The sequence below is a fragment of the Pristiophorus japonicus genome, chromosome 3, assembly GCF_044704955.1.
Source record: "Pristiophorus japonicus isolate sPriJap1 chromosome 3, sPriJap1.hap1, whole genome shotgun sequence".
In the NCBI taxonomy this organism is placed as follows: Eukaryota; Metazoa; Chordata; class Chondrichthyes; family Pristiophoridae; genus Pristiophorus; species Pristiophorus japonicus.
In genome coordinates, this window is record NC_091979.1 from 271,280,713 (window position 1) to 271,424,891 (window position 144,179).

Consider the following 144,179-nt stretch of genomic DNA (forward strand, 5'->3'; position numbering starts at 1 on the left):
TGCGGCATTTTACAATCTTTCTCCATTTAAATAATAACTTGCTCTTTGATTTTTTTCTGCCAAAGTGCATGACCTCACACTTTCCAACATTATACTGCATCTGCCAAATTTTTGCCCACTCACTTAGCATGTCTATGTTCTATTGCAGATTGTTTGTGTCCTCCTCACACATTGCTTTTCCTCCCATCTTTGTATCATCAGTAAACTTGGCTACGTTACACTCAATCCCTTCTTCCAAGTCGTTTATATAGATTGTAAATAGTTGGGGTCCCAGCACTGATCCCTGCGGCACTCCACTAGTTACTGATTGCCAACCAGAGAATGAACCATTTATCCCAACTCTCTGTTTTCTGTTAGTTAGCCAATTCTCTATCCATGCTAATATATTACCCCAAACCCCATGAACTTTTATCTTGTGCAGTAACCTTTTATGTGGCACCTTGCCAAATGCCTTCTGGAAGTCCAAATACAACACATCCACTGGTTCCCCTTTATCCACCCTATTCGTTACACTTCAAAGAACCACAGCAAATTTGTCAAACATGACTTCCCCTTCATAAATCCATACTGACTCTGCCTGTCCGAATTTTGCTTTTCCAAATGTCCTGTTACTGCTTCTTTAATAATGGACTCCAACATTTTCTCAACCACAGATGTTAGGCTAACTGGTCTACAGTTTCCTGCTTTTTGTCTGCCTCCTTTTTTAAATGGGGGCGTTACATTTGCAGTTTTCCAATCTGCTGGGACCTCCCCAGAATCCAGGGAATTTTGGTAAATTACAACCAATGTATCCACAATCCCTGCCGCTACTTCTCTTAAGACCCTAGGACGCAAGCCATCAGGTCCAGGGGATTTATCTGCCTTTAGTCCCATTATTTTACTGAGTACCACCTCCTTAGTGATTGTGATTGTGTTAAGTTCCTCCCCCCCATAGCCCCTAGACTATCCACTGTCAGAATATTGTTAGTGTCTTCTACTGTAAAGAGTGATACAAAATATTTGTTCAGAGTTTCTGCCATCTCCATGTTCCCCATTACTAATTCCCCAGTCTTGTCCTCTAAGGGACCAACATTTACTTTAGCCACCCTTTTCCTTTTTATATATCTATAGAAACTCTTGCTATCTGTTTTTATATTTTGTGCTGGTTTACTTTCATAGTCTATCTTCCCTTTTTAATCATTTCTTTAGTCATTCTTTGCTGGCTTTTAAAAGCTTCCCAGTCTTCTGTCCTCCCACTAGTTTTGGCCACTTTGTATGCCCTTGTTTTTAATTGGATACCGTATGGGATAACATTGTGTAACATTGTTTTTATTGCCACAGAATCAAGATGTTTGTGTTGCTGAATTAGAAAACTCACCTGCAGAATTCTGCCTCTCTTTGCTAAGAAGTTCATTTCTTTAATATATTCTGAGATGATCTTAAACACCCATGGATCCATAAAGAAACAAACCATCTGTAACTTTCTAGCTTTAGCTATGCAGAGAGTCCAAGGTCATCAGTTTCTTCCCACCATTCCAAATGTAATGAGTTTCCAATCTGCAGCAAGTTATTGGAAGAAGGAACCCAATAAAGGTGGCTTCACAACACTACCTAAGGTACTTAATGTTGATACAACTTTTTCTATATATTATGCATTATATTATATATAGGAAACTTAAAGACATACATCTATCAGGATTTTTCAGCATGCTTGTGCTTACTTTGGTTTCAACTTGTAATCTGTTTGTAAAGACCAGTGGGCGGTCGAGGGGGTCGTTCAGCCCGACTGCCTGCCTCTCTTCCGTGGTTACATCCGAGCCAGGGTGTCCCTAGAGAGGGATCACACGGTGTCCATAGGTACGCTTGTGGCCTGCCACGAGAGGTGGGCGCCGGAGGGACTGGAGTGCATCATCACCCCAGGCAACCAAATTTTAATTTGATCCATCAATGTCTAAAGTTTAATTTGTTTACGTTTGTCTGTTTTAGTGCCCCTTTTTAATCAGGGGGCACTTGATTTACAGGAGCAACTTAAAATAGTTGTATTGACCAGTTTCTTGAAGTAAAAAATCAAATGGATTCACAAAATTTAGATTCATCCAATGTTTTTAATATAATAAGCAGATAATCTTACAACAACTTGCATTTATATAGCACCCTTAATATAGTAATACATCCCCAGTGCAATACAGCTTTAAATGCCATTTGAATCTGCAGCAATCATTAGTTACACCAGTACAATTAAACATTCTATGGTAATCTCAGTCAGTAAGAGGTGGTAGGAATGTTCAAAATGCTGTATTATCTAATTATGTTGTTGATATTAATCTCTAATATCAGATCCAATGTGGTACTTACTGACATTATCAGTTACAAAAATAGAAAATATTCTCGTAATTATTACAATCAGGCAGAAACCCAGAGAGGAAGGGTATTCCTGGCAGTATCTGATTAGCTCGTCATAACTGAAACTCAGTCATCTTATTGTGTAGTACAAACTTTACCTTATGCATCTGGAATACCACTCCTACATCTGGAATAGGGCTTCTTCCTCATTGGGTCATCCTGGATGCTGTTCAACAGAGGCACCAAGCTCTTTTCAAAAGCTCAAAAGATGAACACCAAATAATATATCACTTTCTGCATCTCAAGGCATTGCCCAACTTATATAATACTTTCTCGATTTTAAAGTTACATTTTCCACAGAACTTTCCAAAGTAATCCCTTCCTTGTCTGCTTTCCTGGAATCAGTTCTGAGGCTATATCTGAATGCACTGCTGCGCTGCCTCTCAGTGTTAAGAATTAACGCTTTCCCAGTCATTTCTCCCACTGACATTATTGTCAAATTCTGTTTCCTCATTCATTCTCAATATATTCTAATTGTCAGTATTTTAAAGGAAATAATTTTACATTTCTTTAAATTGGTCCACAGAAGCACTCTACTCTAGCACATATAATTCGGAATATGTTTCAATAGGCCTTAGGCAATTGTTATAATGAAAGTTTGGTTTTAAAAAATACATTTAATTAGAAGAATATGCTACTATCCTTACCCAATTACAATAATGTATATTTTAAAACACAACAATGAATTTCATTTCAAAATTAAATACTAATTCAAACTAATACATCTGCAGAGTATATCTTTGTATATATTTTTAAATGGCATTGATTTCTACGTTCAAAAATTAAAAGTTACAGTAAGCTTGTACTAACAATGAAAGAAACCGAAAGATAACACATGGTGATTTTATTTACAAATGTTTTACACATTTTGCACTATTAATAGGAATATAACACGCCCTTTTTCCTCCAATGTTTTGGATGGTCGAAACATACTGCAGAGCATCACCGAGAGAATTGTTGACTTTGCTCCGTGTTTACACTGGTCAAAAGCAGGCTCTGGCTCCAATAGGATGCCTTCGTGGTAAAATAGCCCAGAATGGCCACTGGCAATTTGGGTGAGGAGCTGAAAGGCCAGCGCCGCTCATAGATGCATAACACATGGGTCGCTGCCTTTGAGAAGAGAAGTAGGGACAGAAAACCAAATTAAAAAAAATAAAGGTTATCAAGAATCTACACCAGCATCCTTTTTCTGTTTGTTTCATTTTTGGTTAAACAATGATCGCTGATGACATTATTTGGGAAACCTCTGGAAGGAGTTACGGAGTGGACAGCGTGAACGAATTGATTTAATGTCAGTGGATAATCATCAACCGAGCAGGGCCTCAGCTTACACTATTCGTATTCACAAACTTATGGCTCAGAACCATCGCCCAGCCAGCTCCCCGTCATCAACATTCACCAAAACAAAAGCAGCAACAAAGACAGTAATAAGCTAACAGATAATGACAGTTTTCAGTGACAGTTTGATGTTTACAAGGAGTTAATAACGGTGACACTATAAGACATATTTTTTAAGTTCCAGGTTAAATAGGAATCAGTATGTGCGGTCAAGAGGAATGCGATATATTAGACTTGACACCAAACAACCAATGACAGTCCTATGAATGAAGTTTTCCAAATCAATTTGTGTTCTTTTTAATTTTTCGTGCGGAAGATAAAATCATGCAAATAAGGTTCCGCCTGGTGCGGAGAATTGTAGCGCCATCAGCTGGTGCTCGTGCGCAATTTATATATTTAACAACCGTTTTGATTTTCCAAAGTACTGAGGGACACACTGCAATGTTTATAGTTTCACAATGAATTGTAAAAACAGCTCTCACTTTCCTTGTTTGTAAGTCAGTTTGGCGATTTGTGAAATTCCTGTTTACAGAAATTGGCAAAATGTAGAGTTGATGGCGGGCATTTGTTGCTGTGAGAAGCACTGATTTAAAAGGAAGGCCAGTTAAATTGTAGAAAACCTTTTGATCTATTATTGTAGTGATGTACCCTTTTCTTTTCTCGACCCCTTGTAATTTTCATGGCAGAATATATTGCAAGTATATCCAGGCTGTAAGAATTGTTGCTGATCATTCTGATAACTGTGGATAATTGCTCAGTTTGGGATGAGGATTTATGAGAAGGCCGCAAGATCAGATCATAGACTACATGTGAAATGTTTGATAGGATCGTCGTATTGCTTTATAAAGTGGTGCAGTGTTAAAAAGCAAAGATATCAGGAATGCATACTCTACGAAACCCGTTACAAGCAATCTTTTCCTTAACATTTAATATGGTAGAATGTCAAATAACAAATATTTACTATTGCTTTTCTGCAGAAATCAATACTAAGCAGCTAGGTTTCCAAAATGAATAACCCCCTGCCTGTGCTCAGCATTCAGATGTGAATAGCGGAAGAGAGGCCGCGGTTCTATAATTAAACTGAGTAAATGTTCCATTTAACTTTAGTTAAATATTTCATACTTTTTTAAAATGACGTGCTTTATGCAATAAATCATATGCAATTGAGTTGTATTAATTTACCTACCTAACCTAATAGAAAATGATACAAATCTGGACTAAAACATCGTTTAGGGTGTGTTACCTCGTGTTGGTTTTAACTAACGTCTCCCTTTGTGATATTGAGTGGAAATCAGCATTTAATAGTGATTGGTGAAATTCTATTAATGTCCTGCGTAAGAGCTGACGGTTTTTCATTGCACCCCTGTCACAATAATGATTTCAGCCCCTAACACTCACTCAGCCAGCTTTAAACTGCACCTTTTTGGACAGCTGGGTTTACGCTATAATGTCAGGATAATGACCCGGTTTGTACACCTCCGGGTTTTTTTTTAAATCTGAAATTCACTGCTTTCCAAATGGCATTTTTTCAAAATCCTTTTAAAGATTCATCAATAAGTGTCCCTATATCAGGTCATTGGGTACGGGACTAACCTTTCGATTTACAGAATTGAGGCCAGAGCAGGATCTGGTTTGATTTCTCATTAAGAGAAAGCTCGCGAGTAAGATATTAATGACATGTATTAAGTGTTTGGCAAATGTCTGGGTATCTGTTTCCTTTACTTCTGATCAATAGACTGGACAGAGCGAGAGATAGATTCATGTATCGAGGCAGAGCAGAGAAGCAGTGTACTCTAATATGTGATTGAACCTATGGCTGAAAACAAGCCTCTTTCTTACTTGTACTGTTTTAACCGTCCTTTCCTCTTCCTTCCAAACCTGAATAAAACTTTAAACATATATATCGTGTGGCAACTGTCAAACGAGCTAAGCTGACGTGTACACGTGCAACCAAAGAGAGACAAAAAAGCAAACATCTCCTCCCCAAACAAAAAACAATATTGGTACCATGTTGTGGGAGCTTCCACTGCAGATTGAACCAGGAATTAAACGCAACACATGTGTTGCCGCAAAAACGTTGTCACAAGCTGTGTCTCCATTCACTGTAGCGGTTTTAGAGAGCGGTCTCTTGTGCTTCCAACATTAATTGAACACATCTCATCAATCACATTTCAGAGAGTGAACGTTTTACTATCACTGTGACAAAGTCAGTATTGTTTACTTTGCGGTGCAAACCACCCGGTGACAATGAACAAAGAGCCCATCGACCGTCAAATATTAGACGCCAGTGTGCTCCCCAACGTTTGGACTGGGACACATTATCAAGAAAGATATCCAGGTTACCATTTCATCCATTTCTTTTCAAGATGGCGGATGGGATAGCAGCTCTCAAGGGAGCTCTCCCTGAACAAACCTTCCTCAGGCCATCTGCTGCCATCCTTCATCTCTCTCTCCTTCAATCTCCGCCCCTCCCCCACCCCCGCCGCACTGTTTAAGCCCCCTTCTCCCCCCCCCCCCCGCCCCAACAGTGGCTACACTTCGACCCCCAAAATATTTTCCTACCCCTAAACCCATGTTGCAAGGGCCCACTACCCATCTCCCATCCCCCAATCAAGACTTACCTTCCATTACACATTCGCCCACTATATAATGATTCAAAGCTTTCATTTTGGACATTCATCATGAGCGAGCATGATAGTGCAATAATATTTAATAATTCACAGTCTGAAAAGTGTTTTGATCGGATATTGCCTGTTTTGCGGATAAACGCATTGTGACATGTTATCGACAGCATTCCTGGACCCCTCGTAATTATGATGATGAATATTATAGCTTGGAATCATTCATATTTAACTGTGCAAATGCTGACTCGTTATTATTGACAAAATATGTCATACCAATTCTGCCTTATCTTCCAAGGCTCGTATCTACCGTAACAGCCACGCAGCGGTATTTTTTCCGTGAATATTTAAAACAAGCAGAGAATCCAGGAGGCAGAAAGGTGTGTAGTGTTGCTGTTGTTTTAACCGAATGCACACGCCTGCACGAACGATTTAACATTAACAGAAGAAAATCACAGCCCAGTTCAAAGTGTTAAACAGATGATCTCAAATCCATTTGGCAAAGTACTAAAAAGTCACTCTTACATTCATCGAGAAATGAGGGCTGGCTTGGAAATACATCATTGAGTTACTGGTACCTGGCCGGTCTGGAAAAAGTAAATACCATCTGACAACGTTTACCGCTGTAACTTAAATCATAATAACTACTGTATTTAAAATAAACCCTATAGCCAATAAACTCACATGTGAGTGTAATGTAAACACCAGTGCTGAATTGTCCAGTGGTTAAGATGGGTACAGCATGACATCTACTGTAATACAATCAGAAAATGCTCTAAATGTTGTCTGCGTCCCAGACAGGCTTGCTGTATATTTCCAGCATTTCTTGTTTTTATTTCAAATCTTGAAGTTGTTTTCTTTCCATCTCTAACACCAATTGTAGTTTGATTTCCAACAACTTCATCAAACAGTCAAAAAGGGCACAAGTCAGCAAACGTCCTTTTTTTCCTGTAGCGGGTTCTTAATGGTAGACTTTTGTAAACAAACATTTCTGTGTCATTTACCAGGTTTGTAGCTATTTTTGCTTAGAAAAATAGAACCGCGACTTTCCAAAACCCGTCAGAACAGACTGGCCTTTGAATTACCCCTTTGTTTTCACTCCACCCAAACCAGATTACGTTTAACGTACCTGAAATGAAATACGTCTAACGCAAGTTGTAATTAATTTATCCACTCACTATTTAAAGTTTGTTTCTGCTTTTTATGTATATCTCATCAAGCTTTCATTCCTAAAATGCTGGTGTTGAGAGATAACGAACTGTACAGGGTAAGCTGGCGTTCAATCTGCTGTACTGTTTTTTTTCTAAATAATTTCCTGATACCTGCTGAAGAACCGCTAGAAGTAGATAACAGCTCATTTGAAGAATTATTTTGAAAGGGTTATAGTTCCCCCCCCCCTCTTTTTAATGCTGCGTGTTGTAATAATTCACAAGTTAATAATACTGGCCTCATTTTCGTTGATATTTAATATTGAGTTGGAAAGCAGGATTCCAATTTCTGTCGTGATCTTCTCCAAGCACTTTTAATTGTCATCGCCCATTCGCATATAATACGTGAATAATCTATTAGAATGATGTCCTTTAAATTAGTCCTGAACACAGAGTGATTACTGGCTCGTTTTGGAATTAGTCTGAAAGTAACATAAAGAACTAGGCTTATAAAAATAATAAATCCTAAACAGGCAGAGACCCCGTAGAAACTGACAAATCCAATAGCTCCCAGTCTTATAAAAACAACCACTGCAGAAATACACAAACTTTTTTTTGGGCGGGGGCTCCGTTACGATTAGTTGTACAGGCCTGAAGGTTTTCTTTCAGTTAATACTGCACATATCTTTCTGCTATGTTGTTCGCAACAACAAAAATGATTTTACGTCAGGTTTTGCTGTTGCAATGGCAATACGGAAATGCGTGTGGTTGACCTGTATATTGCTTGAAGAAATAGTGATAAAGAACATATATATCGACAGGGGGTGCTGTGCAGAAAGCGTTCGGCACACAGCCCTGAGTTAATTATGAATCATTCAATCCACTCCCATCTGTAGTATTCCTTCGGTCAGAAGTGATCGAACAGCTTGTTCTTGAACACAAACCTTATGAATGGCTTCCTCGAGCAGATGAGAAAAGCTAAGGGTTTACATCATTCATAATATTACTTTAACTCTGAGAACTAATGACGTGCTTTCCCCCAAATTCTGCCAACCAAACAAAGTAAGTTATCCCGAATCATGACAGAACGAATATGCCAAACGGACAGAGCTTTCCTGAGACAACTCTCTGCTCACAGAACACCAAAGAATTTCCAGGTGTGGTTTCCAACTCTCACTGCAGCAGGCAAAAGGTTAATTGCCCTTGGCTTGCTTCTGTTTTGTCTAGTGACGTGATTATCATCTCTTTAAAAAGAAACTGAAAAAAAAACCAGCGGGGGAATAAAAAGAATCATTCCTTAAAACGGTATAAGTCTTCAACATTGAGGGACAACACCTAAAGTATCAAGCAGCTCGTTTATCTCTTGTTTCAAGACTTCATATTACAAAGGAGCTCCCTGATGATAAGTATCTGCTGTCAGAGAGATTGACTGTCCTGATGGACATGTTGGCGGTTTCTGATGTCTTCTCCTCAGGGGTTGTTTTAAGACCTCGAAAGGTGTACCTCTCTGATCTGTCTTCCCATACCCCGAAGGGAAATAATTAGCAAAAAAAATCAGTTTGTAACACAGTAGAGGGACGAACGTGATCTCCAAGCATCATCACAGAGAACAATGCATTCCTTTAGTGAAAGTCATGTAATTAATAAGAAGGTGGCTGCTTAAAAAAAACATTGTCCAATTTGGATGTGTAACAGTTTGTCTTTAACCGCTAATTGCCGCATTCAAAGAAGGAGCAGAATTTAAGCATAGCTGTTGAGTTTATTGTGAGTGCTGCTTGCTGTAGGATTTGTGTAGCATTTAATAATAAACATCCAGTTCATTCAGTTTGGTTTGGTACAAAATTTTAAATCCGAGCACTAGATTGATGCTTTGCCAACTTCTCGGAAGATTCACAGTAAATGATGATAAACTGTTTTACTGGCGATTGCATTATTCTGATACACACTTTAATCTATCGCGGTTTTATCCCCAGGATGTATGGACCCCTGTTTTCAAAGATATGACTCTGGAGTGATTTGGAACTTGCCATTTTTTAAGTGTAAATACTGCGTTACTAAACCAAACAGGGGACAAATTCCTCAAAACAGCATGTAAGGGATGAATAGCTCAGTGACTACATTAAGATGGGTCATGAAAATACATCCAGGAGTCGCAGTGATTCAAATCAGAAGCAATAAGAAAACATTTACCTGTCCTTTGATAGCTGCCTTTCAACACAATCATCGATCTAGAATAACGCATTAATTTATTTTCAACAGTATGTAAAGTCTCTATATTATTTGCACCTGTGTTGCTTCTGTTATACCTACACCACACTGATAAAGAGATGCGCTCTGTTGTAATTATTGTCCTTTGTAAGTACAAACCGACAACTATAAACTGTCCTGATGCTATCTGATAATGGTCACGCTGTGAATGTTTCAAAACTAACTAGTGAGATAGTATTAAAGAAAGTTTGAACAATGGGCACGCGTAATCTCAAAGAGTGAAGCCTAAGTATATGAATACGATAAGGATTTTAAAATAATCGTTGGCATCTCGAGTCAATCAAGTTTTTAGACCTATTTGGATCAAAACTCCAGAGTAGACTTGTCTGCTGGTCCGCAAAAGAAAGGTATTTCTTAAAGAAAAGAATCTTACATTTGAAATTTGGCTACATATAAGAACACTCATTTTCTTCTCATTATTGTTGGGTATTTCACATAATTGAAATAATTGTTCATTTCAATCCTAACCAGCGCGCATATATTAATGTTAATATAACTGATATTTTTGCATCCTATCATAATGATAAACTAACTCAGCCGTAACATAAATAGACTATGGAAAAGTTCCCAAAGGATAATAAAGGCTAACTCAGTTAAGTCATCCCCAAGCCATGCCCATGTGCCTACATAAACTGAGATTCTGATGTCAAACGTGTTCGGTAATTGTATCACCAACCGGGGTTTGAATGACGAACTCGTAGCGTTCAATAGTCCTAAACAACTCGCAACTCTGGAAAGGTTTCAGTCAGAAGAAACCCAAACTCTTTACATAGCTGCACTTCATTTTTTAAGTACATTTTCCTCAGATCTAAAACTATTGGATCATTTTTCTATCGCTTTGGACAGTGCATTTTCCTTTAACAGGCGCACAATTTAGATGTGTTTGAATGTTTAAAAGAACTGTAGCTCTCTTTTCCATCTGACCATCTATACATATTACACACATTTATCCATTCACTCAGCAGGTGTATTTAAATAACTAACTGAAGCCTGATGTTGTTTCCCCCTGTATATAATCTCGCAAACAATCGCACTCAGTCTCTTCGACTGTAGTTCAGTTCGGCAGGCAAATACGTGCAACTGTAGAACAAAAGAGCTTTATAGCGTTGGAGTAATGGGGATCGAACTTTAGAAGCTAGTCCTGTCCCTTTTATAATGATTATAAACATGACATAGTCCTTCTGTGCGTGCAGGTGATTCTCTTTTTGAAAGACAAAATAATTACAGATGCAAATCATGAATTAATCTGCAGTCTGTAGGGAAGTGCATTGTAGTTCTAATTATCATTGCTGTAGCTATATTTTACTGCCCTGTGTAATCGTTAACATGTATTTTTATATATGAAGTTATGCACCCATGACTCATTTTTCCCCATAGATTTGAATGTTTTTTCTAGATGTCACGGCGCGTAGTATTGCTTAATTTGCGTCCATTAGAATTGACAATAATATCATTGTAATATGTGCTGAAAGCCTGTTATCGAAATGTGGACACCAGTAATGATTTTGTTAAAGAGTCAACGGCAGATCCCTGGTCTATTAGCCTGGTCGTTTATATTAAAATAGAGCCTAGTATCCCGCTGGAATGTCACTAAGGTGTGGATGTTGTCATTCAACTGAATGAAACGAAAGGTAGCATTGGGTAAACAGCAAAGGTCATAGGTAACAAATAACGTACAGGAAATAAAGATGGGTGTTTCAATTTCCATGCACACTCATCCAAATGTTTCTTAGTGGCATAAATTATCTGAATTATAGATAAGAGCTGGACTGTTGCAATCATTGCCTATTATGTGCTGCCAAACAGCAAATTGACAACTTCTATCTGATTACAGTTCTGGAACATATGTAAATATAGAAACAATGCATACAATGGGCTGTGTTCAGCTGCAGAGTATAGGTAACACGTAAGTAATACGAAAATAAAGATAAACTAAATGGAAGCCTTAATTAAGCCTTCCAAAAACAAATTGGATCAAATTCCGGTGCATCACTCCGGTAAGACTCTTGTTAAACTGAGCTGGCGAGGTGCGTAGAATAAAGGTCTGTCCTAAGATTGCTCCAGTATAAATTGGAATAATAATGTTAATCAAAAAAACAAACAGCCCTCAGTTGACGTTTACCAAAACTATGTGAATATATCCAAGTGGTAGCTGAACACAAAATCGTTCTGGTCCACAGACAAATTATCTCCTCTTCCTTAATTCTCGTTCTTCTAAATGAGTGCTGTAACATTTTGTAAGTGCTTAAATCAGATTATTTGTATTATAATAGGCAGTACATCAAAGAATATTTGATGACATTAGATACGTTTATGTTTTTCTTTCATAAAGCATAAGTGCTCAAGCGGTTCACGACTTTTTTTTTGGGGGGGAGGTTAAATCCGTCAGGCAAACAGTGAAAATGGTCCGTCTCTATTAAATGAACTCATGAGAAATACAGTACAACATTAAAATGACATATGCGAAATCCTGCTTGAATCTGAGGTCACAGCATATCCGTTCTACTTATAAATCTTCATATACAAATTGGGCTTGCTTCCATAATAAAATTATTGCTATTTCTTGCAGTGCTACACTTCATAAAATCGCGTTTTAATGTGCAATATATCCCTGGCATATAATACTTTATCATGAAAACCTCACAAATTGAACGTCTCTGTTTAAAACCGCATGGAACATTGCAGACATTTCTTTCTGAATCTGGCTGCTTGAGGCGCGGAGAAGCTTTATTTTCTGAATTGCACCATCCGGCCCAAGATAGAAACTGGACTTTAAAAAGGACACAGTCTGGAAAATAACCAATTTATTGAAACAAGGTTGTTTTGTTTTCTCATTGTAAAATGTGGTGCCTCAATGGGCAACCAGAGTGTTGAGGCGCTCAAAATGACAGAGGAGCAAAAGCCTGGGCGCTTTAAACAAATTTCCCCTACAGATGGAAATGAAGCAGCGCTTTGTGCCAATGGACAGGAGTAAGTCATTTGCCTACTGCTCGTCTAGTGGTGGTTTACAGGACGAGTTTCTTTTGTGGTATTAGTCTCGTCCTCATTTGCTGCCTAATTGGACTATATAAAGCCAATAACAGGCGAGCTCTTATAGCCTTAAGCGAAGCGCAAAGTATAGGGAGGTGGACTCATTACATGCCATTCTTTTTTTCCTTCGGTAATCCCATTTGCCATTGTGCGTGCCCAATCGCCGTATACTTTCTACATTTAACTTGTATGACATTTTTATTTCATCATTATCATCTGGCGCCAGATTGACGCTGAATGTCTCCTCCTCTGTTCCAAATTGCTGTGGATTCCCACTGTACCCACATGCAAAAGTTTGGTGCGTTTTTCTGAACTCCCGGGATTCTGATCCACGCTGTCTGTTTGCCTCTGTCGGCCTCTGCACTGGTTCCTTCTGTTTATGAGCGGAGTCAGGCCACCATGCCCGAGACAGCAGCACAGGAGAGTCCCATTCCGCCCAAAGAGTCCTCCTTCTCCATCAAGAATCTGCTGAACTGTGATCGAAAGCCTTCGAAGCCTAAGACTTTGCTGTCGGCGGTGAAAGGGATGGTAGAAGGTGCTGCTTTTTCCTTGCCTCACTGCAGGGAGCCCGGCTTCCCAAGGTTTGAAATCCCGGCGCAGAGGTTTGCGCTCCCGGCGCATTATCTGGAGAGGTCCCCCGCATGGTGGTATCCCTGCACACTGGCATCAGGAGTCCATCTTCCAAGGACAGAAGGTAAGGCATCTTTAAGCACAATTGTCCTTTCGAATGCACTGTCGCCTAGTCCTTATGACCCGTAGCGTATCTAACGGCAATTCTGTTTTCTCATCCCAACTCTAGAGAAGAGCAGCGGGTGCGCCAGAGACTCGTCTCCAGACAGAGACTCTCCCGAGCCGGCGCTCAAAATCCAACCCGATCGCAAAGGAAAGGAAGACTCCAAAAGTCTGGAAGAGATCGTGCTGGAGGAATCTAGCGACGCAGAGGAACAAAAGAAGGAAGACAACACTAGCGAGGACTGGAAGAAGAGGGCGGAAAGTCCGGAAAGAAAGCCGTGTCGGAAGAAGAAGACTCGCACGGTGTTCTCGAGGAGTCAGGTTTTCCAGCTGGAGTCGACCTTCGACATGAAGCGTTACCTGAGCAGCTCGGAGAGAGCAGGGCTCGCCGCCTCTCTGCACCTGACTGAGACCCAGGTGAAGATCTGGTTCCAGAACCGCCGGAATAAGTGGAAACGGCAGCTGGCTGCCGAGCTTGAAGCGGCCAACATGAGCCACGCGGCTCAAAGGATAGTGCGGGTGCCTATCTTATACCACGAGAACTCGGCCTCGGAGTCTGGGAGCCCGGGTAACGCGCCAGTCTCTCAACCTTTACTAACATTCCCACATCCAGCGTATTACTCACATCCTGTAGTCACATCCGTACCCCTCCTGCGGCCAGTCTGATTTCATTTTAATATTTAACTTGCATTACTTTTTTTGTAAGATTAGACCTTGTAGTTTTGAAGCAACAAGCCACAAGAAGACCAGCTGTAAATCTCTACATTGCCCACATCCTCTAGCCTCATCTGTACCCCTTAAAGGCCAGTCTGGGTTTATCATTCTATTCTCATTTTATTTGACCATTTTTGTTCTGTAACACCAAGCCATGTAGTTTTGAGGAATAATACCTACAAGAGGATCCCGCTGTAAATGTCTTTTAGTTTTTTTGTAAGTACTTAAAGAAGTGGTGAAAATGTTGTTCTTTATTATGGTTTCACGTATCTGTGCAATATTGTACTAAAGAAGTTAAAGCACTGGTGTGGAGTAAAGAGGAAAAGCATTGTAAGTTGAAATCTAACTTAAATCGGTCTAACTGGAATAACGTGTGCCGAGTAGCACTGGCGATTATGAACGTTGTCAAGGTTCTAATGTCAAGGCGCTTTAACTGAAGGACAATCAGAAAAATATTTAAGGTTTTGTTTATTTATTTAATAAATGTCCTGTTTACGTGGTGACGACGTATTTTAATTTACCTGGATTGTAAATTTATTGACAGAGGTCGTAAGATAAAGATTCTAATTTTTTCAGACAATACTTTGTGTTCATTATTTCTGTTTTCCCCAGATGCAACATAGTTATTTACTGCGAAAATAATGGGTGTTCTGTATGTTTTAGCAAAAAAAATGAAATAAAATATTGGCGTTTTTGATATTGTAATGCCGAATTTTGTTGAACAGACTTGTTGTGAACTAAAATAAAATGTAAGCATTCCTTGTTACTCAAATGTGTAGTTTCATAAAAACACTAGCCTCAAGAATCAGTGAACCTGCTTGCAAATAAAGCACACATACACCATTTGTGGCCAGAAACGACACGATATTTGCAGATACCGAATCAAGATCAGTTGATAGGCCTAAAATTTCATGGCGCCCACGCTTAAGGACATAATCACTTAAAGGGAAACCGGTTTGGTATTTTAGACAATGCAATAGTGTATCTAATCTGGAGGAATACCTTATTCTATCTAGCCAAGGAAACGCCACCTCAGCTTTTATATCATCATTCTGAAGCATTCTTGTCAACTGTTAATTGATACGTGGTGTACTATATTTCATATTCAGTGTAGTGAGGTTCGTGTCTATGTTGTGAGTCACATTTTACAATTCAATCACATCTGACTTTTCCCTTCACAGTGTTAGTATTGAAACCTCAGACAGTGGTTAATTAAACTAACTGTAATACAAGTTAGGAAACTACAATGAAACCGATGGTCGATCTGCATGACGTTTTTTTCATACAAAACTTTTTGTTCTCAAAAGTTCTTTCAATTTGTAATGAAGAATATTGGGGGACTGATTGATTCGCCAAGGGTTTGCGGAACTGAAACTATCTGCAGTTATTACAAGTATAACCTGTAGATGTATTTTGCAATAGCTGGAGGGGTCAGTAACAGTGCACTTCACCTGCCAAGTGTCTGTACACACACAGGAAAAGAATATACTCCATTATGGATTAAACTATTATCTTTATGTTAAGTGGCAGACACTTTTATTTGAAAATGGAGCTCTTACAAGTAAGATGGCAGTTTCCATTCTGAGATTGGCGTGATATTTAAATAGTAGGCCACAAACAAGGTGAAACAAACCAGTCAGATGGCGTTGCTAGATCAAGTACAGACCAACCGAGTTTAGTAATCCCTTGAATGCACAGATATGTGCCGGTGCTTGTATACTGCAAATATATTTTAACCATTACTATTTTTGCAGAAGGTCACGGTTGATGTTCTTTACAGACGCACAACTCTAGTTTATTCCATTTGTATTTTTATGGTTGACATCCAAGAAACCAGCAGCGCCGTGTTCTGATTTTTAGATAGCATTGCTGTTAGTTCATCGCGTGAAACCTGTCAACAGTTCTGTCAGATGATTCACAAGTGACAAGGCGCTAAATAGGTGTCTCTGTGCCTTTCATTCTGTTTTAATTTGTAATGCGTGGTGGCTGAAAATAAACACAACACAGAAGCCAAAATATGTTGCCCCTTGTGTAAAGAAACAACAGAATCGTGCCTTGTATTGTTGGCGGTAATAACTTTCTGACAACAGTGTCAATATGAACTTTCAAGACGTTTATATAGCAAACACTCAGCAGTTTAATCAACAGAAAACAGCGACTACAAATATGCAAAAGTACTTTTATGTTGTATTGAGTGTCCTAAAAGTACCTTGTCTCTCCTAATCTATGCTCTATCTAGAACTGACCGGTCCAATAAAAACAAGATTATACTGAATATTTTGCACCTTGAGTAGCATTTTAAAATTTATCAAGTTGCAAAACGTTTGCTAGCTAAAAGACATTCTTGGACAAAAAGGCGTGGTAGCCTGTTACTGACACAGCTTTACTGATATAGCAATTATGCTGTCTCTGACTCATTGCCAAATCATGGATATCTATCTCACCTCAAAAATCAATTTAACTTTATATAAAATAAAATAGTTAGTGGTTAGTGCCAATTTGGGGATCTTTTGGCGTTGTGAGAACCCCCCCCCCCCCACACACACACACACATACACACACACTCCCTCCTTACAATGTTGTGCTCTATATTTGTAAATCAAATGTGTAGCCATTACAATAATAAGAATTAAATCTACCATTAGTTTGTTAATTCAGATCATATGGTGATATAATAACGCTTTTGAACATGGGAGCCATTTCAAGTGTGTTTAAAACATGTAAATATAATTCAATTTTGAAGACATACAATTGTAGTAATCTCTCTTCAAACATATTTATGTTTTTAGTAATTTTGCGTATTTCACTGTTAGTTTTCTCCACATGAGTACATTTCAGTCTTGCAGGATTTATTCGCAACAGCAGACTGGCGTTTCTTCAAATGTTCTACATAATTTAAGTAAAAACAGCTTGTTTACTCCTGTGTTTTATGCTAATAGTAATTTAATGGTTACGGACACAATTAAAATTTTTGAGGAAAAATGTAGACTGATTTCTTCTTCTCGATTTTCTATCATTCATCCTTTGGCATTATGTTATTATTTCTCCTCAGCATAGCTGACTCAGCCACCAATTTTACTTGTCACCCATTCCCCACATAAATAATTTTCTCGCTCTCTAGCTGAATTAATGGTCAGACAGAACTGTTGACGGGAAATTGCATTGTAATATAATTTCTAAAAGTCACTTGCACAGTCCTGCACAAATGAAATGATTCCTACTCAGAACATTTAGCTTAGGAACCTTTAGATCTTTATCAAATCATTCACCTAAGAAGCAGTCCTTTTACATGTGCAGTTTATCCTTTACGTGGTTCTGCAAAACTTTTTTTGAAAACAAAATAGTAAATGAAAATAAGTATGCCTGTTGGCTTGTTTCAGTGTTTTTCCATTAAACATGTGAATTATTGCTGTGTCTATATTTACACAATCATTATACTGGAAAAGTATACAAAAATTAGATTTATTTTAAAGACAAACAACCTTTTTTGGTTTAAAAGCCGTACTTGGTTTGCGTATAAGGAAAGGATTGTTTTTGTTACACAGAGTGGCATGTCAGAAATGAGAGGCGCTATGAGCCCAAAGACTAATCATAAACTTAGCACTTAAACGCTGCGATTTCCAAATCTCTGCTTTTGTTTGATGCACTGTGAGCCCTGCTCATTTCTGCAAATATGGCTGCGTATATCCCGCTGTCATGTTTGTACCTTACACACACATGTATTTCTTTTATTTGGTGCAAAACACGGGAAGCTTTTGTATAGCAAACAGTACAATCATGCCAAACAGATATAACCTTTCCATCACTGCCGAGAGCCGTCTTCAGAACCACCATGCAGATCGTTTGTGGGTGAGTTCAGTTCAGCTTCAGCGGCCTGCGGGTATTTTACAGTTTAACTGCACTAATTTGCGTTGAACTCTCCAAAATCTCTTGTTTAACTGTGGCACTAATCTGTGCCTGTCTCGCAGATATACTTAGCGACTTTCCGCAGGGAAACGGTGCCATTTAATAGGTCAGTATGTTAACTTTATTTTTGCTTACAACGTGTTTATCTTATTAAAAAGGGGCGAGGGACAAAATATATTCGAGATAATCACGTTTCTGTATCGACTTGTGCGATGCAAACTCAACGAGGGGCCATTAAAGAGCATTAATAGATTGGCATAGCATTATGCTTTAGCTCGTATTGATCGCAACATGTCTGCAAAATATTGTTTCAATGAGCTGCATTGTTCATCGTGCGCTCCTGGAATGTTGTGACCTTGATTTGTTAGCATAAAGGGGAACATGGGAGGCAGAATTAGTACGCGAAATCCAGGATGTATTCAAACTTCATCCCCAAACTCTATATATATTGTGTTCTTCATATTATGTGGAAAAAGGAAAGTCCGGATGCAGTTTAGCTAAATATCTTCATTGGCTATGTGCATTTCGAACCTCTGCCTCTTGTGAAGGTATCTCTCAAATAGGTTTACTCAGTAATTAACCGCGATTCGTGCTTCGTAACGGTGCCCGAATTTGTTTTATTCAGCAGAATAACTTCATCAGATATACACAAATAAATACCATGTTTGAAGCACACGCTGCTCAGTTGGGGACCAGTACCTTGCTCTACCTGGCCCAAGTGTAAGCCCTGCCGTACATCACCCGGGTCTATTATTTTTTTTTAGAAACGCAGTTTAAAGAATCCTTTGCACCTCTGAGTCCCATTCGCCTCAATGATGGAGTGTAACCATCAGATTTTCATCAAAGTTCTATTAAGTGAAACATAGGTTGCAGGGCACCTCTGATTGAAACAGTTTAAATTTTAATTGTGTTTTTAATTTGACATATAGTTGCAGAAAAGAATGACACTACACGCTACGGGGCGGTCGATTTTCTTAATTCATCCCCGAGGAATTGATGAGTCTATCAGTCCAGTAGATTGGAAACCCATTAACGCTCTATGGTTTACGCGTCTTAGGTTGTTAATTGGAACTTGATGGATTGTGGCCCTTTGATAGGCTATGCTGATCTAATCTCGATGACTTCTGTTTTCCAATAAATTACACAATTCATTTTCCAGCCCCGATTACATAAATTGTACACCTCCAGGCTCCCGTGGAATAGGGAGACTTTTTTTGCAGCCCGTTGTGAGATGTCATTTGTGCCAGGAACAGCAAGCTTTTGAATGAAAATCGAAACATAATCAACGTTTATACTTAGAAAATTTATTGATATCATTTTCTTCGGTAATTTCCTTATTTTAAAGTTCGACGCGCCATACATCATAATACACACGTGTAAAGGACTGTGTTTAATATTTATCGAAGCTTGATTCGCAGATCAAACTTGTTTATGACTTCATCTGTCACTGCAGGTGGAACCTTTGCAATATTCTAGGCGGTCAGGAGGCTATTTTCTAGCAGCATAAACCTACTAAAGATCAATTTTCATTAGGGACAATGCGCGCCTGACATCCTCGGTACTTTTTGGGGGGATTGGGGGAGGGAGGATTCCATTTGCTACGCTCCTGCAATCTGTGCTTGCAGCATTAACAGGCGTGATACAGTAGCAGTGATTACAGATCAGATTTATTTTAGGTACGTTTCCTCTGGCCAGATTACAAAAGAAAATACCGGAGAGGAGGGAAAAAACAACCTCAAAAAGCTCCAGACGCAAGCTACGTGACCGAGAATAGCAGAGGTGTCTTAGGATGATTCCGTTTTATAATAATGTGATTTTAAGCGCTCTCTTCAAGCAGATGCGCGCATTTAACAGGCTTTTAAATAGTTAAGGTTCACAAAATGTGCCTATTTAATATGTCAATGTAGATTTCACGCCTTATCTTTATTAGCTCCAAACTCCATTCAAACACAATGCCTTGCTTGGCTGTCGGCAATATATCACATAGTAAAATGTTTGCTCCTGTGCACATATGCCTCACGAATCTACATTTTAGTTGAGTAACGTAAAGAGAAACTTAATTATCAGTAACCATACACCGTGTAAGTACACCTTTAATATAATTTAAGTACAATGCTAATCCAACTCAAGTATGAGAAATGAGAAATTCACTTATTTTATAATATTTGCAGCAAATGAATGCTTGTTATGATCGCGGAAAGATGGCAATGTGTTTTTGTGGCGAAATATACATACAAACCACACTATTCGAAAATTTCAAATGGATTACATTCAATTGCAGTAGCGTGTGTGATCTCCCAACGAGTCGTATCACATCTTTGTTCAGTGTCTTCATTAGGGACACAGTGGATAATTGCGCCCGGTTTGTAACTTTCTGAAGCTGCTAGTTTCTATTTGTAGTTTAAATAGTGGCTGCAGCCCCAGAGCCTGACTGAGAGCGGAATGAAGAGTGATCATCCAGCGCAGTTTGCAGGGGCGCGCCACGTTAACGAGCTGACACTATGATTAAAGCTGACCATTTGTAATGTGTCGCGACCTCGTGAAAGCATGAAAAGGTTAATGTGGTAGAACGGAGCAGGACTCTCACACCTGCCTCCCAGAGCAGGACAAGAGCGCAGCCCCTGTCAATCAATCAATTAACCAGGCCCTTTCCACAGTCAGCTCTCAGCAGCCGGCACAATAAGCAAGTAAACAAAGTCGAACTCCAATAAGATCGATTCAGGTATGCTACAGAAAGCTTAAATTTTAGAAGCAAAGTATTAGCAGGGGCGACGTTTAATTGGATAACACTTGATATATGAAGAAGCGATCTTATTAGAGATGGCCTAGAAGAATGCGACTGTATTTGAATTAATGTAAAAAACACAACACATGCGTTTGGATCAAGACCCTATATATGTCAATCGATCTGTATTTGTGAATCGAGATGCTTTTTTTTGTAACTGTTAAGATACAGGATAATCAATTAAAGTACAGTCGCCGAAGTTTGTAATTTATCAGTGAAGTGAATGCAGATGGGATGAAAAGGCAAATTCCTGGCTATCCTAAAATTAGTGAAATGTTAAGTTTTTAATCATTGCGACACTTTCAAAAGTTGGCCTCAAGTAATCTTATGCTTACAAGGCTCCACTGTGTAATCAGGTAATCAATAGAAGGAATACTGCTAATCTTTCGCCAACCTACCAACTTTCTGGGGAGCCTGGAACTCTCAGTCAAATCAGTAAGGCAATATTTGGGGGCGGGGGTGGTTAGTGTATCTGGAAAGCGATTTAAAAACGAATCAGCAAATTTCTAGCTTTGCGTTTATTAACCAGCTATTACTATCATTTATCAAAATCATATCGTCCTACAAACTCTGACTGGTCAGCACGGTTAATGTGTTATTCCAATGGTTCACCTATCTGTACATGATGAAATACTCAGACTACGGAATAGATGCATCTTACTTCGATCAACCGCTAACCAGCTAGTTCCTTAATTAAACCTAGGATTCAATTAGACAGTCATAAATTAATCCATTTCTTAATGGTACATCTACCTCAACTAATGTAGCAGCGGCGTTGGAGATTTTGTCATCGATCAAGGAACTGGTTAATTTATTCACTTATCAACTGACGGTCCAATGAGCACTAAATGCATTGTGTGTTACTCACGTCTGTATATATGTTGATAGTAGTTAGTAAACAAATTGTAGACGTGGTCAATGTCTTGGACAACCACTGCACATATTGCGCGATTTCGCTGTTTATCAGATCCTTTGCAAAATGTCAGAAACATTTACAATGCAGCGAGAATAAACACAAGAACTGTTCTTATATGTGGAAAATTAACACAACTGTATTTGCTGTGCTTGAATTTGTCTTGTATATTTAGTTCTACACTGCATTCCTTGATAAATTGCTAATTACAATATGAACATATTGGATGCAACTCTAGAAATATCCAACCGCGCCTCTCCATTATCTGGAATGTTATTTCTACAACCAACATATCTTCAAAATGCTTTTATGGAACTCAACTTACGGAAACTTAATTCCAATCAGTTTGTCTCTATCCCTGATCTCAAGAATATAAAAATGAAGTGGCTAAAACATTATAACCTCTGTGGCGAATTAACGATCGATCCAAGCTTAAAAGAGGGTTCATTTAACATAAAATATTCAATTTCGCCCATTCCAATAGGAAAGTCAAGTAACTGTATCCAGGAGCTGGTAATCACAGTCCGATTGAATCCTAATGACGAGTTTTAAAATACTGACATCAATTGGCTTTACTAAGTTGTTTATCTTATTTCCTCTCCTGTCATATCAATAATTTGTTGAATGTCTGCTGAGATCTCGTATTGCGTATTTCCCGGCGTCGCCACGATGCCTGACGCCAATGTAATTGCTGTACCTGGTACATGACCCATCTAACTGCACTTAACCTTCGTTTTTTATAGCGAGTTTAAAACCTCAAAATCAACTGTTAATATTTTCAGTTATATGCTAACACAACTCTAGTGCCAAACCCAGCACCAAAGAAAGAGTAGCAATCTTCAATTGCTTAAATCTCAGTCACCAGCATCAGGTGCGTCTTGTACCAGCCACATTCAGAGCACAGATTGGTAACCAAGTTTACCATCACTCTCTAGCCAACATTCAGGTTTTGGTAAAGTTTAGATAACCCTACCGCAACCAAACTCACCCACCATGACCGGTTTCCAACCAATAGTTACCACAATCTGTTACCAGCTTCCACTACAGTCTTACAAGGCTCCAGGTGAGATCATGGTAACCTCCTCTACACTAAACATAACATAAAACTCGACTGCAGTCGAACTTGCATTTTGCAGAAATGAACGTTCCATGAATTAGTTCCACTATTGAAACATAAGCCAACATTTCGCTGATATGACAGTATCGCCAGGCTGCTCCAGTCACAGCCTAGTATTGCTCACGCCAGCAATCTTCATAACTATATTGTCCAAAATAGAAGGCCTACATCAAACCGGGTCAGATCTGTCACAATGGAATGAGGAATTAGTCACAATTTTCAGATTTTCTAGATCTCTCAACAAAACAAATAAAAGAAATTCTGCAATTTAGTTTCCCATTTGAATAGCGTTCTTTACTCTGAAATTCTCTCATAACATTTTATAATTGTGAAAATTCTGATTTATGGCGAACCCACCCATACCCTGCCCGAGAACAGCAACATCACCGCAGAAGGACTCAGGGACAGTTACCAAATGAATCTAAGTCCTTTTAGAAGTCTGTAATTATGAGCGGCCCCACTCCTGATTCCAGTAAGCAATAACCAGCCTCCATTGAGCCTAGTATCTAGACAGACGGTAGCACTCTCAAATGACCTGTACCGCAGCCTAACGTTCATTAAAACTTAAAACAAGTCAGTGTCACCACATGCGCGTATTGGGGCCGCATCTATTGTCACACTGCATTGCATCATCCTCTTCCAAAGCAAGAATATGTTTTAACATCGCAAACATCCACAATCAATCAAATCCTTGGGTTAACCTAACCATCCCTCCGCTTGTGGAAAGTTCAAAATTTCCGGGACTGACTGCTGTTTTTGATTGGCTGCAGCGACTCAAACCTACATGCAAATCAGCCAACGCCACTGACTAGGCAGCAGATCAATACAGGTTTACGGGACGCAGAGAATGCATTCAGCCCGTGCATGCTCAGGGAAAGCGACTGCAGAACAAAGCCACAACAATATACGCCGTCTAACACTTCTGCAAGCGATTGTAAGTAAGTTTATTTCCTTTTTTTTATGAACGCAGAATGAGCAACAAAGACGACATCACAAAGTGTTCTCCAGCCCCGATCTCCAGCTTTACGATACAGTCCATACTTGGGACCACGTCGGAGGAAGAACGCACAGGTTGCAAAGACAATGCAAAAGTAAATGCCAGGAAGCGCTGTTTATCCGACTCCTCGGACGAAGAGTTAACCAAGGAAGCATACAAAGACCTCGCCTGCTTCTGTTCTGACTCTGGTCCCACAGAGCCCTGTCGTAGACATCAGACTATCAGCTACACTTGTGTGAGTAAGTAAAGCAAAATCCTTTATATTTATCGTGTACCATTCTCCCCAACTCCTTTTCGTGTATAGTTTGAAACAAATCATTTTATTTGAGAAACACCCTTAATATCATGCTTAAATTTAAACACGATTTATACATGTTTTTTATTTATAGTTTTATATATATTTAAGTTATGCCGTAATACAATATATAAATGTCTCCGACGATTGAAGCTAACGCCCAAGCATGTACCAATATTGTCGACCCATTACAAATCAACCATGATTCTTTCATAAAAACCGAAAACGCTAGAAACACTTGACAGATCAGACAGCGTCTGTGGACTCGAATACTTTGGACGGATTTACTCGGTGAAGATGCATTGTAGAAACAGAAAGGACTTTCCGTATGTTACTGCGGACAGAAAACACTCGCACGGTTGGCTTTTGAAAGCAGCAATTTAGCGTTTCATAAAATAACGCGACCATTTGGTAAATAGAATTCAAGGATTGAAGTTTAACAGTCACGTTGTGACTGGAAGCCCAGGTACGAGACGACCACAGCAGTCCTGTTCCTGCTATCTTTCACACCACATTGGTTCTGGGCTATAATGTACTTATATGACTATTTATTTTAATCAAATTTAATATCGCAAATTACAATACAAATTAGGGAATGCCCTTCCATTTCGTCCTTCACTGAAAGTTTACACAGCCCAAACAACGGAGTCAAGCAACGGCATGTAGCAAAATTATGACAGTAAACGTAAAAATTACAGGTGAGGCATATTAGGGGCTGTATGTTAATTCAGGACATTTTACAATATGTTAGTGTATAGAGTTGGAAAAATAGGTTTCCTTGCCACCCAATATTATACACTTCATTGTTCTGGCTCTCCATTGACACCTTAGAATATAGTTCTAATTATATTTAAAGGCAGTTTCTTATAATAAGTTTTAAAACAGTGGTGCATGTCATGCGTCCCGGCACTCCAGAGCAGAAAACAACATGATCAAAATGAATGTAAATTGTATGTGTCGTTCCGTTATTCTTGGCGTATAGACAACTCAAGTCAGTTTTCTATTAATATATATCAAGGGAGAGGTGTAGTGGAAAGTTGAGGACTACAAAGATCAGTAAGAATATATCTGAGATATGCCTTATTTTTCTGCTTTTTAGGTAATTCTAAAGGAGTTGGCACCGCTGGGCAGGAAGGCACGGAGAGAAGGCAGCAGTACCTGTCGCAAGATGGTCAGGTTTACAAGGAAGAAAAAGAGAAAAATTGCACGCAGACATCAACAGACAGACAGAGGGAGACAGACAGACAAGGAAATCCAGCCAAGAAGAAGACTCGCACGGTTTTCTCTCGGAGCCAAGTCTACCAACTCGAATCCACCTTCGACATGAAACGTTACCTGAGCAGCTCGGAGAGGGCTTGCCTCGCCACCAGCCTCCAGCTCACAGAGACCCAGGTCAAAACCTGGTTCCAGAACCGCAGGAACAAGTGGAAGCGGCAGCTCTCAGCAGAACTCGAGGCGGCCAACATGGCCCACGCATCAGCGCAGACTCTAGTAGGAATGCCTCTAGTTTTCAGAGACAATTCCCTTTTGAGGGTTCCAGTCCCCAGATCAATTGCGTTCCCAGCTCCTTTGTACTACCCAGGCAGCAACCTGACAGCTCTTCCCTTCTACAATCTCTACAACAAAGTCGAATACTGACATTTTCTGCTCCACGTCTCTTTATAATTGTTTAACAATTAAATTGTATATTTATATAATATCCGTATCTGTTTAAAATATATCTTTCTTATATGCAACCACTTGCATAATTATAAAGACAATGTGCTTCTCTATAAATTGTATTAAATATACAGTGTATATATGGATTATTTTGCAGTTTCTTATTTGATAATAAGTTATTTATTTCCTACAATTGCAGATGGGTGCGTTATGCTAAAAAATGTTCACATCAAAATAGATATTTCAGGATATAAAAACACACATGAAGAAAATGTACTGATTATAAGAATATTTATTAATGGATAACAGGAAACCACAAAGCACACACCTGATCTGGGCACATTGCTCGACTCTGGCAAGAGGAAATCATTTTTGACATAATAGCAAGTCATTTTTTGACAAGGAAATTTAATAGACAACAATGATACAGAAGGAACAATAGGCATGCTTACTGTGCACATTGTTTGCTTTTTTTGCTTATTTCACTCACGGCACCCAAAGCAACACTGACATAATGGCGCTTGTTATAGTTTTTGCAACAGGAAATGCAGACAGGTGTGTACGACATGTCTAACCTTATTTAAGGATATTTTGTTCATAGGGTAAATTAATAAATTGAAAACCTAAAACAGAAAAAAATATAAGTAGAGCGTTGTGTGTAATGTTGCGGAAACGTCATCATACTTCCAAAGCAATCTGAATGTGTTGCTATCACACAAACGTAAACTTTCTGTGTAAAAGATTATAGTTAGAAATTCTCATAAATATTACTTCCAAATCTCACGACTTGTTATTTAAGATCCCCAAATAATGAACAGACAAACCTTACAGTAAAGGTGATAAATAGTGCAATTAAAGCGTGCAATAATGGACGTCTTAAATATTTTGCTTATTCTTAAATTTAGCGCCTTTGATATGAGGAATAAATTTAGGTTGGCATTTCAGAGTAATGCATTGGGCAACGGTAAGATTAATTCATAGTATTTAATTAAAATCTTGGAAAGCAGTATTTTTTAATTTAAATAATCTATAAAGGCACCTTTTTGCGCTATTCAACTCAGTTGCAAAAATGTTAAAACGTATTGCATTATTCACCCAACAGAATGGCAATCTTAAATAATAGAAAAGGGCAAAGTCTGCATTTTTGAACTAACTGTGTAGACTGAGGCCAGTGGTCAAAAATTACATGAATCAGAGGCAACATAACGTAGCACACCTCTTAGAATTTAACTCCAGGGGTATATTTTGTAACAGTTCACAAAAGACGCATTTATATATTTTTGATGCAGCAAATAATCAAGAATACGAAAAGCTGGAAGAGTAACATAAAGAATTTTCGTGTATTATTATTACGGTCATGTGCCATTTTACAATGCGTACATTGACATTTCTACTTAGTTAACACAGATATTTTATTTAATTTAAATGTTTCTAAATGAACGACCAATACTTTCAACTATCGTTTAATAATGTCCCCAGTTTGAAATTCCACATTTTCTGCACACCCTTCAGTTCAACATAGAGATATACAGAAGCCAATCTGCGAAATATTTTTTGTCCAAATTAAATGTAACATCGTTTAATCAACATCTCAGAAGCATGAAATGCAACGCAGGAGCTTGTTCTGATATGAGCATTTGCCTTCTATCAAAACTTGGGCGGAGTAACCTATTTCTTCTACTAAATATTTACCTTTATTGTGAAATACCGTATCTACGTTTTATTTCTACGACATTGAACATTAACTGATATAAAAACAGAAAAATGTTCTTGTATTTGAAGGGAGCATCGTGATTTTTTAAATGTTAGTGCTATAAATATGTAGTGTGAACTTTCACCACATGTTGCTTAACGGTGCAGTTCAAGGCACCAAGAGCTAATTTGCTTAGATTTGCATTTGAACTTCTTAGTAGAATATTAGACCGTATTTGCAAACTTTACTTAGGATCTCCGAAAACATTGGGTAATAAGACATGTATCAGATTTTCAGAGACAAATTAAAAGCAGCAATACGTGAAAACTATTATTTTTTTATTAAATAAATAACGTTTAAAGATAGTAACATCTACGCAATATACGTGACAGAGGGAAGTATATTATATTTTCCTGTTCCGTTATAAAATATTACTCAAATATAACGTACTTTGTACCTGCATATTTGTGGATTACTCAGAACTGAAAATGGGCTCCGCAGAGTGAATCTCTAATTAAACGCAATATATTAATATTTATAGAACATTTTTGGCATTTAAATAAAAATGTTCAATCAGCACTGGTATTATTGTGGAACATGATATTTGTAATGCTTTGCAAATATGGTACGGGTGTGTTGGGACAAAAAATTATTAGAATGAACTAAGAACAATTTGAAAATGTTCATTATCAATAATTCGTTGGATCATTTTAGAGAAAAGCGCATTTTTTTACAGGAGTAACAGAAGACCCTACGAGTACATTTATTGTTTTAATATAACGTAAACATCACAAATTGAATTATTGAACAAATGATGTCGATTAAATCAAAGTATAGCTATTAAATGTTAACAATAGTAATGCAAAGATATATGTCTATTTCTGAACAACGTCAATAGTATTAATAGTAACAGTTTGAATAACATGCATGGATAATAAATGCACATTAACTCGTGGTATTGAATGTCCGGAAAACACTAGATAACAACCCAACATTCATCTATTATGTATGCATGTTATATTTTAATTACTTTAATACTGCTGATACCCTCAATATATTCTCTATGCATACACGTTACTATATTGCATTGCCATTAAATCTGTAAGAGTTACTTCCTCCCTAGTTGAAAATCTAAACCATAGTGATTCAATTTAATGTAGTGGTTTACAATATTTCAACATTTGCGTTAATATTATATGTTTATAAATGCTACGCTTTAAAAGTAGTTGAACTGTTGGAGTTCTCTAAAGTTACAAAACATTACAAAGTTGCATTCTTGCCCTATGCGAAAACCTGTAACATATTTGTTAATGGCTCTGCCCTTTACAGGACTTTTCTTTTAAAAAAAATAAACTTGTGTTTCAATGTAACCCATTCTCCTTATTTGCAATTTCCCTCTGAAATCGAGCCACCACACTCGTTCAAGTTGAAGTTGGAATCTTGCAGCTTGAAGGGGTAAGCCTGTACAAACGGGCGCGTCACGTGACCGACGCTGGGCGGCTGGGAGCAGCCGCGACGTCACATCCTCCACCCAAGCAGACGGGAGGCGCGCCAAAGCGGGCCTGTTTTAAACCGACCAATCAGAAGGAAGGATAGTTACCGGCGGCGGCGCGCTGTGGAACATTCGGAGTGGAATCGTGTTGGTTTTGATTCGGTTATTATTTGAAAAGAGAGATAAAAGAGAAGGGGAGGAGAAAGGTAGGTAATGGGTGCGGAGAGGAGAGGGCCAGCTTCGTTCGGTGAGGCGGCGTCCGCAAGGGCTGCCGGCCGAGGGGGTAGCGGGAGGTTTTCTTGCTGGTTCGCAGCGGCATGATGATCTCCTCCAGCTCCTCCTGTCCATGATGCGAGCCGTTCATGCGGCTTCTGCCGGCGATTCGCCGCCGCTGGGGTAGGTGTAGGCCGCAGGCCTGAGGCTGTGCGGTTCAGACCAGTGGCAGTCCGCCCGGGTGTTCGGACTTACGGGGAGAGAGTGCGGAGTTTCATTGAAGCTTAAATACAGCCGGGGACATACGACCCCCGGTTACATGCTCTCCTCTACCCGCCCTCCGTCAAATAAATGTCTTTAATTGCCAACAAAGTGAACGGAGTTTGCTTTGGATTTGGGATTTGACCCGGAATTGAGCGCCAGCATGCACATCAGTTTGGTATGGCGGCCATTTTATTTGTCAGCAACACTTTGAATGCAGTTTCCAATTATTGATTCTTTTTTCCAAGCAATAATCCCTTCAGTGGTTTTATACCGTAATGCTTAAAGTTGTTATATAAATCGCGTTGCTTTTGCTGATGATCATATGGCTGATTCTGCCACCAATGACTTGCCTACATTTTTTTTATATATCTAAAAAGGGAAGCATAGAACTTAGTGCATTAATAATTCTCTCTTTTTATTCTGCGACTGACACCATTTTGTTTATGGACAGATAGCATTCCTGCTTTTTTTTTCCCCAGTCAGTCTGGGACTCTGTCATTAAACCTGCTGACATGTTGGGTTTGGAGTCTGGAACGCCAATGCATTAACCTAACTAATAATGGCCACTGTACGCTTTGACCTGAAGAGAAGTGGGCCCAGGTAACTTAGGGAATGGATTTGACAACTCTCATTCATATAATGTAGAACAATTTCCCAAGCTGCTTCAGAGTTGCAAGGCTAAAAATGGACACTGAGCTAAAAAGTAAAGATGATATTAGAAGTGGTAAAAGGTGGGACATAAAGCATGAGAGGGAGGTGAAGAGGTGGAACTTGGGTAGTAGGCGATGTGGTGGGAGGATGAAATGCACAAGTTGCAGTGGGAGAAATTGAGACTTTTTGGAGGAGGTGTAGGTTTGGAGATAAGTTCAAGGGTTAAGTTATGAGGAGAGATTACCCACATTTATATTGCCTAGAATTTAGAAGGTTATGGGATGATTTGATTGAAGTTTTCAGGGGAACAGATATGGTTGCTTTCTATCTACCCTTTCTGCTGTTTGGGGATTCAAGGACTAGGAGGCATAGTCTAAAAAAATTAGAGCCAGACCTTTCAGGAGTGAAATTAGGAAACACTTCTACACAGGCTGGCAGAAGTTTAGAATTCTCTTCTGCAAATGGCAATTGATAGATCAATTATTAATTTTAAATTGGAGCATAATAGCTTTTGGTTAAACAAAGGTATTGCGGGATATGGGCCAAAGGTGGGTATATGGAGTTGGATTACAGATCAGCCATGATTTCATTGAATGACAGAACAGGCTCAAGGGGCTGAATGGCCTACTCCTGTTTCTATGTTCCTGAGGTGTGGTGAGGCCATGGAGGAACCTAGATAGGGGTGAGGATTTAAATTTTGAGGTGTTGGAGACATTGGAAGATAATGTAGGTCAGTGAGGATGGGGATGATGAGCAAGTGGAACTTGGTGTGGGATATGAAATGGACATTGAAGTTTTGGATGAGCTGAAGTTTATGGAAGGGGAAGCAGGCCAGATGTACATTGGAGCAGGTGATAAAGTATGAATGACGGTTTCAACAGCAGATTGTCCGATGTAGGGATGGAAGCGGGTGATAGTGAGGTGATGTGGAAGTAGGTGGTCTTTATGATCGAGAGAATGTGGGTCTGGGTATCAATAGGATATCAAGGCTATTACATATGCCAGAAATTGGTCCAGCTCTTGCTTGAAGGAATATTGTAATGAAGAGGCCATGGGAAATGGTGAGGTCTATGATGTAGCCATGATTATGGATAGGGGAGGCTATGAAAACTTCTCATTAACACCCCAAACACTGGAAGTGACTGCATCTTTCCAGTGAAACTCTTTTAGAGTCTACCTGTAAAACATAAAACATTAAACCGTGCCACCCGCCCTGGATGACACAGCAGACATTTACAAGGCCTTTTTTTTTTCTTGTTTTTTTTTTGTGTTTTTCTTTTTTTTTTGGGCGCTAAAATCAAATTTTTTTCCAGTGCCCTCTATAAAAGGGGAGGGGGACACTAAAAGCACCGGCAATTAAAACAAATTAAACTTTAAAATGTAAAATCAAATTAAAATTTGGTTGCCGCGCGTGATGATGCACTCCAGTCCCTCCGGTGCCCACCTCTCGCGGAAGGCCACGAGCGTACCGGTGGACACCGTGTGCTCCATCTCCAAGGACACCCTGGACCGGATGTAAGAGCGGAAGAGAGGCAGGCAGTCAGGTTGAACGACCGCCCGCTGCCTGGACCGGCTGATGGCACCCTTGGCCGTGCCCAGGAGCAGTCCTACGAGGAGGCCTTCGGACCTACCCGCTCTCCTCCGCACAGGGTGCCCAAAGATCAGGAGAGTGGGACTGAAGTGCAGCCAGAATTTCAGGAGCAGCCCCTTCAAATAATGGAACAGGGGCTGCAACCTCATGCACTCAATAAAAATGTGGAACACGGACTCCTCCAGACCGCAGAAATTGCAGGCGGCCTGGGAGTCCGTGAACGGCTTAAAAATTTGTTGCACGGCACTGCTCCATGCACCACCCTCCAGGCCAAGCCCCCGATGAATAGTGGGAGGACCCCTGCGTAGAGTGCCCTCCATCGGGGACCCCTGCCTCCTCCGGACGGCAAGATGGTACGCCATGGCGTGTCCGGACGGCCGGCGAGGATGGCAAAGTTGAGAGTGTACAGGAGCAGCCCGTACAGGAAACCCCTCCGCGCGGAACTGAAAGGCACGGAGGGGATTTCCCCGAGGCGGCTCAAGTTGTGAGGCGCCGGCCCCCGAGGGAGATTCCAGGGTTTGGCGCCGATGAGGAATTCCGTCCGGACGGGGGTCAGTTCGGACGGGATCTCCCCACGTGCTTGAGCCTCCTCGATGCACCTAACGGAGTCGGGGCCCAGAGCTCTTTTTAGTGACTCGATGTGAATAGCTTTAAAAGAAATTTGTCTGAAACCAGTTATTTTACTAATTAGTATTATTTCAAGGAAAGATCTGTGATAGGGTGGAGGGCAGGAGTGATTAAAGGACAAAAGATGGTGCAAGGCAAAAGGGGGATGATAATGGGGCAAGTATGGAAACAAAAGATGGGCCCAGAGCAGGTACAAATGATAACAGCAGAGGAGTAGAGAAACATGGGAAATCTGGTAATGTTGAGCGGCTTGGCATGGCCTGGGAATTTGGCATAGGAAAGGCAGGTGCAGATCATCCTGCTGGCCATGTACCAAAAGGAGATCCCCACCCCAAGCACTAACCCATACCCCTCCACTCCCAGAGCTCTGGTGCAGTCATCTTCCATTACCAGCACCTACTGTCCGAGAGAAAATGGGAGCAGTGGTTAAGATCTAAAGTTAAGGCCGGAATGCTGTAAAGTGCATAATCAAAAGATGAGGTGCTGTTTCTCAAGTTTGCATTGAACTTCATTGGAACAGCATAGGAGGCAAAGGACAGAGAGATCAGAATGAGATGGGGAATTACAGTAACAAGCAACTGGAAGCTAGGGGTCATGCTTGCTGAAGTAACCAAGAACCAAACACTTTTTAAAAAAAAAAGTCTAATTTTTAAAAACAAATTTATACATTTGTTCGGGAAAATGTTTCGAGGTCTGTGTACAGTTACTATTTGATTATTGGGCCAGTACCTACATGCTCGATTACGAACCATTGCTTCTAATATCTGTGATGTTACCAGTTTTACATTTTGTGGATGTGTCAAAGCATAGACTGTTTTTAAAATCACGTAGTTTAAAGAACAAATAAGTTGCATTTTGTTCACTTCTGAATGATTGATTTGAAGGAATTGACGAAAACAATTGCTTCAGTTTGCCTGAATAACGTGGCTCCCATTTGCTACATACAGGGTTGATTACAAAGTATTTACAGTTTAGAAACTGGCCATTCAGCCCAACAGGTCCATGCCACTATTTATGCTCCACAGGGATATTGCAGTGCCCTTCAGGACTCTGAGGCCTAAAGCTATAGATAGTTGACCATAAGACGATGCTACTAATGTAATATTCTGAACACTTTAGTGAACAGAAATGCACTGGTTTTGCATTTTCACAACATTGATTCATATTGATAATTTCATCTTCCACTGGAATTGGCAATTATTATGTATTGGGTATGATTCAACTCTTATTTTTCCTTATGCTCTGGCAGTTGTCTGGGTGTATGTGAGGGAGTTATTTTCAGTAAGTTATTACTGGGCTTCATTATCTTTTGGAAGCAGTAGACTCTCTAGTTACACTTCACATTTAAGGGAAAGGTATGGTAATCATTGCAGTTGATACTGTAATCAGAGAACAAAAAACTCTTCTGTACTTGGTTGAATTAATTGCACACCTTGCCCTTGCTTTCCCGCAAAATACTGAGTGATGTTTACATTGGGCCGGAAGTAATCTTTTTTGGTGGTTGCAACAAATCAATCCTCTCTACTAGGTCTATGATCTCTGTTTTAAGTTTGTCAATGATTAGTGCAAATCTTACTGAAATATTTTGTTTTATTTTCAGATGACTGGCTCAAATGAATTCAAACTAAACCAGTGTCCTGAAGATGGCATCTCTGCCATTAAGTTCAGTCCAAACACCTCTCAGTTCCTGTTGGTGTCATCTTGGGACTGCACTGTCCGTTTGTATGATATCACATCAAATAACATGCGCCTCAAGTACCAGCATTCAGCAGCTGTTCTGGACTGTGCTTTTCATGTAAGAAACTATTTATTTTATCACTGAATTCTGATTACCAGAGTTGGAAAACGTTTTACAAAGTAGCTCCATAGATATCGTTTTGAGTAGGTGAAAAATGCTTCCTGTTAGACTCGACATTCATTGGCGATTATTTAACATCTGAAATATCACCCGAACCTGTTCTTGCCTAAGCCACATTGGTTAATGTTATTATATCATACCGCACATAGAAATTTATGCCAATAGCCCCCCAAATTGATTCGCAATACTTTGTGTATTTACATACATAGGATATACAACACAGAGGCCAATTGGCCTAACCAGTCCATGCCAGTGTTTATGCTCCACGCGAACCTCCTCCTGTCTTCACTTATCTAACTCTTATCTACATAACCCTCTATTCCTTTCTTCCTCATAGGCTTATCTAACCTCCTTAAATGCATTTATACTATTTGCTGGTAACGAGTTCCATATTCTCTGGGTAAAGAGGTTTCCTTTGAATTCCCTATTTGATTTATATTAAACTCAAATTTGCTCGCTCTGCTTAGTAATACTGCAATCCTTCTCTTTCTGATTTATTCTTGAAACTTTCTTGTTTTTGTCATCCCATTTGCTTGCTTTTCTGTTTCCTTGTGTTTTTTCACTTCTCTTGCTACATTAGTTTAATCTCTCCCCAGAACATTGGTTACTAGTGAAAAATGACACCTCCAACAATGCAACATTCCCTCAGTGGTGCACTGGCGTGTTAGCCTCTTTTTTTTGTGCTCAAGTCTTTGACAAGATAGATTAAAGAGCAAAGACATTTGTCCCAGCTTTGTTCAGTTGTAGGCCTGTCACTCCAGTTCAGGCCACTGACAATGCCCCAGGAATTTGAATCCCTCTGAATCCTTTTTCTCTAGCCAAATGTTTAACTCCTTTATCGTATTCCTATATAAGTTATCATGCGTATCAGGAGTAACCTTGAGATTTATTACCCTCGAGATTTTACTCTTTAATCTATCTTGTCAGAGACTTGAGCACAAAAAATCTATTCTTATATTCCAGTGCAATGTTGGAGGTGACATCTTTCGGATGAGACGTTAAATCGAGGCCCCGTTTGCTCTCGGGATGGGCGTAAAAGATCCCATGGCACTATTTCGAAGAAGAGCAGGGGCCCCACTAGGTATTAAATTCATCCCAGGGCTGCTCTTTTGCGTCTCCTAACATCTGACTTCAGTGTGACACTGAAATGGGCCTTGTAGCAGGTCATACAGCTTTTGGTAATATGTGGAGTAAACAGTGAAACACCAATGTACTTCAAATATGCTTTCAAGAAGTTATGGAGCCCTTTGCATTTTTTGGATTCTTAAATTCATGAGTTAGGAATGAACTACAGAAAATATTACTTTTGAACGATTAAGTGCAGATTTTCATTGAACCCTTTACAGAATGACATAACTTGCAGCTAATCCATAGTATTGTATTGTTTTAGTAGAGTTTCTTGAGGCATATTTTTAAAAGTACAGGAGAACTTTCTAAAGGGAAATGAAGCACATATGTTGCTACTTCATTGTAAACATTGAATCAATATTTGTTTTATCAAAGTATGTTATGTACTAAGTGTTTAATACCCATCTGTCCCTGTAAATAGGATCCAACTCATTCATGGAGTGGCGGATTGGACCTTTCACTGAAAATGCGTGATTTAAACACAGATCAAGGTGAAAGATGCTTGTATTAAACATGCTGCGTAAGAAGTTTCATGGTGTTCTTGAACATTTTTTTTAGATAAACTAAATTACGTTTGTAAGTCTCTGAAAACATCTTTAGTTCAAAGGAATTATTTAATTGGATCTGTTGTCTGAGCAGGCATCTTCTGATTGTTCCACTTGTCTACCAAGCTTGACAGCAGATTATATTAAACTAGAAGTCAAAAGCCCATCTCTTGTTTTTTTTAACGTAGAAATTATAACATATCAGGCTATTTGTCATAAACCGTCCGTGTTGGTGTTTATCCTCCATGTGAGCAGTAGTCCTAATCTTATACCCATTCTGTTCCAGTATCCCTTTACTTCCCTTTCCTTCAAGCACCTATCTAACCTATTCTTAAATGTTGTCATTGTTTTTGCTTCAGTCGCTAACTAACTATGGAAATAGTGCATTTCGCAGCCTCACAAGTCTCTGTTTAAAACCATTTCTCGTTCTGTGTCCTTAATCGCTTACAGTTAATCTTGTATCTATGTCCCATTGTTCTAGTCCTCTCAACTGCTGTAAAAAAAACCTGTTTCTAGCTACTTTATCCAATTCCTTCCTAATTTTAAACACATCTGACATTCCCTCTTGTCTTTGATTTAGAATTTGATTGAGAGCCTCTGTTTCCACTGTAGTTTAGAAGGGCACTTCTGTTGTCTGGGAATCCTTGGTGACCTCATAATGGGAATTTTTTGCATTGAAGGATCGAGGGAAATGATAGTGGTACACAAATGTACTTAATTTCACTCTTTTTAAAAATTTCACTTGTTAAAAATTATCCTGCGTATTCATAAAAGTTAGGATTAACGGCCCCTAGGTTTTTTTTTACCCTAATGGGGAAGTTTCCCAAGTGTCTCTTATGTATACTGAAAAACTACTGAGTGATAAACTGGGGTCATATTCACCTTGTGCTGAAGGGGAAGTAAAGTTGAGGGGTAAGCCACCTTTACATTGCAAACATTCAGGGGTCGTGTCTTTGTACTAGTCTGAGGGCTGTGCTTTGGAGGAGGGTGATCCCAGAATGGCCCTTGGATTGGTTTGATTCTCTTTCTAATCCCTGCCCCTGGTTTACAGTGTAGACGTTCCCTGTTATTCAATAATTACATTTCAGAGGAAATCTTCTAGAATTTTTTGAGGATGTAACTAGTAGAGTGGACAAGGGAGAACCAGTGGATGTGGTGTATTTGGACTTTCAAAAGGCTTTTGACAAGGTCCCACACAAGAGATTGGTGTGCAAAATTAAGGCACATGGTATTGGGGGTAATGTATTGATGTGGATAGAGAACTGGTTGGCAGACAGGAAGCAGAGAGTCGGGATAAACGGGTCCTTTTCAGAATGGCAGGCAGTGACTCGTGGGGTGCCGCAGGGCTCAGTGCTGGGACCCCAGCTATTTACAATATACATCAATGATTTTAGATGAAATTGAGTGTAATATCTCCAAGTTTGCAGATGACACTAAGCTGGGTGGTGGTATGAGCTGCGAAGAAGGATGCTAAGAGGCTGCAGGGTGACTTGGACAGGTTAAGTGAGTGGGAAAATGCATGGCAGATGCAGTATAATGTGGATAAATGTGAGGTTATCCACTTTGGTGGCAAAAACACGAAGGCAGAATAGTATCTGAATGGCGGCAGATTGGGAAAAGGGGAGATGCAACGAGACCTGGGTGTCATGGTACATCAGTCATTGAAAGTTGGCATGCAGGTACAGTAGGCGGTGAAGAAGGCAAATGGCCTGTTGGCCTTCATAGCTAAGGGATTTGAGTATAGGAGCAGGGAGGTCTTGCTGCAGCCGTACAGGGCCTTGGTGTGGCCTCACCTGGAATATTGTATTCAGTTTTGGTCTTCTAATCTGAGGAAGGACGTTCTTGCTATTGAGGGAGTGCAATGAAGGTTCATCAGACTGATTCCTGGGATGGCAGGACTGACATATGAGGAGAGACTGGATCGACTGTGCCTGTATTCACTGGAGTTTAGAAGGATGAAAGGGGATCTCATAGAAACATACAAAATTCTGACAGACTGGACAGGTTAGATGCAGGAAGAATGCTCCCGATGTTGGGGAAGTCCAGAACAAAGGGTCATAGTCTAAGGATAAGGGGTAAGCCATTTGGGACTGAGATGAGGAGAAACTTCTTCACACAGTTGTTAACCTGTGGAATTCTTTACCGCAGAGAGTTGTTGATGCCAGTTCGTTGAATATATTCACGAGGGAGTTAGATATGGCTCTTATGGCTAAAGGGATCAAGGGGTATGGAGAGAAATCAGGAACGGGGTACTGAGGTAAATGATCAGCCGTGATCTTATTGAATGGTGGTGCAGGCTCGAAGGGCCAAATGGCTTACTCCTGCAACTATTTTCTATTTTTTAAATATTATTCCTTAAATAAAAAGGGGAGCAATACTTTGAACAAAAAGTATTTAGACTGCGGGGTCCAAATTTCAGCTCATGGGACAGACACATGGCAATCTTGAAGGCTAAGCAATTTCATTATATTAACGCTTGTAATTCTTATTCGCTGCTTTGTCCTGTTTAAGTCTTAGGAAGGCCAGTTGAGTGGCTAGATAAATCATAAATGAGAATATGAGAGATGAACATGAATGAAACCATGGGTTTAAACTTTTTCTGGCCTTTCAGAATCCATGGCCTATTCAGATGGAAAGCCTGGACACCCTACCCTAGAATTGCCTTTTATTTGAAAGGCGTATCCCAAGAACTTTCCCATTGGGCTTTACACTACAAATGCGCTTTTAAAGCTTGCATTTCTTACAATAAAGAAGCCACACTTTATTTTTATGGGACAGACAGCCAGTTTTTCCTTGATGTAAAGCATAATTCAGTTAATTTAATCTTGTTTTATAGAATCTATTGTGGGTTCCCACGATGCTTCAATTCGTTGTGTTGAATACTGTCCAGAAGTGAATGTCATGGTCACAGGAAGTTGGGATCAAACAGTCAAACTATGGGATCCTAGAACGCCTTGCAATGCTGGAACATTCGCGCAACCAGAAAGGGTATGTAGTTATATTGTTTATAAACTAATGCTCAAAAACTGATTGTTCAACACATTAATGTGCATAGTTTAAGCAAATGTACGGTTATGGTATATTTCTGTAAAAGCTGTTTGCATTATTTACAATGTTGCCTGTTATTTAACAAGACCTGCCTTTAGAAGTGTAAGAATATATTGGGTAATAATCATTATAATTCACTATGCTGTGATCATCAGGCTTGCATTCCCTTGAATATGGAAGATTAAGGGGTGGTAGAATTGGGGTGCTAAAGATGATCAAATGAATCGATAGTGTAGATGTCCTCTGGTGGGGAGTCCCGAACAAGGAAGCATGACCTTAAAATTAGAGCTAGGCTGTTCAGGGATGATGCCAGAAAGCACTTCTTCACACAAAGGATAGTGGAAATGTGAAACTCTTCCCTCAAAATGCTTTTGAGACTACATTTGTTGAAAATTTCAAAACTGAAATTGATGGATTTTTATTAAACAAGGGTATTAATGGTTAAGAAGCAAGGCGGGTAGATGGAGTTAAGAAAAAGATCGGCCATGATCTAATTGAATGACTAAACAGGCTTGAGGGGCTGAATGGCCTACTCCTGTTGTTATGTAAAGTGTTGACGAGTGAAATCATATACATTTTGTTTTGGTATATTGGGAAGTATCCATGTCTTTATATCAAATAAAGAACACCTGGAGTATAATTGAATTGCAAGTCTCTGTAAAGACCAACTTTTTCCAGAGTTGTTATTTCAGAATAGGATAAAGTTCTGTCTCGTTGGGCTGAATAATCTTGTAAATGAGGCAAAAATGCTAAGAATTTGAAATACAAATGGAAAATACTGGACATACATAGCAAGTCATTTAGCATCTGTAGAGAAAAGATGTTAACATTTTTGGTGCAAAGCACTGAGGAAGGGTGTTGTACCTAAAACTATTGTGTTCCTAACACAGATGAGGCTGCACACAGGGAGGTTAAAGTAACAGTCACCTCAGTCTTTAATAAGACACTCCACAGTGAGGAACAGGCCTTTGGGGCTGGCTTATATACAGTGCTCCCAAGGGTAGCTGGGATCCCTTGGGACTTCAGGCAATGAGCTCCCTGGTGGCGGAACATGGGAGTGCATGCTTTACAGATACACAACATCACTCTTTTCCTCCCCCCTCCCAAAGTCAAAGTGAAAACTATTTACAAGATGAGGCGGTCAGGAGCCTTTCTTTCCCTGGTGTACCGCCTTGGTACAAATGTCTGTTCTGGCGTGTTGGCTGTGCTCTCGCTGGGCTGGCGTATTGTTGGCCCTGCAGGGCTGCGAGGTGAGCCTGGCCTTGCTGTACTGTTGGGTGTGATGGGTTCAATTTCCTGGTCCGGCGTGGTGTCGTTGATCCTTTGGGTGTGTGTTGTGGGCTCGAAAAAGGTTGTTCAGGGCAGTCTGTGAATCGCAGCCTCGTTTGGTCCAGGTGCTTTCTGCAAATTTGTCCATTGTCTAGTTTGACTACAAACACCCTATCCCCTTCTTTAGCTATCACCGTGCCCGCGATCCACTTGGGACCATGTCCATAGTTTGACCCTGTGTATGTGCTATTCGGATCAATTTCCCGTGACAGAGGCGTGACCATCGTTTGCATTTTGTTGCTGCTGCCTGCTCTCCTCCTGATCATGCAGGTTGGGGTGAACCCAGTGAGAGTCTGGTTTTAAGTGTCCTTTTCATGAGTAGCTCAGCTGGGGGCACTCCTGTGAGCGAGCGGTGTCTCGTGCGGTAGCTGAGCAGTACCCAGGACAGGCAGGTTTGGAGTGAGCCTTCTGTGACGTGTTTAAGGCTTTGTTTGATGGTTGGTACTGCCTGTTCTGCCTGCTCATTGGAGGCTGGTTTAAATGGGGCCGAGGTGATCTGTTTGATCCCATTGCGGGTCATGAATTCTTTAAATTCAGCACTGGTGAAACATGGCCTGTTGTCACTGACCAGTATGTCAGGCAGGCCGTAGGTGGCAAACATGGCCCTCAGGCTTTCAATGGTGATGGTGCTTCCTGACATTATTTCACATTCAATCCATTTTGAAAAAGCATCCACCAGCACCAGGAACATTTTACCGAGAAACGGGCCCGCATAGTTGACATGGATCCTTGACCATGGTCTGGAGGGCCAGGACCACAAACTTAGTGGTGCCTCTCTGGCGCGTTGCTCAACTGAGCACATACGCTGCATTGCCGTACACAGGACTCTTAGGTCAGAGTTGATACTGGGTCACCACACGTGGGATCCGGCTATGGCTTTCATCATTACGATACCCAGGTGTGTGCTGTGGAGATCCGAGATGAACGTCTCCCTTTTTTGGTAGCACTACGCAGTTACCCCACAACAGGCAGTCTGCCTGAATGGACAGCTCATCCTTTTGCCGCTGGAACGGCTTGATTGGCTCTTGCATTTCAACGGGGATGCTGGCCCAGCTCCCATGCAGTACACAGTTTTTTACTAGGGACAGCAGAGGATCTTAGCTGGTCCAAGTCCTAATCTGGCGGGCCGTGACAGATGATTTTATCATTTTCAAATGCTTCCATAATCATCAACAAGTCTGCGGGCTGCGCCACCGTCAACAAGTTTGCAGGCTGAGTCATTTCCACCCCCGTGGTGGGCAGAGCATCTGCACAGTTCTCGGCGCCTGGCCTGTGGCGGATGGTATTGTTATACGCTGATAGTGTGAGTGCCCACCTTTGTATACAGGCTGAGGCATTAGTATTTATCCCCTTGTTTTCAGTGAACAGTGATGTGAGGGGCTTGTGATCGGTTTCCAGCTCAAATTTGAGGCCAAACCGGTGTACTGATGCATTTTCTTTATCCCGAACACACACGCTAATGCCTCTTTCTCAATCATGCTGCAGGCCCTCTCGGCCTTAGACAAGCTCCTGGAAGCATAGGCGACAGGTTGCAACTTCCCCGCAGCGATAGCTTGTTGTAATACACACCCGACTCCGTGCGACGACGCGTCACATGATAGCACAAGTCTTTTACATGGGTTATACAATACAAACAGCTTATTGGAGCATAAAATGTTTCTGGCTTTCTCAAAAGCAATTACTTGTTTTTTTCCCCCCTTACCCAGTTCTCACCTTTGCGCAGTAACACATGTAGGGGCTCTAAACTTAACCCCGGTAGGAAGTTACCAAAATAATTGAGTCCCAGGAACGACCGCAGTTCCGTGACGTTCTGTGGCCTGTGCGCATTCCTGATAGCCTCTGTCTTGGCGTCTGTGGGCTGAATGCCGTCCGCCGCGATCTTTCTTCCCAAAAACGGCACTTCTATTGCCATGAAGACGCATTTCGACCTCTTCAGCCGCAGCCCTACGCGATCCAGTCGCTGGAGGATCTCCTCCAGGTTTTGTAGGTGCTCGGCGGTGTCCCGACCTGTGACCAATATGTCGTCCTGAAAGATCACTGTGTGTGGTACCGACTTGAGTAGGCTCTCCATGTTTCTCTTGAAGATCGCTGCAGCTGACTGAATTCCAAACGGGCTTCTGTTGTCGATGAACAGTCCCTTGTGCACGTTGATGCAGTTGAGGCCCTTCAAAGACTCCGGCCTACATGACGCAGGAGCTGGAGAAGTCCGGTCGAGCTTGGTCGAGCTCCTGCCAGCGTCGCAAATAGGTCGTCTGCCTTAGGTATTGGTCCTGTAGCGAGAAACGATTAATACTTACTTTATAATCGCCGCAAATCCTGACTGTGCCATCACTTTTGAGTACTGGAACAATCGGGCTGGCCCACTCGCTGAATTCCACTGGGGAGATGATGCCCTCGCGTTGCAGCCTGTCCAGCTCGATTTCCACTCTCCCTCATCATGAGGTACCGCTCGCGCCTTGTGGTGAATGGGTCGTGCCTCTGGGACCAAATGGATCCGCATCTTCGCCCCGGAAAAGTTTCCAATGCCTGGCTCAAAAAGGGAAGGAAATTTGTTAAGAACCTGGGTACATGAGGCCTCATCGACATGTGATAGCGCTCGGATGTCATCCCAGTTCCAGCGGATTTTGCCCAGCCAGCTCCTTCCAAGCAGTGTGGGCTATCGCCCGGGACATTCCAGAGTGGCAGTTCGTGCACCGTGCCCTCGTAGTTGACCTTGACAATGGTGCTGCCCAGGACAGTGATGAGCTCTTTGGTGTACATTCTCAGTTTCGTGTGATGGGGCTCAGGGCTGGTCTGAATGCCTTGTTGCACCACAGTTTCTCAAACATCTTTTTACTCATAATGGATTGGCGAGTGCCAGTGTCCAGTTCCATGGCTGTGGGTAAGCCATTCAATTTTACGTTTAGCATTATAGGTGGACATTTCGTCGAAAATGTGTGCACCCCGTGTATTTCAGCACCTGCCTCCTCTCTCTGAGGCTCGAAGTTGCTTTGACTCACCATGGACCGATCTTCCTTTGCCACGTGGTGGTTAGCAGGTTTTGCAGAGCTTGCAGCTCGTGTGCAAGCTCGTTGGAGGTGCCCCATTGTTCCACGGCTCTTGCAAGCATACCCTTTGAAGTGGCATGAATAGGCTGAATGGAAGCCTCCACAACGCCAACAAGTTGTGAATTGCGTTGCATTCATCCTTTGTTGGGGACTCTAAGTCATCTGGGTCACTTGAGGCCTGCTGGCAGTTGCAGACTCGTGGGTTCTGCCCTGTACATTTCTGCTCGCAAACACAGTTCTATTTAATTTGTGAACATTGCTAGCACTTGTGTGCTGAGAGATTTGTTTGATGTTATCACTTGTGGACATAAACGCCTCTGCTATCGCAATGGCCTTACTGAGAGTCGGTGTCTCTACAGTCAAAAGTTTTCGTAGGATGGTCCCGTGGCCAATGCCCAGTACAAAAAAGTCTGAGCATTTGCTCCAGGTAGCCATCAAATTCACATTGTCCTGCAAGTCGCCTTAGCTCGGCGACGTAGCTCACCACTTCCTGACCTTCAGATCGCTGGCACATGTAGAACCGATACCTCGCCATCAGCACGTTCTCCCTCGGGTTAAGATGCTCCCGAACCAGTGTACACAGCTCCTCATACGACTTATCTGTGGGTTTCACCGGGGCCAGAAGATTCTTCATGAAGCTGTAGGTCGGTGCTCCGCAGACTGTGAGGAGAACCGCGCTCCTTTTTGCAGCGCTTCCTTCTCCGTCCAGCTCGTTGGCTATAAAGTACTGGTCTAGCCATTCGACAAAGGCTTCCCAGTCCTTGCCCTCCGAGAACTTCTCCAGGATGCCCACAGTTTGCTGCATCTTTGTGTTGGATTCGTATTCCCGTCGCCAGTTATTGTGTTCCTAATACAGATGAGGCTGCACACAGGGAGGTTAAAGTAACAATGACCTCAGTCTTTAATAAGACACTCCAGAGTGAGGAACAGTGCTCCCAAGGGATGCTGGGATCCCTTACAGACAAACAACAAAAACGTTAACTTTTTTTTGGACACATTTTCTCTTTATAGCCATTTTAATGAGTTGAGGAAAATATGTTTTTTGGGGGGGGAAGAAGCTCAACTCAAGCCCAATCAGATGGACTTTGCTGTCAACGGCAAAGTGCTGGCGCTCACGGCTGACTTTGAAGAAAGCTGCCCACAAAGATCTAGCGATCTCTGTTAATTTCATCTCTCCCAATGTTAATTTGAATCTGTCGCCAAGTCGAGGAGATCTCCATTTTCCAGCAACCGTGATGTCATCAAGTTGGCTGGGCAGCCAATCACATTGACGAATTCTGTCAGACACCAAACCAGGTAATAAAATACACTGATTTTTTTCCTTCACTTTTTAATCATTTTACAAAGAGCGAATAAAGATTGAGACAAGCACATGGGATTTAAGATAGAAGCTGAAATATAAAAATATGGAATTATCATAATTGACAAATTTGACATTCCACAAATATAAAATTAGTTTTTCAGGGCCAGAACAGTTAAGTAATTATGACTCAATACACCATTTAAAAAGCCTCATTCAACAAGGCCGAACTTTTTTTTCCTAAGTGACATTCCAACGTAAAAGCTCAAATTCTCACCATTTCCTTGACTTCAATTGGTCGTCTGCTGTGGGGAGTTCAGCAGGGAATGACTAACAGTAACTTCTAGATTTCCGTGTTTAACTGCGCACGTGCATACTTCAGAAGTTGCTGTCAGTTTCACAGTTGTAATGACGGCGAACGCTGATAGTTTCACCATCAGTACAATTGCAGATTCCGCATCTGTCATTTTAAGTAGATCATATACTTCCAGGAAGCTGTGTAAGAAATTTTTGAATGGGGTCTGATATTGTGAAAAATAGAATGGCATTTGCATTGTGGAACAAAAATGTTACCAGCACAGAGGTGCATTATCAATGATCTTTGATCAAGTAATTTTAGCCTTTGATTTCTCGTTGTAGTATATAGATAAGGTTCAAATCTTGTAGTTTTAATGCTTGTATGGTAATATAGGTAAATATTGTGTAGTTAAATACCTACCTTGAGCACCCTATTACAACTATATTATCTACTGCATTATCTACTAAGTGGCCATGAAGCCACCCCATTACTCTTAGCCTAATTTTTAGTAAGATCTTAGTTCAGAGAAAATAGGCTGTGGTGAATGAGGGTATGATTTATAGCATGTTAGGTTCCAAGAGCTAGTGATGAATCTGTGACGGAATGGAGTGGAACAGACAGGCATTGTCGATGGAGCTGTTTATTGGTTCACTGGGGTTCATTATGGCATTGGGTTTTTTATCTGAGTGAGTAATACTTCTCCTGATGAATGTGTGCACAGAGTAGACTGGCAAAATCTGCATGACCCATCAGCTCTATCATTTGATTTATGAGTGCTTAGGAGTTGGGAAGATCACACACTCAATGCAGAAAGTACCTGACAACCAGTATTTCTAAAAAGCACATGCATTATGTATTTTAAACTGTTGATCCAAATTGCAAGCTTGAATTCAGCAAAAAAGATTTAAAAACTATTAAAGTGTATGTGTGTGTGTGAATATATAAAAGACTGTTCGTTATTGGCTTTTCCTGTGGGGATGTAAGGATGAATATGGTGTATTGACTGGAGTACTGTATGTGGCTGTAGTCATAAATTCATTCTAAATAGTGTCTGTATATGTATGATGGCTTATGAGAAAAAAGATGCACGAGTTACAAAACCTAGTTCATGAGATTGTTGTGTATCTATTATTATATTGTCTAATTGTTGCTTTCAGTTTATCATCTTAAAAGAAACTCTTTAAACCACAACAATGCTTAAAATAAAGTTAAGCAGAAAAATTTGATTTTTTAAGACTTTCTAATTTATTCTGTCCAAATGGTAGGTCTCAATTTAAGCATGTTTGAAATCATGAAGAGGGGAATCCGAAAAGCAGCTAAGGAAGTGATCAAAGGTCAAATATTTATGAAGTTTTTAATTGTGCACACGGGGAATGAGCTGGCTGAGATTGCTATATTATTACATGCACTTAGTGATAAAAGTAATGCTGCAGAGAATACAAAAGCCAGTGCAGCTTGGGATTCCATTGGGATGTTCCCCTTGTTTCTGGGACACAACCAGTTTTTAAAATGTATTGGTTTTGTAAGATTTTTTTGTTTGTGTACGTCCACGCTAAACAAGTGTTGGAGTACTTATGAGGTATTTCTTTTTTACTAAAGAACTTGCTTTAAATGTGCCTATACTAGTGTGCAATGTATTGCATGGCTTTGAGCATAATATACTTGTCAATTAAATGGTGACCCCCCCACCTCCCTACAAAATATCGATGGATTTGTTTTATAAATTGTATTAATACTTTTAGGGGGGGAACACATTAGTCACCCAGATCAGGATGTATAACTGCAGTCCTATGGGCAAAATGTAGCCCTTGGATCATGTCATGAAGCCTGAGCAATTCGGTCCTATGTGCATGGGTGTTGTTCACTGGCATGTTCTATTCAAGCTTTGTGGGTGTGAAAGTTTGGGAAGGACTGTTTTTAACGCTTTTGCCTCATTAGGTGGACAAATTCTAAATCTGAATGAATCAGGATTTGTCGCTCTCAGCTACTTGCCCAAGATTTTTGTCTTCGACGGTCAGAGATAAAGTTTAACTTTGTTTCTATTGGGTTGCGTATATCTCAAATTGCTGATACTAACTGGAGGATTTATCCACCAATGAGACAATAACACAAAGGGTGGTCCTTTTTGTCATGTATGTAACCTTAATGTAACTGTAACCTTCATAACATCACTGCATACTGAATATACCGAAGAAATGCACACCTTGACCACAGGGGATGAACTTGTGGGAGATGCTCCTTACCTGGTTATCCAGGTATATAAATGGAGGTCCCACGCAGGGTCATCACTTCTTGGTCCTGTGAATAAAGGTTCAGGTCACAGTGACCTTGTCTGCAGCATGTGCCTCGTGTGAATTTATAGTAGTGTGTAAGGACATTACATTTGGCGGCGAGAAACGGGAATCAACGACTCACGAGAATGACCACCGGTAGCACAGAGGAACGGTACTGTGTTGGTGAGGACTGGGACGATTTCGTTGAGAGGCTCCAGCAGAGCTTTGTCACGAAGGACTGGCTGGGAGATGCAGCGGCTGACAAGCGAAGGGCGCATCGACTGACCAGCTGCGGACCTAAGACGTATGCGTTGATGAAAGACCTGCTCGCACCCGAGAAGCCGGCGGACAAAACCTTTTGAAGAGTTCAGCAAACTGATCGGTGAGCACCTCAAACTGGTGAGCCGTATACACACCAACGTCGGGAAGGACAGAGCATACTTCTTTGCAGACCGTCGGCGCTTGGCCAGCCTCTAAGTTAACAGACGCCTGCAGGGGGGAGATGTTAAGGGATTTCTTTATTGAGGGCATTGGTCATGCTGGGATTTTCAGAAAGCTAATTGAGACCAAGGACTTGACCTTGGAAGCGGCGGCGTTGATGGCTCAGACCTTCATGGTGGGGGAGGAGGAAATCAAGATAATATACGCGCGCAACTCTGCTTCCAACGATGGATCAGGGAGTTAACATTGTAAACGCGACTCAGAACCCCGCAGGCAGGCAAGGGCAATTCAACACTACCCAGGCAGCAACAGACTCGAGTGGGTCCTTAACGGAGACAATGGCAGGTTGAACAGGCATTTACGCCATCACGGCGGACAATGCGTCCCGGGATGGGGCCATTGACACCCATTAACGGAGCAGCCCTTTTGCTCAACGATCTCCGCTCATGCTGGAGGTGCGGGGGCAGACATGCTGCAAAAACCTGTAGGTTTCAACAATTTATCTGTAGAAATTGTAACTTCAGTGGACATTTAGCCAAAATGTGCAGGAAGCCCGCAGCGATGCAAATTTACGAGGCAGATGAACCCGAAGAGGGATCTGCAAGGCAGGTTGATGCTTGGGACAAAGCAATGGACGCTGAAGTTCAGTGGTTTCATGTGGCAAACATCCACAGCTCATATACCAAAACGCCACCTATGATGATGATGATGATGATGATAAGTCCTATTAAACAGCATCCCCGGTACACATGGAACTGGACACAGGGGCCAGCCAGTCACTTATGAGTGTACAACAATTCGAGAAACTATGGGCACTCGGAGCTAGCAGACCCAAACTAGAATGCATTGACACGCAATTACGAAAGTACACGAAAGAGATCATCCCAGTGCTAGGCAGTGCAATGTTGGTAGTCGCACACAATGGATCAGAGAACCGGCTGTCACTCTGGATTGTCTCAAGAAATGTTCCCGCGCTTTTGGGGGAGGAGCTGGCTAGCCGAGATGAACTGGAAGTTCATGCTCATAGGTCCTTATTTCAACCTGGTGTGGGGACTTTCAAAGGTTCCAAACTAGTGATACGCATCACCCCGTACGCCAGACTAGGGCACCACAAAGCCAGAGCTGTGCCGTATATGATGCGGGAGAAAATTGAGGGTGAGTTGGACAGGTTGCTAAGAGAGGGCATAATTTTGCCCGTTGAATTCAGCGACTGGGCCAGCCCCATCGTCCCTGTCCAAAAAAACGGCTCGGTCAGGGTCTGTGGCGACTACACGGCCAATACCCGCTTCCGAGAGCGGAGGATCTTTTTGCCATGCTGGCAGGTGGCAAGCTGTTCACCAAGTTGGACCTCACTTCAGCCTACATGACCCAGGAACTGGCCGAAGAATCCAAGCTACTGACCACCATCACCACGTACAAGGGGCTGTTTGTCTACAACAGGTGTCCGTTTGGCATTTGATCTGCGGCCGCTATCTTTCAAAGGAACATGGAAATCCTGCTCAAATCCATCCCTGGAACAATCGTATTTCAGGACGACATCCTTCTCACGGATTGAGACACCGAGGAACACCTCCACAATCTGGAGGAGGTGCTACGCCGACTGTACCGGGTAGGCCTGTCACTAAAGAAGTCCATGTGTGTGTGTGCAGACGGGATCCGGCCTACCTAATCCAAAACTGAGGCGATTCATTGTGCGCGCAGGCCCGGCAACACATCAGAGTTGCGTTCATTTCCGGGACTCTTGAACTATTTCGGAAACTTTCTGCCGAACTTAAGCACATTGTTGGAGCCGCTACACGTGCTCCTGCGTAAGGGTTGCGATTGGTTTTAGGGGGCCTGTCAGGAACAGGCTTTCAATCGGGCGCGGAATCTGCTTTGTTCTAATAAGCTGTTGACTCTGTACAATCCCTGTAAGAAATTGGTTTTGACGTGATGCATCATCCTATGGCGTTGGGTGCGTGTTTCAGCAGAGTAATGATGAGGGCCAGCTCCAACCTGTGGCTTATGCCTCCAGGTCGTTCTCCCAAGCAGAACGGGGATATGGGACGGTTGAAAAGGAAGCACTCGCATGTGTCTACGGGGTGAAAAAGATGCACCAGTACCTTTTTTTGGCTGAAGGTTTGAGTTAAAAACAGATCACAAGCAGTTAACATTCCTGTTGTCAGACAGCAAAGCTGTCAATGTCAATGCGTCAGCTCGCATACAGCGATGGGCTATCTCGCTGGCTGCGTATGACTACACCATATGGCACTGGCCAGGCACCGAAAATTGCGCTGACGCGCTCAGCAGGCTTCCACTGGCCACCACTGAGGGGGCAGCGGAGCAAAGTGCTGAGATGGTCATGGCCGTTGAAGCCTTTGACAGCGCGGGTTCCCCCATCACAGCCCGTCAGATCAAAATCTGGACCAACAGAGATCCCCTCCTATCCTTGATTTAAGAAATGTGTCCTGACTGGGATTGGGCACCCGCACATGGAGCATGCCCCAAGGAGGTCAGACCGTTTCATAGACGAATGGATGAGCTCTCCATCCAAGCCGACTGCCTACTATGGGGCAGCCGGGTAGTCATGCCCCAGAAGGGAAGCATTCATCAGGGAACTCCAGTGAGTACCCAGGCATCGTGCTAATGAAGGCCATTGCCCGGTCACATGTATGGTGGCCGGGAATTGACTCAGACCTGGAACACTGTTCGCAGGTGCACGACGTGTGCCCAGCTGGGCAATACCCCCAGGGAGGCCCCACTCAGCCCGTCGCCCTGGCCCACCAGGCCATGGTCACGTATTCACGTAGACTATGCGGGCCCGTTCATGGGAATAATGTTCTTCATTGTTGATGCGAACTCTAAATTAATCGAGTGCATCATATTGAATTCGTGCACGACGTCCACCACTGTGGAGAATCTGCGTGTGGTGTTTGCGACCCACGGCTTGCCGGACATCCTGGTTAGCGACAACGGCCCGTGTTTCACTAGCTATGAATTCCAGGAGTTCATGTCGGATAATAGCATCAAACATGTCAGGATGGCACTGTTCAAGCCGGCTTCCAATGGTCAGGCGGAACGTGCGGTCCAAATCATAAAACCGGACCATCCCTTCAATGCCGCCTATCGGGCCTCCTGCTGGCCTATAGGTCCCGACCGCATTCGCTCACGGGAGCCCCGCCCGCGGAACTACTTATGAAATGTACGCTTAAAACTTGGCTGTCCCTCATTCACCCTGTCCTGTCAGACATTGTTGAGGGCAAGCGCCAGTCCCAAAATGAGTGCCATGACTGTAACTCAAAGGAGAGATGTATAGAAATCGATGACCCTGTATTTGTTCTTAATCACGCTTTGGGGCCCAAGTGGCTTGAGAGTACTGTAATTGGCAAAGAGTGAAATAGGGTCATAGCGGTCAGACTTAACTGGATATTGCCGCAAGCATCTGGACCAAGTTTTTAAAAAAAAAGGTTCAGCATGGACACGGAGGAACCTGAGGAAGATCATGAAATGGTGCCCACACCACCGCCAGTGAACGAGCAACGAGAACATTCAGCAGCATGCACAGTCCCTGCGGCCAGCCCGGACAAGCCAGAATCACCACAGGTGACAGAGATGCATGTCAAGGCTCAACAACCAGAGCCCCAACTGCGGCGTTCACGAGAGCGTCGACTGCCTGAAAGACTTAATCTTTGACCCCATAAGATGTTGAGGGGAGGGGAAGGAGAGGCAATGTCATGTATGTAACCTTCATGTAACTAACCTTCATAACAACACTGCATACTGTATACACCTAAGAAATGCACACCTTGACCACAGGGGTGAACTTGTCTGAGACACTCCTCACCTCACCTGGTCATCCAGGTTTATAAAGGGAGGTCCCACTTCTTCGTCCTGTGAATAAAGGTTCAGGTCACAGAGTGACCTTGTCTGCAGAATGTGCCTCGTGTGAATTTATAGTAGTGTGTAAGGACATTACACTTTCCAAATTCCAGGACACAAAATTCAAACCGAACAAAGCAATGAATAAGAATTGCAAGTTGAAAGTAGTTGCCTGGGTATTAAAGAGCAGATTGCCAAGGCTCATTGACCGCAGTTTGCACATCATGACCTAGATAATTTATGGGGATCAATATGCTCTTGGTAGTTGATGTTGAATAAATGGGGAGAAGACAAACTGAAGGTGGATAAAGGGGCCGACATAACTCCAGTTTGTATGTTGGTGGAGAATGAGAATCACTTTGGCTAAATGTGCTCAGTCAATAGTTTCACAGATTACTGCTTTCTTGGATGTCAAGAAGTGAGCAGGCTTAGACTTGAGAATCCAAGAAGGGAACCTCTTGCACCGTAATAATACACATGTTCGTGTCAAGGCAGATGGGTGAAAGAAAAGTTTTAACATATTGGCTGGTGAGCATTTGCTGTTAGTAAATTGGTATGTGGATGGACAAGCAATAGTATTTTATTTGCCACATTCATTTCTAGAAATGCCTCAATCGGGAAGCAGTCCAATTAAGACATTGGTGCCTGAATTGTGAGGCAGTACTCTTGGATTGAACACTTAGCTGAGGTAGACAATATAAGGGCAGATTGTTTACGTCTTATGATTTCATGGTCCCGTAGGAGAGACTTGCTCTCAAATGGCGCGTGGGGTGGGGTGGCGGGGCAACTGTTACATGTGAACTTCAGATGTGATTTATTGAAAGTTACGACTGTTAATATCTTCAATAATAGATATCTTGATTAGATCAAGTAGGTCATGCACTAATGACTGTAACAAATATTTCCCATTTTGACAACCAGTTAGCCCCTTCTCATAAATGCCATTTACTTTGTAGGGTATCTCTAGCATTTATTTGAAGTTGATTTAGCACTCTGTTTTAATTGGGAATGTTACAGCTATTTTGGTTTTTCATTACCTATACTTGGTTTGTATGGGGATTGTGTCTGTGTCCTGTTTAAGCAGGCTATTTGGAAATAATGCCCTGGTAGACTTGTATTGGTTCCCAATTGGGAGCTTCATTTAGTTCTATAGAAGTTAAAACATCCATCCTTTCAATTTCTTCTTCAAATGTGTGATCTAAAGCTTCTTGTCTGGAAGATTGCACTGTTGCCATTAGACTTGCAGATCTATTGAATTGTAAGTCCTCATTTTAGAGCAGCATTTGACCTGGCATTCTGTCAGGTGGTCCTTGGGACTCGACTGACGTTCTTACCAAAACTTGCTTCCCAGTTTCTTTTGGGCAAAGAAATCGTTCCATTATTTTATCCACTACCACTATATCGGTCAGGACAGAAACATAACTTTCACTGTGTAGCTATTCCTAGATTCCCAGTTAACATGGCTGGGAATTTACTCGGGGCACTTTTGATGGTGGTAGAGGAGGGTCAGGGTGGGAGTTCACTCTGTTGCCATCCTAACCCTTTTTCCTGGGTCAGTGCACCTTTTGCATGCGGGGTAGGCTCCGATTTCTGCCTCCAAGTTGGATTCTGCTACTGCGAGTTGGTGCTGCAGTGGGCCACTTGCTGCAACACCAAAAGGAGGAGGAGGATTTCAGAAACTTTCAGATGTTCGTTTTAATATAGTTCAAAGACACGAGGTAAACTTGTGACCAACCAGGAATAGCTAAATAGATGGTTTAGTTCAATGCTGTCCAGTCAGGTTTAGAAATTAATTACAATGCTGCCACATAATGTTTTATTACTTCAAAATGAAATGGATCAGTAGCATAGGTACGAAGGGTTCTTGGGACAGAGAAGTGGAAGCTAATTTGTGAGACATCTTCTCTATGTCCTAGTTCTCCGCTTATAATTCCCCGTTTCAATCTGCCTTCCATCCTCCCAAAGCTCCCGGCCTGCCTGTGGTAAAATCACCGAATGACAGTCTTTCGACTGCAACCATGGTGCAGTATTTATTTCTCCTTGTGCTCTTCAAACTCCTGACCCACTTCTATGGTTTTGTGCTCTTTATTCCCTCCTTTTTACAGCATAACTAGCACAGTTTCTGCCGTGGCTCCTCTTCCTGCAGCCACAATAATGCACCTGAGGGTTCCATACTTGCTCCCCTCTTTTTTTAGTTTGCATGCTGTCCTTGTTGACCACTGGCAGTCTGCTTTCTATGTATGTTGGCAACACCCAAGTTACACCTCTGCCTCCACAATTGTTGCTATTGTTTGACTGCTTGTCAAACATCAAGCTGTGGATGAGCTCCTTTTTAACATTGGTAAGATTGAATCCATCCTGTTCAGCTCCTGTTGGAAACTCTGCATCCTACTGCTGTATTCCGCCATCTAGTTCAATCTGTGTTGTTGAACCCTGAGCTGAACTTCACACCCTAGATCCTCTCCTATTTCCACATCAATCTCTATCTTGCCCTCACCATTGCTGAAGCACTGTCAGGCCTTTGTCAGCTCCAGGATCGATTTCTCGAACAATTTTCTTGCCCCGTTTCTGTACCCTGCTGCCGAACTTCAGCTTATACCAACTACAAATCGTTTAAAATTCTGCTGAATACTTCCTATCCGAAATCCCTGTGTCTCAATGAATTGATTGTAAAATTTATAATCTTGCTTACAATATCATCCAGCTCTATGTCTCCAGTCACAATCTGAGTTCTTATGGTGCTGGCCTACCATGCTCTTATTCCTCGTCTCAGCACCTTTCTGCCCCCCACCCTTGGGTACACTACCATCATTGGCAGAGCCTTCAGCTATCAGACCTCTGTATTCTAGAAGTCTGTTTCTAAATCCCTCTACCTCTCCACCTTCAACAGCCTCCTCAAAACCTGTCTTTGAACATTTCTTCAATCACCTTCCAGAATTCTCTCCCCTTCATTCCCATTCTTGCTGTAAGTCTGATCCCAGCTCATGCAGCACCTTTTGGGGTCTAATTTCATTAGAGTTGCTGTGCAAATGACCAAGCAAGTAGTTCCCAGAACCAATCAAGTCACGCTTTATACCTGCACTGCATAGAGGCTGCATATCATTGGAAGAATAAAGGAGGGTAGTTAATCTAAAGTAGTAATAGGCATGTGGAGCTGTTCTTGCTCATTGGTTTTGTTGGAGGTATTGCATTTTGGGCAGTGGGAACACTGCTTTGTTCTGAAGATAGAATTGGCACTGACGTGTTTGGAGCTTGGCAGAATGGGTCACTGGAAATTCTGCCATGTGGTGAGGGAAGGGGGGCTTGGTGGGATGTTCCCAGTTGGTGGTGGTTAGGAGAGGAATGAGTGGCCTTTGATTCAGCAGCTAAGTACTACAAACTGGAAGCACCCAGCCTGCAAATTCCTAGCTGACAAGTTAGCTGTTTTTCAGTGTTGAATCTGCTGGCTGAATTCCATTGAAATTTATGTTTAATTTAAATGCACCACTTGTAAGCAACATAAGCTTATTTCAGAGCTGCTTGAGAAAAGTAAGAAGGAAGAATGGGAGTAACTCCTGGTTTAAAAAGATACAACAACTTCTAATGATGGTTAATACAAGCAGGCTACTTAACTTTGATTTGAGATTAATTTTTTTTCACATCCCTTCACCATGTAGTGGGTATTTGAAATCAAATCTTAGAGTAATTGATGCTGTCAATTAATGCTTTCATGAATTAGCTAAATTAATATTTGGTTATGAACAGAATACAATGATGACTAGTGCAGATAGAAATAATTGCTGTGTGTATAATATATAATAGTTTGAACTATTACTGTAGAATTGCCATTCCAAAGAAGGCTTGTTCATCATAACCACACTGGCCATAGAAATCATAATGCGCTACCATTTTCTACAGGTTGTCTGCCTGTTTGTTCTCTTCCATTCAGATCTTCTCATACACGATCCCGCCATCTCAGTCTTTGGTTTTCATATCTCTTCTCTCCATCGGGCACTTGTTCTACCATCTTGGAAGACAACAGATCTTCAGCCATACTGTACACGTTCTGTTCATTACCATCTTCTGCTGTATTGTTCTGTTGCACAAGTTTCTGTTTTGCATTATTTCAATGTTGGTCACTATCTTCCTAGTTGAAAGCCAATATTCTTGCACAAGAAATCGGCAAGCATCTCCTCTCTTGCGTCTGTCCCATTATCAAGATCAAAGGCATCTCATCAATTTTTTAAGCTTGCTTACTTTGCCATGTGTGTAAATTTGGATGCCATTTCCTCCACCTCAAACTCTGACTCACTTCCTTCAGTTTCTCTTAATTGTTTTGGTTTGTTGTGCAATGGGCATAAGAGTGTTTGGGAAGCTGATGTTGACTTTTTTTCAGTGAAGCTAACAACATCTGCATGCTCCACATCCTATGTTTGCACCTTTAAGCTCTGCTCTGTGTTTCTACTCAATATTGCTTTGCTCATGATGATCTAGTTTATGACTATCGTACAAAGTGGGTGACCTTTGTCTCCAGTTGGAGCCATCCTTTATTTAGTCCTCTCCCAAACCCTTATTCCTTTTGTATATTTCCTTTTATTAGCTTACTTCAGAGTTCCAGCATCTAGTGAAGGTATTGGGGAGCACAGCAAACAAATCAATGAGTAAATTCGATGAAGTGCAACATGAAGGATTGTTTGAGAAAGTTAGGTTTCCTGGTGTAGAGGATGAAACTGGAAGAACGTCCCCAATGGGGTCCAGTCATGAGTAGGGTTCCCCAGGGTTCCTTAATGATCTGGAGGACAGCATATAGGCAACACATTACTAAATATGTTGATGACACCAAATTGTATGTCAGTCAGTAATCTGGAAAAGTGGAACTTTACAGTGTCTTTTTGGAATACTTTACTGTAGCTAAACCTCTAAGATCCCAGATTTGATGCCAGTTGGCTTCAGCCCCACCCCAGGTTTGTGAGGAATAGGTTGGATGCTGTACCCAAAATATATCTCGTGATTTCTGACCGATAGATACTGCAGAAGGTTGGGTGAGGATAGGATTGGGTGTTAGCCGAGGACCGATTGTGATTTTTCTCTCTCCTACATTTCCTCTCCTCCACCCCCCCCCCCCCCCCCCCCCCAAGTCATCGTCAAATAGCCTGCTGATGCTCACTCCTGAAGCTCTCAGCTGTGCATTTGTGGAAGGTTCCAGTGCCTTCAAAAGAGTGAAAGGAAAGAAAAGTGGCAAAAATAGGTAGTTTGGGGGTTGGGTGGTGCGGGGGAAAGAATACTATCTTGTGAATTGTGCTATTCCTGCTCCATGGGTAGGGGAACAAAGGTTACTGTGTTACTAGCTTTGGTTCATATACAGCCTAATGCATTCATCCCTCTGCCTCCCGTGAATTGCAAGTCCTTCTAATTTGCAAACGTACAGAATTGATGGACAGGAAAAGACCAGCTGGCCCATCAAGCCTGCCCCATACATAGCTCAGGATGACTGGGACATCATAACTAAACACTTTGCATCACTGCCCCCCCCCCCCCCCCCAAACAACCATGTAACCTGGGAGAGGCTAAAAGCCCAGGACCATATGGGGGAAAATATTCTGGAAAATTACTCTCTGACCCTCCTCTCGGGTGATCGAAACGTTCGGAAAATCACATGGACCAAGGTTATCTATAAAATGTGATGCGATCTCCACCCCAGTCAAGAACCAGTCCAACTCCCACTTGAAGGCATAAAATTAAACTTGTAAAATAAGCCAAGTGATGCAAAATCCACTAGGGGAAAAAACATCAACCTTGATTAAACAATTAGTGGAATGTAAAGCCACCACGGACCACTGCTTTCATTTTGCAATTATTGAACAGTTTTCCTAAAAGTTGAATACACTAACGGCAAAAACCATAAGCATGCAAAATACTTGTAAATTAGTATTTTGATCAGTGAACCTTTTGAATTGACTATAATTAGATTGTTTAAAAAAGGGCATGCTTACATTGCTATGTGTAGAATAACTTTAAAGTTCAGATTAAACGTGGCTTGTAATGCACAGGTTTTTGTCTGTACATAATTTTACGATTGGTTCTTGAAACAGTTAGTTAGTATAAATACACTTGCTGTACAGAGCCAGCACAGTAATTTCTTTTGGATTTTGAGTTTAAACAGACTATGAAAGTTTATTTGGGTACTGGATGTTTTTATTGCAAGATATGTAAAATGCCAATTGGCTTCAGATGGTTGTCACCAATATTAAGCAAAAAGCACCCTAGGCTGTCCTACCTTTCTTGGTGCTTGTAGTTCCCTAGTATACGAATTGAAATTTGGAAGGTTGCATAAGTATATACATGCTTACTTGCTCTTGTATGTATGCAATTTTAAGAGAAAATGGTGAAGGGCTGTTTTTTCCCTTTTTTTTTTAGGTGTACACACTTTCTGTGTCTGGGGATCGTCTAATTGTTGGAACTGCTAGCCGTCGTGTGCTGGTGTGGGACCTGAGGAACATGGGATATGTACAGCAAAGAAGAGAATCTAGTCTGAAGTATCAGACCCGCTGCATTAGAGCATTTCCAAATAAACAGGTACTTAAAATGTTCATTTTTAACAACGGCAGTTTATAAATCTTTTAATTGGTTCAATTATATATTTCAGTGGTTGAGTGTACACTATGTACAACAATATATGGTGCAAAACATTGGAAAAAATGGGTTAGAAAATATAATTTGGCCCATTAAGATCACTGCATCCAAAAGGTTGTATAACCACACAAACCATTCTAACTTCTCTAATAATGCTATTTCTTGGGAAGCACAAAAATTAGTTCTAGCTCAAGGAATTTTACAAAGGAAATCGAGCGAGCTCCAGAAGACTGTTTTTGTCCATCGGACATTGCTATTTAAATAACAACTTGCCCTCAAACTGGCAACGTTCTCTTCTCTTCTCTCAGGAACTTGTCATGTTTCCTTTTGCAGGATTGTACCAACCCCATATACTTCACATATTATGGACATTTCTTCTAGAAGGCTATGGATCTAATCACTGTCGACCAATTTCACATGCTTGCCTCTGGTTTTAGCATCAAAGTGCATTTCTGTAACCAAACCATATCCAATCATTTCATTTAAAAACCTCAATCATGTTCTACACTACTTTCTTCCAAAGTAATAATTCTAACTTTTTTTGAGCTTGTACTCTTAAATAAGAGATCTAAGATTTGGTTTTATTCTGGTGACTGTATTCTGCACCATTTCCAAAGCCTCACTATCCTTCACCAGATGAAGGGACTAAAACAGGACAGAGTATAGGTACTTTTCAAGTGCAAATTCATCAAAGCCTTATATAGCTTGGTGTTATACCTAGTAATACAACCTAAAACCCAATTTGCTTTTCCTATAGCTATCTCATTCTGCTTGTGCACCTTTATGAGCAATCAACGACTGCTCTTTCCTAATGCTTTTAATGCGCCCCCCCTCCCCCGTGTAAGGTACAGACACCCTCGGAATTTACCACCCTCTTGTATGATACTGCAATTGTCCACCTTCGTCCAACTTATTTTACTCTGGCTGAATCGATTTCTGCTTTCAATTTTCAAGGTGATTATGTATGTTTCACTTTGCTAGTTAAACATTGATGGTTTAATGAGGGTGGTTGGCCAAAGTAAAGCTGCTGCCTGCTTATTCTACAATTGAGGTACATATTGGCTTCTCTACAGGCATAAAATGAGTGCTGTCTTGATTTGTTTTTGAAAGAAGTAATTAATCGGCATGCCTTGTGGATGCAGCAAATCGGACATGAAAATGTTTTTAATGGAATTTTTTTGTGCTATTCGGAAGGAACATACAAATAACCTTCCGAAAGTACTAGGGAACAGTGGGTCTAGTGAGAAGGAGGAACTGAAGGATATCCTTATTAGGCGGAAAATTGTGTAAGGGAAATTGATGGGATTGAAGTCTGAAATCTCTGGGGCCTGATAGTTTGCATCCCAGAGTACTCAAGGAAGTGGCCCTCGAAATAGTTGATGCATTGGTGATCATTTTCCAGCAGTATTGATTCTGGATCAGTTCCTATGGACTGGAGGGTAGCTAATGTAACACCACTTTTTTAAAAAGGAGGGAGAGAGAAAATGAGTAATTATAGACTGGTTAGCCTGACATCAGTAGTGGGGAAAATGTTAGAATCAATTATTAAGGATGAAATAGCAGCGCATTTGGAAAGCAGTGACGGGATCGGACCAAGCCGGCATGGATTTATGAAGGGGAAATCATGCTTGACGAATCTTCTGGAATTTTTTGAGGTTGTAACTAGCAGAGTGGACAAGGGAGAACCAGTGGATGTGGTGTATTTGGACTTTCAAAAGGCTTTTGACAAGGTCCCGCACAAGAGAGTGGTGTGCAAAATCAAAGCGCATGGTATTGGGGGTAATATACTGACGTGGATAGGAAACTGTTTGGCAGACAGGAAACAGAGAGTGGGGATAAACGGGTCCTTTTCAGAATGGCAGGCAGTGACTATTGGAGTGCCACAGGGCTCCGTGCTGGGACCCCAGCTCTTTACAATATACATTAATAATTTAGATGAAGGAATAGAGTGTAATATCTCCAAGTTTGCGGATGACACTAAACTGGGTGGAGGTGTGAGCTGTGAGGAGGACGCTAAGAGGCTGCAGGGTGACTTGGACAGGTTAGGTGAGTGGACAAATACATGGCAGATGCAGTATAATGTGGATAAATGTGAGGTTATCCATTTTGGGGGCAAAAACACAAAAGCAGAATATTATCTGAATGGTGGCAGACTAGGAAAAGGGGAGATGCAACGAGAGCTGGGTGTCATGGTTCATCAGTCACTGAAAGTGGGTACGCAGGTACAGCAGGCGGTAAAGAAGGCAAATGGTATGTTGGCCTTCATAGCTAGGGGATTTGAATATAGAAGCAGGGAGGTCTTCATGCAGCTGTACAGGGCCTTAGTGAGGCCTCACCTGGAATATTGTGTTCAGTTTTGGTCTCCGAGTCTGAGGAAGGACGTTCTTGCTATTGAGTGAGTGCAGCGAAGGTTCACCAGACTAATTCAAGGGATGGCTGGACTGTCATATGAGGAGAGACTGAATCAACTGGGCCTTTATTCACTGGAGTTTAGAAGGATGAGAGGGGATCTCATAGAAATGTATAAGATTCTGACGGGACTGGACAGGTTAGATGTGGGAAGAATGTTCCCGATGTTGGGGAAGTCCAGAACCAGGGGACATGGTCTTAGGATAAGGGGTAGGCCATTTAGGACTGAGATGAGGAGAAACTTCTTCATTCAGAGAGTTGTTAACCTGAGGCATTCCCTGCCGCAGAGAGTTGTTGATGCCAGTTCACTGGATATATTCAAGAGGGAGTTAGATATGGCCCTTATGGTTAAGGGGATCAAGGGGTATGGAGAGAAAGCAGGAAAGGGGTACTGAAGGAATGATCAGCCATGATATTGAATGGCAGTGCAGGTTCGAAGGACCGAATGACCTACTCCTGCACCTATTTTCTATGCTTCGATGCTTCTATGTTTCTATATGAAGTAGAAGTCTTTCAGTTGTGCAGGTAGCAGTTAATCTGGTGACAACCATTTTTGACAACTTGATGACTTTGTCTTTGCTGCTGCTGCCACAATACTTGTAGTGGGAAAGCTAAATTAGTTGTTAGATTAGAAAAGCTACCAAAGAATAGACTTAGTTTAACAATGCGGTTAAATTGCATTCTTGTCGATGCAAAGCAGTTTTGGATGCCCACTGATGCAAATGGGCAACACAGTAGTCAAGTGCCAATCTAACTCCTGAACGCACTGAAGCCAGAAAGTGAGACACTATCTCTAGTAGGTATTGAATCATGACTTTGGCTTTGCATTCGTGTAATAGAATTCTAACCCAGTGGAAAGCAGTGTTTCGAAGTGTCCAGATGATCTGTTGGATTCATATCTTTTTAAACATGGTATGGGATATTTGATATGAGAAGCGCAGCACTACAACAGGGTTATGGAAGTCTGTGGGTGCATGCAAAATCGCACGTGAAGAACTCTTGTTGCCAGCTCAAGACATAAACCAAAGTATCGGCAGCTATCAGTTATGTACTCTGCGTGTACTCTTGGTCAATTCTACTGGGCCACAATTTACAGGTACTAGTCAGACACCTGTATTTCTAATATATATTTTGTGTTCAGAATAGGTTATGAGCAGTGGCAAATGAGAGCTAAATTATGAATTGATTCACCTGTCATGCATCTAATGATGAAGTATTAAGATATTGAGAGGATCAACAGCTGCTGATTCATGGGAAAGGGTTTTTAAAATCTAGTTTGTGTAACTTCAGGATTGAGTTTTTACATAATCTGAATTTTCCCCTCCTTTTAGGGCTATGTTCTCAGTTCAATTGAAGGACGCGTGGCAGTGGAGTACCTTGATCCTAACCCAGAAGTGCAGAAGAAAAAATATGCTTTTAAATGTCATCGATTAAAAGAAAACAATCTTGAACAGATCTATCCAGTCAACGCCATTTCATTCCACAGTGTTCACAACACATTCGCTACTGGTAAGATATAACATTAAAAAAAAAATTTGATTAATGAACTCTCCTTTTTTAAAAAAAAAATATATATCCTATTTTGGTCGAGTTATATTTTCAGCTATTTCAGGTTTAAATAAATGACTTGTATGTAAGCACTAATGGGTTTGCAGGTGTAGTTTAGATTAAATTGGACATTTTTTTCAGATTTGTTTATCAAAACAAGTGTGAAGTCTGTTTTATTGTATTTCTTTAAAATTTGAAATTCCTTAACTAATATTTTTAACTACAGTGGAGTCTTGAAATCGATGTATTGAAGTCTTGGCTTGGGCATGCCTGCTATAATAAAATTGGTTTGACATGTATATCAAAATAAAACCTCATGTCTGAATAATTTTATGTGCTGCCTTTCACCAGTTCCTGGCCTGGTTCTGTTTCCTTGGATTCTCCAACCAGTCTCTTTCAACCCCCTCCCCCCACCCCAATCGTTACAGGTCTCGGCACCATGTTTAAAACTGGCTTGACTCATCGGTAAATTCTTTGGTAGCACCTCGTGTTACTTTCCAGCACAGGTCATAGTCAGCAGAAGACATGGGGATGGAACGGTTAACACTTTTCTCATCAATACTGCTGTATTTGTTTGAATTTTTAGGGTCCAGCAGCATTGGAAATGTCAAATCATAATGCTTTTGCCACACTGGTACACAGGAGAAGAGATGAGATAAAAACCACTCATCACACCAGATGCAATCACCATTTGCAGCTGGAAGTGCAGAGAACCCGATCTTGTGAAATTTACAAATTTTTAGAAAATATACCCATATGTTTGCAGTGATTTTTGAATCCATTTTAAAAACTGAAAATATAGAACATTGAGTGTGCCTTATCATAAATTTCGGCAATTATATATGTTTTTGAAGGGTAGTTACAAATTCAGCTTTTAATTTAAGGGATGGGTTTAAGTTTAATATACATAATGTTCTCCTATTCAGTAAAGATTTTTTTTCTGTTTCGACCAATATTATAAACCAAAGACCATTTTTAAAATGGTAAGAAATTTAAAATTGGTAGAACAAATTACTGGATTGATCTTATGTGTGAAGATTCTGGCTCATGGATTGCCACTGGAATGGCAGATATTTTAATCTGCAGCTTGGTGTGTTAAAGATTCAAATTTACACTGGAGATTTATATGGAAAGAGCTATAAAATGCATCTGATTGTGATTGATCAGTGTATCTCATAAAGCTATGCCCTCTGATTCTTTTGTATGCTTTGCAAAAAAAAAAGTAAATTGCCTAATTTTCTCTCCTGGGTGCAAGACTATTCAGTTAGAATACATTGGGAAGTTTGATCACTAACAGCTAGTTTTTAAAATGGATAAAACTTGAGCAATGCTTATAAGCTGCTTCTTCCTATAATAGCACAGTAACATTTTGTCTGCAGCAAGTTTAGAAAGTGGCTTTGCTAACAGCTGTGGAAAAAGAAGTTCATCTTGGGTTGAGCTCTATAATCAGATTCAAAACCTCTGGACATAACTAGATAGCAGGTGGGGAGGTTAATACAAGTGAAAGTTGGGCATATAGGTGCTGGGAGTTAGAGAATGGATTAGATTTTGCTGGCAAAAACTGAACATTTTGGCTCATCTACATCTAACAACAGCCTTGGAGTCAGTTGAGAGGGTGGAGAGCTAAAATGCAGCAGCCAATATCCTATCCTAGCCAAGTCCTAATCACCAATTATGCCTGTCCACTAACCTGCATTGGCTCCTTGTCCCCCAGCACATTTAAAACCTTCTTCCTCATAAATCCCTCCACTGCCTCTCTCCTCCCCATCTCTGTAAGCTCATTCTATGCTCTTGTCCTTTGGTATGTTTGCCCCACCCATTGGTGGTGGAGCCTTCAGCTTCCTTGGTGGCACGCTCAAACCACCTTCCCAAGAGCTTTCTCTCACCGCTATCCACCTTTTTTAGGTGAAGTTTTCAATTTTATTAGTTTTACCCTAATTCCTCCTATGGTTTGGTGTCCAGTCACTTTATTTTCATTTACAAAGTCTCTTGAGGGTCTGTCTATGCTTGTGAATGTTGACCCTGTGCTTCTGGATGATAACTTGAGGGCGTGGCATCTACATGATGATTAAAAGAAGGGACAGACTAGGTGGAGTTATGAAATATCCGAGGTGGGCATGCGGTTATAGGAGGAGACACGATATTGGAGATTGTGTAACATCATTACACTGGATATGAATAAAAACAGGAATGCATCATGGAGATGGGCTGCTGAGGAGAAATGTTGGAGAAATTGGCATCAAAAGGTGGAAGGAGAATGAGGAAACTGAGCCTCCATCACAAGGTGTCATTTTTGACAATCAATGCAGTTCAATGCTGAATAGAAGCTGGATTGGAGGGCCTCAAACAGAAAATCCTGGTTTTTAAAAACCATATTACAGGATTTTGGAGAGAAAGGAAAAGTAGTGGGAGGTAAGTGGGGGTGTGAGTCTGAGGATTTTTTTTGAAGAATGGGGAGAATCATTGATCTTTAAGGTGCTAAAGACTGACCAAGAATAGCGACGTGAGCTGAAGTAGTTGTGTCATCAGGACTTAGGATTAGGTGACGACTTGGTCAGAGGGGGAGGCTGAGGCTTTGATTTTGGGCACAACTGGAGTTCCTCACATTTGGTGTCTTGAGAGGATGAATGGTGTGGCGGAAGGATGTTGGAGCAGACATTTGATGGAGAAGAGAAGCTTGGACTTGTTTCTGCTTTCCAGAATAGTATGCAGAAAGATGGCAACTAATGTCTACCTAGTTGTAGATGGGTGCTGGAAGCAGGTAGAGAGCAACTGCCAGGGAACAGCAGGTGAGAAACACAATAGTTTGTGGGCCTTTGAGGCTCTTAAAATTAAGCTGGTTCTTTTGGGCACAAGAACAGTCATAGGCACAGTTTTAAAAGCTTTTGAATATTTACTTTTTTTGATTTAAGAAAAATGACTACTGTACACCAATATAATTAGCAAATGGTTCTGTAGTTTTTTTTAAGTCATTTTCAGTGATTTTAAAATCTGGTTAGTCACAGGTGATGGACATGGATTAAAAATGCTTATTTTTTTAGTGTGAAGCCCATTTTCAGCTGTATTAATAAAACTTCAAGTTACCACTCTTGAATATATCAAGGAACATTTTTTAAAGTGTAACTTTTCTTTAAAAATTGCATTCTAACATGCTGATTGTGCTGGTTCTTGGCAGATTTTATGTTTGGCGGTATGCAAATGGCTTGTGCGGAAACTCGGCGGGGGTGGGGGAACACTTCTGAAAACTAGCGCAATTTGCACCCAGATTGCCAATTTCACCCAAAGCCAAAACTACCACACTGTTTTATTGCTCAAGCTGAAAGCAAGACCTGTCTGAATAGGTAGTCAAAAATGTTTCAGCCATCTTGAGGATTAATCATCTGAAATGGTTACAGAAGGCAACTCCAAAAGCAGCCTTTCTTTTAAATTTTAAGAGCAATGGCTCCTGACGCTAATGATCTGTATGAAATATAGGTGGTAATGGGGGCGGGGGGGGCTAGAAGAGATGGAAGGAATTCCCAAATTACTTAAAATAGTGGCAATATTTTCTGCATTTATAAAGTCTTGGGATGTGGGCATCATTGGAAAGACCGCTCATCCCGAGTTGTCCTTGAGAAGGTGGTGATGAGCTGCCGCCTTGACCCGCTGCAGTCTGCGTGGTGAAAGTGTTTGGTAGGAAGCGCCAAGATTTTGACCCAGCAATGGTGTAGGAATGGTGATGTGTCCAAGTCTGACTGGTGTGATTTGGGAGTGATTGGGGTAACGGGTTTGGGAGGTGCTGCCGAAGAAGCCTTGACAAGTTGCTGCAATGCAGCACACTGTAGACAGTACAAACTACAGCCATGGTACGTGGGTGTTGGATTGGGTGCACCTTCAGGCTAATGGTTGAGGTTGTCCTGGATGGTGAATATTTTGTCATTCGGTGATGCGGAACTGATGAGCACTGTTTATTAAAGTACTTGTCTCTGCAGTAGTCTTTATTTAAGATGCTTATTTTGGGCTCTGCCCCTGTACTTCCACATGTTGTGTCTTTACCTCTCTCTTAGATTTAAAATACAGAAGTAGAATTTGGTCAGAAATTGAAAGAAGCAAGATTGGTGTTAATGTACAGGAAAGCAGTAAACGTTTGGTTTACTTTAAAATGTGCTGAACTGTGAAGAGTTGATTGAAATTTTAAATCTTTGCAAACTGGAGTCCTTCATCGCTTGTATGTTGGTAATCTGTATTACTGTGCTAAAACACCATTTTAAAGCACTTGCATGCAAATGAAGATTGATTTGGATTTTGAATGCAGGACTTCTTGAGCTTGTATGTTGACTTTTTGATAAATGTATTGAAAGGTTACCTTTTTAGTGAGTTTCAAATGAAGCCAATGGGAATTGTATTTGGCAAAAATAATTTAAAGCATTGTTTTATTTTAAAGACAAAAGAAATGCAGCAGATAAATTGCAGTAAAATTCTTTTTGGTGTTTAAATTTAGGCGGCTCTGATGGATTTGTGAATATCTGGGACCCCTTCAATAAGAAAAGATTGTGTCAGTTCCACCGCTACCCGACCAGTATTGCATCGCTTGCCTTCAGCAATGATGGCTCTGCTATTGCTATAGCATCATCATACATGTATGAGAAAGGTGAAATTGAACACCCTGAAGACAGTATCTATATTCGTCAAGTGACAGACGCGGAAACAAAGCCCAAGTGAGTTTCTTCTCAGCTGGGTTTTATCATTTCTACCATTTATCCAAACATTTATTAATTTTCCTAATTTCATGGAAGAAATTATTGATGTTGAGTAGATAACACAGCTGCCAGCAGAGCCAATATTGATTTTATCTTGTTCTCCCAAGCTTTCAATATCCGTTGGATGATAGACGTCACATTGATAAAAATGTGCCTACTTGTTTTCTGAGGCAGCATGTCAAATAGTGTCATTCTTTTTTTCTATACAATATAACTTGGATCAATGACTGGTCCTTTTACATTGGAAATATTTTCTCAAAATGGATTTTTAAAATTTCTTCTGTGTACCAATGTTTGATTACGGGAAGGTGTAAAAATATTGAGACCTGTGCAGCTTTTGAGCAGCTATAATCTTACTTCCTATGTTATAAATTGCCATTAATATGCAAACTCTTTGAAATATTTCATCGACTTAGATATACTGAATCTTGCTGTGTGAACAGTTAAGTTCAGTTGGCCGCCCATCTGAATTGGTGTTAGCAATGTGCCACCTTTTCAATCCTTTGCCATCTGCCATTAGAAAAGAACTCTCTCTATATATATTTTTTTGAACCACCATTTGTAAATAAACCTGTTTCTATAGTCATTTGATAGGTGAGCTCACAGTTGTTTTCCAATGAAGTTCAATTGTAATCATTGTCAAGTACATTTAAATGTTCTGAAACTTTTACATTGTTTAAAATTCAATAAAGGCATTAAAAAAAATTGTTTTCTTGGATTCTTTGGGCTATATTTAATTATCTGCAGCTCCCTTGATGGGTCAGGTGAGTTCTGAACATGCAGATTAGGTTCCAGGTTCAATCTCCAGTTTGTGCAGATCTCAGCTGGGACAAAGGTTTAGGGAGATGAAGACTGGACAGGGATCTTGCTCTTAACTGCTGTACGGTGCCAGAAAGTGCACATGGGGATCTATGGTCCCACCAATGTATCGCCTTCTGATATTTGCTGTCTGTGTGAAGAATGGCCAGTTTCAGGATCCATTATGACATCCATGGTACTTCTCCATTAAGAGTAAGTACCTTTTTTTTTAGGTGCAGAGAAAGGGAAAAAATTGGCGGAAAATGACACACGATTACAAAAATATACCTGCAGTGTTGATATTTCAAAATATTGATGGCGCGATACCTGGAACTACTCATGATGAGCAGCTCTGCTAACAAAATGTGAGCGTGCATTGCCACTGTTTTCCGTACCCCACTGAGTGGTGGTTTCAATATTTGGAGGTGTGCATCTTGAAGCAACTGCATGTATTTCTGCAACCTACTCCATGAGTGCCTTGTCTCATATTCCGCCTCTAAATAACAACTTCAGCAACTGCCGTACCAAACCTGAGCGCTCATCAATACGGTGGAAGGACTTGCACAGGACAGCTTTCTGTGTCCCAGTCACCTTGATGTTCTAGATCTCTTAAAGACCAACTAATTACTTTCCTGTGGAGGGAGGGAAGGTGAAGGGGGAAGATAAGTAGAGTCGCCTAGAACCTGGAACTTAATCTGTATGTTCCGAACTAATCTGACCCATCAAAGGAGCACTTTTTATCATCCAAGCAGAAACTGCATGAGAACTTTCTAATTGCTTGATTTGCAGACTAAATCTGAGGTTTTTGCATGTGTTATATACATGACTGAGCACTCAAGCCATCCACTTTGAACTGAAAAACAAGAAGCAGCATAATTATAAATGTTCTTTTGAAGCTTGGGTTGCATCTGGAGAGAACATTGTGAATTATGTAAGAGTGAAGTACTGATGATTACAAGTCTGTTACTAAAGTACATAGGATAACTACAGTAGTTGGAAGGGGGAACACAAGCAACTATACAAATAGAAAGAAATATGCCAAGATCTCAAATAGATACTAAAATAGCATTACAAGTTTATAATGGTCTCACAACGGAGGCAAGATGAATCTAGTCAGCTGTAATTTTGAGAGATCATATAAACTACAGGCTCAATTTTCCCCAAGCCCATTTTCTGGTGTATTGCCAGAGTTACACCCGTTTTTCTGCACCAGAAATAATTTGCCAAAGTTTCCCCGATTTGTATAATTCGAATTTGGCGCCGCACCGTTTGTCCAGTCGCGTCGGAGGAGGAGCCTGCTGTCTGCGCCGATAAACGAAGCTGCACCTTCTACGCGTGCACGGGAAAAGAGTTAGGTTTTCACGTCGTTCCAATGGATACGCATGCTCAGTACAGCACAGATTCGGGAATCGGCCATCTTTAAAGAGCCAGTCGTGTGTGCGTGAACATTGAGTGCTGTGAGAGCATTGGAAAAATTGCAGCTGCAGCAATACAAGATGCAGTGTGGTGCAAGGACCAAGAATTTCTTACAGGAGCCACTAGTTTCTGTGATTGAGATCAGATGGCAGGAGCTGGACACCAGCAGAGGCCATAAAAGTTCCACCCAAAGAAATGAAGAAATGCTGGAACCAAGTTGCAGAAGATTATTGTGCAATGATGACCACCACGCGATCTGGAGGCCAGTGTAAGAAGTGGTGGCAGGACCTTGGTCAAGTAGTTAGTGTAAGTTCATTTATTCAATGGAATTGCAATTATAAATATGACCAAATGTGTGTCCCACCCAGCAGAAAGACACCCTCTCTTTAAAAAGTTGCATTTTCATAAAAGGGAAATAACTTGGAACAGGAGGTGGCCCGGCAAATCTGCACCCACTGACACCCTTGGAAGAGAGGGTCGCTGCTTTGATGGGTCCTGCCTGGAGAAAAGCAACCACCACTGCACAAGCTGGGCCCACACTCGAGGGAGAGGGTAAGTCCTGCAAATTCATCATGGTCCTTCAAATCAGTCTGCTGCCTGTTCTGCGATGTGTGAGCCTACTCGTGCCACCCACTCTTTCCACTCCTAACTTGAGGCCAACCCTGATGATGCAGAAGAAGATTCAGACGCAGACGAGCCTGAAGAGGAGACCATCTTCCAATCCAACCCTCCAAACCAATGTGAGGGGGAGGGGATGGAGATGGATGAAGCTCCCACTGTTGTACTGACTTTGGAGGAGGTGCCGCTCATGGAGCTGATAGCCCTTCCATGACTTGTGGTTTAAGTATTGGTGGGACATTCCATGGCTTCACACCTTCCAAGGTTGCGGGTCCCAGTAGAGTTGTGCAGCGAAGCACACCCAAGGCCCCACCTACCGAGGTTGCGGGTCCCAGTGGTGGGGTGCAGCGAGCTCAATCGCGCTCTCCGGAGGTGTAGGATCTAAAGATGTGGTTTAGACGATGTCATTGAGTGCGGAGAGCATTGACCTTACCCAATCACTCCTGGACGCCATCAGTGGGGGTGAGTGATGAGGTAGCGGGATTGTTGGGAGAAGTAACAGCAATGACACGAGAAATGGGAACGATATCCAGGACCATCAGTGAGGGAATAGTGGCCATGAGGGAGGGAATGTTGCAGGTCATTGAGACACCGTCAGGGTGCATGAGGGATGGCATGTTGGAGTTAACTGCTGCAATAAGGGAATACGCCCAGACCCCGTGCCCATTGACAGAATCAACTATCATTCCCACACCAGCCTCTGAAGAGCCTCAAGCCGGGCCAGCTGTCGCCTGGTCCCTCCAGCTTGTCGCCTGACACCGACACCGCCCCCCCCCCCCCCCCCCCCCCCCCAAGCTCAAGAGGTGCGCAGTACCCGAGATGTTAAAAAGAATTAGCTTGGTATCAAGCCCAGAAACACTGCGGGCAAGGGTGGTAGTGTCCAAGACCAAGCATAGTGGGCGGTCTTCGAATAAGGGGGAGGAGAGATGGTGCAGCCTTTCTTTGCTGCTGCTGTTGTTATTGTTACTGTTGCAACTTCTCAAATTAAAAGATTTTTGTAAGTTATGTAAATTTATAAATAGTTTTTAAGTGATAAAGTAAAGTTTGATACAAGAATAATTTTATTAAAGTTAAGTTAGTACATTGTGAACTTTTGAATAAAATATATTTTACATTAAAACAGAATCAAGTTCCATTAACACAACACAACATTACGGAACAGCTCCAAACAGTAAACATATTCACGTGGAATAGTTGTCACTGAGCCCTTGGGCATCAGTAAAACGTTCATGGATGAGCTGATGGCACAAGGCTCGAGCAATTGTTAAAGCGGTACGATGGCCCACTCGCCCTCTGTCGTTGTGCTCCGGTCTCAGGCAGTTGCATAGCTTCCTCATCCTCGTCATCGTCCTCCCCCTGCTTGTCGCCTGCATCTTCCACATCATCATCAACCACTCTCTCACCGCAGGTGGGTCTTCCGCTACCAGTAGCTGCTGCCTCATGATGTCTAAGTTCTGCAGCACACAACAGTGAACTGACTGACACTCGGGAGTACAGCAAGTAGCCTCTGGAAGGGTCCAGGCATCGGAAAGGCTGTTTCAATATGCCAGTGGTCCTCTCTATGATGCTGCGCGTCGCAATGTGCGACATATATGCATGGTCAGCTTCCGTCTAGGTTATGCGTAGGGGCGTCATGAGCCAGGTGGCGAGGCCGTACCCTTTGTCTCCCAGTAGCGAGCTCTGCCCTTCTGGCTGCTGCTGCTGAAACATGGAAGATATAACACTGTTGCGTAGGATGAACGCATCATGGGTGCTGCCAGGGTATTTTGCATCGACTGACGTGCATGTCGTCACACACGAGCTGTACATTAATGGAATGGAAACCTTTTCTGTTCCTGTACATCTCGGAATCCTGCAAAGGTGCTCGCAAAGCGATGTGGGTACAATCAATGCAGCCCTGTACCTTTGGGAAGCCAGCAATTATGGGGGAAGCCCTGTCATTGATTGCTTGGGTGGTCATGAGGAACTTTATGAAGTCATTCCAAGCGCACAGTGCAGCCGTCACCTGGCGAATGCAGACATGTGTTGCATGTTGAGAGATGATGCACATATCCCCAGTTGTAGCTTAAACTATCTGGAGGCATAGAATGAAAGTGCAGCTGTAACCTTCACTTCAACTGACAAAGCAGTCCTCCTGATTCTTCTAGGTTGCAGGTCTGCTTTGACCAACTCGCAGATCTCACTTAAAAATTCTTTGCAGAAACGCAGCCTTCTGACACGGTCTGCATCAGTCAGCTGGAGGTACGAACACCTGTCTCGATATACCCAAGATGGGTAAGGCCTCCTGCCCAGCACACTAAAGGCTCTGATGTTCCTGATGCGATGAAGTCGAATCAATTGTCTCCTACGTAGCACCAAGATGCAGAAGGCTTACGCAAGGTATGGCATTGTCAGTATTGCTCCCATTCTTAAATTTAATCTTTTTGAAAAAGCTCAAAACAGCAGGTAGGCAGGACAGGTTCGTAGTTCTGTCTCCCCAAGGTCTGTATGGATGGACCACACCCAAAGGTCTTGCGACATATTTCTCTCTCTCTCTCTCCTCTCGTATATAAAAAAAACTTCTGAAATTCAACAAATTTACACTTCTGCGTTGACAGGTAAAAAAAGTTGAACTTTATGCCAATTTGTGAATGTGTGCTGGTTTTCTTAAGTGCCCAGAAGATTTTTCAGGAGTGGCCAGATACACCGACCTAAGAGGAAGAAATGTTGGCCAAACTGAACAATTGGGGAAAAAAAAAAGCCGTGAGGACATGATGTAAAAAAAAACTGGCCTAGAAAAATCGTAACTAAGTCCGTTAATGCCGGCGCAGCGGAAAACTGGAAAAAAAGAAATACTCCAAAAGAAAACAGCGCGCGCCTAAAAAAAAATGGTGCGAATGACCGGGGAAGATTGAGCCCCAAGACACTTGAGTACTATATTTCATTGCTTATAGGTTGTGTTATGAAGTTTTTTTTTTGCATTTAAAAAGCAGCTGGTGTCACTTGTCCTATTTTTAGGATTGCAATTTTCACGACGCTAATTCCAGAAAAAATTGCAAATAGCGATTGACATGCCTTCAAGATGGAAAATGTGTCTCATGTTGAGCTTTTTATTTAAAAAAAAAAAGCTTTATTCTTAATGGGTTAGAGAAGCAAACTGTAGAGAGACTGCACTTTCTTGCTGTTCGACAGCTATATATATACATATATATAAAGATATATAAATATATTGTGTAAATAAGAATGGTATATTGTTTTGGAACCTGGTCTTGATGTGCCACTGAAGATTGATGAGCTCATCAACAAATGGACAGGTTTGTCATCTTGAATGTGGCCTATCTGAATTTCTTGAATTATATTATGTAAACTGCAGAGCTATGGATGTGTGCCCTGTAGCCAAAGTATGGTACTGTGCTGTAGTGCGACTCTTGCCAAGTAAGCTGAGAAGAGGCTGATTTAGCTCTAATTATTAGACGGGCATGGGCATAATTAGCAGTCCAGCATGAGGGAACAAATATTTTGGGGGCAAGCAAGTAAATATGGATGAGGAAGGATTTAAAAATTAGAGATTGCTAACCAGGATTCCTTGAGATGACTAATAAGGTAAGGAATTAATACAGCTAATTGCTTGAGACAGGGCCCTCTTGGCCTATGAAATAAGCTAGAGAAGGGAAAGTGTGTCCTTTAGAAACCTAGGAGGGATTTTTCCGAGTAGTCAGCAGGCACATTTGGTGGAGGATTGGGTGGGAAAATTAATTTTTTTTGACCGGGTCAGGAACCCACTGTCACCCCGCCGTCACACACCTTTCCCAGATGTCAGGTCTGTCAGTGCTGAACAGACCTGACGTGCAGCGGCGGGGGAGGCAATTCAGCCCATTAAGTCTGGGAAATGGTAGCATAGTGGAAATATTACTGGACTTGTAATCCACCGGCCAGAGTTCAAATCCCACCACAGCAGCTGGGGAATTTAAATTCAATGAATTAAATATATCTGGAATAAAAAGCTAATACTTTCATTACTGATACAGTGTCGGATTGTTGTAAAACCCATCTGGTTCACTAATTTCCTTTTGGGAAGGATACCTGCTGTCCTTACCTGATCTGGCCTATGAGTCCAAACCCACAGCATTGTGGTTGACTCTTAACTGCCCTCTCAAATGGCCTAGCAAGCTACTCAGTTGTATCAAAACCGCTACGAGAAACAAGAAAAAAAAAATGTACAGACTGGCTACGGAGACGACAACGGCACACTCAGCCCAGTCGACCCTGCAAAGTCCTCACCAGCATCTGGGGACTTGTGCCAAAATTGGGAGAGCTGTCCCACAGACTAGTCAAGCAACAGCCTGACTGTCATAATCTCAGAATCATATCTTTCAGCCAATGTCCCATACTCCTCCCATCAACATCCCTGGGTATGTCCTGTCTCACTGGCAGAACAGATCCACCAGGGGTAGCCCACAACACTGTAGTATACAGTCGGGAGGGAGTAGTGGCCCTGGGAGTCCTCAACATTGATTCTGGACCCCATGAAGTCTCGTGGCTTCAGGTCAAGCATTGGCAAGGAAACCACCTGCTGATTACCACCTACCGCCCTCCCTCAGCTGATGAATCAGTACGCCTCCATGTTGAACACTACTTCGAAGAAACAGTAGAAAGGGCACAGAATGTACTCCTGGATGGGGGACTTCACTGACCATCACCAAGAGTGGCTCTGTAGCACCACCGCTCATTGAGGAAGGACGTGCTTGCTAGTCCTGAAGGACATAGCTGCCAGACTGGGCCTGCGGCAGGTGATGAGAGAACCAACACGAGGGAAAAACTTACTTGACCTCGATCTCCCCAATCTACTGTCGCAGATGTCCATGACTGCATTGGTAGCAGTGACCACTGTGCAGGCCTTGTGGAGACACAGTCCTGTCATTGTACTGAGGACACCCTCCATCGTGTTGTGTGGCACTACCACCCATGCTAAATGGGATAGCCTCAGAATAGATATAGCAGCTTAAAACTGGGCATCCCCACCATCACAGAAGCCAGTCTTCAGCCAATTCAATTCACTCCACGTGATATCAAGAAATGGCTGAGCGCACTGGGTACAGCAAAGGCGATGGGCCCTGACAACATCCCGGCTGTCGTGCTGAAAACTTGTGCTCAAGAACTAGCTGCGCCTCGAGCCAAGCTGTTCTGATACAGCTGCAGCACTGGCATCTATCCGACAATGTGAAAAACTGCCCAAGTATGTCCTATCCACAAAAAGCAGGACAAATCCAATCCGGCCCATTATTGACCCATCCGTCTACTCTCAGTCATCAGCAAAGTGATTGAATGTGTCGTCGACAGTGCTATCATCATGAGGTCAGAAGTGGGGATGTTTGCTAATGACTGCACAGTTTTCAGTGCTATTCGCAACTCCTCAGATAATGGGGCAGTCCATATCCGCGTGCAGCAAGAGTTGGACGATACTTGTGCTTGGTCTGATAAGTGGCAAGTGAACAACTGTGAGATGGGAGCTTTTATAGCACATTTGCAGCTGTCAAGTAAAGGGATGATTCCATGATCATACAAATCCCAACCTTACAATTCGCGCCATACAAGTGCCAGGCAATGACTATCTCCAACAAGCGAGAGTCTAGCCACTGCCCATTGACCTTCAACAACATTCGCATTGCCGAATCCCCCACCATCAACATCCTGTGGGGGTCACCATTGACCAGAAACTTAACTGGACTAACCACATAAACACTCTGGCAACAACAGCAGGTGAGAGGCTGGGTATTTAACAGTGAGTATCTCGCCTCCTGACTCCCCAAAGCCTTTCCACCATCTACAAGGCACAAGTCAGGAGTATGATGGAATACTCTCCACTTGCCCAGATGAGTGCAGTTCCAACTATACTCAAGAAGTTCGGCACCATCCAGGACAAAGCAGCCTGCTTGATTGGCGATACCCATCCACCACCTTAAACATTCACTACCTCCATCACTGGCGCACCGTGGCTGCAGTGTATACCATCTACAAGATGTAGATAACTTGCCAAGGATTCTTCGGCAGCACCTCCCACACCTGTGTCCTCTAATACCTAGAAGGACAAGGGCAGCAGGTGCATGGGAACACCTCCGCGATCCCTCCAAGTCGCATACCAGCCTGACTTGGAAGTTTATCGTCGTGCTTTCATTGTTGCTGGGTTAAAATCCTGGAACTCCCTAGCAACAGAGTACCTTCACCCCACGGACTACAGCTGTTCGAGAAGGCGGCTCACTACTATCTTCGCGAGGGTAATTCGGAATGGGCAATAAATGATAGCCCTGCCAGCACTGCCCACATGCCATGAATGAAAAAATTTTTAAGTATTTTGAGCTCACCGTTGCACCTCCCCTTTTACAACGAGACCAGTGTGCCATGGTACATCAGTCATTGAAGGTAGGCATGCAGGTACAGCAGCCAGTAAAGAAAGCAAATGGCATGCTGGCCTTCATAGCGAGGGGGTTAGAGTATAGGAGCAGGGAGGTCTTGCTGCAGTTGTACAGGACCTTGGTGAGACTACACCTTGAGTATTGTGTGCAGTTTTGGTCTCCTAATCTGAGGAAGGACGGCTTGCTATTGAGGGAGTGCAGCAAAAGTTCACCAGACTGATTCCTGGGATGGCAGGACTGACATATGAGGAAAGACTGGATCGGCTAGGCTTATACTCACTGGAATTTAGAAGAATAAGAGGGGATCTCATAGAAACGTATAAAATTCTGACGGGTCTGGATAGGTTAGATGCAGGAAGAATGTTCCCGATGTTGGGGAAGTCCAGAATCAGGGGACACAGTCTAAGGATAAGTGGTAAACCATATAGAACCGAGATGAGGAGTTGTGAACCTGTGGAATTCTCTGCCACAAAGTTGTGGAGTCCAGTTCGTTGGCCATATTCAAAAGGGAGTTAGAGGTGGCCCTTACGGCTAAAGGAATCGGGATTATGGAGAGAAGGCAGGGGTGTGGTACTGAGGTTACATGATCAGCCATGATCATATTGAATGGCGGTGCAGGCCCGAAGGGCCAAATGGCCTGCCCCCGCACCTATTTTCTATGGTTCTATGTTACATTTTACGAGGTCGTCCGCGCTGCTTGGGATCACGTAGTATCTCTACTTGACCGCTTCAAATGTGATTTATAAAAGCTCCCATCTCTGTTCACTTTCCAAGCTCAGAAGCTGTTGCTTACTGCATTTGGAAGACAGATCGAGCTTTATGCAGGTTGTAAGTGTTTGGAATAAACTCTGTTTCTAGAGTCATCTCATTAGAACAACCCCTCTCACCATTGACAGGTTGCTTGACATCTCAAGTTCACCTGCCATCTATTGCATCAGCATTGGTGCCCTTGAAATTATCTCACCTTGGTTCTCAGAATCCCAACACCAGCAGCACCAACAACACCACCAACCTTCTCCGCAGTCAACTGATGCTGCACAGGACACACTGCATCAGCATCCAACCACATTGCTGCTAGGGATGGCCTCACCATGGCCAGATTTATTTCACTTGACACTACACCCTGGCTGCCACATGGTGCGCCAGGTTGGCACCACCCCACACCAACACCATAAAGCATCCCTACAATGCCCAAGCCATTTGTTTCATACTCATCACCATTGCGGGGAATACCGTTATGTCTCACCATTCACTGCAACTCACTAAGCCACTTCAAAACGTGCATACATCTGTCCAAGAACGCAAAGTGTTGAAAATAGAAGTTTCAATGTTTGAAACCACATTAACAGAAACTACATGAACATCAAGCGCCTAACCTTGTGTATTGTTAGTTGGTATGATTGCACTAGGACGAGGGTGAGTGAGGGGTGACTAGTGAGAAGGGGAAGTGATAATCCAGATAGAATGGGATGGGTGGAGGTGCAAGGTAAGGTGGAGTAAGGAAGAATGTGCAGGGGTAGGGAAGGCAGAATGATGGGGATATGATTGGCACATCAGGATGATGTTGAGTGTGGCTTTGCAGTAACATTTCATAATCTACTGCGATCATTGAAAGGTTTGCGCCACTGCAGCCTGGCTCTTCTAACGACATCCCTGCTTGTGTCCTCCTGTGCAATGTGCGACCAGGTTGTGTTGGTCTCCTGGGGAGGTCTCTTCTGCCCATTGGAAAGGAAGAGAACTTCCCTGCGTGCTGTGACTCCCTCCATAGCATATGGAGGGAGTCATGGGAGAGAGTGTGTGCAGCCATGCACCTCTGTGCAGTGCTCGTCAGTGTGTGTAGCACGCCAGTGCTGTAGAACACTGTCGGCACAACTTTCAAAATTAATTTGCGCATGGTCCCTTTTAAGGACGAGTCATCAAATGACGTCAGCAGACCCGCTTCCTTCAATTGGCCGTCAAAGGCTCTGGGCGAGCTTAACAAATCCAATCAACGTAAAATCATTCCACACAGTGGGCTGAAGCCGGTAGCGGGGTCGTGACTCACCACCGACGTCGCCCGCCACGAACCTGCCGAGGTAGGAGAAATCGCGGCCCTTACATAAGAACATTAGAAATAGGAACAGCAGTAGGCCATACAGCCTCTCGAGCCTGCTCCGCCATTCAATAAGAACATGGCTGATCTAATCATGGACTCAGCTCCACTTCCCCGCTCGCTCCCCATAACCCCTTATCGTTTAAGAAACTCTCTATTTCTGTCTTAAATTTATTCAATGTCCCAGCTTCCACAGCTCTCTGAGGCCGCGAATTCCACAGAGTTACAGCCCTTGGAGAGAAGAAATTTGTCCTTGGCTCTGTTTTAAATGGACGGCCCCTTATTCTAAGATCATGCCCTCTAGTTCTAGTCTCTCCCAAAAATGGAAACATCCTCTCAGCATCCACCTTGTCAAGCCCCCTCATAATCTTATACGTTTCGATAAGATCACATCTCATTCTTCTGAATTCCAATGAGTAGAGGTCCAACCTATTCAACCTCTCCTCATATCAACCCCCTCATCCCGGAATCAACCTAGTGAACCTTCTCTGAACTGCTTCCAAAGCCAATATATCCTTTCGTATAGGAAACCAAAACTGCACGCAGTATTCCTGGTGTGGCCTCACCAATATCTTATATAGCTGTAGCAAGACTTAGAAACATAGAAAATAGGTGCAGGAGTGGGCCATTTGGCCCTTCGAGCCTGCACCACCATTCAATAAGATCATGGCTGATCATTCACCTCAGTACCCCTTTCCTGCTTTCTCTCCATACTCCTTGATCCCTTTAGCCGTAAGGGCCATATCTAACTCCCTCTTGAATATATCCAACGAACTGGCATCAACAACTCTCTGCGGTAGGGAATTCCACAGGTTAACAACTCACTGAGTGAAGAAGTTTCTCGTGATCTCAGTCCTAAATGGCTTACCCCTTATCCTTAGACTGTGTCCTCTGGTTCTGGACTTCCCCAACATCGGGAACATTCTTCCTGCATCTAACCTGTCCAATCCCATCAGAATTTTATATGTTTCTATGAGATCCCCTCTCATCCTTCCAAACTCCAATGAATACAGGCCCAGTTGATCCAGTCTCTCCTCATATGTCAATCCTGCCATCCTGGGAATCAGTCTGGTGAACCTTCGCTGCACTCCCTCAATAACAAGAATGTCCTTCCTCAAATTTTTATACTCCATCCCCTTTGCAATAAAGACCACGATACCATTGGCCTTCCTGATCACTTGCTGTACCTGCATACTATCCTTTTGCATTTCATGCACAAGTACCCCCAGGTCGCGCTGTACTGTGGCACTTTGCAATCTTCCTCCATTTAAATAATAACTTGCTCTTTGATTTTTTTTCTGCCGAAGTGCATGACCTCACTTTCCAACATTATACTCCATCTGCCAAATTTTTGCTCACTCACATCAGAGTCCAGTCTCACAGGAAAACCAAGGGTCAATTGCGATCAAAGGAACTAGTGTAACCCATCTCTTCTCCTTTGTAGTCATTCAGAAAGGAAGCTGATGGGAAAAAAGTGCATTATTCTGTTGAGCTACTTCCCATGCTGAGCAACGAATATTTCAACCAATGCCCAGAAATTCGGAGGCAAGGCATGCAGTGAATAAGAAGTTGATTAATGGAAACCACTGCAGTGAATTGGGTACCATAAGTATGCCTGCGATGGACTTGACCTATAGTGCAGTTCCAGCAGGGCACATTACATGTAGTACACTTATTGGCATTTCATCCAGATACTTGTAGGTAACATGCAGGTATTGGCCAGCATATTCTTCATGAGACCGGGAGCAGCGAGAGGCGGGAGTTCCGGGGATCGGAGAGGCCTACAAAAGGCCAGTGAGACCGGGAGCAGCGCGAGTTCGTCGAGAGGCTTGTGCAGCTACAGGGGGAAGGCAAAAAAGAAGTAGAAAGAAACAGAAAGGTGACGTCACAGCCAAGGGGGTAAATGACTGGCTGGTGATTGGTGAGTAGTTTTTCTTTTTTCTCTTCTATAACAGCGAGGAAACTTTAGCATTGTTGTTGCCAATTTAAGTGTATCTAAGGGTTAAGTCATGGCAGGAGAGCTCGGTCACATGATATGCTCCTCCTGTACCATGTGGGAGACTACGTGTGCGGGAAGTGTATCCGCCTCCAGCTCCTGACGGTCTGCGTTGCGGAATTGGAGCTGAAGGTGGATTTACTCTGGAGCATCCACGATACTGAGAATGACGTGAGTAGCACGTGTAGCGAGTTGGTCTTACCGCAGGCGAAGGGTCCACAGCTAGATTGGGAATGGAAGACCAGCAGGAAGAGCAGTGCAAGGAAGGTAGTGCAGGGGTCCCCTGCGGTCATCCCCCTGCAAAACAGATACACCGCTTAGAGTACTGTTGAGGGGGATGACTCATCAGGGGAGGGCAGCAGCAGCCAAGTTCCTGGCACCATGGCTGGCTCTGCTGCGCAGGAGGGCAGGAAAAAGTGGGAGAGCGATAGTGATAGGGGTTTCAATTGTAAGGGGAATAGATAGGCGTTTCTGCGGCCGCAACCGAGACTCCAGGATGGTATGTTGCCTCCCTGGTGCAAGGGTCAAGGATGTCTCGGAGCGAGTGCAGGACATTCTGAAAAGGGAGGGTGAACAGCAAGTTGTCGTAGTGCACATTGGTACCAACGCTATAGGTAAAAAAAAGGGATGAGGTCCTATGAGACGAATTTATGGAGCTAGGAGCTAAATTAAAACGTAGGACCTCAAAAGTAGTAATCTCGGGATTGCTACCAGTGCCACATGCTAGTCAGAGTAGGAATCGCAGGATAGCTCAGATGAATACGTGGCTTGAGCAGTGGTGCAGCAGGGAGGGATTCAAATTCCTAGGGCATTGGAACCGATTCTGGGGGAGGTGGGACCAGTACAAACCGGACGGTCTGCACCTGGGCAGGACCGGAACCAATGTCCTAGGGGGAGTGTTTGCTAGTGCTGTTGGGGAGGAATTAAACTAATATGGCAGGGGGATGGGAACCAATGCAAGGAGACAGAGGGAAACAAAAAGGAGACAAAAGCAAAAGACAGAAAGGAGATGATTAAAAGTGGAGGGCAGAGAAACCCAAGGCAAAAAACAAAAAGGGCCACTGTACAGCAAAATTCTAAAGGGTCAAAGTGTAATAAAAAGGCAAGCATGAAAGCTCGGTGCCTCAATACAAGGAGTATTTGGAACACAGGAGAGGGCTCTGAGCTAGTTAGAATGGGTGAGAGCTCAGATGAACAGGATCCCAAGAAAGAATGCAAAAGGCAGGAGGCAACAGAGCAGAGTAGCACTAGGGTAAGTGTAAACCACAAGTGATAGGAAGGGACAATATGTATGAATATAAAGGGGCTGCAGGAGGCGTCAAAATTAAAAATCATGGTTTAAAAACTAGTATTAAAACACTCTACCTAAACGCACGCAGCATTCGAAATAAAGTAAATGAGTTGACGGCACAAATCATTACAAATGGATATGATTTGGTGGCCATTACAGAAACGTGGTTGCAAGGGGGCCAAGACTGGGAATTAAACATATAGGGGTATCTGACGATTCGGAAAGATAGACAAGAAGGGAAAGGAGGTGGGGTAGCTCTGTTAATAAAGGATGATATCAGGGCAGTTGTGAGAGACGATATTGGCTCCAATGAACAAAATGTTGAATCATTAGGGGTGGAGATTAGAGATAGTAAGGGGAAAAAGTCACTAGTAGGCATAGTTTATCGGCCCCCAAATAATAACTTCACGGTGGGGCAGACAATAATCAAAGGAATAATGGAGGCATGTGAAAAAGGAACGGCAGTAATCATGGGGGATTTTAACCTACATATCGATTGGTCAACTCAAATCGCACGGGGTAGCCTGGAGGAGGATTTCATAGAATGCATACGGGATTGTTTCTTAGAACAGTATGTTACAGAACCGACAAGGGAGTAAGCGATCTTAGATCTGGTCCTGTGTAATGAGACAGGAATAATAAACGATCTCCGAGTAAAAGATCCTCTCGGAATGAGTGATCACAGTATAGTTGAATTTGTAATACAGATTGAGGGTGAGGAAGTAGTGTCTCAAACGAGCGTACTATGCTTAAACAAAGGGGACTACAGTGGGATGAGGGCAGAGTTGGCTAAAGTAGACTGGAAACACAGACTAAACGGTGGCACAATTGAGGAACATTTGAAGGACTTTTAAGGAGCTCTTTCATAGTGCTCAACAAAAATATATTCCAGTGAAAAAGAAGGGCGGTAAGAGAAGGGATAACCAGCCCTGGATAACCAAGGAAATAAAGGAGAGTATCAAATTAAAAACCAATAGTATAAGGTGGTCAAGGTTAGTGGGAAACTAGAAGATTGGGAAAATTTTAAACGACTGCAAAGAATGACTAAGAAAGCAATAAAGAAAGGAAAGATAGATTACGAAAGTAAACTTGCGCAAAACATAGTAAAAGCTTTTACCGATATATAAAACGGAAAAGTGACTAAAGTAAATGTTGGTCCCTTAGAAGATGAGAAGGGGGATTTAATAATGGGAAATGTGGAAATGGCTGAGACTGTAAACAATTATTTTGCTTCGGTCTTCACAGTGGAAGACACAAAAACCATGCCAAAAATTGCTGGTCACAGGAATGTGGGAAGGGAGGACCTTGAGACAATCACTATCACTAGGGGAGTAGTGCTGGACAGGCTAATGGGACTCAAGGTAGACAAATCCCCTGGTCCTGATAAAATGCATCCCAGGGTATTAAAAGAGATGGCGGAAGTTATAGCAGATGCATTTGTTATAATCTACCAAAATTCTCTGGACTCTGGGGAGGTACCAGCGGATTGGAGAGCAGCTAATGTAACGCCTCTTTAAAAAAGGGGGCAGACAAAAGACAGGTAACTATAGGCCGGTTAGTTTAACATCTGTAGTTTGGAAAATGCTTGAAGCTATCATTAAGGAAGAAATAGCGGGATATCTAGATAGGAATAGTGCAATCAAGCAGATGCAACATGGATTCTTGAAGGGGAAATCATGTTTAACTAATTTACTGGAATTCTTTGAGGATATAACGAGCATGGTGGATAGAGGTGTACCGATGGATGTGGTGTATTTAGATTTCCAAAAGGCATTCGATAAGGTGCCACACAAAAGGTTACTGCAGAAGATAAAGGTACGCGGAGTCAGAGGAAATGTATGAGCATGGATCGAGAATTGGCTGGCTAACAGAAAGCAGAGAGTCGGGATAAATGGGTCCTTTTCGGGTTGGAAATCGGTGGTTAGGGGTGTGCCACAGGGATCGGTGCTGGGATACAATATACATAGATGACCTGGAAGAGGGGACAGAGTGTAGTGTAACAAAATTTGCAGATGACACAAAGATTAATGGGAAAGCGGGTTGTGTAGAGGACACAGAGAGGCTGGAAAGAGATTTAGATAGGTTAAGCGAATGGGCTAAGGTTTGGCAGATGGAAAACAATGTCGGAAAGTGTGAGGTCATCTACGTTGGGGGAAAAAAAACAGTAAAAGGGAATATTATTTGAATGGGGAGAAATTACAACATGCTGCGGTGCAGAGGGACCTGGGGGTCCTTGTGCATGAATCCCAAAAAGTTAGTTTGCAGGTGCAGCAGGTAATCAGGAAGGCGAATGGAATGTTGGCCTTCATTGCAAGAGGGATGGAGTATAAAAGCAGGGAGGTGCTGCTGCAACTGTACAGGGTATTGGCGAGGCCGCACCTGGAGTACTGCGTGCAGTTTTAGTCACCTTACTTAAGGAAGGATATACTAGCTTTGGAGGAGGTACAGAGACGATTCACTAGGCTGATTCCAGAGATGAAGGGGTTACCTTATGATGATAGATTGAGTAGACTGGGTCTTTACTCGTTGAAGTTCAGAAGGATGAGGGGTGATCTTATAGAAACATTTAAAATAATTAAGTGGATAGACAAGATAGAGGCAGAGAGGTTGTTTCCACTGGTCGGGGAGACTAGAACTAGGGGGCACAGCCTCAAAAACGGGGGTGCCAATTTAAAACCGAGTTGAGAAGGAATTTCTTCTCCCAGAGGGTTGTGAATCTGTGGCATTCTCTGCCCAAGGAAGCAGTTGAGGCTAGCTCATTGAATGTATTCAAATCACAGAGAGATAGATTTTTAACCAATAAGGGAATCAAGGGTTATGGGGAGCGGGCGGGTAAGTGGAGCTGAGTGCACGGCCAAATCAGCCATGATTTTGTTGAATGGCGGAGCCGGCTCGAGGGGCTAGATGGCCGACTCCTGTTCCTAATTCTTATGTTCTTATGATGCTATTAAAGGAACTTTTTGCATGATGCTTTGCTGCAGCAGTGTGCAGAAGTTGATCTTGTATGTTTAGGAACTTGCTCTTACTCGAGGGACCCTGGTTTACTGTTGGGCTAAGATTGTTTTGGTTTTCTGTAGAATTCCAGTCAAAGGGGTTTGGTAATGTACTTTTGATGAAAAATGCTTCCTTGGTAATTAGATTTAAAAATATGTAGATTTTCAGACAGTAAATATTATTTTATAGGTATTTTTCCAAGCAGCTTGTTCTGGTTAGTTCAGTGGTAGTATTCTCGCCTCTGAGGCAGAAGGTTGTGGATTCAAGTCTGACTCCAGAGACTAGAGCACATAATCTAGGCTAACACTTCAATGCAGTACTGAAGGAGCGGTGTACTGTCGGAGACGTCTTTTTTCGGATGAGACGTCAAAGTCTGCTCTTTCAGCTGGATGTAAAAGAGCACATGGCACTGTTTGAATAAGAGCAGTGGTCAATATTTATCCCTCAACTAACATAACTAAAAACAGATGATCTGGTCATAATCTCATTGCTGATTATGCGATTTTGCTGGGTGCAAATTAACTGCCACCTCCCTTACAGTGACTACACTTCTTAAGTACTTCATTGGCTGTAAAGTATTTTGGAATGTCTTGAGGCCGTGAAAGGCGTTGTATAAATGCGAGCTCTTCTCTATCTATCTTTCTCTCCCTCCCTTCCACAGTGTTGCAAATGGGAAGCAGAATGCCACTGAGGACCTGATTTTTTGAAATAAAAACAGAAAATGCTGGAAATCTCAGCGGGTCAGGCAGCATTTGTGGAGCGCGAAACAGAGTTAACGTTTCAGGTCGAAGACCCTTCGTCAGAACTGGCAATAGTTCAAAATGTAACAGATTCTTAAGGAAGTGCTGAGGCCCGGAAAGGGGTAGGGGAGGAACAAACAGAAGGGAAGGTATGTGATGGGGTGGAAGGCAGAAGAAATTTGAGAGACAAAGTAGATGATGGGCCGAATTGAAATGGTAATAGTACAGGTTAGGAAACAAAAGGTGAGTCTAGATAGAGTGTGAATGGCAGAATGATTACCAGTTGCCACGGAAAACAGAGAAAAACAAACTAAAAATAAGAAGGGGGGGGGTGCGGGGTCTGAAATTGTTGGCTGTTCATGAAACTCTTTGTTTTGAAACCTAAACACATGCAGAATTACAACCCATAGTTTCTAATCTGAATTAGGCAGAGGTGCAAAGCTGCAATGTGCCTTGATTTCCAAATTGAATGTTAATCATTTTCAACAGATTTGACACACTGTCTTTATTTCCTAGCTGGAGTCTTCTGGTAAAGTACGCAGGGATGATTCTGAATTAGCTGTAAAAGATGATGGTATAATATTTGCTGTTGGTAATTGGCTACTGAAAGCAAAATACCATCTTGACAAGGTTCGTCTACGGTTGCACGGTGATATTTTGCAAGTGGCCTTCTATTTTCCTATGTAGCAGATGGCTTGCAATTTCCTGGGTTGTTCCAGAGCAGTATGGTTAAGGTTGGGCTCCTGGGAATTGCTGAGATTTTAATTTGATTAGGTAACAAAAATAAAGCTATTAATAGTAATTGTGGCATCATTTCGTGACTGGAAGCAATTGGCTATTGGCAAACAATTGGTCCCAGTGGGAAGACTGCAACTGCGTAATACTCAGCCAAAAGCAGAGTTAAACCACTTATTTATAATATTTTTTAATGGTAATTGCATTGCATTAGAGCAAATGTCGACTCAGACAATTTTTATTTAACTGAATCTAATGAACAAACCAAAAATGAGTTTTATGGGTTAGGAGAGTTTCCAGCAACGAACTTAAATATCCTAAAACCAGGAATTGAGTGAAATTGCTCAATAATTAATGGTTAGTCCTTTTTGGTACATCATAGCTTGGGTGACAAACTACTTTTATTTAAGGAAGGCTATACAGAGTCTGACTCAGCCTATTTTAGAAATTGGGTCTAAAAAGTAACCCTCTGTCAAGTGCCCTAATTGCATTTGCAAATAAACTTATACTTTAAATAAAAATACAAGTCCAACTGAAGTATTGAAGCTAATCTGCATCTCCAGATCTGAAAAAAAACTTAAAGATTGCATATATTTTGGATATTAGCCAATCCTTCGGCATCGGCCTAGCAGTCCAAATCTGACTAACACTTCAATTCAAAGAGGGATTCACTGGTGGCCATTGTAGTTGATCATGCATGAATCCATTATGAGAATACTTAAGCAGGTACAATGATTTTATGCAAGTAGGCAGAAAGCATCACACTATTAAGATATCAGTGGTCTTTATCTAGTTCTTGATCTAGAGGCTTGCCTTGGAAGACATTGAGAAGGCTCTGTTGCTGTTGAGCAAGGGCATAAACGCTATCTGAGACCTGTTCTAAAGTTGCTCTGCCTAGCACCTTGGTGAGATGGTTATCTGCCAACACAGGACCCTCTGACATTGGAACTTATTTTCCCCAACAAGCACTCATGGTTTTAAACATGTCCATGAAATTTAAGTCAACACCTGTGCTGTGGTTTTGTAAATCTTAATATGAATGTGATCCTACCATCCATGAAGTCTTTCCTTATGAAATAATTAATTTCAATGTTAGGTGGTCTTCTTCTTAGGCAGTCCCTCAGAGTCGAGGATGATTTGCTTCCACACTAAGATGAGTTCTAAGGTGACTGATGAGACCAATGCGGGATCTACAGTCTCTGTCACAGGTCAGGCAGATGGTGGTTGGAGGGACAGGTGGGTGGGGTGCTTGGCTTGTTGTACGCTTTTTGTACTTGGCATTTGCGTGCTCCCGTCGAAGAGACTCGAAGTGTTCGGTGCCTTCTCAGATACTCCTCCACCACTTTGAGCGGTTTTGGGCCAGGGATTTCCAAGAGTCGGTGGGGATGTTGCATTTTTTTCAGGGAGGCTTTAAAGGTGTCCTTGAAGTGTTTTCTCTGCCCTCCTGAGGCTCGCCTGCCGTGATGTAGTTCGGAGTAGAGTGCTTGTTTCGGCAGTCTAGAGTCGGGCATGCAGACAATGTGGCCTGCCCACCGGAACTGTTCGAGCGTGGGTTTCTAAGGGTTTGGTGTACCACATTTTTTGATCCAACCTGTACAGGCTATCTCAAGTTAATTAACACCAGCATTAACAAATGCCCTGATTCAGCTTTCTTCATTAATGTCAGTTACTCCATCTGCAAACACTGATGCATCGCTTTTGAGAACATTGGCCTACTCCCGTTCCTTTCAGCCCCTCGAGCCTGTGTCCGCCATTCAATTGGGTCATGGCTGATCTTTACCTTAACTCCATCTATCTACCTTGGATACAAAACCCTTAATACCTTACCTAACAAAAGGAGGCTTGAGATTTTCTTTGATTCCAACCAAGTCATTTCCTTCTAATTTAGAGATTAATAAGGAAATATTATCAACTTCTTGGCACATGTGCCACAAAACCCCAGATCATAGATCAACTACCTCAGCAGAAACTGAGCACTGAACCTGGAACGTCCTAGACTGAATGGCTCAGTGGGTCAGCAGGCTGCGCATTATACTTATCAAGCCACAGGGGTGCTAATTTTTGTAACAATTAGAATTAATAATTTACATGACTTGTCACTCGAGACTGCAATAACTTTTAGTACTGAGTACCTGTGTGACAAACTAATTACTATCGACACCACTGCAGTTAGTTCTTTCATAAAGTTGCATTTTTTACTACAAGGGGGTAAGTGAATATAACAATTAATAATCTAAATTTAGACCCTCACTTTGACTTTTTACTGCCAGCATAATTCTAGGCAAATGTGCACAGTGAGATATTTATTACTTATATTCATGTGTGAATCCTCTCTGATGGAGAAAGTAAATATGAAACTATGAAAGCTAAAGTATAATGTATATACCTAAACGAAAACCTTCCGTGAATATTTTTTTTGCTTTACCTTGCAAGGATAGGGTAAATAGTCCCTAGAAAATTATTTTCTCAACACCAACAGCAATGCATGCAGTATTGCTATACTTGGAGATTGTAGGTCTTTGAAATTCAGATAGCACTTTGCAGAATACTGAAACAGGAAATTGTCCAAGCTGTTGTTGTTAACTCAGTTTATTTCAGTTTGGAATTTTTTGTTTTACAGATTCAAATCACTTTGTTGCAGTATAGCAATTTATTTTGTATATAAAACCCCCTGAAGTTAACATCTGCTTTCTGAGACGATCATAAAGTGTGATTATTGTGATTGTCTAAGATGAGACATTTTTAAGGATCAGAATGTAAAGTTAATGAGATTTGCTATTTATGAATATTGTTTGATCGTGGGTATCAGTTGCTACTTGAAGCATGTTGATATATGTATCTCTGCAAGTAAATGTAATACTACTGTAAATGATGTATGTATGATTTATAACAATGCAAACTTGCAGTATTTTACGGTCTTGTATCATGCTGCAGACCAATTGGTGTGACTAACTGCCTTGAAATAGCTGGATCTCGAGAGACATGAAAACACCGACAATACAAATGGATTCTTCCACTCAGTCCATGTTGTCTCCATGAAAATGCTATCTGTACCTACTTATGTAACTTGATATTCTATAGTCTCTCAACAAGTGTATCCTTACTCAAAGAACAGTTTCTGTACATTCGGAAGGATCTGGTGTAGCTTGCACTGGACAGTTGGTCGCAGCAATTGTTTAGGCCAGGGTTTTAGACCCACCATCTTTGTAATCCCAGACGTAATGCTGTATATTGGAGCAGAACCTCTTGCAGTAATAATCATCCAAGCATAAGTTAATCAAGATTTGCAAAGCTTATTGATGCAATCATAACTTTGAGGCAGCCTCCCACCCAAAAAATCTACAATTAAAAATAGACATTTATATTGCAGTAGTGTATCAGAATACGGAATGTAACTCCATGTGGCAAACTAAAATGATATGCTACTTCCAATAGCTGTCGGAGCAGAGCTCTAGTCCCTCAAGGTACATAATCCCTATTTTTAGATCATAAATAGCTAGTCATTATGAGGGGCATGAAAACTCTACTACCTATCAAGTGTAGAGACCTTGTATTGCCTAAACTTTTCTATCCCCCTTTCTGAATCCATGGGTAGTATAGACATAGGTAATTATAGTACTGTACTTATGATGTCACCTTGAAGAGTAAGTGAGCTGCTGACAGATCATGGATCACCCGTACCTCATATTGCGCAGAGAAAACAATCACCTTCATCACCGTTTCAATTTCTTAGCACAAGTGCAATTTTGGGTTCCAGCTAATCTAGGAGATTACTGCATTATCATTTTGTTTGGTCCACACAAATCCAAAGGCAATGATGGGTTTCATTGTGTAGCTATAAGGGGGGCTAAATTGGGCTCCTGTGCGCCTGTCATTAGCGCCTCTGGGTGCAAATGGGTTTTTGCCCGGGGGTGGGGCGGGATGCCACCGGCTCCCGCGAAAGTTAGTGGAGGCGCAAAACCGGTGATGTCATCAGCGTGCGCAGTGACCCATTTTCACCCCGCAGCGGCCCGTTTTCACCCCACAGCAGAAATTGGGCAGCGCCCCGTGAGGCCACCATGGGCAATGTCAGCGCCAGTCTCGCAGATCGCGAACCAAGCACACTCCACTCACGGTGCAAAAATTAAAGTGGAGGTGCGCTGGGCCATCTTTTTCTCGTGGCCGACTTACTGGTCCGGCCTTCCATTCTTTTTTTTTGCGAGGTCCGTGCCGTGATGGTGTAGTCCGCTTCTGTGCCAAGCTGCGGCCACGTCTCCCCGGTGACCTAGTAGAGGCCCCTCGCCCCGCTGCAGAACTCGCAGTGTGTCCTCCCCTTAAATGGAAGGGGAGGGCTCTGTGCTCGCGTCAGTGCTACATGGAGAGGCTGGTAGCACTGCAACATTCGCGCGCTTACAGCCCAGTCCCACCCCCGAAAGGAAATGGAGCACCCGACATTGCGCTCCACTTCCTCTTGGGGGTGGTAACCCCAATTTCGCTGCCCAGGTGGGACTTCTGCACCGGGCACAAGAAGTCCCGCCTCACCTCGGTTACCACCTCCAAATGGAGCGCTACCGAATTTTGACCCTAAGGAATGTTTTCTGCAACGATACAGAAAATGTCTAAAGATGTTCTGATTCCTCAGTGTCCTATGGGAAAAAAACCGTATCAAATAAGAATTGCCTCATTGGTGAAAAGATAGGTAACTAACATAGTTCTATTCTATATTGCATCTGTTGGCATGTAAAGCAGCAAAATGCAATCATTCTAGCACATTTTTAAAGTAGAATCACACAGGGTTTCAAAGGGTACGTTCTATTTTGTTACCATTTAATAGGGAAAAGTCCAGCAGAGGTTGTTAAAAGGGCACTAGCCACTTCATTGGTTAGCTTCCTTATAGCGTTGGACACTTATAAAGCGGCAGTTTACAGTTACCAAATTTTATTAGTTTCAATAGTCTTTGAGTGATCTGGAGTGTGGTAGTCAATTTTGCCTTCAGTAACAATCCCTACACTATTGTTATGTAGAGGACCTAAAAATTAAATAAGAAATTATTCAAGTAGAATAATCCATATTCTATGAGTTAAGCTCTGCATACTGGGATATAGTAACTTCCTCTCTACTGAGGCCCCTTGGACAGCTCAATTTGCGGAGTGCCTAGCAACAGAATGATCTAATTTAATTAGTGTAGGACTTGTCCATCTTATTTTTTCATTTCGCAATCGCAAAAAATAATTAAAGGGAAGTGAATCCTACGAAAATTATTGCATTAAATCTAAACGCTATAAAGGAGAAATATCTCAATTTTCCAATATCTTAGTGAACTAAATGGACTAAAAAAGCTATCTAGAGTCAACCCGGAAGCAGACATTTTGTATAGAACTTCTCTAATGCTGCACAATGAATGGGAATGATGAACTGTGGAAAGCTCTTCTCATTTGTGATGTCATTGATGCAGAATATTGCATTTATGTAGTGCCTTTCAGAACCTCTGGATGTCCTAAATTGCTTCACAGCCAATGAATTACTTTTGAAGTGTAGTCACTGTTATAATGTAGGAAAACACGACAGGCAGTTTATATACAGCTGAAATATAGAAAATAACGGCAACTCGATAGAGGAGTTATATTGGGAGTGACTGGGAGGTGCTGAGTGGGGTGCCCCAAAATGCGGTGTAGGGGCCATTACTGTTTCTAATTTATATCAATTACTTGGATTTAGAAACTCAATGCAAATTAATCAAATTTGGAGATTATAACACATTAGGGGCAGTAGAGTCAAAGGAAGCAGTTTTGAAATTGCAGAATCAATTGGAAAAATATGAAAGTGGCAGGTGAAATGTAATGCACATGGGGAGGAAAAATGGTTGAAATATGCACTATAAATTGTGTTGAAATAGCTGAAATGAAGTTGAAAGAAATGGATCTGGTAAGCTGGATGCTTAACATACAAGTAGAAAGCAAAATGCAACAGATGATGGAAATAAGGTGACTCGGTTCTGAAGAGTCTTTTTTTTATTCATTCACGGGATATGGGCAACGTTGGCATGGCCATCACTTATTGCCTATCCCTAATTGCCCTTGAGAAGTTGGTGGTGATCCACCTCTTGAATCACTGCTGTCCGTGTGGTGAAGGTACGTACTCCCACAGTGCTGTTAGGGAGGGAGTTCCAGGATTTTGCCCCAGCGATGATAACAGAATGGCACTATATTTCCAAGTCAGGCCGGTGTGTGATTTGGAGGGGAATTTGGAGGGGGTGGTGTTCCCATGCGCCTGAAATATTGACTTGTCCTCTCCGCAGATGCTGACTGACCTTCCATGTGTTTAGCATTCTCATATGTTGCCACTTAACATCTTTAGCCAATGCCGAGCAACAGTAATCAAACCTAATAGAATGTTGAACTAAACAGCCACAGCAGTAGAACCTGATTCAGAGGTGGTCATGATTAATCTATATAGTTCTCTGGTCAGACTCCAACTGGAGTTCTGTGTTCTGTTGTCACTGAGAAATAAGTGAGACATTCAAGTGCTGGAGGCATTGCAGAGAAAAGGCACGAGACTGATTCCTAGTGTAAAAGGTCCACGTTGTGAAGACTGGAGAAGCTCGGGGGTTTTTGAACCTGGAAAGGAAGTGTCTGAGAGGTCATCTTAGAGGTATATAATATATTTAAGGGCATGGAAATGGTAGATCTGAAATTCCATTAAATTGTAAGAGTAGGATAAAGGCAAACTGATTTAAACAAATTAATTAATTTAAAATGGAGATAAGGAAATTCTTCTCACAAAAAATGATCAATACTTGCAATGGACTTTCAGATAAGAACAGCGGAAATACTTTGGTTCTGTCTTCACGGAAGAGGACACAAATAACGTCCCAGAAATGCTAGGGAACCAAGGATCTAGTGAGCAAGAGGAATGAAAAGAAATGATTATTAGTAAGAAAATAGTGCTGGAGAAACTAATGGGACTGAGGGCCGATAAATCCCCAGGGCCTGATTATTTGCATCCCAGAGTATAAAAAGAGGTAACCATGGAAATAGTGGATGCATTGTTGTCATCTTCCAAAATTCTGTAAATTATGGAACAGTTCTTGCAGATTGGAGGGTAGCAACTGTAACCCACTATTTAAAAAAGGAGGGAGCGAGAAAACAGGAAACTACAGACCGGTTAGCCTAACATCTGTAGTAGGGAAAATGCTAGAGTCTATTATAAAGGATGTGATAACGGGACACTTAGAAAATATCAAGGGGGTTAGACAAAGTCGACATGGATTTATGAAAGGAAAATCTTGTTTGACAAACCTATTGGAGTTTTTTGAGGATGTAACTGATAGAATAGGTAAGGGAGAACCAGTGGATGTAGTGCATTTGGATTTTCAGAAGGCCTTTGATAAAGTCCCATATAAGAGGTTAGTGTGCAAAATTAAAGCAAATAGGATTAGGGGTAATATACTGGCATGGATTGAAAATTGGTTAACTGACAGGAAACAGAGTAGGAATAAACGGGTCTTTTTTGGGGTGGCGGGCAGTGACTATTGGGGTACCACAGGGATCAGTGCTTGAGCCCCAGCTATTCACAATATATATAAATGATTTGGATGAGGGAACCAAATGTAATATTTCCAAGTTTGCTAATGACACAAAACTAGGTGGGATTGTGAGTTGTGAGGAGGATGCAAAGACACTGCAAGGTGATTGAGATAGGTTGAGTGAGGGCAAACACATGGCAGATGCAGTATAATGTGGATAAGTGTGAAGTTATCCACTTTGGTAGGAAAATCATAAAGACAAAGTATTTAAAAGGTGATAGCTTGGGAAATGTCGATGTACAAAGGGACCTGGGTGTCCTTGTACACCAGTCATTGAAAGCAAACATACAGGTGCAGCAAGCAGTTAGGAAGACAAATGGCATGTTGGCCTTCATTACAAGAGGATTTGAATAAATGTAAGATTTCTAAATCTCTGGCATTAAATTTGACAGTGAGACGATTCTTTTAAAACAATTGGAAATGTTTATTAAAACACACACATACACATATCAGCAGTCGTCAATTATCCTACAGATCTACCTTACATACAACAGAGATACAATGAGATTATAATAAAAAGTGATATACGTTACTTCCCTTTGGCTGGCTGGTTTGAACACATGGCTGCTGTTTCAGCTGGTCTTCAGCAGGAGGTCTTGTGCCTTGTGTCCAGAAGAGAGAGAAAAGTGTTTGGCTGAGATCTTTATACCTCTTAAAACCATGTCCCTCCGAAAGCCTCAGGATTGGGCCTTGGTTCCAGGGCAGTTCCTTATTGGTTCTCCTCACACATGTGGCTGTCTGGCCTGGCTCAACCATCTCTTGATTAGTTTAAATGGCTTTCCAATACACAAAACCCATGCGGCAGTTCTGTGGGCTTCCATTTTGTTTCTTTCAAAACTCAGCCCATGCTGCCAACATGTGGGCTTTTATTTTGTTTCAACACAAACAGGCCTTTCCGTATAACCTACACTTTTAACATTTGTACATGCACAGAATCAATTTTAACCATTAATAAACACTTTTATTCTTACAAACTTCCCACCTTGAGGGGAAAAATATCCTTATTGACCCCTCATATGGTTTATCTCCTCAGGGTTCACATATTGAGAGGGAGAGAGAGAAAAGTGGATGGTCTGACTTGGTCCCCACCTCCTAAGGTGTAGGCCACGTAGGGCATTTACTATAGTCCAATAACATCTCCAGCGGAGACCCTCCCCTTCCTGTCGCTTCTCGAAGCACATTGATGATTGATGATGTTCGTGAGTCATGCTGCAGCTCCCGCTTCTCCATCTTCCCTCCGCTTCGGTCTTGGCCAGTATCGTCCTGACAATCGTGAGGATCCGTAACATGGTCTGTGGGAAACGAGATCAATGCAGTATTTACTCTTTGGCAGTTTTTAACTGATTAATGTGAAACCACTTCTTGTACTTAATACCCTTTTCCCCCGGTAACTGAATCAAATAAACCGCGGGGTTCAATCGGTCTGTAATCTTATGCAGTGCCGACCACCTGGGCTCAAAGGCATGCTTCTTTTTCCCATTATTTGGAATCATTACTGATCTCCCACCTCGTAATCAAAGGGACGTATTTTCTTGTCAAAGTACTTTTTAATTTATCTTTTTGACTTCCCCCAATTTGGTGGCCACAAATCGATTGATCTGATCGGTGTGATCTACCACTTGTCCCAGCCACTTGGAACGACATGTTTTCATTGTCAGGGGACTCATCCCTGTTAGTGTTAGCTGTCCTGGTGTTCTCATGAGCCTCCCCGTCATGGCTTGCTATGGGGAGACCCCTGTTCTATGAGGTGTGGACCTCATTGCCATTAAGCACATTGGCAGCATGTTAGCCCACTGAGTGGGGCGATCCGCGCACAATTTTTTTAACATTAACTTGAGGGTCCTGTTCCCCCTTTCGACCACTCCGGATGACTGGGGGTGGTGAGCAATATGTAATTTGTATTTTGTCCCCAACATTTCCTGCAGGTGGGTAAAAATGTTACCGGTAAAGTGTGAACCTTGATCGCTGTCCACTTGTACTGGTACTCCCCACCTACAAAACACATGATTCAGTAGTGTTTTGGCTGCTGTGATTGCGGTGTTGGAGCGGCAGGGGAATGCTTCGATCCATTTAGTGAATTGATCCACCACCACTAGGGCATGCTGAAAATTGCCTTGCGCCTGTAGAAGTGGCCCAATGAAGTCTATCTGGAGATAAGTCCATGGCCCTTGAAGTGGGGGTGCGCTTTGAAGCAAGGCTCGGTTAGTGCATGAGGGAGGATTGTGTTGCAGGCATGGTAGGTATCGTGCCACGTATTGGTTGATTGTTTCCCTCATGGAAGGCCACCAAGCTGTGGATGCTACCTTATAGAAGGTTACCATTGCTGAATAGTGCCCTGCTGTGGGGTGAGAGTGGAAGAGGGAGAGCAGTTCCTGACCCATCTCTGGGCAGGCATGTAGCTTTCTTTTGAACATCAGCAACTGCTCATCTGAGTCAGGGGCAGTGGCTAGTATGGTATTGGGAGCCCAGGCTGTTGGTTGAGGAAGGTATCTGCCTTCCTTGTGCCAGGCGCATACAACAGCATATGACCAGTATTGCTGCTGCAGGGATTTTAAATCTAGGTGATCTGTTGGAGAGGCCCTGCCAACAGCATTGCAGGGCTCAACAACTATATCCTCTATCTCCCCATCAATCGCAGCATCCTTGGCTGCTCTGTCTGCTCTGGAATTTCCCTCACCATGTGGACCCCCTTTTCTATGGGCTGCTATCTTTCCTATGAAGCAGGGCTGGGATCGTTGTTTAAGGTATGAGCAGAGCAGGCGTAACCAGGGCCCAGGGCCTTAGTGTCTATCGTACAATAGTCATTTCAGTGGTATGGGGCAGAGAGAGCATGGTGTTTATAGCATAGGCACTATCGGACCAAATATTCACAGGTCTATCTGAGGTCTCCTTTACAGCAGTTAGAAGTGCGGCGATTTCTGCATATTGTGAAGACTGTCTGTTGCATCTTCACTGGATGATTCTTTCTGGCAATACCACAGCATATCCGGTGTGAGGCGATCCTTCAATGTGATCTGAGGACCCATCGATGTCGACATCTGGGGCACCCTGTATGGGCTCTTTCTGCACAAGCTGGGTCTCAAAGTTAATCAGGAGTAACGGACATTCATGCGGGTCCCCCTCATAGATCAGAAATTGTGGCAGCAAGGTGGTGGGTTTGGAAATGGTATCAATGTCTCTTTCCATAAATTCCAATATCCATTTGCTGAGGCGCTGCGAGGAAACTAGCGAATCTCCAGGTTTCATCAGTAGTTTCAGAGGTGTGTGTCCGCTGTGCAGGATTGTAGCCTGTAACCCAGTAATAAAGGTAAAGTGATGTACCGACCAGAAGACGTCCAGTAGGTGGCGCTCGCATGCGGTATACGTCTTTTCTGCCCGCTGCAGGATTCGAGACGCATATGCAATGGGCTGTAGTCGATCAGCTCGCATTTGGACAGAACTACAGTGAGGCTTTGCTCTGTGGCCCTGACCTCCAAATGGAAGGGCTGCATGGGATCAGACATGCGGCCTGTATCACTGCAATTTTTAATTTAGCCATGGACTGGGTGTAGGCATCAGTCTATGCTGGGCATATGTCATCACCCTGCAGTTTTATTAAATCATACGGGGCTTTGCCCACTCTGCAAAGCCTGGGATAAAGTTCCTTTGGTACCCCACCAAACTCAAGAATGATCGTAGGGCTGTTTTGGAAGTGGGTAATGGCAGTCGCTGTACTATCTCTACCTTGTGACAGTTGGGGGATGAACCCTCTGGAGAAATGGACACTCCTGGAATGGTGACCTGTTCTTTTACTAATTGAGCCTTACGGGGATTCACCTTTAGTCCCGCCTGAGCCAACAATGTCAAAAATTTGTGCAACAGGGACAGATGCTCCTCCATGCTGTCTGTTGCCAGCAGTAGGTCGTCTACATACTGCAGCAAGCAGGTTGGGTGGGAAAAGTCTTTTAAAATTGCAGCTATTCTTTTGTGGAATATCGTGGGGGCATTGTGGAACCCCTGAGGCAGGCATGTCCAGGTGTAGCTCTGGTCCTCAAATGTGAACGCAAATTTGTACTGGTCTTCCCCTTTAACAGGGATACTCCAGAATCCATTGGCGATGTCGAGGGTCGAGAAGTACTTGGAACCAGCAGGAATTTGAGATAATATGGTGGGAGTTTCTCTTACTACCGGTGAGCAGGCTGGTGTTACAGAATTTAACTTTCTGTAATCAATAGTCAGTAGCCAGCTGCTATTATGCTTTTTAACTGGTCACGTGGGTGAATTGGTCATGAAAGTGCCTGTCCTAAGAACACCCTGCTCGACTAGGGATTTTATGGTGTCTCGGATGTTAGAGTGACTCACCCTTGGGATGGGGTACTGTTTAGTGAATGAGTGGGGGGGTTCCTCAATAGATTCCTCACCTGCCATTTTTCCACAGTCATGCTTGCATGTGGCAAACACCGCTAGGTGTTCCTGAATTAGTTTTGCCACAGCTTCATTTTCGCTCCCTGGAGCGTCATACTCCAATGGCTTTTTAATAGCAAAAACTGAGTGAGCATCTGAAATTTCTATCACTCCTGCCTTATCTCTCAATCCCATCCAAACAGTCCCGATTATAATCTATCACCGCGCCATACTGATCCAACACATCAGTCCCTAAAATTCCCCTTCCGTCGGGGGTGGTCATCAGCATTGGTGCTGGGACCTTACAGGCGAGACCTCTCAACTGAAGTTCAGTGGCTTTCCTTGTATACGTGGTGGTTCTTTCACCGTTAAATCCTTTTAAGGGTCATATAACCCTTGCCCGCTGCGTGGCGTTCAGGGTATGGGATGTGGATGATGGTAATGGCTGAGCCAGTATCGATAAGCAAAATCTGCTGTCTGCCCCCTTTTAAGACAACAAGGACTACTGGTCTCCCGCTACCATCACCCCGGAACCCCACTTCCGACCAATCTTTGGGGGCCGAACCCCGTCATAGGGTCGATCCTGGAATGGGTCTCTCTAATGAGCGTGCATCGGCGATTGCGTGCACTGGTAAATGATTTTGCATCCTCCCCGTGGCAATTTGGGTTTGTATGAGGGTTATCAATTGATCCAATCGTTGATCTGTCCCAGAGGGCTTGGATTTGTCCCTCGGGAGGTATTTATGCATTGCATCATGGTTCGGTGCTGATCTGGGTCTGCTGTAGTCTTTTGCTCGGTGGCCTACCTTCTTACAATTAAAGCATTGTCCCTTAAAGATGTAGCTTTGAGATCCCTCCACCATTGACACTGATTTATTTGCAGTGGGTGATGACTTCCCCTTTAACTGGTCTTTTACCCATCTCCCAGGCTATTTGAATGCTGGTCTCTATGTCCACTGATTGGTGGACCTCATGTCTATTCCCAGGGTGGTTTTAACTAAAGGGTGGAGTTGGGTCAGGAACATCGATTTAAATTGTTCCTGATTCATTCCTGCTGTAGCATTTGCGGGTGCCTGCTTCTGCGTACGTTGATAGATATCATATAGGCGATTACCGAAGGCTCTACGGGTCTCTTCTGGGCACTGTTTGGTCTGATTAAGCAGAACCACTAAGTTCAAGTTTTGGATCCCTAAATGGTTTAGGATCCCGGTCATGAGTGCATCGGCTGCTGCGCCAGGCTAGAGGACTGCTTCTGGCAGATTATCTTTTAGGGAAGTGAAACAGGCCAAGAAGAGGACTCATGTTAAGTCTCTCTCTCCCAACTCAGGGTGACCCATCTTGAAATTTGCCCACCTCCTATTAATTTCCAGTGGGTCGTCCCCATCATTAATGGGCCCCAACTCGTGGATTTGCACTGTGGCGTCAGCACCAGATATGCGCTGTGAGTCGGTATGGTTACTGGTGATGTGACTGCATGTATTATGTCATAAAGAAGTGGTTACTACGGCTACGATTGGCTCTTGTGTCTCCAAGGTATCCCATTCTACACCACTCTCCTGGGGATTATACTAGCTTCCTTCCTCTTCCTAATCTGTCTCCCCCTCGTCCCCTTCTGCTGTCTCTGTTATGGCTCCCCACGTTACTGCGGATACCAGGGCCTGCTGCTCCCCTAACTTACTATTTAGCCTCGCTATTTCGTTGGCATTGGGAGTGATCTGTCTCCCTATGTGGCTTCTTCATGACTTCCCTTAATCCCTTGCATCCCTAGCATCTTCTATCTCTTGCTGGAGCCTCAAGTTTTCCAATTTATATATTTTTAACTCTAATTTGTTTTCATTTGCTTCAACAACGGCTGCGGTGGCATTTAAGTTTGAGAGACTTTGTTGCTGTAGCAGTGAAGCTGCCTGTTCGGCCCCTCATTCGAATTGCTTAATACTGTGGTTTAATTGAACAATTTCTTGTCTTAAATGCTGTATTTCTCTCTCTTTTAACTGCTTCACAAGTTGGAGGCCTTCTTCCTTTTGTTGTTTTATACCTTCAATCTCTCTTTCTTTTAGTTGAATCTCTTTTACTTGCAATTCTTTCAAATCTTGTATCACTTTGGTGCCCTGTCTCATTAATTCCTCATCTCTCCAGGCATAATAAAATGCACTGAATGCCACAAGACTGTTTGCCCATTTTGCCCTTAGCTCTCCCTTATCTACCCTCTCATGGATAAGGTTCACCATCTCCCCAAATGATGCATGTTGACCCTCGTGGATGTGCCGTGCCTATGCCTTTAATTCTTCTGTGTGTTGTATCGGGAAATTTTTGGACAACTCCTGATAAACTAACTCAACATTTCTTTTTATTGTTGGCTTTCTGTCCATGACCGATCCCTTCATCCTGTGTCTTTTGAATATAACTACTGGTGGGTCCCCACTTAAACAGTTACAACCCACCCCACTTAAACAGTTACAACCCACCCCACTTAAACAGTTACAACTATCGAGACGACCGTTCCTTAAGACGCAATTTCTCCCGATCTGTTTAATCATTTCAAGCTTATACTTCGCAACACAGATTAGAATAGCAACTCTAGAGATTTCCAATTGTTCAAAAGAATCATCAAAAAGCTGTCTTGCCAGTTTGCCTGCATTCTCCACCAATTGTAAGATTTCTAAATCTCTGACATTAAATTTGACAGTGAGATGACTCTTTTAAAACAATTGGAAATGTTTATTAAAACACACACACATGCACATATCAGCAGTTGTCAATTATCCTACAGATCTACCTTAGTTACAACAGAGATACAATGAGGTTATAATAAAAATCGATAAAAGTTACTTCCCTTTGGCTAGCTGGTTTGAATACACGGCTTGCTGTTTCAGCTGGCTTCAGTGGGAGGTCTTGTGCTGTGTGTCCAGAAGAGAGAGAAAAGTCTTTGGCTTTGAGAGATATAAAGATCTTAGCCATTGTCCCGCCGAACGCTTCAGGATTGGACCTTTATTCCAGGGCTGTTCCTTATTGGCTCTCCTCACACATGTGGCTGTCTGGCCTGGCCCAGCCATCTCTTGATTAGTTTAAATGGCTTTCCAATACACAAAACACATGTGGCAGCTCTGTGGGCTTCCATTTTGTTTCTTTCAAAACTCAGCCCATGCTGGCAATCTGAGGGCTTTCATTTTGTTTCAATGCAAACAGGCCTTTCTGTATAACCTACACTTTTAACATTTATACATACACAGAATCAATTTTAATCATTAATAAACACTTTTATTCTTACATACAGGAGCAGGGATGCCTTACTACAGTTATACAGGATCTTGGTGAGACCGCACCTGGAGTATTGTGTGCAGTTTTGGTCTCCTTACCTAAGAAAGGATATACTTGCCATAGAGGGAGTGCAATGAAAGTTCACCAGATTGATTCCTGGGATGACAGGACTGTCGTATGAGGAGAGATTGGGCTGACTAGACCTGTATTCACTAGAGTTTAGAAGAATGAGAGGGGATCTCATTGAAACGTATAAAATTCTGACTGGGTTAGATAGACTGGATGTGGGGAGGATGTTTTCCCTGGCTGGGAAGTCTAGAACAAGATGTCACTGTCTCAGGATATGGGGTAGGAAATTTAGAACCGAGATGAGGAGAAATTTCTTCACTCAAAGGGTGGTGAGCCTATGGAACTCTCTATCACAGAAGGCTGTGGAGGCCAAGTCACTGAATATATTTAAGAAGGAGATAGATAGATTTCTAGACACAAAAGGCATCAAGGGATATGGGGAGAAAATGGGAATATGCTGTTGAGATAGAGGATCATCCATGATCATATTGAATGAAGGTGCAGGCTCGAGGGGCCAAATGATCTACTCCTGCTCCTATTTTTTATGTTCTTATGTTCTTAAAAACACAATTTGATGCTGCATTGGGGGAATGTAGGGTCTTTCTGGATAGACAAACGAAAATGGGTTAAATGGCCTTCCTTGTCTGCGATTATCTTGTGAAAAGTGGGCATCCTGGAGCTTCTGGGGAGTGAGCAGGCTAGTGGGATTCGACTAGGCAGCTTAAGTGAAGCAAAACTGGCAAAAAGCAGACTTGATGAACCAAAAGATTTGTTTGTGTTGTAGCATTCCAATCCAGTACAAATTCTTAAAGATGTAGGTGCATCATTTTTCCTCTTTGGAGTTGTGACTGGACTGAATCCATATGAAGAACACTTTAATTTAGTATATTAGTAGTACATCTTTTGAATAAACACTCAGAATAAGTTAAATCAGAGGGTTGTAAATCTTTGGAATTCTCTGCCCCAGAGGGCTGTGGATGCTGAGTCTCTGAATATATTGAAGGCTGAGATAGATAGATTTTTGAAGTCGAGGGGATCTAAGGGATACGGAGATCGGGTGGGAAAGTGAAGTTGAGGTCGATGATCAGCCATGATCTTATTGAATGGCAGAGCAGGCTCGATGGACCGTAGAGCCTACTGCTGCTCCTAGTTCTTATGTTCTTATGGGAAGTAGGTTGAATTTCACTTAGAAAACTATTTCGTTTGAAGATTCTTAGCAGATGAAGAGGAAATGATTATTAGGTTAACATACATTCATAGATGGAAGAATGCCTGTCATAGGTTGGAGATCAGTGTTGTTAACGAAGGTGTGAGGGTTTCATTATATGATTAATTTTAACTAGAAGCTGAATGCCATTTCACAATTGCTAATGGATAATGCACGCAGTCATATGAAGTGTTTTTTTTTAAGATTCTAGCTTCATGCTTGAATTTGTTTTTCTAGGTTGAGCTAAATTAATAAAAACAGAATCGCAGTCTTCCCTGAATCTTGAAATTGCCTTTGCTTTTGTAAAGACATCTGTTGGCGTCTTGCACATGGTGGCTCTGACAGGACCGGAATTGCCCTAAAAACACCGTTGACAAGAATGCCAAATCAGGGAGCAAAACAATAAAATAAAGCTTTCTTTCATTTTTTACTGGCTCTATTGACTAAATGCTAAATGTAGGTAACAATAACCCCCTTTTGCTGCATACTCCTGTTCGACCGAACAAAAGAGATGTTATAATGTTCTGTTGCAGTGAAGTGCTGATTTCGATCTGCAGTCTGTCTCTTTTTGGATACCACCTTATCTATAGTCTTAAAAAGAGTAAAGAAGATCATACTGATGGATAATTCTCTCTGTAATTTTCTCAGTTTCTGTTATTACCTTTATTTAAAATAAATGCCCATTCTTGCACATAGTCTGCCACTTACTTATCTCCAGAAATGCAGCTATGAAATGTTGTGGAAAGGGGTTGGTGGCACTTTTTATCATTTCTGTGAACATCAATATTATCCTAATGTATACCTTAAACCTGTTGTGTACAATTTTAAAATTGAGATTGCAATAAAGTATAATAATGTAAAAATTGTGCTACATGTTATGTCACTCCAAATCAACATGAAGAGCATTAGCAGATACAAGTTGCTGGTCTCAAATTGCTGAGATCTCTGTTCAACGCACGTTAAAAAAATAATAAACTGTGCAGCATCCATGATAGCAACGGCCTGTTTTGTTGCTGAGGAACCTACAGAGGCTGTCTGAGTTGTGCATAAACAACCACTTTACAATCAAATTCTAACTGATTGTAGCTTTGCAGTTGTAGTGTATGTGGTGGAAGTCTGCAAAAAGAGCTCAATCTCAATGTTGTAAATATATATCAATATGTCACTTATTGCAACTCTTTTCTGAATGTTTACTTTCCGATGGCCCAGTAAAGAAGCAAGTTAGTTAGTGAAAGCACTAAACAGGTACCATGAAGCAGCTTTGGGGCTGTGGTCTCCCCCACAATGAGATACCAATTTCAGGTATCCAGCTGTGATGTGGGAAATTCAACTTGCATTTTTCGCTCTTGTTCATCTCAGAGGGAGGAGTTAATGAGCAGCTTAAATAGAAACTTGGGCACAGGTTGTATTCATTCTACATGGCCTGGGGGACATGAGAGAAAACATGTCACTTAGGGTGTGTTGGAGGGACGGTGGCCGATGTAGGGCTGGGGCAGGATACAGAGATAGGGAGGGGCAAGGCTATGGAGAGATTTAAACACAAGGATGAGAATTTTAAATTTGAGGTGTTAGGGGACCGGGAGTCAATGTAGGGCAGCAAGGACAAGGGTGATGGACAAGTGGGATGTGCTGCAGGATAGGATACAGGCAGCATTGTTTGTGTTGTTTGAGCACTGTTGAAATTATGGCCTGTGTGATGAAGAGGATATGAGGTTGGATACTCAGCTTATTGTCAAACAGGAAGTTGAGGCTGTGAACCGCCTGGTTCAGCTTGAGTCAATGGCCAAGGAAGGAAATGGAGTCTGTGCGGAGGGTACGGAGTTTGTGCCGGGGGCTGAAGACAATGGCTTTGGCCTTCCTAATAGCTGGAAGAAATTATGTTTCATCCAAAACTGGATGTCAGTCAAGCAACTTGCCAGCACAGCGGAATGAAGGAGTTAAGAGAGGTGGTGAAGTAGAGGTGGGGTTCATCAATGTACATCTGGAAGATGTCATCAAAGGGCAGCATGTAGAAGAGGCAGAGGAGGGGGAAAGGAAAGATCTTTAGGGGACTCCTGAGCTGACGGTGTGGGGGTGGAAAGAGAAGCCATCGGTAGCATTTGGCAAGGATCAGATAGTTCAGAGTGGAACCAAGCAAGCGCAGTCCCAATGAACTGGACAATGGAGGAGAGGTGTCGGAGGAGGATGGTGTGATTGACTGCCAAATGCTGCAGAGAGGTTGAGGAGGATCTTATCACTTATCACAGTTAGACAGAATGTCATTTATGATTTTGGTAAGGAATGTTTCGGTGCTGTGGGAGGGGCATTCAAATAGGGTTATGAGAGTGATGGGCTCAGATCCAGGAGACAATAACACCATCAAGTACCTTGCAGAAGAAATGGAGGTTGGAGATGAAGTGGTCGTCAATGAAGACAGTGGAGTCGAGGGTGGCTTTTTGCTACTGGAGGGAGTAATGGTGGGTTCAAAAAAGAAGGAAACAGATGCAGGGCAAGGGAACCATTTATAACGTCAGCTAGCATGGGGGCCAGGAAGGGAAGTTTGGTAGTCAGGATATCAGTGGGAATGGGGACGAGGGTGCAAGAGGGTAGGTCTCATGAACAAAATGATCTCGAAGAGGACATGGGGAAGATGAAGAAGAAACTGGGGAGAGATGTGGATCCAGGACTAGGGTGGGGGGAATTGGTAGGTGGTTTGGCTTGTGGGTAAGTGGAAAGGTGGAACTAACAGGCAGCAGAATGAATGCTCTCTATCTTGGTGATGAAGAAATCCATGAGCTCCTCTCACTTGTTAAAGATGCGGATGGAGAGGACAGGGGAAAAGTGTGGCAGTGGAGAAAAGGAGCCTGGGGTTATCTTAACTCTTTTCCACTAGAGTTATGAACATTTTGGCAGAGGAGAGCGAGGTCCAGTAGAGCTTGGTGTGGTCCAGACAGATTTGGCAATGGATGGCTAAGTCAGTTGTTTGCCAGGTACGCTCAAGTTAACATCCCTTGGACTTGAGGGATTGAAGATGGGGGCAGTACAAAGAATCTCCCAGTATCAAACAGGCTACCCTATTTTCTTACTCCTGGAAATTTGATTGCATTACCTGATTATGTCCTGACCAATATTTATCCCTCAACCAACACCACTAAAACTGATTATCTGGTTATTATCACATTGTGGGAGCTTGCTGTACATAAATTGGCTCCCACGTTTCCTACATTACAACAAGTGTCCACACTTCACAAGTACTTCAATGGCTGTAAGTGCTTTGGGACGTCCGGAGATTGTGAAAAGAGCTATATAAATGCAAGTTCGTTCATTCTTTCTTTGTAATGAGCTTTCAAAAAATGTAACACACATAATAAAATGACTAAATAAACCTGCATTGGGTGCTCATGTACATTTCCTGAGGATTGAGAGACTTCCCAGAAGATAGAGTGTCATTCCATTTCACTCTGAGTCAGGGTAAACTCTCACTCTGAATTTACATGCACTTTCTTAGTATTGATGTGAAGCAAAATGACTTTACACTGACACCAGAGCTATATGTAAATAAAACCTAACAAGACTGTTTACATATGCTACCACCATTTACAAAAAAAAACGCTTGTATGATATTTTTAAAAATTCATTGATGGAATGTGGGCGTCACAAGGCCAGCATTTATTGCCCATCCCAAATTGCCCTTGAGAAGGTGTTGGTGAGCTGCCGCCTTGAACCGCTGCAGTCCATGTGCTGAAGGTACTCCCACAATGCTGTTACGGAGAGAGTTCCAGGATTTTGACCCAGCGACGATGAAATAACGGCAATATACTTCCAAGTTAGGATGGTGTGTGACTTGGAGGGGAACTTGCAGATGGTGGTGTTCCCGTGCGCCTGCTGCCCTTGTCCTTCTAAGTAGTAGAGGTCGCGGGTTTGGGAGGTGCTGCCGGAGAAGCCTTAGTGAGTTGCTGTAGTGCATCTTGTAGATGGTACACATGGTGGTAGTGGAGGGAGTGAATGTTTATGGTGGTGGATGGGGTGCCAATCAAGTGGGCTGCTTTGTCCTGGATGGTGTCGAGCTTCTTGAGTGTTGGAGCTGCACTCGTCCAAGCAAGTGGAGATAGTCCATCACACTCCTGACTTGTGCCTTATAGATGGTGGAAAGGCTTTGGGGAGTCAGGAAGTGAGACATTTGCCGCAGAATACCCAGCCTCTGACCTCTTGTTGCCACAGTATTTATGCGGCTGATCCAGTTACATTTCTGGTCAATATTGACCTCCACAGGATGTTGATGGGCGATTTGGTAATGGTAATACCATTGAATGATGAGGGGCAGTGGTTAGACTCTTGTTTGTTGGAGATAGTCATTGCCTGGCACTTGTGTGGCATGAATGTTATCAACCCAAGCCTGAATGTCGTCCAGGTCTTGCTGCATGTGGGCATGGACTGCTTCATTATCTGAGGAGTTGTGAATGGCACTGAACACTGTGCAGTCATCAGCGAACATTCCCACTTCTGACCTTATGATGGAGAGAAGGTCATTGATGAAGCAGCTGAAGGTGGTTGGGCCGAGGGCACTGCCCTGAGGAACTCCTGCAGCGATGTCCTGAGGCTATGATGATTGACCTCCAACCACCACGACCCTCTTCCTTTGTACTACGTATGATTCCAGCCAGTGGAGAGGTTTCCCCCTGATTTCTATTGACTTCAGTTTTACTAGGGCTTCTTGATGTCACACTCGGCCAACTGCTGCCTTGATGTCAAGAGCAGTCACTCTCACCTCACCTCTCGAATTCAGCTCTTTTGGCGATGTTTGGACCAAGGCTGTAATGAGGTCTGGAGCCAAGTGGTCCTGGCGGAACCCAAACTTGGCATCAGTGAGCAGGTTATTGGTGAGTAAGTGCCGCTCGATAGCACACAACGACACCTTCCATCACTTTGCTGATGATTGAGAGTAGACTGATGGGGCGATAATTGGATGGATTGGATTTGTCCTGCTTTTTGTGGACAGGACATACCTGGGCAATTGTCCACATTGTCAGATAGATGTCAGTGTTGTAGCTGTACAACACGACAACAGCTACTGCCTGAATCATGAGTTGGATGTTAAATAGGCTGACATCAGAGTACTTGAATTTACTACTAAAATAACTTTATTTCTGACACGTTCTTTTTAAATCGTTCTAATAAAACATAAGTAAAGAAAAAAGAAATTGCATTTATATACTGACTTTTACATCTTCTGACACTTTGCACAAAGTCCCACAGAATGATATGATGAAATAAATGACCAAATAATTTGGTTAATAATTGAGGGAGAAATATTGCCCAGGACACTGGGAAGACTCCCCTACTCTTCTTGACATTGTGCATGGGATCTTTTACATCTATCATGGTTCAATATCTCATCCAAAAGGCAGCACTGAAGTATCAGCCTGGGTTATGTGGTTAAGTCTCTGATGGGACTTGAAGCCACGATTTTCTGCCTCAGAGGTGAGAGTGCTATTACTGAGCCAAGGCTGACACCGAAATGGAAAACAATATGACTAAGGCTTTTACCTTCTCCCCTAACACCATAAGCCAAGGTCAGGGTTCAGCATTTTTTATGCTTATTATTGTTTAATATTTGTACTTAAAATATTGGATAAGATAGTTGGAGACAATACATAAATCCCTTTATGGAGAACATGTTGTCTGTATAGTATAAGTATGCTAGTATGTGATCATCATTTATGTAAAAATCCAAAATTGGAATTTAACATTTTGTTTTACAATCTGATTGATCATTTTTTCTCTCCTCCCCTCCATCAATGCTGGTAGCCAGCTATGACTTCAGCTGAGCAGCCATGCTTGTTGTTGGCTGGGTATTTAACAATGGAGGCATTGTAGTCAAGCCTGATCCTGTTTTCAGCAAATGACTGCGCATACACATTTTTATCAAGAGTCACTTGATAGTGATCAGGAGCAAGAATTTTTACTGATTTACCCCCCCACCAACTCAAATACACTAAGGCTAATTGTAGTACACCCTTCAGCCACCCTGGCTGCGATCAAGATTATGAACATGGGATCTTTCTAATCGACACCATCGTATTTGATGCATCATGGTATCTGATCCATTGGATGAGCCTCCACTTGATATGCTGTACTTGATGTTCAAAGATCTTTTTGGTGCATTTACATAAAAACTGTCCATTCATTCGATCCCCCCAGAATCTACCATTTTTACGTCATTGATGCATTGTTTTCTGCTGTCTGTATCTTTACTTTTCCTGACATCCCCTTGTAGTTTCAATAGGGAATGTGGTGGTGATGCAATATGTCAATGCTGCTGTGATTCTCCAAATGGTTTTCCCACAATCCAAACTGTGCCATTGGGGAGCGGTGTGGAGCGGAGAGATGCTTTCATATGGGGAGGAAGTTAAAAATAGAGGGTGACACACCCTGGGTCACTCACCCTGTGTTTGGCTTTTTGGAGAGCTCTCTTGATTACCCCATTAATTGGAATCCTAAAGAGGAGAAAGTAAAATAATTTTAAAATACAAGAAAAACATAGGGTATATCCTGTATATGCATACATCTTGAGTTAAAAGTGAATTTGATCTATATTGTGCACAACTGAGCACTGCTTTGATCATCCTTAAGATAGGGAGCTTCTCAGTACTGCTCATTATCACTTATTTTACCAAACCAGTTGTCTAGTCATACTGTCTGAAGGTGGATAATCTGAGTTCATTTCTTTTGAACCTTTCATTTGAAGTCTATTGTACTTGCCCTTTTGACCAGAACTCCTGATAAAAATCAAACAGACATTTGTGAAATGGACAGAATATCGGAAATGATACTGGAAGGGGGTCAGCCTGACAATTATCTGCTGAAGGAGTTAATTTATTTGTGGTCAGACATGAGATGCTTTGTTCATGCCAAGTCACCATGTGCAGTACAGGAAGGCTAATCGGAAAGACTGTTTTAAATTATTTGAATGGAGGGGGGTGGTGGGGGGAGGGATATCATTTTACTTACTATCATTATGAAATCCCATAATAGACTGGGCATAGCCTGTTATTTTGTCAGAATGAAAAGCCTTTGTACATTGTTTCAAAATAAAATTGCATGGAGTTAAAAATAGAGCAGTCAGGGCAGCCTATAAAAAGGGTTGCAAAGGTATTTACTCGGTAGAATAACATTACAAAAACACAAACAATTTATTTGTGAACAATTTGGCAAAATTTACCTTGCGATTCGTCAGTGGTCCCAAATTCTCGCTTTCCAGCACTGTACAAAGGAAAATCCATACTTACCTAATATGCTAACAGTTCTAGGGCAGACTGTAGTTTATTTTCAGATCAGGTGGAAAAACTGGACGGTGTACTATCTCTCTCCTCTTTACACCACGTGCACTTTCTTGTGGCCGACAGTGGAAGCACCCGCCTCAATCAGGCAAGAAGTTATGCTGCAACTATACAAAGCCCTGGTTAGACCACTGGTTTGGTGCTGTGAGCAGTTCTGGGCACCACAGCTTGGGAAGGATATATTGGCATTGGAGGGAGTGCAGTGTAGGTTTACCAGAATAATACCTGGACTCCAGGAGTTAAATTATGAGGAGAGATGACATCAACTAGGGTTGTTTTGCTTGGAATTTAGGGTTTAAGGGACGATTCGATCGAAGTTTTCAAGATATTAAGGGGAACAGATGTGGGTAGATAGAGAGAAAATAATTCAGCTGGTTGGGGTGTCTAGGGGGGGGATACTAACGGGGAGGAAAATAATTTCTTGCTGGAGGGGGGTGGGGAACACTACCGGCTCCCGCGAAATTGCGCGGGAGTTAGTGGAGGTGCAAAACCGGTAGCATCGCGCTCCCGCCGATAGCACCCCGGGCCACTGCGCCTCTGGTGATGATGTCATCACCGTGCACAGCACCCCTTTTTCGACCCGTGACAGAAATTGGACAATGTCCCGTGAGGCCGCTGCGGGTGATGTCAGCACCAGCCTCGCAGGTCGCGAACCTGGCCGCACTCCGTTCGCGGACCGAAATTTAAAGGGGAAGCAACGGTGCCATTTTGATTTTTTTGCTGGCCTCAGTGTGGCTTTCCGTGGGGTCCGTGCCACAATCATGCTGCCTGGCATTCTGGTTCAGTGCCATGGCCTCAGCCTGGCACTGAAACGGATCCCTGGTGGCCTAGTGTAGGTGCCTGAAAACCCTCCAGAGCTCGCAGCGTGCCTTCCCCTTTAACAGAAGGGTAGAGCGCTGGAATTGCGTCAGTGGTACATGGAGAGGCCGCACAGTGCTCTGAATTGCACGCGTTTAACGCCCCCAAGAGGAAGTGGAGAGCCTGACATGGTGCTCCACTTACTCTCGGGTAGTAAGCCCAATTTCGCTTCGGGCACAGAATGTCCCGCCTTGCAAAGGTTAGCGCCCCCAAACGGGATGATACGCACTTTCAGCCCCTAGGATTAGGGGGCATAGTCTAAAAATGAGAGCCAGACCTTTCAGGAGTGAAATTAGGAAATACTTCTAAACATAAAGGGCCCAAAATTGATGAAGGCCTCCGCCCGCGAGGTCCCTGGTTGTTCTTTGGGCGGGATATTCATGAAGAAGGTCCCCTGAAGGTCGGCGGGCGGCAAATGAGCGACTTACGCCGCCAATCTGGGCGGTAGCTGGCGGGAGCTCCCAATCTCGACGGCAAAGGCTCTTGCCGCCCAAGTGACGCCATGGATGGAGTCGGGCCCACGGAGGGTCCAAGAGCTGGAAAGAAAAAGCATCAACAAAGAACAAAAACTTACCTGGATAGGGTCCCCTCATTTGGTTCTTGTACCAATCACCTTAATTCTGTGTTCTCTGGTTCTCAACCCTTCTGCCAACGGGAACAGTTTCTCTCTATCTACTCTGTTCAGACCCCTCATGATTTTGAACACCTCTATCAAACCTCCTCTCAATTTTCTCTGCCCCAAGGAGTCAGTCCTTCTCTGCTCCAAGAATCGGTCACTTCAAAATTAACCCCAATGACCTGATAAGTGGGGGAGCATATGGTCAGGATTCCACCTCAGGCCAGACTTCAGTGTTCCTCTGATTGGCTCCGCTGTAAACTATAGAAACATAGAAAATAGGTGCAGGAGTAGGCCATTCGGTCCTTCTAGCCTGCACCGCCATTCAATGAGTTCATGGCTGAACATGCAACTTCAGTACCCCCTTCCTGCTTTCTCGCCATACCCCTTGATCCCCCTAGTAGTAAGGACTTCATCTAACTCCCTTTTGAATATATTTAGTGAATTGGTCTCAACGACTTTCTGTGGTAGAGAATTCCACAGGTTCACCACTCTCTGGGTGAAGAAGTTTCTCCTCATCTCGGTCCTAAATGGCTTACCCCTTATCCTTAGACTGTGACCCCTGCTTCTGGACTTCCCCAACATTGGGAACATTCTTCCTGCATCTAACCTGTCTAAACCCGTCAGAATTTTTAACGTTTCTATGAGGTCCCCTCTCATTCTTTTGAACTCCAGTGAATACAAGCCCAGTTGATCCAGTCTTTCTTGATAGGTCAGTCCCACCATCCCGGGAATCAGTCTGGTGAACCTTCGCTGCACTCCGTCAATAGCAAGAATGTCCTTCCTCAAGTTAGGAGACCAAAACTGTACACAATACTCTGGGTGTGGCCTCACCAAGGCCCTGTACAACTGTAGCAACACCACCATGCCCCTGTACTCAAATCCCCTCGCTATGAAGGCCAACATGCCATTTGCTTTCTTAACTGCCTGCTGTACCTGCATGCCAACCTTCAAAGACTGATGTACCATGACACCCAGGTCTCGTTGCACCTCCCCTTTTCCTAATCTGTCACCATTCAGATAATAGTCTGTGTCTCTGTTTTTACCACCAAAGTGGATAACCTCACATTTATCCACATTATACTTCATCTGCCATGCATTTGCCCACTCACCTAACCTATCCAAGTCACTCTGCAGCCTCATAGCCTCCTCCTCGCAGCTCACACTGCCACCCAACTTAGTGTCATCCGCAAATTTGGAGATACTACATTTAATCCCCTCATCTAAATCATTAATGTAGTGTAAACAGCTGGGGCCCCAGCACAGAACCTTGTGGTACCCCACTAGTCACTGCCTGCCATTCTGAAAAGTACCCATTTACTCCTACTCTTTGCTTCCTGTCTGACAACCAGTTCTCAATCCATGTCAGCACACTATCCCCAATCCCATGTGCTTTAACTTTGCACATTAATCTCTTGTGTGGGACCTTGTTGAAAGCCTTCTGAAAGTCCAAATATACCACATAAACTTGTTCTCCCTTGTCCACTCTACTGGAAACATCCTCAAAAAATTTCAGAAGATTTGTCAAGCATGATTTCCCTTTCACAAATCCATGCTGACTTGGACCTATCATGTCACCTCTTTCCAAATGCACTGCTGTGACATCCTTAATAATTGATTCCATCATTTTACCCACTACTGAGGTCAGGCTGACCGGTCTATAATTCCCTGTTTTCTCTCTCCCTCCTTTTTTAAAAAGTGGAGTTACATTGGCTACCCTTCACTCGATAGGAACTGATCCAGAGTCAATGGAATGTTGGAAAATGACTGTCAATGCATCCGCTATTTCCAAGGCCACCTCCTTAAGTACTCTGGGATGCAGTCATTCGGCCCTGGGGATTTATCGGCCTTCAATCCCATCAATTTCCCCAACATCAATCGCCCGCTCCCTATAACCCTTAATTCCCTTATTGGTTAAAAATCTATCTATCAATGCCTAGAAACCACCCAGAATATCGCCGAGTGTTACTTTCGGCATCTCGCACATATATCGCCGAAAATATCGCTCGCCCCAAGAAACGCTGGAAAAAAGTTGCACGTACCTGACCTTAACCCAGCATTATGGAATCCATTTGTAAATCGAAGGACTTTTCATATAAAAGGCTGCTTCAAGTTCTGGGGACCTTTGATTTAATCTGTGAGCTAGTTTAAGGAGAATATAAAATCTAAAGAAACATTTTACATTGTGGACAAATTGACATTATTTTAAGAGATTTCGGATGAAAATTTATTATTTCTGAAGAATACGTGTAATAGTAATTGTAATGGGGCCTGTAATTTCTCAGCCAGTATTGATGCCTATTCACATGCTGCAGACTAGAGATGGGAGAAGGCATGTTGAAGAGCATCATGTGCCTAATCAAGAAGGTGGCAGACTGAGGAGGAGGTGGAGAACTTACACCCGACGCACTTACAGGGAGAAGCGGTCTTACCTGAACTTGTCCGAGAATACGTGCCTTAGGAGACTGAGCTTCCGAAAGAAGGTCATCAGTGAGATATGCTTGCTCATTAGGGGAGATCTGCTGCCTAACAGCACCATCAGGACCGCACTGTCCGTTGAATTCAAGGTTACTGCGGCACTTTCCTTCTATGCATCGGGCTCCTTTCAGGCCTCAGCTGGCGACATTTGCAGCATCTCTCAGCATGCCACACATTGCTGCATTCGACAGGTGACTGAAGCCCTTCACGCTCGGAGGATGGACTTTATAAGCTTCCCTATGACCAGGGAGGCACAGAGACAGGTTTCGCGAGAATAGCAAACTTCCCAAAGGTGCAGGGAGCAATAGACTGTATGCACATTGGCATGCGAGCACCTTTTCAGGATGCAGAGGTTTTTCGGAACTCCTTGAATGTGCAACTCGTTGTCGAGCACAAGCAAATAATCATGGGAGTGAATGCAAAATTTCCAAGCAGCATCCATGATACGCACATCTTGCGTGAGAGCATTGTTTCTGACCTGTTTAAGAGTCAGCCACAAGTACACGGTTGGATGCTGGGGGATAAAGGATACGGCCTTTCCAGCTGGCTGATGACCCCCCTGCGTAAGCCTCAGACGGAAGCCGAGAAGTGATACAATGAAAGCCACATAGCCACACGCAATATCGTCAGAAAGGCAATTGGAGTTCTTACGCAGTGCTTCAGATGCCTGGACCACTCAGGAGGCATATTGCAATATCACCCTGAGCAGGTCACTCAATTCATTGTGGTGTGCTGAATGCTTTATAACTTGGCTATCAGGAGGGGACAAGAAATGCCAGATGGGACTGCTGGTCCACCTCAGGAGAGAGGAGAAGAGGCAGAAGATGAGGTGGACGATGACCTCGGGGAAAACACTCAGGCTACGTTGAAACCTTGTCCCCAACCCCCCTCTAGACCGCAGGATAGGGCCCGTGATGGCTACACAGCTGCAAGACTGTTGCGTCAGTAGCTCATAAATTAAAGGTTTGAATTACGTTGGTTACAGTTACGGTTAATTTATGTTACGTTTAATGTTTGCCTTCCATGGTATGGACTCGCCAGTGTTTAAAGTTACTACTATCTGAAGACAATGCACAACAATGTTAAGTTAAATAAAAAAATGTTAATGTTTATAGAGGTAATTTTTTTTAAATCAGAAAAAAACATAACACAACGCAACAGTAACCCCCCCAACCCAAACTTTAAACATTTTAACAACACAATAACAACAGATTTTAATAAAAACACATGCACCCACCCCCCTCCCCCAAACCATCCCAACAATGAAACATTTAAAAACAGCAACAATTTAAACAACGAACACAAAACCCAAACACACAACCACCCTGCAGGCAACAATTTTAACGTACAGTATAATTAATAACAAAAAACACTCCTTCCATCCCTCCCTCCATCCCTCCCTGTCGCCACGCCCCTCCTTTCCTCTCTTCCCCACCCCCCCCTTCCTGAGTTTGAACATTACCTCTTCCCTTTCCCCTACCAACGCTGGGGGGGTGGGGGGTGACGGCAGATCTTCTGATTGGGGTGATGATGGAGAGGATGTTTCCGTCCTCCGAGCCAGAAGCAAGAGCTTCCTCCTGGCTCGCATGAGTCTCGGGCAAGGTGGGTGCGGCACCTTGGGGTGCAGTGCCGGATTCCAGGAACACTGATAGCCCTCTGGCACCAGTGTTCCTGGCTAATACCTCCAGGGCCACCGCTATCCGCGTCATTTGTTCGTTCATGTTCGCGGATAGGGTGGCCATCTGTTGAGCTATGCTTCCCATTGCCTGGAGGAGCTCTTGACCTATTTCAACGCTCCTCCTGGACAAGTTAACCATGTCCACGCTAAATCTCCCGTTCGTGGAGCAGTCCCACTGTACCGAACCAACCTTCGCGGGCATGTCGCCGGCATGGAAACACTGGAGGCACCCTGCGGCAGAGGGTTTGGCCCCACTACCTCCTCGGTCGAGGAGGACGTGGCCACAGGAACACTGGAAGGTACTGCTGCTACAGGCTCCTCCTCCACCTCCTCACTGTCCTCAGTGGAGAGGAGGGCCTGCATCAGAAAGGGCGAGATTCAGGCCAGAAATAAGTATGACTGCCAGATCCATAGGTTGATGCGGTGGTTCGATTTGGATGGCCTGCGCTCTTGGTTGAGCTAGAAAACATAAAAGAGGTAATTAGGGGAGAAGGGGGTGCTGGGTCACATGGTAATCCAAATGCTACATAGGCATATACACGAGAGCAACACTACTGCTATATGAAAGATGACAGCCATCACATTTGATGAACATCATGATAGTACAAAAGCTGCATTGCAATGATTTTCATGATCCCATCATTAATTACATAACATTACATAACATAACATTGCATCAATAAATCATCAGTGATATATTTTACGGATATAAGTGGCAATAATTTACTTTACATCACCCAATGGTTTATACTTGACTCGCGTGGCATGAGGACAGGTTCCGACACAGCATGGGTGGCCGATGATTGTGGATCCCCACAAGTGCCTGCACCCGCTCCTCGAGATCGGTGAGGGCGCATAGGTCTGCTGGGCCACCACCCGTGCGCCGCTGCTCGGCCCTGTTCTTCGAAAGCTTTTTCTGCAAAAGGTGACAACAGCATGGCATGGCATAAGATCATTGCCAGGTACTTTTATAGATACACATTCATAGATTACTGACAGATATTTTTTTATTATTATTATTATTACACAACACAACACACTTGATTGTCCACCATAAACGTTATACATATCGCATGTATCGTTATATCTACTGTCTGCAAATAAGTTGTTTAAGGTCGAGGTTTGGGTTAAATGATTACCGATCTAACTACAATGTATCAGATCTGCATTTAAATTAATCATTACAATTAAAATTATATAAATAAATATAAATATATGTAATACTTACTCTACCGGACCCAACAAGGTCATTCCAACACTTCTGGCACTGGTTTGGCTCCTTCACCTCATGGGTGTTGGCAGAGATTACCTCTGCAATCTCACACCAGATTTATTGATAGACCCGGTGGGGGTGGGTTCCCACTCCCACCACGGGTCAATTGTGCCTGCCTATTCTCGACCTCTGCCACTAAGGCAGCACTGGCCTCCTCGCTAAGGCGCTTAACGTGCCTACATCCTACCATTTTTACCCCCTCCATCACTCCTTCTTCCTTCTCCTCACTCATCCTTCTTTCCATGGATTCAATAGGATCCATTAGATCACAAATTATTTGAATGAATTCAGTAATTGTTGAAAAATTGATGAAAAACAACTCCAGTCTCCTCAAACACTGCCAGTACTTCAAACACCACACTACACCAGCTTTCTCCTCTCTCTCCACTTTTACTCTCTTCTGCGCATGTGCAAATGACCCCTAACCTCCTGAAATGCGGGAAAAGACCGTTGCTATGGACGCCGGCCTTTTACGACTGAAAAAAACGCTAACGCCCATTTCACATCGCTCCCGCTAACGCCCAAATTATAAAGTGGAAACTAGCGGGTTTGAAAATGGGCGATATTCCAGCGATCACAAAAACCAATATAAGCACTGGAAATATCGCCCACTTTTGGGCGATCTGGACACTAATGCAAAGTCTAGCCCTATGTCTCCTAGAACTGTTCATGTTGTCACTATATTTTCCTGTTGTCATGATGTTGTTCTGTCAATCAGCTGTGAAAGTGCTGATGCAATGTGCTCCTGCGGTTTCTCTATAAAGCTACACATACTAACCCATCAAACAGATATTCTTTATTCATTATATAGTTTAAATGTATATTCACAATGAAATTCCTGGTAGAGTATTACTTAATTATCCTGTGCTAATGAGTCATTATTCTTTGTACCTGAACTGGATCTAGGTGTACTGACAGTTGATATGTGAACTTACAACCATTATCAGCACAAAATCGACCCAAAACCTCAGAAGCTCTAAACTATATATATTTTTACTAATAACTAAAAGCAGTTGTAATTTCAAAATTATAATTTCATCTTCATATTCTGATCATTGTTAGAGACCTGTTAAGCTTTTCTCTAATGGTTTATGATGTCATCCGATCCCCTTGATTAAATCACTCCAATATTTTATGTGTCTGATAGCCAGTATTTTCTGTTAAAACTATTTATTCACTCACTAGATACTTCTGTTGTAAAATATCTTTTACATGCTGAGGGAGGAATATTGATCTAGATACCAGGAGAACTCATTGCTTTTCTTGAATAGTGTTCTCCTTTCAATAGTGCAATGGGATTTCTTATGTTTGCTTAAGCAGGGAAATGGGGCTTTGGCTTACTATTTCATCCAAAAGACAGCATTTCCAATTCCTTTAGTAGTGCACTAAAATGTCTGACTCAATTATGTGCTCAGGTCGGTAGTGGGGTTTGAATCCACAAGTTTTTGATTCAGAGTGAAGAGAGTTCTTCCAGATGAGCCAACCTGACATTTAACATAGAAACATAGAAATTTACAGCACAGAAGGGGGCCATTTCGGCCCATCATGTCCACGCCGGACACAATGGGCCATTTAAGCATTAAAATGTAAGGTAGAGGACATCTAAAATGTGATTTCCCAAATTTCATGCATGCAGGCTGCTTAGTGTCCAGCGTTACTAGGGACTGGGAAGTATACGGAATTTCATTTAAAGGGCACAGTAATATAAACAAAAGTGTGTTTTTTCTGGCTGTTTTTCCTAATTTTGTTGGGGTTTTTTTTGCTGGCACCTATGTTCTCAAGAACCTTTGTCCCAATTGTTCTGCTTTTTTCCCCCAATAGCACATTACTGCTACTACTGGGTTCCCTGGTGAGAATTACCTATTTCAGCTCTTTGGAGCAACAAAATGAGGACTGCGGAGAAATACCAGGCAGCTCAGGCTGCACCAGAGATGTCCACATGTCAGAACATGCACATCTGCACCTGCAGATAGAGGTATGCACATCTTGCCTTGACAGATGCTCAGAACATGTAGAGATTTGAGTTCTCAGGGAAGGCTCTTACTATAGACCCAGTAGCACAGGTACAAAGTGAATGTCTGATTAACCACAATACTGGGTGATTCTTCAAAAGCACCCCGATCACTGTATGCCATGCTTTAAGTGGTGCTGCATAAAAGAAGGCATGCCAGGTAATCAATAGCCAGCATAGCCTGATTTTCTTACCTGCCAAGGTGCCATATCTGCCGGAATTGTTACGCGAACCTAGCATTAACCATGGGGGATTGTCTTTATGGGGGCTCATGGTGTTTCATGGTCTACTATGAAAGCCATGATTAAAATTTATTGGGAAAAGTTGCTGATTATTTCCTGCCTTTTTTTTACAAGCTATTGTCAATGGGCTTCTCTGAAGTTCTTCATATCTATCCTGATGAACCTCTTCATGATTGGGTAATGGAGTGACTTCATTCACACCCATCCCCAATTCATCACCTGGAAGGACTAACCCGTCCTGAGTTGTGTAATTGTGCAACACACAGAAGGCAATGCTTATTATTGATCCCTTGCCGGGTGTACTGCGGGGACCCTACAGAACTATAAAGGTAACTGAAATTGGACATCAAGGTGCCAGTTGTTTGCCCTATAAAAACATGAGGTGAATCCCAGGGTCTCATTATACCTGTTCTCTGCTGCAGACCTTGAATGCTAGAAAGGGGTCATCAGCCAGCTTTGCAGGGAACATCCCTAGTTTCCAATCAACCAATATGGTCTTCTGACAGCTAGGGGCCAAAATTGGCCCTTTGCGCTCCTCCGAGGGGATGCCAATGGGGCACAAAAGTGTTTTGGCCTGGGGGAGGGGGTTGTTGCTACCGGCTTCCATGAAATTGCGCAGGAGTTAGCGGAGGCATGAAACCAGTAGCGCCACGCCCCCACTGGTAGCGCCCGGGCTGCTGCGCCTTCGCTGATGACATCGCTGTGCACGTGACCCCTTTTCGCCCCACAGCAGAAATTGGGCATGCCCTGTGAGGCTGCCGTGGCGATGCCAGTGCCAGTCTTGCGGGTTGTGAACTGGGCCGCACTCCACTTGCGGGGCAAAATTTAACGGGGAGGTGCGCGCTGCCACACGTGGCATTTTTTTTCTGACTTACTGGTCGGGCTTTTCGCTGACGATTTTACGGTGTCTGTGCCACAATCGTGCAGCCCAGCAATCCGTTTTGGTGCCGGGCTGCAGCCATAGCACCCCGCATCCCCAGTGGCATAGTGGAGGCCCATCAAGAGATGTGCAGAGCTCCCAGCGTCCCTCCCCTTTAATGGATGGGGAGGGCCCAGAGAACACGTCAGTGCTACGAGGAGAGGCCTGACATTGCGCTCCACTTCCTCTTGGGCGGTGACCCCAATTTAGGTCATAGGGCAGGACCTCTGCGCCGGGTGCAGGAAGTCCTGCCTTGCGACAGTTACCGCCCCCAAATGGGGCGCTCCGGAATTCCACGGTCCTGTATTCTATTCTTGTGGCAGACTCCTAGATAGAAAGCATTCAGATCAAAGATCATGTGATTGACATCACACAGTAGCTGCCTATTAATAGAATGACACTCCATTCTGTTAATAAAATTTAGGGGTTGCCATACGGAACCTTTAACATCACACGTTCCATCAATTGCACTCTAACCCGGGGAATCCAACTATTTGCTGAAAGATCACTTCTTATTTTCATTGCTTGGCAGGGTCCATAGAGAAGGATACACCTGAAGGAAACATCTGCCACCTTCTTGATTCAGTGGATTGATTTATGTGACTGAGGTTAGCTGAGGCTGCATGGAGTGATTGGCTAGTATAAAAGTTCAGAGCTGTGGTAATTTTAATAGCTACTGATAAGGCCATGCTTCTTGTTGAGGTTGGCTGCAAGGCTGGGGTCAGCAGCTGATGTAACTCTCCAATTGCTTCTAGGGAAGGTGGGTAGCACAGTCTTCTAATGCATTGTCTTGTGGAAACTCAAGGCTGGAGTTTCAAGGTCTATAACTCTTGTGGACTTGGTATCAATATGTTGGAAATAAATGTCTTCTGTGATGCCCCACTCTTTCCCCAATCTAGCTTTATCCTCCTCTTCATAACACAGAAAATCCATTTTCGCATTCCAAACTTTCAATTTGTTTGGTCCTCACTCTAAATGGCAGGAGAACTCTTTCGTAGAGCTCGAGAGCCTTTCCCAATAGATCTCCACAAAACCACTATGCAGTTTTCCAACAGAGCTCTCTACTATCCGGTATTTCGTTAGGGATGTCGCTCTGCTGTTCAAACCATCATTTTTATAGTGGTGTAAAATATAGTAAAAAAACAAAGAAACATAGAAAATATGTGCAGGAGTAGGGCATTCGGCCCTTCGAGCCTGCACCACCATTCAATAAGATCATGGCTGATCATTCACCTCAGTACCCCTCCCCACTCCCGCTTTCTTTCCATACCCCCTGATCCCCTTAGCCGTAAAGACCTCATATAACTCCCTCTTGAATATATCCAAGTTGGACTCCACAACTTTCTGTGGTAGAGAATTGCACAGGTTTACCACTCTCTGGGTGAAAAAGTTTCTCCTCATTTCAGTCCGATATGGCTTACCCTTATCCTTAGACTGTGACCCCTGATTCTGGACTTCCCCATCATCGAGAACATTCTCCAGCATCTAACCTGTCCAGTCCTGTCATAGTTTTATATGTTTCTATGAGATCCCCTCTCATTCTTCTAAATTCCAGTGAGTATAAGCCTAGCCGATCCAGTCTTTCGTCATATGTCAGTCCTGCCATCCCGGGAATCAGTCTGGTGAACCTTCGCTGCACTCCCTCAATAGCAAGCACGTCCTTGCTCAGATTAATAGACCAAACCTGCACACAGTACTCAAGGTGTGGTCTCACCAAGGCCCTGTACCACTGTAGTAAGACTTCCCTACTCCTATACTCAAATCCTCTCGCTATGAAGGCCAGCATGCCAGTTTCTTTCTTCACTGCCTGCTGTACCTGCATGCCTACTTTCAATGAGTAATGTACCATGACACCCAGGTCTCGCTGCACCTTCTCTTTTCATAATCTGCCGCCATTCAGATAATATTCTGCCTTCGTTTTTTGCCACCAAAGTGGATAACCTCACATTTATCCACATTATATTGCATCTGCCACGCGTTTGCCCACTCATCTAATCTGTCCAAGTCACCCTGCAGCCTTTTAGCATCCTCCTCACAGCTCACACTGCCACACAGCTTAGTGTCATCTGCAAACTTGGAGATATTACTCTCAATTCCCTCATCCAAATCATTAATGTATATTGCAAATAGCTGGGGTCCCAGCAGTGGGCCGTGCGGAACTCCACTAGTCACTGCCTGCCATTCTGAAAAGGACCCGTTTATCTCGACTCTCTGCTTCATGTCTGCCAACCAGTTCTCTATCCACGTCAGTACATTACCCCAATACCATGTGCTTTACTTTTTGCACACCAATCTCTTGTGTGGGACCTTGTCAAAAACCTTTTGAAAGTCCAAATACACCACATCCACTGGTTCTCACTTGTCCACTCTACCAGTTACATCCTAAAGAAATTCCAGAAGATTTGTCAAGCAGGATTTCCCTTTCATGAATCCATGCTGAATTGGGCTGATCCCGTCACTGCTTTCCAAATGTGCTGCTATTTCATCTTTAATAAATTAATTCCAACATTTTCCCCACTACTGATGTCAGGCTAACCAGCCTATAATTACCCGTTTTCTCTCTCCCTCCTTTCATAAAAAGTGGTGTTACATTATCTACCCTCCAGTCCATAGGAACCGATTCAGAGTCGATGGACTGTTGGAAAATGATCACCAATGCATCCATTATTTCTAGGGCTACTTCCTTAAGTACTCTGGGATGCAGACTATCAGGCCCCGGGGATTTTTCGACCTTCAATCCCATCAATTTCCCTAACACCATTTCCCAGCCTAATAAGGATTTCTTTCAGTTCCTCCTTCTCACTTGACCCTCGGTCCCCTAGTATTTCCGCAAGGTTATTTGTGTCTTCCTTTGTGAGACAGTACCAAAGTACTTGTTTAACTGGTCTGACATTTCTTTGTTCCCCATTATAAATTCACCTGAATCTGACTGCAAGGGACCTATGTTTGTTTTCACTAATCTTTTTTCACATATCTATCGAAGCTTTTGCACTCAGTTTTTATGTTTCCAGCAAGCTTCCTCTCATACTTTATTTCCCCCCTCCTAATTAAACCCTTTGTCCTCCTCTGCTGTATTACAAAATTCTCCCAGTCCTCAGGTTTGCTGCTTTTTCTGGCCAATTTATATGCCTCTTCCTTGGATTTAACACTATCCTTAATTTTCCTTGTTAGCCACGGTTGAGCCACCTTCCCCGTTTTATTTTTACTCCAGACAGGGATGTACAATTGTTGAAGTTCATCTATGTGATCTTTAAATGTTTGCCATTGCCTATCACTCGCCCGTCTATTCTAGCCAATTCACGTCTCATACCATCTAAGTTACCGTTCCTTAAGTTCAGGACCCTAGTCTCTGAATTAACTGTGTCACTCTCCATCTTAATAAAGAATTCTACCATATTATGGTCACTCTTCCCCAAGGGGCCTCGCACAACAAGATTGCTAATTAGTCCTTTCTCATTACACATCACCCAGCCTAGGATGGCCAGTTCTCTAATTGGTTCCTCGACATATTGGTCTAGAAAACCATCCCTAATACACTCTAGCAAATCCTCCTCTACCGCATTGCTACCAGTTTGGTTAGCCCAATCAATATGTAGATTAAAGTCGCCCATGATAACTGCTGTACCTTTTTGCACGCCTCCCTAATTTCTTGTTTGATGCTGTCCCCAACCTCACTACTACTGTTTGGTGGTTTGTACACAACTCCTACTAGCGTTTTCTGCCCTTTGGTATTCCACAACTCCGCCCATACCGATTTCACATCATTCAAGCTAGTGTCCTTCCTTACTATTGCATTACTTTCCTCTTTAACCAGCAATGCCACCCCACCTCCTTTTCCTTTCTGTCTATCCTTCCTAAATGTTGAATACCCCTGGATGTTGAGTTCCCAGCCTTGGTCACCCTGGAGCCATGTCTCCGTGATGCCAATTACATCATATCCATTAACTGCTATCTGCGCAGTTAATTCGTCCATCTTATTCCGAATACTCCTCGCATTGAGGCACAGAGCCTTCAGGCTTGTCTTTTTAACACACTTTGCCCCTTTAGAATTTTGCTGTAATATGGCCCTTTTTGCTTTTTGCCTTGGGTTTGTCTGCCCTCCACTTTTAATTTTCTTCTTTCTATCTTTTGCTTCTGTCCCCATTCTACTTCCCTCTGTCTCCCTGCATAGGTTCCCATCCCACTGCCATATTGGTTTAATTCCTCCCCAACGCACTAGCAAACACTCCCCCTAGGACATTGGTTCCGGTCCTGCCGAGGTACAGACCGTCCGGTTTGTACTGGTCCCACCTCCCCCAGAACTGGTTCCAATGTCCCAAGAATTTGAATCCCTCCCTTCTGCACCACTCCTCCAGCCACGTATTCATGTGAGCTATCCTGCGATTCCTACTCTGACTAGCACTTGGCACTGGTAGCAATCCTGAGATTACTACTTTTGGGGTTCTACTTTTAATTTAGCTCCTAGCTCCCTAAATTCGTCTTGTAGGAATTCATCCCGTTTTTTACCTATATCTTTGGTACCTATATGCACCACGACAACTGGCTGTTCACCCTCCCTCTTCAAAATGTCCTGCACCCGCTCCGAGACATCCTTGACCCTTGCACCAGGGAGCCAACATACCATCCGGGAGTCTCGGTTGCGACCGCAGAAACGTCTATCTATTCCCCTTACAATAGAATCCCCTACCACTATAGCTCTCCCACTCTTTTTCCTGCCCTCCTGTGCAGCAGAGCCACCCACGGTGCCATGAACTTGGATGCTACTGCTCTCCTCTGATGAGTCATCCTCCTCAACAGTACCCAAAGCGGTGTATCTGTTTTGCAGGGGGATGACCGCAGGGGATCCCTGCAATACCTTCCTTGCACTGCTCTTCCTGTTGATCACCCATTTACTATCTGGCTGTGAACTCTTTACCTGCGGTGTGGCCAACTCACTAAATATGCTATTCACGTCATTCTCAGCATCATGGATGCTCCAGAGTGAATCCACCCGCAGCTCCAGTGCCGCAACGCAGTCTGTAAGGTGTTGCAGGTGGATGCACTTCCCGCATATGTAGTTGTCAGGGACACTGGAAGCATCCCTGACTTCCCACATAACGCAGGAGGAGCATAACACGTGTCCGAGCTCTCCTGCCATGATTTAACCCTTAGATTAACTTAATTTGGCAACAACAATGCTAAAAGGTTATTTACTGGTAAAGAAAAGGAAAAGTAATTCATTGGATGTGATGCATTCTGAAATCTGTCTGAAAGATGCAATTCTTTCTTAATGAGGTCGAACAGCACCTTCCTTTCAAAAAACTTTTAAAATCATGCCACATCTACATCCATGACCTTTTTTCAGACTTTTTTTCAAACCCCACCTAAAAATATGGAATATGTTTAAGATTATTGAGGCAATTTTCAAGTTCTTCAGCATCCCTCTTATTCTAGGCATTTCAACGGGCAATATTTATTGATAAATCAAAAGTAGAGAGTTAAGGGTGGCTTAGGATATCTGGCACTGAGCCTGGGATGGAGCATCCTCCATGAAGTCCATGCAATTTTGTCAATTTGTATCCCTTTGTTTAATACCTAATAGAGTTGTTCTATAACCTGGCTATTTTAGAAAAGAATTGCATGCATGGTGAAAAAAGTGAATTTTCAGTATTGTTTTCTGATTGCAATATAATACAGCTCAATTCAAACCGGATTGCCCCGTTGGAAACCAAATAGTCACTCTTCTTTACCTTCATAAGCTAACTTTCTCTTTTATCCTTCTTATTATCTTGAATGGAAATGGTGGTGAAAATTTAAAAAACAATGGAACAGGACCTAAAAAAGTAGAAGTAGTAGGAATCCCGATTTGTCTGAAAGATATTTGGTATTTGGAAGACCGAACAGTATCATCCTGCTCTTGAAAATGAAGGTGGGTTTGTTCTGGTCAAATATACTTTATTTTGCCTAAAGAACTGCATTTCTGATATGCACATCAGAAACTATTAGTACAGAAATGAAAATTAAAATGGTAGAGAAAAGCACACCCATGTTTGAAACATTTCTCCTTGTTATAATAACATGAAACCTCAACTTCACAAGAAGAAGCTTTGCTTTCTTGCTATATGAAGCTATAATGCACATGCAATTGATGATCCTTGCACTCAATGGGCTCAAGTTTTGGCCTAAGTTGCTCCTAATTTTTTGGAGCAACTAGTTTAGAATGGAGCATCTTAGAAATTGCAATTCTCAGCATTTAGTTTGCTCCAGTTCTAGTCAGTTAGAATAGTTCCATTTTAGAACAGATTTTTTTTTCAAAAGTGGGTGTGTCCAGCCACTTACGCCTGTTTTGCAAGTTTAGGCAGCGAAAACTTACTCCAAACTAATTTAGAATGGAATAAGTGTAGATTTTTGTATGCTCAGAAAAACCTTGCCTACACTTATAAATCAGGCGTAGGGAATGAAAGATGGGGGTGGGGGGCAGGGAGGGGGAGGGAAGTTTACAAACATTAAACACTTCACTTTTACAAATAAAGAGCCATCATCAATAATAAATAAGAAATAAATCAATAAATCAACCAATAAATCAATCAAAAAAAAATTTAAAAATAAAATATAAAAAAATAAATCAATAAATAAAAAATTATTTCTACTCACCTACTGCAGCACTGGAAGCCCTCTAACAGCGTGCTGGGATGCCTCCCCCCCACCCCCCAGTGTTTCTCTCTCTGTCTCTGTCAGTGTCTCTGTGTTTCTGACAGTGAGGGGTGGGGGGAGAGGGAGGGGGAGGGAGGGGGGTGAGGAGGGGGGAGAGGGAGGGAGAGGAGGAGGGAGGGAGAGGGGAGGGAGGGAAGACGGGAGGGAAGGAGGGAGGGAGGGAGAGAGAGAGAGGAGGGGAGGAGGGGGGGAGGGAGGGAGAGGAGGGGGGAGGGAAGGCAGGAGGGAAGGAGGGAGGGAGAGAGAGAGAGGAGGGAGGGAGAGGCTGAACTGGCCGGACCGGGACGCTGCCGCCGCCGACACTTCGGGCAGGGCCCACCCCCAGCGAGATGCCGGGCGGGCCCCGCCAATGACGGGGGGGGGAGGGAGGGAGGCAGGGGAGGCTGAATGGGAGACGGGGGGAGGCAGCTGAACGGGAGGGACGTCCAGTCTGATCTTCGCCCTGTGAGCCCATTCGGCCAGGGCTCAGGTTGGACCCCCCCCAAGCAGCCTCGGGGGCCTGGAGCTACTGCACATGCACGCACACTCTAGCGCGCATGTGCAGAGGTCCCGGCACTGTTTTCAGCGCCGGGACCTAGCTCCGCCCCCGACCCCTTGTGCTGCGCCATGCCGAGCACGAAGACGTCCTGAGGAGACCGGAGAATCACAAGGTAAGTTTTCGGCGCCCTTTTTCTTCCAGAAAGTCGCCGCACCTTATCGAGATGCGCCGTTTTTCCCGAGGGCGGAAACTTGGGCCAAATATAATCAATCAATAGTGCAGACTTAGTAAGCACACATGGTGGTCTGAAAAAGCTGCTGCACTTTTTAAAAAACCTACTAGCTGCATTGTCATCATTATGTTATATTATGAGTCATCCTTGCTTTTTGTATTTTGTGCACACTGCCCCATCTTTCCAGTTCTTTTCAACAGTTGCTTACAGTATTTTGTGTCCCTTTTTCCATCTCGGAAACCCTTTATTTTCTGGTGAGGCAGGCAAGCCTGAAATTATTCCATTAAAGAGGTGCAATTTTTGTAATGGGACTTAGAGTGTTCTGGAGAAGTGCAGGCAAGTTTCTTCAATATCCTGAGCATTATTCGCTCATTAAGTTAAATGATGTTTCTAATTCCCTGGTAATTACATGTAATGAGGCACTCTTTCTCTTCTTGATGGGACTTTAGCATAATATAAGATGTCGTTCTTTTTAGGGATAATTACCCTTCATAGGAAAGCAGGGTTTGTTGTGTAGAATATGGCAAATTACATTATTTCCTGCCATTTTGACTGCCCATAAATTATAAAATGAAGTTTATTTCAGTGGAGCATTAGCACCATTTTAGAGAAGGACTGGGCCTTTATCAGAGCACTAATGTCCTGTGGCATTGCAAGAGCTATAAAGCAAAGGAGAAAAGATTTCTACCAGTTGTAGCAAATAATCATAGTCTATTCAGCTACTTTAGAGCAGAAATATAGGCTAAATCATTATAGATGATCTGCAGCGCATTATTTTAATACTATACTTAGCTAGGTGGAGTTTGCAATATGATGTTTTAATTACATGCATTTTATGTGTTTATTTATGAAAATAATGCTGTTTGTTTTTCATTAAATATGAAAGGTGTTTATTAATTTGTAACACTGGAATCTTTTATAATATTTTCATAAGTATTATACCTCTGTAAACTAGAATATATTATGACCCTTTTATAGCCCTGGTCCACTGTCAATTTATAAAACATCTCTAGTGCACAACGCTAAAGCACAAAGCTACTTTTAAAATAGGATTTTGCTGCCCATCTGATAAACCATTTTTTATAGCAGGAGGTTTATGAAAAGGAGGGCCAAAGCAGTGGCCAAAAAAACAACAGCAACAACCTAGCTATTCCTTCCGCTCCTCCCTTGCGTCAGTAGTGAGATAATTTCACTTACATTTACCAATATAGTGTTTTTCCAACACTGTGTGAAGCAAGATGAGCAAAATAGTCACATGATCATGCTACTAAAATGGGCTATTGTTGCAACATAATTCAGAGACCAACACAATAAATTTTGTTACCATATTGGCAGCAATAATGAAAGATGCAAATTCCTATGGGAAAGCTGCCAAAAGAACCTACTATCACGATTGTGTGCTGTATTTTTCTGGCTACTGAAAGGACCATTAATGGGCATTAATTTTATTTGTTATCCTGTTTATCCAACAAGTTTTACTTCTGGGTGACTCTCTAGTTTACGCAGCTTTTAAGCATGCAGGGGCACTAATTGACTAATACTGCAAGGGTGTTTCACCTACAGGAGGGAAGGTGGTGAGAAAAGACAACAACTACACACCCACATGCCTCCCACTTAAGTTGTGCCAACAAGCCACTGTTGGATCACAGGGCCATTACAGCTGAGTCCCATTCTATTCTAATCTAACGTCATGAATGTGCTTTCTAACAGGGGTCACTAGGCATGGACTCTTTTATTTGTCCCCTCTGAAGTCTGATAACACTAGACCAAATACTCTCCTTCACCACCACCCTGAGATTGACTAACACAGCAACGAACAAGAATGGAATGGTGGAACATAAAAACATAAGAAATAGGAGCAGGAGTAGGCCATACGGCCCCTCGCGTCTGCTCCGCCATTCAATGTCATGGCTGATCATCGACCTCAACTACATTTTCTTGCCCGATCTCCATATCCCTTGATTCCCCTAGACACCAAAAATCTATCTATCTCAGCCTTGAATATATTCAGAGACTCAGCATCCACAGCCCTCGGGGGCAGAGAATTCCAAAGATTCACAACCCTCTGAGTGAAGAAATTCCTCCTCATCTCTGTCTTAAAAAGCCTACCCCTTATCCTGAGACCGTGCCTCCTAGTTCTAGACACTCCAGCCAGGGGAAATAACCTCTGAGCATCTACAGTCAATCCCCTTCAGAATCTTGATGTTTCAATGAGATCACCTCTCATTCTTCTAAACTCTAGCGAGTATAGGCCCATTCTACGAAATCTCTCATAGAAACACAGAAACATAGAAAATAGGTGCAGGAGTAGGCCATTCGGCCTTCGCGCCTGCACCACCATTCAATAAGATCATGGCTGATCCTTCACCTCAGTACCCCTTTCCTGCTTTCTCGCCATACCCCTTGATCCCTTTAGCTGTAAGGGCCATATCTAATGTCCTCTTGAATATATCCAATGAACTGGCATCAACAACTCTCTGCAGTTGGGAATTCCACAGGTTAACAATTCTCTGAGTGAAGAAGCTTCTCCTCATCTCAGTCCTAAATGGCTTACCCCTTATCCTTAGACAGTGTCCCCTGGCTCTGGATTTCCCTAACATCGGGAACATTCTTCCTGCACCTAACCTGTCCAGTCCCGTCAGAATTTTATATGTTTCTATGAGCTCCCCTCTCATCCTTCTAAACTCCAGTGAATACAGGCCCAGTCGATCCAGTCTTTCCTCATATGCCAGTTCTGCCATCCCGGGAATCAGTCTGGTGAACCTTCGCTGCACTCCCTCAATAGCAAGAACGTCCTTCCTCAGATTAGGAGACCAAAACTGAACACAATATTCCAGGTGAGGCCTCACTAAGGCCCTGTACAACTGCAGTAAGACCTCCCTGCTCCAATACTCAAATCCCCTAGCTATGAAGGCCAACATACCATTTGCCACCTTCACCGCCTGCTGTACCGGCATGCCAACCTTCGATGACTGATGTACCATGACACCCAGGTCTCGTTGCACCTCCACTTTTCCTAATCTGCCATCATTCAGATAATATTCTGCCTTCGTGTTTTTGCCCACAAAGTGGACAACCTCACATTTCTCCACATTATACTGCATCTGCCATGCATTTGCCCACTCACCTAACCTGTCCAAGTCACCCTACAGCCTCTTAGCGTCCTCCTCACAGCTCACACCACCATCCAGTTTAGTGTCATCTGCAAACTTGGAGATATTACACTCAATTCCTTCATCTAAATCATTAATGTATATTGTAAATATACAAGCACTGAATCCTACGGCACCCCACTAGTCACTGCCTGCCATTCTGAAAAGGACCCGTTTATCCCGACTCTCTGCTTCCTGTCTGCCAACGAGTTTTCTATCCACATTAGTACATTACCCCCAATACAATGTGCTTTAATTTTGCACACCAATCTCTTGTGTGGGACCTTGTCAAAAGTCTTTTGAAAGTCCAAATACACCACATCCACAGGTTCTCCCTTGTCCATTCTACTAGTTACATCCTCAAAAAATTCCAGAAGATTTGTCAAGCATGATTTCTCTTTCATAAATCCATGCTGACTTGGACCAATCCTGTCGCTGTTTTCCAAATGTGCTGCTATTTCATCTTTAATAATTGATTCTAACGTTTTCCCCACTACTGATGTCAGGCTAACCGGCCTATAATTACCTGTTTTCTCTTTCCCTCCTTTTTAAAAAAGTGATATTACATTAGCTACCCTCCAGTCCATAGGGACTGATCCAGATTCGATAGACTGTTGGAAAATGATCACCAGTGCATCCACTATTTCTAGGGCCACTTAATTAAGTACTCTGGGATGCAGACTATCAGGCCCCGGGGATTTATCGGCCTTCAATCCCATCAATTTCCTTAACACAATTTCCCACCTAATAAGGATATCCTTCAGTTCCTCCTTCTCACTAGACCCTTGGTCCCCTAGTACTTCCGGAAGGTTATTTGTGTCTTCCTTCGTGAAGACAGAACCAAAACATTTGTTCAACTGGTCTGCCATTTCTTTGTTCCCCATTATAAGTTCACCTGAATCTGACTGCAAGGGACCAACTTTTGTCTTCACTAATCTTTTTCTCTTCATATATCTATAGAAGCTTTTGCAGTCAGTTTTTAATCTTCCCGGCAAGCTTCCTCTCATACTCTATTTCCCCCCTCCTAATTAAACCTTTTGTCCTCCTCTGCTGAATTCTAAATTTCTCCCAGTCCTCATGTTTGCTGCTTTTTCTGGCCAATTTATATGCCTCTTCCTTGGATTTAACACTATGCTTAATTTTTCTTGTTAGCCACGGTTGAGCTATCTTCCCCATTTTATTTTTACTCCAAACAGGGATGTACAATTGTTGAAGCTCATCCATGTGATCCTTAAATGTTTGCCATTGCCTATCCACTGTCAACCCTTTAAGTATCGTTTGCCAGTCTATTCTAGCCAATTCACGTCTCATACCATCGAAGTTACCTTTCCTTAAGTTCAGGACCCTAGTCTCTGAATTAACTGTGTCACTCTCCATCTTAATAAAGAATTCTACCATATTATGGTCACTCTTCCCCAGGGGCCTTGCACAAGATTACTAATTAATCCTTTCTCATTACACATCACCCAGTCTAGGATGGCCAGCCCTCTAGGTGGTTCCTCGACATATTGGTCTAGAAAACCATCCCTAATACCAGGAAATCCTCCTCCACCGTATCGCTACCAGTTTGGTTAGCCCAATCAATATGTAGATTAAAGTCGCCCATGATAACTGCTGTATCTTTATTGCACGCATCCCTAATTTCTTGTTTGATGCTGTCCCCAACCTCACTACTACTGTTTGGTGGTCTGTACACAGCTCCCACCAGCGTTTTCTGCCCCTTGGTATTCTGCAGCTACACCCATACAGATTCCACATCATCCAAGCTAATGTCCTTCCTTACTATTGCGTTAATTTCCTCTTTAATCAGCAATGCTACCCCACCTCCTTTTCGTTCCTGTCTATCCTTCCTGAATGTTGAATACCCCTGAATGTTGAGTTCCCAGCCTTGGTCACCCTGGAGCCATGTCTCCGTAATGCCAATTATATCATATTCATTAATTGCTGCCTGTGCAGTTAATTCATCCACCTTATTACGAATACTCCTCACATTGAGGCACAGAGCCTTCAGGCTTGTCTTGTTAACACACTTTGCCCTTTTAGAATTTTGCTGTAATATGGACCTTTTTGATTTTTACCTTGGATTTCTCTGCCCTCCACTTTTACCTTTCTTCTTTCTATCTTTTGCTTCTGCCCCGATTTTACTTCCCTCTGTCTCCCTGCATAGGTTTGCATCCCCCTGCTATGTCTCATCTTTCATCATAAGACAGCCCTCTCATCCTAGGAATCAATCTCGTTAACCTCTGTTGCACCGCCTCCAAGGCAAGTATATCTTTCCTTAAATAAGGAGAGCAAAACTGTGCACAGTACTCCAGGTGTGGTCTCACCAAGACCCTATACAATTGTAGCAAGACTTCCTTACTCATGTACTCTAATCCCCCTTGCAATAAAGGACAACATGCCATTTGCCTTCATTATTGCTTGCTGTACCTGCATGCTAGCTTTCTGTATTTCTTGCACGAGGACACCCAAACCTCTCTGAACACCAACATTTAAAAGTTTTTCACCATATAAAAATATATTGTTTTTGATTCTTCCTACCAAAGTGAATAACCTCACATTTCCCTACATTTTACTCCATCTGCCACCTTACTGCCCACTCACTTAGTCTATCTATATCCCTTTGCAGACATTTTGTGTTCTCCTCACAGCTTACTGTCCCACCTAGCTTTGTATCTTCAGCAAATTTAGATACATTACACTGTCCCTTCATCTAGGTCATTATTATAGATTGTAAATAGCTGAGACCCCAGCACTGACCCTTGCGGCACTCCACTGGTTACAGCCTGCCAACCTGAAAAAGACCCGTTTTTCCCTACTCTCTATTTTCTGTCCATTAACCAATCCTCTATCCATTACCTCCAATCCCATGAGCCCTTATCTTGTGTAATAATGTTTTATGTGGCACCTTATCGAATACCTTTTGGAAATCCAAATATACTACATCCACTGGTTCCCCTTTATCTACCCTGCAAGTTACATCCTCAAAAAACTCTAATAACTTTGTCAAACAAGGCTTTCCTTTCATAAAACCATGTTGACTCTACCTAATCATGTTATGATTTTCTAAGTGCCCTGATACCACTTCCTTAACAATGGATTCCAGCATTTTCCTGATGACTGGCGTCAGACTAATCGGCCCTGTTTTCTCTTTCCCTCCTTTCTTCAATAGCGGTGTTACATTTGCTACCTTTCAATCCCCAGGGACCGTTCTAAAATCTAGGGAATTTTAAAAGATCAAAACCAATGCATCCACTATCTCTGCAGCCAAATCTTTTAGAACTCTAGGATGCAGGCGGTCAGGTCCAGGGGATTTGTCGACTTTTAGTCCCATTAGTTTCTCTAGTACTTTTTCTCTGCTTATATAAATTACATTAAGTTCCTCACCCTCATTAGACCCTTGGTTCCCCACCAATTTAAGTATGCTTTTTGCATCTTCTACTGTGAAGAAAGATTCAAAATATTTGTTTAATGTTTCTGCCATTTCCTTATTCCCCATAATAATTTCTCCTGCCTCAGCTTCTAAGGGACCAATGTTTACTTTTGCTATTCTCTTCCTTTTTACATACTCGTCGAAGCTCTTACAAGATGTTTTTAATATTTCTTACTAGTTTTCCCTCATAGTCTATTTTTTCCCTTTTTATCAATTTTTTGATCATCTTTTGCTGGTTTCTGAAACTCACTCAATCCTCAGGCTTACTACTAATCTTCACAACATTCTAAACTTCTTCTTTCAATCTAATGCTATCCTTAACTTCTTTAGTTAGCCACGGATGGATCACGTTTTCTGTGTAGTTTTTGTTTCTCAATGGAATGGATTTTTGTTGAGAATTATGAAATATTTTTTTAAATGCTAGCCACTGCTGATCTACTGCCATACCTTTTAATCTATTTTTCCAATCCATCTTATCCAACTCACCCTTCAAACCTATGTAATTGCCTTTATTTAAGTTTAAGGCTCTAGTTTCGGACTTAAGCAAGTCACTCTCAAACGTAATGTGAAATTCTATCGTATTATGATCACTCTGCCCCAGAGGATCCTTTACTATGAGATTGCTAATTAATCCTGTCTCATTACACTATACAAGATCAAAATAGCCTGTGCCCTGAATGGTTCCATGATGTATTGTTCTAGGAAACTGTCACAAATGCATTCCATGAACTCGTCCTCCAGACTACCTTTGGCAATTTGATTTGCCCAGTCTATATGAAGATTAAAGTCCCCCACAATTATTGCATTATCTTTGTTACAAGCTCTTACTATTTCTTGATTAATATTCTGTCCAACGGTATAGTTACTGTTAGGGGGCCTATATACTACTCCCACCAGTTTTTTCTACCCTTTGTTATTCCTGATCTTCTGAGCCAAGATTCTTTCTCTCTACTGTCCTTATGTCATCCTTTATTATCAGGGCTACCCCTCCACCCCCCACCCCCCCCCACTTTACCATTCTGCCTGTTTTTTCAAAATGTCAAGTACCCTGGAACATTTAGTTCCCAATCTTGGACACCTTGCAACCACGTCTCTGTAATGGATATTAGATCAAAGCCATTTATCTCTATTTGTGTCACCAGTTCATCTATCTTGTTACAAATGTTCTGTATATTCAGATAAAGAGCTTTTAATTTAATTATTTTTAACATTATTCCCTGCTTTGACCTTATTCTCTGCTGCACTGCTACCATTAAACTCTCTGTCCCTTCCTGTCACATTCCGCTTATTTTTACCCAAATCGCTACACTGCTCTATTGCATTGATCGTTCTCTTGTAATATCTACATTTCCCCTCACTTGACCCCTCCCCGCCCCCCGCCCCCGCATTTTTTAGTTTAAAGCCCTATCTACAGCCTTAGTTATGCGATTCGCCAGGATGCTGGACCCATCTCGGTTTAAGTGGAGCCCGTCCCGATGGAACAGTTCCCTCTTTCCCCAGTACTGGTGCCAATGCCCCATGAGTTGAAACCCCTTCCTCCCACATCACTCTTTGAGCCACGCATTTAACTCTCTGATCTGCTTGACCCTATGCCAATTTGCTCAAGTAGTAATCCAGAGATTATTACCCTTGAGGTTCTGCTTATTAACTTAGACCCTAGCTTCTCAAACTCCCTCAGTAGAACCTTATTCTTAGTTCTACCTATGTCATCGGTTCTTACATGGACCACGACAACTAGATCCTTCCCCTCCCCCTCCAAGTTCTTCTCCAGCCACAAGGAGATATCCTTAATCCTGGCACCGGGTAGGCAACACAAGCTCCGGAACTCCCTGTCACAGCTGCAGGGAACAGTATCTATCCCCTTAACTATACTGTCCCCTATCACTACCACATTACTTCCTTCTCCCACACCCCCCCCCCACTTGGATGGCACGGTGCCATGGTCAGTTTGCCCATCCTCCCTGTAGTCCTTTTCCTCATCCAAAAAGAGAGCAAGTACTTCATACCTGTTCGACAGGGTCAGGGGCTGAGGCTCTTCCATCACTGCAACCTGGGTCCCCGTACCTTTCTGTCTCACAGTCACACCCTCCTGTTCCTGACCATTGATTAACTCTAAAGTAATATTGAAACTTAAGGGTATGACTGCCTCCTGGAGCAAAGTGTTGAGATAACTCTTCCCCTCCCTGATGCTTTGCAATGTCTGCAGCTTGTACTCCAGCTCAACAACTCTGAGCCAAAGTTCCTTGAGCTGCAGACACTTACTGAGGATATGGTTGTTCGGGATCGTGATGCTCTTCGCCAGCTCCCACATGCCTGCCCTGCCATCTCTAACCTTGTTTTATTTATTAATTAATTAGTTAAATCTTTGATTCAATCGATATTTTAGTTTTATTTAATTATATTATATTTTAAGTTATTAATTTAATACGTACTATCAAGTTTGTTTCTCAGCCCTTAATTTAACCCCCTTATCTAAATTAGAAAGCAAAGAAAACTGTAATTCTCATCAACCAATCACCTACCCGCTCTCCTGTGACATCACATAGAAACATAGAAAATAGGTGCAAGAGTAGGGCATTTGGCCCTTCGAGCCTGCACCGCCATTCAATATGATCATGGCTGATCATGCAACTTCAGTACCCCACCCCGGCCTTCTCACCATACCCCCTGATCCCTTTAGCAGAAAGGGCCACATCTAACTCCCTTTTGAATATGTCCAACAAACTGGACTCAACAACTTTCTGTGGCAGAGAATTCCACAGGTTTACAACTCTGCGGGTGAAAAAGTTTCTCCTCATATCGGTCCTATATGGCTTACCCCTTATCTTTAGACTGTGACCCCTGGCTCTGGACTTCCCCAATATCGGGAACATTCTTCCTGCATCTAACCTGTCCAGTCCCATCAGAATTTTATAAGTTTCTATGAGATCCCCTCTCATCCTTCTAAATTCCAGTGAGTATAAGCCTAGCTGATCCAATCTTTCCTCATATGTCAGTCCTGCCATCCCGGAAATCAGTCTGGTGAACCTTCGCTGCACTCCCTCAATAGCAAGAATGTCCTTCCTCAGATTAGGAGAACAAAACTGCACACAATACTCAAGGTGTGGTCTCACCAAGGCCCTGTACAACTGTAGTAACACCTCCCTGCCCCTGTACTCAAATCCTCTCGCTATGAAGGCCAGCAGGACATTTGCTTTCTTTACTGCCTGCTGTACCTGCATGCCTACCTTCAATGACTGATGTACCATGACACCCAGGTCTCATTGCACCTCCCCTTTTACTAATCTGTCATCATTCAGATAAGAATCTGCCTTCTTGTTTTTGCCACCAATGTGGATAACCTCACATTTATCCACATCATACTGCATCTGCCATGCATTTTCCCATTCACCTAACCTGTCCAATTCCCCCTGCAGCCTCTTAGCATCCTCCTCGCAGCTCGCACTGCCACCCAGCTTAGATTCATTTGCAAACTTGGAGATATTACCCTTTGATTTTTGTGTTGTTGTTGGTTTTGAATTGGAGTCTACCCCGCTCTTTTTATGCTGCTGCTGCTCTGTTCCTTCCGATCTGAATGCTCCTTCCTGGTCTGAATGGCTCAGTCCCACACTGAGCATTTTATATATTCAGTGAATCAAGGGTGGAGGTATTGTAACTTACCTCTGATTTGGTTCCTCTTTGCACGTTTGTAAACCGACCTGAAAATAATGACAAGAAAGTAGAAAAAGACATGGTGCTTTAAGCAACAAGCGCTGGTTCCTGTAGTGTGTTGGCCCATATGCATTTTTATAAGATTTTTTTAAACCATTCTTTTCCAGTTGCAATTTGAAACAATACAAAAAGAAACCCGAATCGAGTGATCTAGTATTAAAACTGTTTGAAGGACAGCTGGAGCAGTTCTCAAGTCATATACACGACCAAATGGGAACACCCCTCAGGCTCACACAAGAAGAATGACCAGTTGGTGAGCTACTGTGGGCTGTCACTCTTTATTGGCTTTATGGGCTGCTTAGGTACAGGCACATTAGAATTTAATTTGTATGTATCTCAGGCTGCAGATGCTAACAGAACTTGACATTCTGATTTCGGATTAATTCACCAATGAGGCAATAGTGCTAACAATAGCACTTTCCAAACTTCCAGAGCACCAAAATTCAAACAGAACAAACCAGCGAATAAGAAGTAACAGTGCCAATAAAATGGGATTGTCAGATTGCCAGGATTTGTAGCTCACAAGCCATGGTTTGAACATGCTTGCCCTGCGAAACTTTACAGCATGAATTGCTGTCTTCTGTGCAGAAAGGGTTAAGGGAGAATATCAGAGGAAAATTATATGTGTGAAAAAAGGTTTTTTTAAACTTGGATAACAGTTATAAATACTAATATGGAATAATATAATAATGGTATAATCATGCTCCTAATGTTATCAGAGTAAGTTAAAGGGTTGCTAACATTTCTACATTCATTTATTATTGAAATACCTCAGTATTTTTGATACCAGTTTAAAAAAAGTCTTAGGAAATATGCTTCAAGGTTCAGCTGCACTACCTTGATAAAAATAAGAAGTTAAATGGGTGATAGCAGCCTTAAAATGTTCAGTGCAAGATGTGGCAGACAGCTTATCACCTTGGTGGACGGGAAGAAAAGGATTGTGGTGAGAAGAGTAGGTGTCGGTTAAGGCCATTAATGTTTAAACATGTCTGAGTGTGGTTGACAGTTGCCTTCACCACTCTTTTAGTTTAAATACAAGAACTGTTAACAGAAGCCCAGAGAAGGCACTTTACCACAGAAAAGGTCACGCACATTTACTTGAGTCCTGCTGATTGGCAAAATCTATTTTATTTTTGTATCCTATTTTTAACTTCAAAAGCTGGAATGAACATTATTTAAATGTCTGCCTCTTTAAATGGGAATGAATTGTTCTGGTTTGAGCGAATCCAAGTAACATATTAAAATTTAATAGTGCCGCTTTGGTAAGTCTATATTTAATTTTTGGTGAGTCACTGATTTTAAGTTGTTTCAGTCTCACTGAAATTATCCCAAATTTCACGTTCAAAATCTCTAAATTATGTGCTGTTTCATGCTTAAATGCGGCTGTATAAATTCAGCAAATATCTGGGAGAAATTATTAAATAAAACACATGAACCACTCTTGTCTTTCCAAAACTCTCATTGTAGCCAGGAGGAACTTCTCTGCAATGGGGGTGCCAGGTGCCTAAGCAGAGATGTGGATTAAAGTGGAGGATGTTGGGGCTTGTTTTATATTCTCAGTCAAATTCAATCCTAGAACCTGACAACTCTGATATTAGGTTCAATGAACAATTAAATAGGAAAAACAAAATCTTTTTAAATTGTCTGATGTCCTTGGAGGTGATAGTTTCACACTAGTTTGACATAGAGTGCAAGTCCAGTGTGGGGTCAAGCCTGATTTGCAAAGTGCTCATGGGTTTCCATTAAACTTATTGTACCTCAAGTTAAAGTAGGAGAACTTGGATTTTCCCTTTCCCAATCTCTAAACATTTAAATTGCTAATTGTTGGAAAATAGTTTTACGTCTGTGTATGTATGCATGTGCTTATATGGTTCAAGAGGAGGGCCCATCTTCTCAAAGACAACTAGTGATGGGCAATAAATGCTTGCCTTGCTAGCAACACCCATATCCCAAGAATGAATAAAAAAAATATACAGGTATTTTCAGAGCACTCTCATAAACAGCACAGGCAGCAGCCAAGCAATATAAATAGGATTGTGTCAGGCTGGGACCCCTTTACCAGTGTCGGCTACAGTGTAAATGCACCCTTAGAGTAATATAGGCCCAGTAGACTTGATCTATATTGCCCAATCTGCACCATTCTTTAACCAGGGCAAACATAGAAGTTGATTGTAGAAGAGAACTGAATGACTAGCTGATTAAAAATGGAATTGAATGTTACTAGATTAAGTATAGACATTCAGGATGAAATACTTTGTGGAATGCTATGGTTCCAGTGCACCTGGAATAAGCGGAAATATCTTCTGTCTAATGGAAGTGGCGAGGGTTGAGTAACGTGGATTATAACAGCACTCTGGAATTTTTTTTGGTTCATTACTTTTGAGGAACAGTTTTGCCTGTGGTTATTTATATCGCTCAGCAGGTGAGAATCCACAACAATGGAGGTTGTTCAAAGTCTGTTGGAAAAACAGACTAGATAGGCTGAATGGCCTTGTAAGATTCCACACGTTGTTACATTTTAGTTAGAGTTGTACAGAAAGCAGCAGCTCTATTATGGGGTGGTGACTGATAAAGTACTCAGAATTTTTTAAAAGTTATGTTCCAAATGATTATAAATGTACAATATGCTTAATTTATAGCTGCACCTATTTTCAGTAATATGGGCCTAGAATTTGTGGTCAGCGGCGATACTGATATCCAAGAAAACTGCCCACAAAGATTTTGCGATGTCTGGGGTGAACATTTAAGCTTTCTCAACCTTAAATTAATTGTAGCGCTGTCAAAAGAGGATCTCCAGCATACAGGAGCAGTGGCTTGAGCAGTGGTACAGCAGGGAGGGATTCAAATTCCTGGGGCATTGGAACCGGTTCTGGGGAAGGTGGGACCAGAACAAACCGGATGGTCTGCACCTAGGCAGGACCGGAACCAATGTCCTAGGGGGAGTGTTTGCTAGTGCTGTTGGGGAGGAGTTAAACTAATATGGCAGGGGGATGGGAACCAATGCAGGGAGACAGAGGGAAACAAAAAGGAGACAAAAGCAAAAGACAGAAAGGAGATGAGTAAAAGTGGAGGGCAGAGAAACCCAAGGCAAAAAACAAGAAGGGCCACCGAATGTAAAGGGGCTGCAGGAGGGGTCAAAAATAAAAATCATGGTTTAAAAACTAGTATTAAAACACTCTACCTAAACGCACGCAGCATTAGAAATAAAGTAAATGAGTTGACAGCACAAATCATTACAAATGGGTATGATTTGGTGGCCATTACAGAAACGTGGTTGCAAGGGGGCCAAGACTGGGAATTAAACATACAGGGGTATCTGACGATTCGGAAAGATAGACAAGAAGGGAAAGGAGGTGGGGTAGCTCTGTTAATAAAGGATGATATCAGGGCAGTTCTGAGAGACGATATTGGCTCTAATGAACAAAATGTTGAATCATTGTGGGTGGAGATTAGAGATAGTAAGGGGAAAAAGTCACTGGTGGGCATAGTTTATAGGCCCCCAAATAATAACTTCACGGTGCGGCGGGCAATAATCAAGGGAATAATGGAGGCATGTGAAAAAGGAACGGCAGTAATCATGGGGGATTTTAACCCACATATCGATTGGTCAAATCAAATCGCACGGGGTAGCCTGGAGGAGGAATTCATAGAATGCATACGGGATTGTTTCTTAGAACAGTATGTTACAGAACCTACAAGGGAGCAAGCTATCTTAGATCTGGTCCTGTGTAATGAGACAGGAAAAATAAATGATCTCCTAGTAAAAGATCCTCTCGGAATGAGTGATCACAGTATGGTTGAATTTGTAATACAGATTGAGGGTGAGGAAGTAGTGTCTCAAATGAGCGTACTATGCTTAAACAAAGGGGACTACAGTGGGATGAGGGCAGAGTTGGCTAAAGTAGACTGGGAACACAGACTAAACGGTGGCACAATTGAGGAACAGTGGAGGACTTTTAAGGAGTTCTTTCATAGTGCTCAACAAAAATATATTCCAGTGAAAAAGAAGGGCGGTAAGAGAAGGGATAACCAGCCGTGGATAACCAAGGAAATAAAGGAGAGTATCAAATTAAAAACCAATGCGTATAAGGTGGCCAAGGTTAGTGGGAAAATAGAAGATTGGGAAAATTTTAAACGACAGCGAAGAATGACTAAGAAAGCAATAAAGAAAGCAAAGATAGATTACGTAGGTAAACTTGCGCAAAACATAAAAATGGATAGTAAAAGCTTTTACAGATATATAAAACGGAAAAGAGTGATTAAAGTAAATGTTGGTCTCTTAGAAGATGAGAAGGGGGATTTAATAATGGGAAATGTGGAAATGACTGAGACCTTAAACAATTATTTTGCTTCGGTCTTCACAGTGGAAGACACAGAAACCATGCCAGAAATTGCTGGTCACAGGAATGTGGGAAGGGAGGACCTTGAGACAATCACTATCACTAGGGGGGTAGTGCTGCACAGACTAATGGGACTCAAGGTAGATAAGTCCCCTGATCCGGATGAAATGCATCCCAGGGTATTAAAAGAGATGGCGGAAGTTATAGCAGATGCATTCGTTATAATCTACCAAAATTCTCTGGACTCTGGGGAGGTACCAGCGGATTGGAAAGCAGCTAATGTAATGCCTCTGTTTAAAAAAGGGGGCAGACAAAAGGCAAGTAACTATAGGCCGGTTAGTTTAACATCTGTAGTGGGGAAAATGCTTGAAACTATCATTAAGGAAGAAATAGCGGGACTTCTAGATAGGAATAGTGCAATCAAGCAGACGCAGCATGGATTCATGAAGGGGATATCATGTTTAACTAATTTACTGGAATTCTTTGAGGATATAACGAGCATGGTGGATAGAGGTGTACTGATGGATGTGGTGTATTTAGATTTCCAAAAGGCATTCGATAAGGTGCCATACAAAAGGTTACTGCAGAAGATAAAGGTACGCGGAGTCAGTGGAAATGTATTAGCATGGATAGAGAATTGGCTAGCTAACAGAAAGCAGAGAATCGGGAAAATGGGTCCTTTTCGGGTTGGAAATCGGTGATTAGTGGTGTGCCACAGGGATTGGTGCTGGGCAACTGTTTACAATATACATAGATGACCTGGAAGAGGGGACAGAGTGTAGTGTAACAAAATTTGCAGATGATACAAAGATTAGTGGGAAAGCAGGGTGTGTAGAGGACACAGAGAGACTGCAAAGAGATTTAGATAGGTTAAGCGAATGGGCTCAGGTTTGGCAGATGGAATACAATGTCGGAAAGTGTGAGGTCATCCACCTTGGGAAAAAAAACAGTAAAAGGGAATATTATTTGAATGGGGAGAAATTACAACATGCTGGGGTGCAGAGGGACCTGGGGGTCCTTGTGCATGAAACTCTTTTAGAGTCTACCTGCAAAAACATAAAACATTAAATCGTGCCACCCGACCTGGGTGACACACCAGACATTTACAAGGCCCTTTTTTCCCTTTTTTTTTTTGAGTTTTTTTTTTTTTTTGGGGCACTAAAATCACAATTTTCCAGTGCCCCCTATAAAAGGGAAGGGGACACTAAAAGCACCGGCATTTAAAACAAATTAAACTTTAAAACGTAAAATCAAATTAAAATTTGGTTGCCGGGCGTGATGATGCACTCCAGTCCCTCCGGTGCCCACCTCTCGCGGAAGGCCACGAGCGTACCGGTGGACACCGCGTGCTCCATCTCCAAGGACACCCTGGACCGGATGTCAGAGCGGAAGAGAGGCAGGCTGTCAGGTTGAACGACCCCCTCGACCGCCCGCTGCCTGGACCGGCTGATGGCACCCTTGGCCGTGCCCAGGAGCAGTCCTACGAGGAGGCCTTCGGACCTACCCGCTCCCCTATGCACAGGGTGCCCAAAGATCAGGAGAGTGGGACTGAAGTGCAGCCAGAATTTCAGGAGCAGCCCCTTCAAATAATAAAACAGGGGCTGCAACCTTGTACATTCCATAAAAACATGGAACACGGACTCTTCCAGACCGCAGAAATTGCAGGCGGCCTGGGAGTCCGTGAACCGGCTTAAAAATTTGTTACACGGCACTGCTCCGTGCACCACCCTCCAGGCCAAGTCCCCGATGAATAGTGGGAGGACCCCTGCGTAGAGTGCCCTCCATCGGGGACCCCCGCCTCCTCCGGACGGCAAGATGGTACGCCATGGCGTGTCCGGACGGCCGGCGAGGATGGCAAAGTTGAGAGTGTGCAGGAGCAGCCCGTACAGGAAACCCCTCCGCGCGGAACTGAAAGGCACGGAGGGGAATTCCCCGAGGCGGCTCAAGTTGTGAGGCGCCGGCCCCCGAGGGAGGTTCCGGGGTTTGGCGCCGATGAGGAATTCCGTCCGGATGGGGGTCAGTTCGGACGGGATCTCCCCACATGCTTGAGCCTCCTCGATGCACCTAACGGAGTCAGGGCCCAGAGCTGTTTTTAGCGACTCGATGGCATCGGCCGCGTGGCGGACGTTGGCAGAATTTAGGCGCCGCGCCAGCGTGTCTGGCGCAATCCAGCCCGCTCCTCCGCCATCGAGCAGGTCCCTGACCCTGGTCACCTCACCAGCCACAGCCCTCTCTTCCGACCGCCACATAAAACCTCGGTCGGGGAGGTACGGATTCCCGAGCAGCGGCTCCTGCAGGACGGCCGCCACTCCAGCCGGCGGAGA

At 42.8% G+C, this 144,179-nt stretch overlaps 3 protein-coding genes across 5 annotated transcripts; all 3 read left to right on the plus strand.

Moving 5' to 3' along the window:
• The first annotated feature begins 13,186 nt into the window (after window positions 1-13,186).
• On the plus strand, window positions 13,187-14,226 carry hmx3b (H6 family homeobox 3b). The gene is made up of 2 exons (XM_070875000.1): window positions 13,187-13,481; window positions 13,587-14,226. The coding sequence occupies exons 1-2, from the start codon at window positions 13,187-13,189 to the stop codon at window positions 14,183-14,185; spliced, it is 894 nt and encodes a 297-aa protein (XP_070731101.1). The 3' UTR covers window positions 14,186-14,226.
• A 9,684-nt stretch (window positions 14,227-23,910) lies between these two features.
• On the plus strand, window positions 23,911-25,884 carry hmx2 (H6 family homeobox 2). The gene is made up of 2 exons (XM_070875001.1): window positions 23,911-24,190; window positions 25,346-25,884. The coding sequence occupies exons 1-2, from the start codon at window positions 23,926-23,928 to the stop codon at window positions 25,882-25,884; spliced, it is 804 nt and encodes a 267-aa protein (XP_070731102.1). The 5' UTR covers window positions 23,911-23,925.
• Window positions 25,885-29,121: 3,237 nt separating this feature from the next.
• Window positions 29,122-67,557, plus strand: bub3 (BUB3 mitotic checkpoint protein). Of its 3 annotated transcripts, none has more exons than XM_070875003.1 (7): window positions 29,122-29,296; window positions 34,037-34,231; window positions 35,844-35,913; window positions 38,804-38,955; window positions 57,958-58,116; window positions 61,914-62,091; window positions 66,611-67,557. In XM_070875003.1, exons 2-7 carry the CDS (start codon window positions 34,037-34,039, stop codon window positions 66,829-66,831), a joined length of 975 nt encoding a protein of 324 aa, XP_070731104.1. In that variant the 5' UTR covers window positions 29,122-29,296; the 3' UTR covers window positions 66,832-67,557. The 3 variants fall into 3 exon arrangements, with proteins under 3 accessions (XP_070731104.1, XP_070731105.1, XP_070731103.1); XM_070875004.1 differs by lacking the exon at window positions 29,122-29,296 and adding an exon at window positions 29,332-29,486; XM_070875002.1 differs by lacking the exon at window positions 29,122-29,296 and adding an exon at window positions 29,548-29,742.
• The last annotated feature ends 76,622 nt before the right edge of the window (window positions 67,558-144,179 follow it).

What these genes read in the sequence shown, in the direction of transcription:
- bub3 (XM_070875002.1), top strand. An exon ending in CATTCGCGCAACCAGAAAGG is followed by an intron (nt 38,956 to 57,957) that starts GTATGTAGTTAT and finishes TTTTTTTTTTAG; the next exon opens with GTGTACACACTTTCTGTGTC. An exon ending in GAGCATTTCCAAATAAACAG is followed by an intron (nt 58,117 to 61,913) that starts GTACTTAAAATG and finishes CCCTCCTTTTAG; the next exon opens with GGCTATGTTCTCAGTTCAAT.
- hmx2 (XM_070875001.1), top strand. Translation starts at nt 23,926, where the DNA reads ATGAGCAACAAAGACGACATCACAAAGTGTTCTCCAGCCCCGATCTCC. An exon ending in TATCAGCTACACTTGTGTGA is followed by an intron (nt 24,191 to 25,345) that starts GTAAGTAAAGCA and finishes TCTGCTTTTTAG; the next exon opens with GTAATTCTAAAGGAGTTGGC.
- hmx3b (XM_070875000.1), top strand. Translation starts at nt 13,187, where the DNA reads ATGCCCGAGACAGCAGCACAGGAGAGTCCCATTCCGCCCAAAGAGTCC. An exon ending in CCATCTTCCAAGGACAGAAG is followed by an intron (nt 13,482 to 13,586) that starts GTAAGGCATCTT and finishes TCCCAACTCTAG; the next exon opens with AGAAGAGCAGCGGGTGCGCC.